A 102,797-nucleotide genomic window follows, 5' to 3' on the forward strand; every position below is an offset into this window, starting at 1 on the left:
CACTCTCCCCTGTGGGCTGCTGTTTCCTCCTTCTCGTTGCCCAGAAATGCAGCTTTAACCCCCTCACCATCACCCCCACCTTCCAACAGATGACTCTCTACCCCCAACCCCTTCCATAATGAAATTCCAGAGCCCATGCTGGGAAAGACCCCTGAAAAGTCAAGCATCTGCAAAATGGGTTTAAGACACCCGACTTTCTTGGTTGTGACTCATGTGAGTTAGTGTTAAAGGCGTGAGAATTGCCAGCTGTGGTCCTGGGTCACAGGAGCGGATCTGCATTTCTTCTGCCCTGAAGATTTCTGCCACTCCCTTTGTCCGTCCACAGGAGGACCTGGCTGGGGCCAGGTCAGTCCCTCCCAGATCCTCTGCCCAGCCACGCACCTCATGTGTTCAACCTAACTCCCCAAACTAGCCAGACGCCCCCAGCCTGCCTGCACGCTCCTCTGTTGAAATGCCCATCCCTTTCTTCCCACCTGCTCAGATGCCCCCTCCTCCAAGAATCAGCCCTGATTCCCTCCTGCCCAGCAGGTCTCAGGTTGCACCCCCTTTTATAGCCCTGATCACAAGCCACCCGGCATTTAGGTTGTTACTGGGGCTCTGGTCTCCCACTCCACTAAACTGTGCACTTGTGTATCTTTATCCCAGCATCCAGCCCCAATCTGGCACCCAGTCGAAGCTCAGCAGAGTTGAGTTCTTGAACTGAGCTGACCTGGGCTTGGGAAGAGGAGTGGGGATGGAGCCCCTCACCTCCACTCACTCTTCTCAGTGCCTGAAATTCCTCCATTAGAGCAGCATTACTGTCCCCTATAAACACCCACATCAAGCCATTATTCATCATTATGGCTTGAGTAGGAGTTAGTCCCTCAGATCCTTTCTTGCCGAGAGCAGGATCTGATGGAGGGAGGGAAGGAAATATGGATTATCTGGGGACGGCAGTGCCGGTCCAGGATGGGGGAGGAGATGTGTCTCTTGGACTCTGGGAAAGGAAGGTTTTTGGGGGGAATGTGGAGACACAGAGGCAAGCTCAGAGGGGTTGTGACCCTTCCCAAAGTCACACAGGGCACCTCCAAGCAAGGCCCTCTGGGACTCAGGTGCCCCAGCCCTGAGAGGGGGTGTAGGGGGACTAGCATGAGATCAGAGGGCCTTCCCCGGGCTCCTGTTCTGGATGGAATGACCTCTCTGTGCTTCTGTGGGAGGGCGGGAGTGGTAGGTGGAAGGCTGGGTGCTGGACTCTGCACCCAGGAGGCCTGGGTCCTGGGGGCTCTTGAAGATCCCTTCTAGAAGGGACTGCTGCTCCCTCTCTGGGGTGGGGGATTTCTAGGGGCTGAGCTGACCTGGGGAGATTGTCAGCCAGGGGCAAGGGACGCAGCTTATAAGGTCCCTGCTTCTGTGGGCTTGGGGGCTGGTGGAGGACCGCTCAGAAGGAGCTGGGTGAGGGGAGTGTGAGAAGGGGAGAGGTTGCTGAGAGAGGGTGGGAGAGAAGAGGTGTATGATGAGAGTTGAAAGGAAGAGTCTAGGGCAGGGGGCATGGGGGAGCTGGCAGGACTTTGACCCAAGAGGGCAGGGACTGCTGTGGGTCACTGTCGTGTGGTGTTTGTCCCACGCTGCACAGTGCCAGGCACACAATAGGTGTCTGATTAGTACCTAAAGGACAGAAGCTACACTCGACCTGCCCTGCCCCCACCTAGAGCCCCCTCTGATGTTTTCTTGTTTCTCTCGCAGGCTCCTGGTGGGGACGGCCCCCGGTCCTCGAGGGTTCCGCCAGGCCCCACCCAGCGCCCCTCTGCGCGGGGCCATGGCGCACACCAGCCTCGGGAGCTGCGGAGGCGCTGCCTGGTGACCCGGCGGCGGCGCGAGGGGCGCGCGGGCGGGGGCCCCGGGGGCGTCCATGCCCCGGGAGCGGCCGCGCCCCCTCCCCTCCGGCCGCGCGCCCCCTCGGCTGGGCGGCGCGCAGGGCCTCGGGCCTGTCCGGGTGCCCCGTCGGGGGCGGCGCCCCGGCGGCCGCGCGGAGGCCACCATGTGACGCGGCGCCGCTGCATCGTGCCACCGAGCGGCGCCGCCCTGGTGCCTCCCGTCCATGCTCCTGGGCCCCGGCCCCGCGCAGGCCAAGCATGAGGCCGCGGCCCGACGGCCGGGGGCTCCGGGCGGGAGCCGCGCTGTCGCCCGCGTTGCTGCTGCTGCTGCTGCTGCCGCCGCCGCCGCCGCTGCTGGGACGCCTGTGGGCGGCGGGCACCCCCGCGCCGTCGGGGGCTCGGCAGGACGCGCCCGGCGCGGGCCGCGTGAAGCGCGGCTGGGTGTGGAACCAGTTCTTCGTGGTGGAGGAGTACACGGGCACCGAGCCCCTGTACGTGGGCAAGGTAAAGTGGGACCCCCACCCGCTGTCCCGCCCCCCGGAGACACCCACTGGTAGATGCAAGGGACCCCAGTTCCCCCGCCGCCCTCAATCCCAGCCCCTGGTGCCCCCACCCAGCGGCCCCTGGCCAGGGGCAGACAGCAGGATCCTGCCCTCCGCTCCCCTACGCCACCCCCACGCCCTTCTCTAAACCAACCGCTTCTGCATCTGAGAGCAGACAGTGCTAACAGGTAAACCCAGTCCATCTGGTAGCTAGATGGATCTAGAGTGTAGAAACAAGTTTGCACATCTGATCGTGTCACACACATACTCTCCCCATTCTGCTTAAAATTCTTCAATATCTTCCCTTGCACTTGGGGTCAAACCCAAATTCCATCCCATTGCCCACTAAGATCTGACTCCTCCGGCCTCATCTCCTGCCATACTCTCTCTGAGTTTCTGCCCCGCTGCCCTTCTTCAGATGTCCTGTTAGTCTCTCCAATGCCCCACGCTCTCCTGCCGCGGCCCCTTTGCCTGGGTTGTTTCCTCCTCCTGAACTGCTCCGTCCTTGTACTCACACTCAGGTCTCCGCTCAAACGCCACTTCCTCAGAGAAGCCAGCCCTGACCACGCCCGGCTAGGACAGATCCCCCCATAGGTGCCTATCCCCCTCTCATGTGCCCTCCGGGTCCCAGTATCTTCCTTTCATAACACTTAATTATGCATGTGTTTGTTTGATTACGCAGTTAATGTATGTCTTTCCTAGTAGATGGTGTTTGTTTTGCTCCCCATTAAATCCCCGGTGCCTAGCACAGACGTTGCTCACAAACTGCTTGTTATGTGAATGAATGAATGAATGAAAGTTTCTTAAATTCTGAGTAAAGGCTGGTTAATGTGGCTCTAGGAGTACAAGGAGCCGAGAAGGAACTTTTCTTCATCCATTCAATCCCTGAGCCCCTCATGGGTGTGATGCTGGAGAGGCAGAGGCAAGTAAGACCCAGCCTCTGCCATGTGGGGGCTCCCCAGAGTGGCAGAGACACCCTGGTGCATAAAGCGCTTCAGAGGTCAGCACCTGGCACTGCGTAGGCATTCAATAAGTGGTATCTGTTGGCTGGCTTCATGGAGAACACACCTGAGCTGGGCTTTGATGTACAAATAGGAGTTCACCAGGCTGAAGGGAAAGAGGGCATAGCCTGTGCAAAGATTTGGAGGCCTGAAGGAGCCTGGCTTACTCAGAGACTTGTCAGCAGTTGAGGTGTTGAGGTGGAGGGTGCTTGTAGGGCATGACAAGCAGGGCGGAGCCCAGGGACAGTCCTCTGGCTTCTGCTAAGGCCGGGCAGCTTTCCAGGCAGTTTTGGTCAGCGGAGATGGTGGGAGACCGACTCTGGAGTTTCCTGTATGCCTAAATGAGTCTGAGAATCGGGAAGCTGAGCAAGTGGCTCAGCTTGGAGGCCCAGGGATCAGGACCCTCGACAAGGAGGGAAGGAAAGTGTTGATATAAACCTTTGGGTTTTCCTTGCGGAAAACCCAGATTTTCTCTGGTCCAGACACAGTCATCCCTGGTCCTTGGCTACTTTCCCTCCATACACGTGTCTGAAGTTGATCCCCACAATTGAGCAAAGGATTTAACAGATAGAGCTCAGAGAGGTTCATGTTCTTGCTCAAGGTCACCCAGCAAACTAGTGGCAGAGCCTAGAACTCCTGACTCCCAGCCAGGGCTCTGAGATGGTGGGGCTGGTGGAACGGGGTGAGGGGATGGGGATGGAGGATCCAGTGCCGACAAGGCAATAGCTAATGGCGAGGTGGCTAGGAATGCAGGCTTTGAAGCCAGACACGGGTGAGTTTGAGGCCTCGTTCTGCCAACCCATTAACCAAATTACCTTAAACAAGTTATTGCACCTCTCTGGACCTCAGTCTCTTCATCTGTAAAAGTGGGGCTAAGAGAGTCCACTTTCTAGGGTTGCTGAAAGGGTTAAAGAAAAAAACTGAGCACATAAAGTGTTCAGCCTGCAGCCTGGTTGTTTGTTTATTGTTTTCTCATTATTCCCATATAAAGCACGTAACCCTTAAACTGCAAGGTAAAAATCATTGTTCCCTTTTCAGGCAAGGAAACTGAGGTTCAGAGAGGGCAGAGTCATAGAGTGGGCTTGTGGCTGGCCAGGATTTGAACCTATGTGTGTTGGAGGCCAGTCCCAGCCTGATTCTCCAAACCTCTCTGAGACCTCCAGGCCAGGGAGAAGGACGTTGGTCCAGGAAAAGCCCAGAGAGATGGGGAAGGACTCTGACACATCTGCCTAAATGTCAGCTGTGGTGGTCCCAGGCACCGCGGCCCTGTGGTCTGCCCAGCAGTTGGGGCTCTGAGAAGGCCTCCCCAGCCACCCACTTCCTGAGAAGATGGGAGAAACCAGCCGCTGGCTCACCACTCTCATCTGCATCCACTTAGCCATTGTCATTTCAACAGCACGAGCCAAACCCCACCCCCTCTCCTTGAACCACAGTCTGTCGGCAGTGGGAGGGCCCCAGGAAGTCTCTTTATTATAAGATGGGGAAAACAAGGCCAGAGGCAGAGAACATCGTGCCAAGGCCACACAGCAAAACCGTGACAGTAGCAACCCAAGAGACCAGATCTCCTGAGGCCCGCTGTAGGCCCAGTGCAATTGAACTGTCCTGTATGAAGCATTGCGCCAAGCATTGTGCCCGGCCTGGGGGTCTTTCTTCTCACAGCAGCCTCTCACTACATCCCCACTGCTGTCATGACTATCTTATCCTCCCTCTCCATCATCTTCCCCCAGAGCCCCTCCTCTCTTACTCTCAAGGCCACTTCTAGCAAAGCACTGCATGAGGGAGGAAAGAGAAATTTCCATCATTTTGTAAACATTTGCCCAAAGCACACTGTCTTATGAAAGGTGGTATAGTGTGTGTTTCAGGGGCCCAACAGGAGACAGGCTGCCAGGGTTCGAATCCAGCTCTGCTGCTCCTTATCTCTCTGACCTGGAACATGTTATTTAACTTCTCTGTGCCTCAGTTTCCTTTTCTGTTGAGTGAGGCTATTACTGGCACCTCCTCGAAGGGTTGTGGTGAGGATTCGGTGGGTTAGTGCATGTCAAGAACCTAGAAGAGCATCTGGCTCCCGGATGTGCTTGGTAAGTATTAGTTTTTATTATTATAGGTCTCGCCTGGTAGTTCCACCGCCTTGAGCGTACCATCTACACGGACGCTGTGAACCCCTGCCCCAAATCCTTACAGCTTTCTTCGCCACATGATGTCCCAGTTTCTCACCACAAAGTGGGGGGAGATGGTCGCTAGCCCACCCCTCCCTCCAGGAATAGGAGCTTGGGCTTTTAAAATCCACCTGTCCCCTTTCTAGCAGAGTCCCACGTTTGTACAAGTGGTTGTGTGTGCACACGCATGCGTGCGTACTCACACACACACACTCAGACCACGCTCTCTCCCTCTTCAGGGAGAAAGGACTTCTCCACGTTTTCAGTTAATTCACTGCTTCCCGGTCCCCCGCCCCAGGGAGCCACTCGGAGCATCCGTCCTTGTCGAATTCCAAAGGTAGCTTAGCAACAGCACCATCCGCGGGAGTGAACCCCGGGCGCCCAACGGTAACCTGTTTTACAACTGCCTCCTCCATCACTCACCGCCAGGTTCCTGTCGGCACCCGGCACCCGCAGGAACCGCCCGGCCCGTGGTTGTCGCCAAGGCCCCACACCCACAGCTCCCTCACTGTCCTGCCCCCTCCATAGCCCCGGCCCACCTCTTCCCCTCACCTTCTCACAACGCCCACCCTCAGAGCAACCTCCCAGCATTTCCATACAATCTGGGTATTTTGACTAATCCTTTTTCCGGACTGTAATTTCCCCCGAGTCTTCTGTCAGCTGGATATGGATTTTGTAGGATTTTTAATTTTTTTAACAAAAGATAGAATTATGGGGTCAGCACTTATGACCAGCTCCTGTGGGCGGTGAGATCTATTTTAGATATACGGCAGGATTAAAGTGGGGAGGAGAGCAGATTTAATTAAGTTGCTAATATTTAAAGAAAATTGATGAACTCCGGTTTACGAGTAGCGCAGGCGTGAACGGACCCTTTATTCTGGGGGAGCCTCTTTATTTGATTTGCTTTCCGTTTAAATCCAGGACGCGTTTTATTTGCGTAGCCGCACTGTCCGTTTAATTGTCTTTAATAAGGAAAACGTACCTCTGCACGCATTTAATTTTGATTTAATTAGGAAGAAGTAATTAATGGCCTCGTAAATCCCATTTTTCAGCCCCCCGGGATGAGAAGCCATCACTCTTATGTTTCTCACGTTGTTTATGATCCAGGGCTGGGGTGTGGGGAGGGGGAATCTCCTCCCGGGCCGTCCACACTTGATGCGATGGAAAGAACCCAAGATGAGGAGTCAGAGAGGCCTCAGGGCTGCTGCTTATTAGTTGTGTGACTTTAGGTAGGATATGGGCCCTCTCTGAGCCTCAGTTTGCCAATCTGTACAACGGGGGAGAGAATAATCTCTGATTCTCAGGATCATTATGAGATATCCATGAGGGTCTAGAAGTATGCCCAGGGCCTCTCCTCCCTAGTCTAGCTCACGTGTACCTGAGATTTAACAGAGTGACTGGATCCTCCAGAAATTCCAGAAGACACTTGGGGAATTCCAATGACAGTTGTGTATTTCATTATTCATTTATTCAGTATATTTGGTGCTGTGCCCTGTGCAGGGTGCTGGGGAGATGGAAACGAAGCCACATGCTTGACCCTCAAGGAGCTCAAAACCTCACACTGTCACATGTACACGCGCGCACACACACACACACACGCACACACACACACTCGACTCTCTCCCACCCCCCGTGTATTTTCTCTGCGCACATTGTCAGAGCACCTAGTGTGTGCAAGGCATGGGGAGTTCATACAGAGATGAATCAAAATTAGTCCACTCCCCTGAGGCCCATGACAGCTGGAGGGACAGATGTGCAACACTGCAGTGTCACGGAGTGTGGAGCAGAGGGGAGTGTGCATGGGGCAGGGGTGCAGAGCAGGATGGGGGCTCTTCAACCAAATGGGAGGGCATCTGAGAGAGCTGCCTGAAGGAAGAAACAAGCTGAGTGTAAAAGACGAGAAGGGATTGGATCATGGCCCCTGGATCTCCAGTGAGCCAGGATTCGAGCCTGTGGTTCTTGTGTTAGGAGATGGGGGGATGCACCAGCTGGCCCTCAATCCCCCCCAAGACCAGGGCGGGAAAAGGAGAGGGAGGTAATCTGCACTGAAGACCTACTATGTGCCAGGAGCAGCCACATATTATCTTATGACTTCAGAACTGTGGGTAGTAATACCAGTCCAATTTACAGATGAGAAAACTAAGGCTCATAGAAGGGCAGCCTCTTGCCCAGGGCTGTGCAACAGGTCAATGACAGAGCTGAAGCTGGTGCCTGGCTGTTCCTGAATCTGTCATCTCTCCTGATTTGTGATTTGAAGTCTTTTTCTGAATGATGGAATAGAGGCTCAGATTGAGGAGGCCACCAATGACTGTGACCTGTAAGTACAGGGCAGAAGACTGGTGTCCAGGCCTCCCCCACAGTTGGGCAGCCCAGTGACTGCCCTGCAGCCCACTGCCTCCTCCTTTCTCCCTCTTCCTTAGCCAGAAACATTGTAAGTGGACTAACCAGATTCCAGAGGCTGCAGAGGGACCAACCTGTACATTGGAGTCAAGCAGACCTGGGCCCATCTCAGTCTCTTCACCTGGAAAGTGGGGATACATTTACATATGCCACAAAGTTAAATTAGATTTCTGCAGAGGCCTACAACGCATGTCTGACACATAGTAGGCACTCAGTAAAGGAGAGCACCATCCTCCAGCCCCCACTCATGGTGAGGGTCTTGAGAAACATCTTCCTGAGGTAGAGCCACAGACACCCCCTCTCCACTCCGGAGCCAGGACCCAGGCAGACAAGGCAGACAGACCAAATCCCAAGCTCTGAGCTCTCAGCTCCTGCCCAGGCCAAGCAGCCTTGTCTGACTCTGCAGTCCCCAGAGAGTAGCCACTGGGCCCCAGCGTGAGCTCTGTGTCCTTCACTGAAGAACATCGATGACATCAGCACTGGGTTCCACTCCCTCCTACGCACTCCTCACTCATAAGTGGTCCCTGTCCGGGGTCTCAGTTAAACTGTCGAGGGCTGCAGGGACAGGATGGAGACCCAGGAGACAGAAAGGGAAGGAAACAACCATTTACGGAGTGCTTAGGTCATTACAAACATGCTCTCATTTAATCCTCACCGCACCTGTGCCAGGTAGGGCTTAAGCTGATTTCGCAGGTGGAAAAACAGACTCCGAGAGGTAAAATTAACAAGCCGGTGGTCACAGCATTAGTGATGAGTGGTGGGATCAGGAGCTTGGCTTCCCGCACTTAGCTGTGTGACAAAGCGAATGATTTGCCCTCTCTGTGCCTCAATTTTCTTATCTGAGAAATAGGAAGAATAATAATGTTTCATATGGCAGTGATAAAACAATAAGATGATAGCTGTTAAGCATCCCCCAAATGGTATCTGTTCTGCCATGCTGCTCAGAAATGTTTGCTGATTAAATAAGCAGACAACAGGTCTGACTGGGAAGTGGGTGGAGGCTCCCTAAAAGGGAACGTATCCACCCTCTCCTGTCCCCATCTCCCCTGGGCCAAGGTGGAGGAAAAGCACAAAGAGCAAACAGGAGAGACAGGACTCCTCATCCCCAGCACTGCCAATGATTCAGGGCCGACGTCCTGAGATAATTTTATTGGGGGCATTAAACTGAGTTATGAGGTTTTTACAATCCAGCCACTTATGAGAAATCTATTAACAGTAACTGGACAGGAAGAAGGCTTCTCTGTGGAGCCCAGGACGGGCATTAATTGGGGCAATCTATAACAGGACGGGGACCCAGAAAGGTTCCACCAGCCGCTTCCATTTACTCCCCGCAATTTCTGCTGAGAATCAGCAGACTCGCCAAAAAGAGAGAGATGCCCATTAATCGGCTAATGAAATATGAAAATGTTTATGGGCCATTCAATCTTCCAAATGGCACTTCTATAATCCACCTTTCAGACACAAAGTTCCACCAGCAGAATTTATACCCGGGCTCCTCCCGCGTGGCTGGGGGTGGGCTTTCGTCCCACTTCGTGATGACTTCATTGGCACCTGTTATCCTGCTGAGTGAGCTGGGGGATGCAGCTTCCTGGCCTGAAAGAGGCCTTCGGGATTTTCTCATTCACACCCCATCTCTGCAGAAGCTTAGGGAGAAGCAGAGACCCTCCCGAGGTCACCCGCTTCATCGGATGCATTTTCCTCTGCTCAGTGCTGCCTCTGAGACTCGGGCATTGAAAGATAAGGACTTGGGTGTTTCTGTTTGGGAGAACAGTCTTCTCGCTGGTTCCTTGCCCGGAGATCTCAGTGCAGTGAAAACAGCCTGGGATGGATCTGAAGCCTAACAGTGCCTGGATTAAATCCCAGTTATATATAGCTAACATTTAGTAATAATAGAATAATAACGAAAGTACCATTTATTGGACACTTATCATGTCTCAGGCAGGCTGATTTTCAGCTAATACATACTGGTGTAGTTGTACCGGTTGTTAAAACAGTGGAAAAGATCTCTAGCTGCGGTAATAGTCCCTCTCCTCTCCTCTCCTCGACTCCCTCAGCCCCTCGGGCCTCTCCCTGATCCAGCAACCTAAGGGTCCCTGCCTAGCCCAGCAGGGGCCCTGCTGCAGTACCGTCCATGGGCAGTACCCCTGCCATGCTGGCTGCTAAATGTTGTAAGTGTCACATGGTGCCAGGCAGGTGCTGAGGGCCTTATGTGGCCCTTCAGCTCAGCCTCCCAACACCTCTAGGATCCACGTGTTACAGAGGAGGTGACTGAGGCCCGGAGAGGTCCAGTGGCTTGTGCAAGGACGCGCAGGAAGAAGATACTGCAGCTACGGCCAGGCTGTGCTGCCTCTTCCTCCCCATGAGCTCCTCCCTCCTCCCTGGAGGCTTGAGGATGGAGTGAGAAGGCCCAGGCTGTGGACCAGGCCAGTTCCTCCAGGGGTCTGACCTTGAGCAAATCATCCCACTTCTCTAATCCTCAGTAGGAAAATGAAAAAAAAATCTGCAAAATGAGGATAGCAAAACCTACTCTAGTAGACTTTTTTTAAGAGCCCTGAACTAAATGTGTAAATTGCTTAGCACGTTGCCAGGCGCGGAGTAGGTGCTCCTGCAGTCTGCATTCCCTTCCTCCTCTCTCCCTTCACTCCCCGTCCCCGCCATGTGCCAAGCTCTGAGGCTGGCTCTGCAGATGCTGAGATGAGTAAAATACCAGCCCCTGGGGGCTCAGAGCCTAGGGAGCCTGGACCTATAACTCAGAATGAGGTCATGGACAGCAGTTTGGAAGCCTGTTAGAAATGCAAACTCTGAGAACCCCACCCCAGACCTACTGAGTCAGAATCTGCATTTTAACAAGATCCTCAGGTGATTTGCATGCACATTGAGGTTTGGGAAGCGCTGGGTACAGCAGTCCTCCAAGCTGAACATGATAATCATGGCTTAATGTATGGCAGAGATCTTGGAGGGGAATGGGGGGGGGCGGGTTGTGTCCAGAAAAGCTTTCGGGAAGAGGTGGCATTTGAACTGACTGAGCCTTGTGGGATGAGTAGACTTTCAGTTGGCAGAGAAATAGGGCAGGGTGCTCGAAGCAGGCGCAGGGAGGTGTGGAGGTGGCTTTGGGCATCTTTGTAAAGACAGTGGGGAGCCGTGGAACAGTTGCAAGCAGGGGAGGCTGTGTTCAGATCTGCCTCTGAGCTGATAGCTCTGGCTGTAGCAGGGAAGGCAGGTGACAGGGGCAGGGCTGGAGCAGGGAGGGCCGTGGAGGGCTGGTGAAACACTCCAGGCCAGACAGTGAGGCCTGGGACTAGGGTGAGCATGGCTTCCTGGGCTGCAGTGTCTTCACTGAAGGATAGGTATGTCGAAGGAGAGATGTGCTTAGGAACAGGCCCCCAGTCGGACTCGAGGGGGAGGCCGAGAGGAGTTCTACCCAACCTCCCCCGTGCCTTCCTCCTGCCTCCCCAGATCCACTCGGACTCAGACGAGGGTGACGGGGCCATCAAGTACACCATCTCAGGCGAGGGCGCTGGGACCATCTTCCTGATTGACGAGCTGACGGGCGACATCCACGCCATGGAGCGCCTGGACCGCGAGCAGAAAACCTTCTACACGCTGCGGGCACAGGCTCGGGACCGCGCCACCAACCGCCTGCTGGAACCCGAGTCAGAATTCATCATCAAGGTGCAGGACATCAACGACAGCGAGCCTCGCTTCCTCCACGGCCCCTACATTGGCAGCGTGGCCGAGCTCTCACCCACAGGTGGGCTGCGGGGGGTGAGCCGGGGTTGGGGGGGAGCTGCCCAGTTCTGAGTGGGAGCCTGCTGTGGGGAGTGGCTGATGCTCTGGGGAGGGGCCGGAGAGACAGGAACTGTCGCAGGCATAGTCCTGAACACAGTGGGAGCCGCACACCTGGACAAAGGCACACGCGTGACCTCAGGCACATACATGGACACAGTCCCCACGTGGGCATGGCCTACATGTGGACACAGCGACACACTTGGACGTGGCCATACACCCACACGCAGTCACACACACAGGCCCAGCCCCCCTTACAAGCTCAGCTGTCCACCTGTACGCAGGCCCACTCAGGCCTGGCTCCATGCACAGGCGACATCGGGACAGTCACACACACAGACACAGCACAGCCCTTGGCTACAAACCCCACACAGGCGCAGACACAACTGACCACGGGCACACCTACAACCAGAAATAACCAGAGTGAGACGCAGCTGAAACAAGGCCCAACCACACAACCAGACACAGCCTCACAGCTGACAGCCACATACAACCCGACCCAGGAAACAGCCCCTCACACAGGTGGAGCTCAGGGGCAGACACAGCCACCTGCATAGACGCAGGCAGAAGCCACAACCAGACGTTACCATCCTGGAGCAGGGCTCCCCCCAAGTGTAGCCACAGCCAGGCCTGGACACAGCCAGACGCAACAACATCCAGACCATCATTCCCCACCCACAGGAAGCCTGGCATACCAAGACCCGGCCCCCTGGGGTCACAGGTTCACAGAGATGGCTGAGCCCCCAGACAGAGATTCAGCTGCACGTACCGGGCGTGGCTGCAAACACCCAGAGGCACTGGGCACACACAGTTGTACACGTAGAAAAGGGAACACACACACCGAAACACCCCTCTGCTAGAAGACCTCAGACCTCCCGTATTCAGAAACTCACATTTGCACAGCAGCGGGACACTGAAGCTCAAGATTGGATGGATCTTCCCTCTCCTACTGTGGGGCCCACAGACTGTTGTCTGACCATCAAGGCCCCACTCAGCCTGGGGCTCCTGGTAGAAGCTGGAGTCGTGGGGTGAGGGGCATAGCCAGTAGCTGCCATCTCCTTCCACCGTGTTAGCCTAGGTCACCTGCAAGCCAGGCTGGACAGGGAGCAGTGGCCCCAGGTCCTAGACACCACGTTCCATTGCTGACGCTCTGTGGCCAAGGCCTCGGCGCTGCCTCTCTGTGGGCCTTCCAGCACTCAGCTGCGTGTCAGAAGCCAGGGGTATTTAGGTTCTTGGCAGAGGGCGCAGTCAGCCCAGCTTCCCCAGATTGGGCTAAATCGGGCAGATTGGTGGGCAATGAGCAGGCAGCCAGTAACGGAAGAGGAGGAAGTGGACCAGAGAAAAGAGTGGGTACAAAGGGATGGTGGGAAACAGGGAACAGTGAGGGTGTGAATATGGGTTTGAGCTGATGTAGACACACACACACACGCGTCCACATGTATGCCTGGTGGGCATATGCATTCACACACGCGTGTGCACATGCATGGCCAGCTGAACAGCACTTAAGGCCTGTGCATGCACGTGACATGCAATGTGTCTATTTGCATAGTCTAACAACTACGTATGAGGACCTACCATGTTCTAGGCAGTGGGGACACAGCAGGGAAAAGGCACACAAGCCTCCTTGCTCTCATGGAGGGCATGTCCGGCTGAGGAAGACAGGCAGGAAGCAAGTAAATGAACAGATCATTGGTCTGGGAAGGCTTCTTTGAGGAGGTAACATTAAAGCAGAGACCCGAAGGGCATGGGCCCTGGGGGAAGAGCATTCCAGGCAGAGGGAACAGTATGTGCAAAGGCCCTGAGGATAAGTGGAGAGGCGAGCAGACTGTGCAGCCATGTAGACCATAGTCAGGGCTTTGCCTTTTATGCTGAGCAAGGTGGGAAGTCAGTGAAGGGGCTTGTTCAGAAGAGTGACATGATCTGACTTAGTTTTAACAGGATCAGTTGGCTGTTCTGTGAAGATTAGATGCGGGGGAGGGGCAAGGGCAGAAGCAGATTGTCCATTGAGGGCGATGTTGCAATTACTAGGCAGGAAATGACGGTGGCTTGGAACGAGGTGGTACCAGCAAGGGTATTGAAAAGAGGTCGACTTTTAGATCTATTTTGAAAGTAGAGCTGAAAGCATTTGCTAATGGTTTGGATGAGGGGTGTGAGAGAAAGAAAATTCAAGGATGACTACCAAGATTTTGACCTGGGCAATTAAATAAATGGAATTTCCATTGACTGAGATGGGAGAAGTAGTGGGAGGAGCAGATTTGGGGGATGGAGGGAAATCAGGTGTTTGGTTTCAGACGTGCTAAGTTGGAAGTACTTATTAGAAAGCCAAGTGGAGACCTTGAAAAAAGTAGTTCAATATACAGGTTCAATGGAAAGGTCTGGGCTGGAGAGATAAATTTGGAAGTTGTCAGTGGCAAAGACCCATGGATTCTAAGAGCTCGGCAAATACTTAGAAATCAATTTTGCAAGTGGGGAAACTGAGGCTCAGAGGAGCAGTGATGTGCCCACGGTCACACAGCAAGTCAGAGGGAGCTCAAGCTCCTGACTTCCCAGGTTCAGCAGCCCCCACTCTGGGACTCAAACTCTGGCCTAAGAAGACATGGCCCTGTGTCTCTTCACCCAAAACGGGCCTGCATGTTTCCACATGGAAAAGACCAGAAAGGTGGCAAGAGATGAGGCTGGAGGAAGAAGCAGGAGTCATATCCGAAGGACGTAGCCTGGGAAAGGCTTAAGTGAGGAAGTGACATGGGCAGACTTGCATTTTAGAAAGCTCCCTCTGCTGCAGTGTGGAGGATGGAGATGGGGCAGGGGGCTCCCGAGGGAGGTTCAGCCCCATATCCACCAGGTGGCTCGTCCATCTCTGCTTCACTCTCACTTCAACTCCGAGAGGTGGCAGGACTGCTGGTAGCATCCCCATTGAACAGATGGGAACACCGAGGCTCAGAGAGGGATGTACCCACAATTACATAGCAAGTCAGTGACCAGCAAGTCTCTGGGATTGGCTCCCAGACTGGTGGAGTGGCAAGGGTCCTTGTGTCACACACAGGGGAATTGAGACCAAGAGGAGGGCAAGACTCGTTCAAGGTCACCCAGAGAGTCGGAGGCAGAGCTGGCCCCCAGCTGCATGGGTATCCGCCTAAGGAGCCCCAGCCTCACCTCCCTCTCCCAGCCCGGATGCTGACATTCCACTCAGGAAAAGGTCAGGCAGGGAGACTCAACGTGTACAAGCTGGGGACCCCAGGAGGGGGAGGGAGAAAGCAGAAATCAAATTAGTTTACTTCATCTGAGCAACTTTTTGAAGGGGAAGCAAATCCGACACCCGGGTGCTTGCGGGGACTCCGGGCGGCTTTGAAAAATCAGTCACAATTACTGAGCCTCCTGATCTGGGCTGAGGGGGCGGGGCCGACACGCGGCAGCAGGGTCTGGGAGGCTGCGGAGATCTGAGGGAGCGGGGACGCAGCTTGGGACATGAAAGGCAGCAGCGTTCGCAAATTAAACCACTCACAGCTTAAAAGCGAAGGGAAGTGTGCCGGGGGGCCTCCAATGAGCCACACTCTTGAGGAGGGGCGCGCCAGCCACGCTGAGCCTAATGGAGCGGAGCAGGTCCTGCAGCTGACAGTCAGGAGGCCTGGCTCCCGCGACCTTGGGCGAGTCCCTTCCCCTCTCTGGGCCCCAAGTTCCCTTCTGAGCATTGAGAGGGTTCATTCAGGCCCCAATATTTGAGTTACCTACTCTGTGCCAGACACTGTTCCAGGCACTGGAGTGCTTAGGAAGGCTGCGTATAGAGCAGGGAGAGAGACAGGAAAGCAAGAAACAAGCCAATGTACTATATGCCCTGTGGTGTAAGTGCTGTGAAGAATAAGGGAGCTGGGAGTTATATTGGAGGAGTGCTATTTTAGATAGAGGGATCAAGGAAGGCCTCTCTTTTTATAAGAGGCCATTTGAACAAAGATCTGGAGGAACCAAGGGAGTGAACCAAGAAGCTATGCGAAACAATGCTTTTCTTATTTTCTTGTGCATCCACATTACCTGGAGGGCTTGTTGAAACACAGATTACTGCCCCTCCCCTCAGGGTTTCTGATTCAGCAGGTCTGGGCTATTAGAAATGCTTGTGTTTTTAACAAATTCCAAGGTGATGCTGATGCTGCTGGTTCAGGAACCACACTTGGAGAACCACTAAGCTGGAGGAAGAATGTTCCAGGCAGAGGGAACAGCAGGTGCAAAAGTCCTGAGGCATAGTGTGTTTGTCGTGTTTGATCAGTAGCAAGGAAGTCGGTGTGGGTGAAGAGAGGAGTAAGTGAGGGGGAGAGTGTGCAAGGAGGTCACAAGAGGTACCAGAAGCCAGATCACATGGGACTTTGTAGCTGTTGAAAGGTTTTCAATTGTACTCTGAGTGAGATACGGAGGAGAAGACTGACATCACCCAACTTATATTTTTAAAGGATGACTTGTTGGCCACCATGTTGAAAATAGACTGTAGGAGGCAAGATTGGAAGTAGACAGATCAGTGAGGAGGCAACTGAATCGTGCAGGCAAGAGGTGACGGCAACTTGGACCAGTGTAGGTGGTGAGAAGATATGGGATTCTGGATGTACATTGAAGGTACAGCCAACAGGGTTTACGAGGGATTGGATTGGATGTGAGCGAGACAAGACAAGGATGATGCTGAAGATTTTGGCCTGAGCAATGGGATGGATGGGGCTGCTATTGCTGAGATGGAAAATGCTCCAGGAAGAGCAAGTTTGCAGCACAAAATTAAGAATTCATTCTTGGACGTATTAAGATTGAAATGTCTACTAGAAAGCCAAATGGAATTGTCAAGGGGACAGTTGGATCTCTGAGGCTGGAGGTCAGGAGGGAGATCAGGACCAGAGATACAACTTTGGAAGTCGTCGGCAGAGAGGAGGAACTTAAAGCTTGAGGCTGGATGAAATCAACAAGAGAGTGAGTTTTGATAGAAAAGGATTGTACTAGATAATCTCTTGATGTTGGCGAGGGCCAGACCTCTTCCCTGGGGTGTCACAACCGGACCAGTGGACAAGAGGATTTCACATGGCTCCCAAGCCCAGTTCAACTCCACTTACTTATACATGCCAACTATGTATAAGACAATATACTTGGCGTTGTTGAGGATACAGAAGTGAGAAGTTCAATCCAGCACACATCTATTAGCTACTGCTTTATTCTGAGCACTGCAGGGGATGTAAAGATAAGTAACTGAATTAAATCCACAAATGTTTATTAGCACCCATTATATACAAGGCCTCCAGTGTACTTGGCTCTGTAGGGGTTGCAAAGATGAGTCACCCAACTTAGCAAACATTTATTTGCACCTACTTTATATATATAGCCCCAAGGGAATATAAAAATAAGCAGTTGCTTTCAATTCAATAAGCACATATTAGTGCCTACCATATACATGGCACTTTGCTAGGGATGTGGAGATGCCGAGATGAGCAAGACACTACCCCTGACCTCAAAGTGGTGGCAGATCGGTTTCATCTCTGGTGCCAACTCTGGTCAATTGGTAGTGATTATAGGGCTGTGTTGAGAAGGAGTCTGAGGTCTCCTTCAGGCTCAGCAGAAAAGAATACCACAATTGATTAGTGATGTCTGCTGCGAGCAAAGGAAGGAGAATGTGGTGGCTCATACGCCATAGGATGGGCATTGCTGGGCCGTAGGATTGGGGGGCAACAGACTGTGATGGGCAGGGACCCTGCCACAGCCGCTTTCCCATGTATTCCAATTCCTCTGTGAGCAGCATCTTTAATAGATGGAGAAAGACTGTTTTGTAGTACAGTCGGCACTTCTTAAGACATTCACTAAATAATAGCTATCAGCCAACACTGCTTTCACAGACCTATTTCCCTTTATTCTCACGATCCTGGGGAATAAGCAGGGCAGGTATTACTGTCCTCATTTTACCAATGAGGAAATAAAGACAGAGAGAAATAAAGTAACTTTCCTGAGGTTCCAGAGTAAGAGCTGGAGCCAGAACCAGACCCAGAACCTGGAACCAGAACCCAAGCTACTTGCCTCGGCATGCATGGGAAACCGTTACAACCGTTTCTTTAGCGTGCACAGGACTTTACAGCTTGCAGAGCACTTTCACATCGCTAATCTCATTTCCTCCTCCCAGGAACTCTCTTGGGTTAAGTGTTGACACCCCCATTTTACAGCTGAGGAAACTGAGGCTCAAGAGGGGAAGGGATATAGAATTGGGAGAGCACATGGTCTGATTGCTAAATCCACTGCTTAGGGGATGGTGGCAGAGAGGACAGGAGGAAGGCAGGAGGCAGGGTGTTCCCCAAGGGTCTCATTTGGGGAGGGCAGCGGCAGGCTGGGAGCCTCCGACTGTCCCGTCTGCAGCTGAAGAGAGTGTGGCTCAGCAGCCCTCAGGCCCAAGCCAGGAATCAATCGCTGGCCTCTGCAGAGACAACTTCTAAAGATGTTTTTAATTAAAGTCCAGGAAGATCTATATGTGCAATATCTCCTTGCCTAGCAACGGCACTGGCTCTCACCGCCCAGGATCAGGGAGAACGGGACAGGAGGTTTCTGGTGAGGAGAGGTAGCAGAGAGGATTAGTCAGCCCCATGGCCCAGATAATCTGGACAAGGAAGAGTGTATCCATGTCTGTCTTTGTCTTTTCCATCAACAAATCACTCAACAAACATGAGCACCCTCTTTATGTCAGGCCCTGTGACAGTGGGTACAAAAGTGACAAAGCCACCATCCTGCCCTCGAGGGTCTAGCACTTAGTGAGTGCTCTGTAGATGCTGGGTGACTGAATGAAACTGATAAGCAAAAAATGTTTGCTTTCTGCAACTGACAGAGGAATGCTATTGCCGGCACTTAGAATGATGCTGTCCCAAACAAACAAGGTGACCAGACTACATAACAGAAGGTGTCTTTTAAACGTGAAGAGGACAGAAGGGTGTTTGGGTCTCAGTTTGGGGTGTTAGGAGAGTCCTCTCTCTCAGGGGGACAGTTTAGATCCCACATACACAGTCAAGGGTTGTCTGCATGGGTGAGTCCATGGCTGGGATCCATAAGGAGAGAAAGAGTGAGGGGAGGGTATTCCAGTTCCCGGGAGACTCTGGAGAGGTGTGTTTGTGACATAGGAGGGCTCTGATCCCATCAGGCCGAAATCGCCTTTCTTCTCCTTGTGCCCCCTCCCGGTCTCTCCCGCTCTCCTCTTGCTTCCTATGTATCTCTGTCTGTCTTTGTTTCTATAGAACCCTACTTTCTGACTTTATCTCTGTATTTCTCCCTCCTTCTGTCACACTGTCTCTGTCCCACTTTCTCTCTGTCTTTATGTATCTCTGACTCTCTGACCCTCATCTCTCTGTCTCTGTCCTAATTTCTCCCTGTGTGTCTAGGTATCTCTGTCTATCTCTCTGAATCTCTGTCCCTCTGTCACTTGTCTCTCTGTCTCTGACACACTTTCTTGCCCCATCTCTCTGCCACCTTCTCTGTCACTTGTAGCTGGGCCTGCCTCCTCCCTCTCTAAGCTGCGACCCCTCCCTCCCATGCAGCCACTTTCCTTCATCTCCAGTGCATCATTCGTCTACATTAGGCTGCCCTGGCTGGGCGGCCGAAGCGGGGTTGAGGCTAGCCCAGCAAGCCGGCATTATAAGTGATGATCAAAGAGAGAGTTGGGAGGAGGCAGTGAGGGGCTTGTTTCCTGTGTAATCTGAGTGTTCCCAGGGACTCGACAAGTGGTTTTTAATTTTTAATAGAAAGCATTCTGTGCAGTTCCAGCAGCAGCAGGGGGTGAGACTCATTTTTTATAAATGTTTGAGAAGCTAAATGTGAGCCAAGGGTTTCCCCAGGCCCAGCGGGGCAGCAAAGGGAGGTAGGGAAGAGGCAGGATGATAATAATTACGAACATCTTCATAATAATGACACTTGGTCACCTCGGTTGAGGAGTCTGTTCTTTTCCAAAGTGCTTCATCTTTTTCGTCTCATTAAGGGGTCCCCTTCACCCAGTGAGGCAGGAAGGATAAAGCGTTGTCTCCATTTTACAGAAGAAGAACTGAGGCCCCATCAGGTCAGATAGTTTTCCCACAGCTACACAGACAGCTGAGAGCAGGGCTGGAATGAAAATTTATGTCTTCAATCCCTCAGCTTTACTCCATGCAGGACCCCCTGCTCCCTGAGCCAGCTGGGGCTCCTCCTGGAAGTTCTAGAGTCCAAGTTTCGGCCTCAATTGGACCTCACAAGATAGGAAAGCATTCTGGCCTGGGAGCCAGGACTTGGGTTCCAATTCTGGCTCCATGACGAACCATGTCAAAACCACCCAGGTAAACCAGAGATGAGGGGTGAGCAAGCCTCTTCCAGCCCGATTCTGGTACCCAAGGGTCTCCTACTCAGGGCCAAGGACACAGCCCCAGAGATCTTCTGACCATACAGAGAGAAGAGAAAGGAATAATCTCCAACTGAGTGCCCACTAAAATCCATCATCTCTAATCCCCATAGCATCTCTGAGAGGCATAGTGAGCCCCTCTAAATTACAGATGAGGAAACAGGGGAAGACTTCACCAAGGGCACAGGGTGAGGAAGTGATGGGATTTGAACCCAGGGCTCTCTGATGCCAAAGCCCCCCATCCCCCACCCCACCCGGCCCACCAGTTTCCATGGAGTTGAGATGGGCATCTCCTCTCAGGAATGTTCAACTTCTCATGCTGATTTTGTGTGGGAGGAACACTGCTGACTTGGTGGCATGCATCATCCTTGCTGCTTCCTTCTGAGCGTTGGTCTCAATACAGGCACAGTGAGTCCAGGAGGGTGATATGCTGGCTACACAGACCTGGGTTTGAATCTTTCCCTACCATTTACTAATGATGTAACCTCGGAAAAGTCATTGAGTCTCTCTGTGACTCAGTTTCTTCATCAGTTCAATCAGGAGTTGGGTCGAGGGCATCAGTTCTTAGCCTGGGACGCACTTTAGAATCAATCTGGGAGCTTTTAAAAATGCCTTTGCCTGTGCTTCACCCCAAAAGAGTCCTATTGAATTGGTCTGGGATGTGGTTCCACATCGGTTTTATTTTAAAGCTCCTAAGAGATTCTAATGTGCAGCCAGGCTGAGAACCACTGGTTTCTGTGCTCTCCAAGGACCAGCCTTCCATATCTAACATTCCACATGGAGCCCTGGGCTCTGATCCTGTTTACCCAAGGATCAGTTGGGCAGCCCTCCCTATGCCAGCCTGGATTGAGGCCCTTAACATAGCAGAAGAGCTGGCCGGCAGCACCACAGACAGTGAACAGCTCATCCCAGCCAATCCCGGCCCGGCTTCTGGAGGTCTCAGTTTGAACCAGCTGTTGGGGAGGGAGAATCCTGAACGCAACTCCTTGCCACTCCCCTCCTCTACCCTCCCTCTCTTTTCTCTGACTCTTCCCTCTCTTACTTGACTGTCTACCTCTACTCCTATGGACCCTCCTCCAGGATACATGTGGGTTTTGACATCAGATCGACCCGGGTTTGAATCCTGCCTCCCCTGTTTCCTTGAGAGGTGAAGCTGGGCGGGAACTGTCCTCGGTGCTGAACATGGAAATCTATTTGTGTTCTCACAACAATCCTGAGAGTTTGGTAGTCCTGTTACCCCCATTTCACAAATGAGGAAATTGAGCTACAAAGGGGCTCATCACTTAACTTCATTCAGCCTCTATTTCCTCATCCATAAAGTGGCAATCTTAATAGAGCTACCTTCAAGGCTTTATTGTGTAAATTCCACGAGATAATGTACATTAAGGGCTTACCACATTATCCAGCACAAAGTAGTTATTCAATAAACGTAATCTATCATTATCATTGAATAATGATATATAATAATAGATTTTATTATTATTCATTAGTAATTCACAGTTTCACTCTTCACTGTGCATAGCGGTTTCCTGTATCTGTAAGATGGGAATGATACAGGATTCTACTGGAGTCAGCTTGTATCAGTTCACAAGAGCCAAATATTGATTTTCAGGAGTTTCTTGAACCACTTTATATCACATTGGTAGCTTGAAATTGGCCATGGTGAGAGTATTTACACCGTGGAAATCAGAAAACACTACAAAGCAGGACATTGCTCCCTGCTCCTCCACTCCCTGGAGCCAATGGTTAAACATTTACCAGCCTGCCACTGCATCTACATCATACAGTTGGCATGAGGACTGAAGGAGAGAATGGACCTGGTGGTGCTTTGTAAACTACAAACTGCTGAACCCAGGGGGATGACCTGAGGTGGTCCCACAGCAGCCACAAGCCTGGAACTCTTTTGTCTGCCAATTCTGGGCAGCTGCTGACTTGTGAAGGAGGTGGGAGGGGCTGTGGGGCCTGGGGAGCCACTGGTGAATCACTGACCCTTCACCATTCCCACGTGTCGGCATTAACTGTAATGGCTGCAATAAAGAATCCCGGATTGGGGAAATGATTCCATCATCCCCACGGGAGTCCCTGGGATGCAGCCAGAGAGGGAGAGAGCTCAGCCATGTCCCTGGGGAGTCACTCAGCCCGGCATTGTGCCTTGCCCAGAGGGTGGAGGGAACATGCAGAGGGGAGTGACAGGAAGACCCTCTCTCATAACAGTTACAACAGCCACTGTTTATTGAGCACTCACCATGAGCCTGATGCTTTATGTATCCTCTCCCATTTCAGTATGTCTGGGAGGGAGGCAGGATTGTGCCATTGTATGCTGGCATGCATTGCCTCCTGAGACGACAACACAACAACCTGCATTTATCGAGTTCTTAGCATGGGCCAGACACTGTCCTTGGTGCTGAACATGAAAATCTATTTGAATTCTCAGAACAATCCCAGGAGTTTGATAGTACTGTCACCTTCGTTTCACAAATGAGAAAATTGAGGGACAAAGGGATTCATGACATGCCCAAGGTCAGACTGCTAATAAGTGACAGGGCTGTCACTGACTGTGACTGAGTATACTGGGCCATCCTCCCCAGTCGCTGTGCCTAAGCTGACTCTGGCACCCGGAAGGACTTTGGCATCAGAGAGCCCCGGGTTCAAATCCTACCACTTACTCACTCTGTGCTCTCAGTCATTTCCCCTATCTGTAATTTAGGGGGCCCACTCTGTCTCTCAGAGATGCTATGAGGATTAGAGATGATGGATTTAAGTGGCTGGTGAAGCCAGTCATGTAGCGGACGCTCAATAGATTATTCCTTTCTCTTCTCTCTGTGTAATAGGAGGCACCTGGGATCATGCCCTGGGCCCTGAGTAGGAGGCCCCTGGGCACCAAGCACCGAGAGGGAGGGGGCTTGCCCAACGTCTTCCCCAGCTTCTCCGGGCAACTCTGACATGGTGGACATGGAGCTGGAGACGCCAAAGAGAGAGACGCATTGCAGGGCCAGTTTCGGAGGCTCAGGCTGGGAGGGGGGACCTGGAGAGGAAAATGAGAAATGCAAAAGAGTGAAAAATAAATACATGTGTCTGTCTGGAATGATGGAGGGCCCCAGGCTGGAGGCGGGAGAGGCGGGTGGTGGGCTGGGCTTAGCAGAATTGCTGCAGTAGCACTTCCAGAGCCTCACTCATTAGCCTGGCAGTGACCTGGCCTCACCTCCCAAAATGCCACCCTGCTGGCCCGGAGAGCCCAACCCAGCCCCAGGAGGGCCCCACCCAGAACCTCAGGAGGCCTGGGCCCCATCCCCTTACCAGCAGGGCACCCAGAAGAGGGCGTCTCCCTGAACTGAGGTCTGAGACTCATTCCCTTTGGGTCATATCCTGAGCCCCCAAGACTCCCTCTTGGGTTTCCACCCCCCTCCTGTCTGGAAAGGTTCGGATGGACCAGACGGCTTTGCCTGCCCATCCATCCGACCCCTCCCCCACTCCCACCCTGTCTAGCCTCATGTCCCAAGCCCTGCTTTCGTCAAATTGAACATGATGTCAAATTAGAGCCATCTCTGGGACAGGCCGAGAGAAGCTCCCAGTTTAATGAGGCAGCGTCGAAAATCAATAACTTAATTGCCGCTGTTTGATGGACTTTTATCCAATTTATACTCTCCCCAGCAGCCTACGTGCAGAGCATGAGGAGAAGTATGTGTGTGTCTGGGGGCGGGGACTGTCTGGATACCCGAGGGGGAAGGGCGTGGAGAGCACCAGGGCCCACAGCCAGCTACTTCCCAAAGGGAAAACTGGGTGCTGCTATTCTCCTGCTCGAGACCAAGAGACACTGGCCTCTGAGCCCCAGTGAACTGAGTTGTCCTTCTGGGCTGCCCACTCCCCCGGGATGGGGATGGTGTGGTGAGGGGGACCTGGAGGAAGGAGGCAGAATTCCCTTGAGAAATCAGGAGGGGCTAGGATGGGTAGAAAGACCTCTGCTTTGGGAGTCAGGTGCCAAGTTTCCACTCCTGACTCTAACTCCAACGGTGATGACCTTAACTGGTGAAAATGATAACTGCCAACACCCATTGAGAGGCTGCTCTGAGCCTGTTCTGCAGAGAGTTTAAAATGCATTCCCTCAACTTCATGAACCAAGAACTAGGATTGTCCCCATTTTGCTCAAGAGGAAACATTCAGAGAGGCTGCCTTCCCTCGCCAGAGTCCTACAACTGGGAACCACTGAAGGGAGATTTGAGTCCAGATCTGACTCCATGGTCATGCTTGAGCCACTAGGAAGGCTCCAGAACATTCTGGAAGTGGGTTGGGAGTCTGTGTGGGGATGTGCACTGTGAGGGGACTGGCTTCAATGACCTCCAGCCTGAGTCTCCCCTCCCAGCTTCCCTGGGGGTGGGGAGAGGTGGGGAGGACGAGGGCAGCAGCCCCAGGTGACCCCTGTCTCGCTTGGTCCCCCGGGCCCAGGCACATCGGTGATGCAAGTGATGGCCTCGGATGCGGATGACCCCACGTACGGCAGTAGCGCTCGGCTGGTGTACAGCGTGCTGGACGGAGAGCACCACTTCACTGTGGACCCCAAGACCGGTGAGGGGCGGCCTCCGGCCAAAGGGCGGAGAGGCGGGGCCGGGAGCCGGGCCTGGGAGTGGGGCGCAGCGGCGGGGCCGGACGGGGCGGGCCGAGGACGGCAGCCGGATGTCTGCTGTCGTTCTTCTAACCAAACTGCGCTGAGGGCACAACAGAGGATGCGGAGGCATCTTGCCCGCCCCAGGGGACCCCAGGGTCGCGGGGAGGGAGAGGCAGCCAGGCACGAAGAGAGAAGCCCTGAGAAACAGAAAAAGAATGGGGTGGGGGGCGCCTGCAAGACTGGTAGAAAAGCAAAAAGGCAAGAGACAGCCACTATGGGCGCCCTGAAAGGACTTCTGAGGTCTGAGCTACGCTCCCTTGTCCTTGGAACTAAACTGAGGCAGGTGTGTCCACAGCTCTTACCAGGTCGGTCATAAGTGGAGTCTGGGGGGTCAGCTGGTCAAGGGGACCTTTTCAGCAGTTGTGAAAACTCTGTTCAAATGGCAGTTGTTAAAGATCTGATGGAAAAACAGACACCGTTACGTCGTCTTTGCTTATTTGCCCTCCCGCCTCGCCCCCACCCCCCAAACAATGGTGCAGCACCTCTGTTCACCCACTCTGCTGTTAGATCCTGATTACGGCTCTCAGAGGCCTTTCGAGTGGCAGGGAGGACGGAAGGAGGAGACTGAGGCTCAGAGAAGTGAAGAGGCTCACTGAGGTCGCACAGCTGGGAGTGGCTGCCAGTCCCAGGGGCAGTGCTCTCACTGTCTCTGGGATAGGAGGGGCAGGGCCGGAGTGAAGTCTGGAGATGAGACATCAGGCACCACAGAACATTTATCAGATGCCAACATGGGGCTCACAGTCCGGTGGGGGCAGGGAGACAGGCATATGCATGAGGAATTAGGATGCAAGGTTCTTGGAGGCGGTAGCAGGGGATCTCCAAAGGATGAGAAGGTGTTGGCCAGACCAAGATTCAGAGAAGGGCATTCCAGGCAGAGGGCATGGTGCAGGCAAAACTGGGAGGAAGAGAACAGCCTGAGGCATGAGGGGAATTGTAAGCAACCCAGGATTGAGGAAGCGGCCGTGTTGAGAAGTGATGTGGAGAGGCTGGCAGGAGCCTGACTGTGCCCAGCGTAAGCCAGGCTGAAGAGCTTGGATTTTATTCTAAAGGCAATGGGGCGGGGTGGATGCAGGGGGTGCTTGATGGATTTGGGTGTTGAGTTTTTGTTTGTGTGTTTGTTTTGTTTTGTTTGGAGGGAGAGGTTGAGTATAGCAGTCTATGAGCACAGTTATAATTGTATTCTCTTATACATAATATCTACATGATTTTTGTCTCCTTGCAAAAGGATACATTTTAGAAAACATTCAAACATAAAGAAATGTTACAAAAAAAAAAGAAAAAAAGTGCTTCCCACCCGCATTCCCAGTAACTGCAGCCCCAAAGGTAGCCACTTGGTGTATGTATCTTATGAGATCTTGGACTTGAAAAATATTGGGGTTTTTTTAAATAGATAATACATTGCAAGGTTCAAAATTCAAAAAGTCCAAACAGGTATTTAGTGGAAATTCTTCACCCCATCCAGTCCCTCAGCCACACAGTCAGTGTCCCCAAGGCAACCAATGTCATTTTCTTGTATATCTTTCCAGAGCTCTTCTATGCATGTACAAGAAAATAGGTACATATATTTGTTTCATTATTTTTTACACAGATGGTAGCTATAAACACACTGTATACACACTCCTTGCCTTTTTCTCTTAACAGTACGTCTTGAAGATTATTCCATATCAGTACATAAAGAGCTTCCTCATTCTTTTATTTAACAGCTGTTGTGGATACACTAAAATTTATTTCACCAGTCCCCTCTTGATGGACACTTATGCTGTTTCCAATCTTGTGTTACAACGAACAATGCTACAGTGAATAACCTCATACATATATCATTTTGTGCTGTGTGAGTATATCTGCAGGATAATTTTCGGGAAGTGAAAAGCTGGGTCAAAGAGCGTGTGCATTTGGAATCTCGATAGATAATGCTGAAATGTACCAGATTACACTCCCAAGACCCAGAGCCTGTTTCCCCTCCTCCTCACCAACACTGCGGGTTCATTGATGACTTTTAAGCAGGGAAGTGACATGCTCAGGTTTTCATTTTAACAAGATGCCTCGGGCTGCTGCTGTATAGCATGGCTCAGAGGCAGGAATTGAATTCAGGGAGACCCAGGAGCCTGGGGTGCCCAGCAGAGAGCCCCAAAGCACAAAAACCAAAGCCTGCACCCTTTCTCAGCACCCACCCAGACTCCTTAACCTCTTCATCTAGTTAGGGGGCCAGAGATGATGATATAGGATTGATGGGGGGGTTAGTTGAGATGCTGATATAGGATTGATAGGGAGGGTTAGTTGAGATGCTGAGGAAGGAGAATGAGGGATGACAGTGAGATCCTGCAAAGGGCAAACTTTGAGGGCCTGGATGAGTATATGGAACTAGATTGAGGAAGGAATCTAGGGGTTCCAAACTTTTGGCCCTGGGATGGGAAGGGGTACCACCTACAGAAACAGAAGGAGAAATGTGGATTAAGAAAACTGTCTAGGAGCAGAAGAATTAGTGAACGTGCCCCAGGATCTGGGGCAGAGCTAAATGATTCAGTTTTAACCATAATGGCTTTAAGATGAGAGAAGAGAAGGAGAAAGAAACATCTAGCAGGCCATCTGAAGTCTGGGCCTGGAGCTCTGAGAATGGTTGGGCTCTTTAAGTTTTGGTCTCCCCATGTGCACAAGAGGGATAATAATACCCAGCTTACATGATTGTTGTGAGGATTCAATAGGAGAGTTCATTCATTCATTCAACAAGTTGTCATTGTGCCCTACTATGTGCCCATCTCTGCTCTAGGCTCTAGGAATGCAGCAGCAGGCAAATCCAAGACCCTGCCTACCTTTTATTCAAGTAGGGAATTCAGGAACCGAAGCATATGAGCATACAACACAATGTCAAGTAGCAGTGAGTGCTGGGAAGACACATAAAGCAGGGTAAGGGGACAGACTTAGATGAAGAAATCTGGACAGGCCTTTCTGGGGAGGTGATCTTGGGACAGAGAACTGAGTGAAGGGAGGGTGTGAGCCATTCAGTATGTAGGAGAGAGCGTGCAGGCCAAGGGGACAGCGAGGGCGCAAAGTGCTCAGTGCCATACTCGCTACGTAAACGTAAACCAGGGGGATGATGAGGCTGATGAAGCCTTCATCCATTCAGCCTGAGGAGGTGGGGCCCTTAGAGCTCATCAGCTTTGAGGCAGGGAGTTAGAGGCAGAAAGTAGGCATCAAGGAAGGGCCCAGACCGAGGCTAGGAGGTGGCAGGGGTGGGCAGATGAAGGATCAGACTCCAAGACAGTGAGGAGGACGGCCAGGTTGTACGAAAGAGCATCCGCCACTGCAGACAGTCAGGAGGAGAGTGGCGAGTGGGAGATTGGGGGAGCAGGAACAGTTCCCAAGAAGCCAGAACGTGGGCACCAGGCAGGGCAGCTGAAGGAGCACAAATGGGGTTCTCGTTCTAGGGTCCCTCACCTTTCTCAGTCTGAAAGGGTCTTTGCTGACGTTTCCCAGGAAGGACCAGATTTTTCCTTCCCTGCCTTCAGCCCCGCTGCAGGAGCCGCCCTGGTGCCATTCCCAGCCCCAGCTCCATTTCCCCGCCAGGAATATTCCGCTGATGCCGGTCTATATTTAGCAGCTGCTGCGAGGTACAGTCTGTTCTCGCTGTGCAGATAGCAGGGAGCAGAGCCGGAACAGGGCCTGAGAGGAAGGTGTGAGGGAAGGGAGGAGGCGGGGCGCCAGGAGGCCGAGTGCCAGAGGAGGAATTAACTTGTGTGTTTTAAAGGCCAGGGCTGCCAGCAAGCCCCCCACCTTGGGCGACAGGGATGGCATTTGTGGGCTAATGAGGCGTCACTGGGGCTCCAGGGCCCCTTCGCAGCATTTGGAGGGGACGGTGGGGGTGGCAGGGACAACAGCGGGAACTGGGGGCGATGGGTGAGGACAAAGCCACATAGAGCCGCGGCCAGGTTCTAATTACCAGCCCCCGCCCACCACCACCCCAGCAAGAATAGAAAGACCTTCTCAGAGATTTCAAGATATCCGCTAAAAATTCTCAACTGGGCTAGAGATGTCCATTTTCCTGGGAAGGAATGAAACTAACCTCTGCTGAGCGCCTTCTAAGTGCCAGATGCTGGGGTCAGGGCGATGAACTAGATCTGGTGTCTGCCTTCATGGGGCTTCTGTTCCAACAGGGAAGCCGGAAACAAATAGACAACTACCCCCAGGTGGTGAGAGGGGAGATGGAGGGTCTGTGGGAGCAGAGCAGGTCAGGCAATATACATCCCCAGTCTATAGAGTAGGCAACTGAGGCTCAGAGAGACTCGAGAACTTTCCCAAGGTCAGATAGCGTGTAAATGGTGGAACGAAGACTTGAACCCATATCTGTCTGACTCCAAAGTCCCTCCTTTTTGCACGGCCTCTTATCCGACTTTGTGGGCCCTCAGTGAGGGTCTAATAAATGAGTGAGTGAATGAATGAATTTGCAGAGCCAGAACGTTTCAAGAACAACTTTGTGCGCTGATTTGGGAATTTTATCCCAGGCACCCCCAGGAGGGCACCGGCCTCCAGGATGCTTCTCCCAGCCTCAGGAGGTAGAGTGGGGAGTGGAACACAGTAAATAGCAAAAGATGCCGTCACTTCCTCCCACCCGTGCACTGGCCTCTTAGTAAGGGGACTTTGCTGTTCCTCCCACCAAGAGGCGGAGTCCATTTCCCCACCCCTTGAGTCCGGGCCGCTTTGTGATTTGCTTTGGTCAACAGAATGTGGCAGAAGTGATGTCTGCAAATTCCAAGACCAGGTCTTAAGAGACCTTGCAGATTTCACTCTTCCTCCTGGAACAGGGCCTGAGACGGCTGTATAAGAAACGCAGTCCAGCCTGCCAGAGGATGAGAGAAGGTTCGGCCCACAGCCAGGATCAACTGCCAGACATGTGCATGAGGCCTGTTGGGCCTTCCAGCCAGCTGACCATCCAGTTAAATGCAGCTGCAAGAGTGCGCCCAGCAGAGGCACGGGCCGGGAGCCTCGGTTCTCTATCAGCCGTCTACTGCTTTATAACAAGCTGCCCCTACACGTGGTGGCTTAAAACAGCAACGATTTGTTACAATCCTGTGGGCGGGCTGGGCAGTTCTTTTGCTGGGGTCACTCACATGGTGACAGTCAGCTGGCAGGTCAGCCAGGACAGCTGGCATGGCTGGGCCTCTCCCTCCGTGTGGCCTTTCATCCTGTTCTCAGGGTTCCAAGAGGACAGGCCCCAGCACACAAGGGCGTATCAAGCCTCCACTTTTGTCGCACTTGCTGATGTCCTACTGGCCAAAGCAAGTCACATGGCCAGGGCCAGAGTCAATGTGGGAGAGGATCACCCGAGTGTGGATCTCAGCAGGTGTGGTTCACTGGGAGCTGTCACCATAGCAACCTATCACTGAGTGGGATCCCGGGGCAGGGTCCAGAGGCAGCATGGCACCTGATCCCACACGCTGCAAGCCTTCATGACCAGTTTCCATTTGAGAAGAGTTTAGTGTCCCCAGTTCCTCTGGAGCTGGAAGTGGCAGGGACAGCAGGAGGCCGGCCACATGAGCGTGACTCCTCATCCACGGGTGGACCTCAGCCAGGCCCCTGCTCCAAGCCCCACTCAGAGCTGTAGTCACTCTTTTTGGTGCACAAGCTCACAAATACACAGTGGCCCCAAATCCTGTCACCAGCCTCAACATTCAGTGAGATCCTAGATGTACAGCGACATTCATGCAGTGAGGGCTCAGCCTGTCAGCTCCCTCCCTGCCTTTCCTCCTTGTTCGCTCAGGAGCCCCTGTCTCTGGCCTGGTGGCCACTCCACTGTCAATCTGTCTGTCTGTGGATCTCTCTTACCGTCTCCTCCTGGGTGTATGTTTCTCTCTGGCTTTACCCCTCCCCTCTCTCCTTCTGTCTGTAGGTCTCCCTCCCTCTCTCCCTCTCTGTTTCCCTCGCCTCCCCTTCCGCTTCCTCTCTGTCTCCACGTGCACGTCTCTCTCCCCGCTGACTCTCCCTATGTTTCTGTCTGTCTGTCTCTTTCCCCAGGCCCTCTTTTCTTCTCTCTCTTCTTCCTTCTCTGCCCCCTTCATCCTTCCTCCTCTCCTCTCTCTTCCCCTTTTGCTCTTTCTCGCCTTCCAGCCCCCTGGGTAGAGGACATGACAGGCTCCCCTGCTCTCCGGGGCTGCAGAGACTCAGCTAACAGAGCAGCTGAGGCTTGGGCGCTGCCTCACATCCAGAAGGGGCCCCTCTCACAGTCCCAGTGTGGAGCCGCAGCACCTGGGGAACAGGTCAAGGAGGGCCTGCTGCATGATCGAAACAATTGCCTGATTAGGACTGAGGAGAGCAAGGAGGATATTCTGGGAGCTGAGACAGGACCGCATAAGTGGCATCCCTCTGTCAGAGGCCTGAACCCTCTCCTGTACTTGGTGGGGGGTGGAGCAGGGGATTCGAAGAGGGCTGGGCAGGGACCTTCCATCCTTCAGGCAGTCCAGCAGAGCAGTTCAGAGCATGGACTCTGGCCTCAGAGCGCCTGCTTGAATCCTGGCTGTGTGCTTTTCACGTGTGCGACCTTGGGCAACTACTTAGCCTCTCTGCACCTCTATCTCCTTACCTGTAAAATGGGGATAATCACAGCACCTTCCTCATAGGGATGTTGAGAAGATTAAATGAGGCAGTTCCCTTCAGGTGCTTAGAACAGTACCAGGCACAGAGTAAACGCACATCATCGTTATTGTCATGTGCAGTTCTCATGAGATGAAACTGCACCAGTGGTTCACAGCCGATTTTGCCCCCAGGGGCCACTTGATGATGTCTGGAAACATTTTTGGAACTGGGGTTGAGGGGGAGGGTGCTGCTACCGGCACCCAGTGGGTAGAATTATCGTGCCCAAAATGTCAGTAGTGCCAAGGCTGAGAAATCCTGTTCTGTAAGGAGGTGTTGTCGTTCACCCATTTTACAGATAAGGAAACTGCGGTTCAGAGAGGAAGGGATTTGCTCAAAATCACAGGGCCAAAGAATGGCAGATCTGGGATTTATCCCAAGTTCATCTGCTTCCAAAGCTCCCCTGTCCTTGGGAAGGCCAGTACTGGCGGAGGAGGGGTCAGGAGGGGGCCTATTGAGGAGTCTGGAAGGCCAGTGACAGCGGATCTGTGTGACTCTTGATTAGACAGACTACACATTCCACATCCATGTGATCCCACAAAAGCAGGGCCCCCCTCAGGTGCCCCACCCCTGGCTCCCCCAGCTACACGTACAAATACACACACACACACACACACACACACACTCCAGCCGCTCCTCCCGTTCCATTGCCTTTATTGGAGTCTGGGGGCTGTTTGGGACATCAGGAGTCGGAGATTGGGTTTTATGGGGCGCATCGTGGGGCTGCTGGTGCATGACTCCACCTGGTGCTCAGGCCCTGGGCACCACCTGTCACCACCTGTGCTCGGCAGGTTGGGGGGAGCGTGTGCTGAATGCCTCATCGACTCCCCCTCCCCATGACACCTCCCTGGCAGGGAGGCAAGAAGCCCAGCCTTCCCCTCCGCAGTTCGTCTTGCAGTCACCCCCGTTCCTGCTGCCCCTCCCCCTCTTCCGTTAGCAGCCTGAAGGATTGTCTGATCAGCCATTAACTAGTGCCTGGACGGAGAATCTAGGGCCAGGCCGGGCCCGGGGGAGCAGGGCCCCCGAGGGTTGGAGGGTGGCTTCATCGTGGTGGGGTGTGTGTGAGAATAAGTGTGTGCTAGCAGCTATGAGTGTACGTGTACATCCGTGATCCTGTATGTGTTCTTGTGTATGTAGGACATGAGTGTGTGGGATGTATCTAGTGTGTGTACAGGTGAGCGTGACTTCAGAGAGAGTGTACATGAGTGTAGGTGTGAGTCCAGGTCACACTGTTAAACACTCACCACGCCACTGCTCCGGGCCTGCCTCTGAGCTGAGTGCCACCGACAGAGACGAGTCGGGCACAGGACAGGCCCCCGCATAGAATATCGGAGCTCACCCTCACATGGGGAAACTGAGGCCCCAAAAGTGTGATGGGCTGCCCAGGGGGGTCACAGAGTGGAAGGTTCTAGTCCCTAGGCCTCTTTTTAGTAAACCAAATAGTCCGTTCTGTTGCTTTTGTGTTGCGTGTGTGTGTGTATGCATGTGTATGTGAGGGTGTGTGTCTGAAAGTGTATGTGTGTGAGTGTGTATGAGAGTATATGTGTTTTAAAGTGGGTGTGTGTTAGTATGTCTGTGTATAATGTGTATGAGTGTGTGGGAGAGTGTGTATTTAAAAGTATATGTGTGTATGAATCTGGTAGTTGTGTGTACATGTATGTGTGAGAGAGTATTGCATGTGGTGTGTGTGTGAGTGTGAATTATCTGTGTGAACGTGTGAGCATATCTGTATAAGCGTGTGTGTGTTATCTGTGTGAGTGTGTGAGCATATCTGTATGAGCACGTGTGTGAGTGCGTGTGGTGGCTGCTGAGCCCACACCTGCACTGTCGCCATATCCATGTCTTCTGCGCGGCCCTCCTGAACTTGAATGAGCCTGGCCCTGCCCGTGGGGTGGCCTCCACATCAGCTGGCAGCTGGTGGGGGCGCCCCTGGCCTCACCGTCCCTCACCCACAGGCGTGATCCGGACGGCCGTGCCTGACCTCGACCGCGAGAGCCAGGAGCGCTACGAGGTGGTGATCCAGGCCACAGACATGGCGGGCCAGCTGGGCGGCCTCTCCGGCTCCACCACCGTCACCATCGTGGTCACCGACGTCAACGACAACCCGCCCCGTTTCCCACAGAGTGAGTGAGGCTTTCCCAGAGGGAGACAGCCGCGTCTGTCTGTATACCCATCCAAGCCACCCACCGACCCAGCACCCCTTCTATCGGGCTTCCATGCAGGGGAGCCACTGGGGGTGTCCATTCATCCTTCCAAGCCACCCACTGACCCAAAGCTTCCCTTTAGGCTTCCTACCAAAAGAGGGATTCCCATCTGTCTGTCTGTCTATCCACCCAAGTCGCTCGTTTACCCCTAGCCCCCCTCCTATCAAGCTTCTTGCAGAGGAAGGCCCCAAAGTTGTCTGATTTTTGGTACATCCGAGTAACGTGGTTATCTTCCCACTCCTCACCTTGCTTCCCGCCGGGGGTGCGCCCCCATCTGCCCACCCACCTCAACCCCTCACTGGCCCATGCACACACCCCTATGCTACTTATTGCACGTGATCTGCCACTGAGCCAAGCTTGCAAAGGGGTGGGGCACAGGGATATAGACAGAGGCTGTAGCCACACCCAGGCCGAGAATTGTGCAGTGGAGAAGCTGAGGTCTGGGGTCACAGCTCCTTCCCTCCCCCGGTGAGCCTGGAGGGCAGGATCCTGTGCTTCTGAATTAGGAGGGCTTTCCACTCTCTGCCTCTCCTGGCACCACAGGGGATGGGGGGTTCTCTGTCCCAGTCCCCCACCTTCCCATCAGCCCAGCCAGCCCCTCTGTCCCAGACTTAGGCCGAGAGCCGCGAGAGCCGCGCCAAGGAAGCCGCCGACGCTGGCAGAGACTAAATGCCGCGGGGAGCTGGGCTGATTCCTATCGGGCGAGTCATTACTCGAGGTCTGCTGCTCTCACATTAGGCCCCGCCACAGGGGACTGACCCCCGCGAGATAAGGGAATCCAATCCCTTAGCTGAGAGCACAGCATCACTGCGGCCCCGTGCCTCAGCCCAGACACAGAGTGGGGTGGGCAGAGCCCACCAGACAGCTCCACGTCGCCAGGGAGCCTGGCACAGAAGCCCCCTGCCCACTCCCCCAGCCCAACCCCAGCCACTGATGGGGAAGCTTTGAAGCACCATGTAGAGGGGTGGGGCCACCCAGTCTTCTGCCTAATTGTGCCAGGCTCTGTACCAGCTCTGAGCTGGAAGGGGTGGGGCCAGAGCCCCAGGAAGACTCTTGTTCATTCATTCATTTATTCATTCTTTATTTCTAACATTTCTTTATTGTGAAATATAGCACAGAAACAGAAAGGCGTAAAATATAAATATCCAGTTCAATGAATAATTATAAAGCAGACACTCCTGTAACCACCAACCCAGACCCCAGAAGCCCCCACAGGCCCTTTCCCGATCATAACTTGCCCCCTAGCCCTTCCTCCAGAGTCAACCACCATCTGCTTCTGTGATCATCACCACCTGCTTTCCTTGAGGGTTGATTCACCTATGCATGCATCGCCTAACATTATAGTTTAATTTCACCTGTTTTTTTAACCTCATATAAATGGAATCATATAACCCAAATTATTTGTGTCTGGCTTTTTTGTCTCTCAAAATTATGTTTATGAAATCATATGTTGTTGCTTGTAGCTATAATTTATTCATTTTCATTGCTGTATAGTAGTCCATCGTTTATCTATTCTACCGTTGATGGACATTTGTGCTGTTTCTGGTTTGAGACTATTGTGGAGGATTCTGCTTTGAACCTTGTTTTGTGTCTCCTGGTGCCGTTTTGCACGCATTTCTCTAGTGTATACACAGAGACGTAGGATAGCTGGCTCATGGGATATACTCATCTTCAATTTTACTAAATAAAGCCAAACTGTTTTCCCCGTGAAGAAATACACACGTCTGTTGTACCATATCCTCGCCCACACTTGGTATTGTCAGACTCTTTAATTTGTGTTAATCTGAGTGTATACCAGTAACTCATGCGGCTTTTCGTCCATTCACTCACTAGTCACACACACATTTCATTTCTGCAACAGTCTGGTGTTCTGCCAGGCCCTGAGAATGCCTGATGAATAAGAGATGTGGTCCTCGCCTTCCAGGAGCTCCTCACACCCGAGAAAGAGAAAATAAAGAGAAAATGATAGGGAAATGCAGTACTCCTTAAAATGGGATAAGCTTGGAGGCCCTGGGCACACAGGAGCAGAGCCTGGAGGTCTGGGAAGGCTTCCTGGAGGAGGTCACATTCAGTGAGACTAAAGGAAGAGTGGGAATTGGGGCAGTGAAGGCAGAGAGGAGAATAAAGAGAGGGAATGCCTGGAGGTGAGCCAGAGCAAGGCATATTTAAGGAATTACAAGAGCTTCAGCCAGGCTGAAGCTAGAGTTGGGACAGGAGCAGGGGCATGAGGCTGCAGAAGTCAGCAAGGGCCAGGCAGCAGTGTCTTGTGGGGCAGGCCAACAGGCTTGTCCAACTCCATCCCGAGAGCCGTTGGGGTGGAAGGGATTAAAGCAGGAAGTGGCATGGTCAGCTTGTGTTTTAGAAAGAGCCTCCTTGGCTGCCATGTGAGAATGAATCAGAGGCAGCCACTCCACGCAAGGGGTATCCAGACCTGTGGGGCCCCCAAGAGACACATCCCCATCTCCACAGCTCCTGCTTCACCTGCACTGGCCCATCCTTTAGCCAATCACCCTCACCTGGACCTCGACTCTGGGAGGAGAGCAGGGTACCGTTTGCGTCCCATCTCACCTCATTCCTTCTGCTTCTCCCCTCTAGCCAAATGCCATTCTTCAAACATGCCAGGCATTGCACCCACCCCAGGGCCTTTGCACCTGCTGTTCCCTCTGCCTGAATGCTCTTTCCCAAATATCTGCATGGCTCACTCCCTCACCTCCCCCAGACTTTTGCAAAACTGTCATCTTCTCAGCGAGGCCTTTATTGATCACCCTCTTTAAAGCTCCACACACACCCTCTTCGGCACTCCCCCCAGCCCTCTGCTCCTGCTTTGTTTTCGCCAAAATACCCAGCACCATTTAACATACTGCATGTTTTACTGAGTCTTTCCCTTCCCATTAAGAGGAAAGCACTGGGAGAGCTAGGATTTGGGTCTGTTTTGCTTGTTGCTGTGACTCCAGTGCCTACAGCTGCATCTGGGACATCATAGGTGCTCAATAAATATGTGGAAATGAGGGATCAATGTCATTAACAGCAACAGAAAAATTAGCATGAAGCCCCACCATTTAATACATTTGTTCCATTTATTGAGTAGCTGCCATGCCCTAGGCATCTGACATGCTTTATCATCCGAGTTTATTGTGATGATAACAGTGCTGTTAGGAAGGCACTATTGTTATTCCCATTCCACAGATGAAGACACCAAGGCTCAGGATTACACAGCCAGGACCGACTCCAGAGCCTTAGCCCTGATCACTGTGCTCCTCTGTCCCCCTTACTGGGCAGATGGGGAAACTGAGGCCCAAAGAATTGCAGGCACTTTCCCAATCAATCCGCGAATAAACCAGGGTCAGAATTAGGTCCCTCCTTTTTGCACTGCCTCCCACATTTCTGCAGAGAACACGCCCCTCCCAGTGCCCATCCTGGCCAAGCCGGGAGCCCCTTGGAGACACTGCCCTCCCTGGAGCCCCTCTGGGCCCCCCCTTCTCTCTCCTAGAGCTGGGGGAAGCTGGGGCAGGGGCTGCCCCCTTCCCTGCTCACAGCCGTATCCCCTGCAGAGATGTACCAGTTCAGCATTCAGGAGTCGGCCCCCATCGGCACGGCCGTGGGACGAGTGAAGGCCGAGGACTCGGACGTGGGCGAGAACACGGACATGACTTACCACCTCAAAGAGGAGAGCGGCAGCGGCGGCCACATGTTCAAGGTCACCACGGACGGCGACACTCAGGAGGCCATCATCGTAGTGCAGAAGGTGCGGCTGCCCCAGGAGGGGCGGGGGAGGCAGGGCCCACGGCGGCGGGGGTCAGGGAGGCCTCGGAGCCGCCAAATACCCTCACCCCACTCCACTCCAGGGATTAGGTCTCCCAGAGACCCAGGACCAACCTGGGAAAACGCTGATGTATCATTCCCATTTTACAAATAAGAAGATGAGGCACAGAGAGGTTAAGTGACTCGTCCAAGGGAAGGGGGACAGAGGTCAAATCAAGAAGCAAAAATTCACCTTCCACGACTTGGTCATGGCCTTGGCAACTCAGGGCTGCACAGGCCTTTGAGACTTCCCCTCCAACCCTGCTCTCCCACTGGAGGTCCAAATCCCCTGCACTGGCCCGCAAATGGTTGTAGGCTTTTGTATACCTCCAGGGATGGGACGCTCACTCCCCACCATTGTCCAGATCTTCCTCCCTCCATTCAGCCAGAATCCTTCTCCCTATATCTGCTCCTATCAGCCTGGGCTCTGCCTTCTGAGACCCACGGAAACAGCTGCCCCTGACAGCCCTTCATTTCCCCCAATAAGTACATTATGACCCACTCTCTGCCCGGCCTTAGGGTTTGAGGATGAGAAAACTCCCAGTTTCTTCAGCTCCTTCCCAGAGGATCATAACATAATAGCTAATACTTCTAACAAAATGTCTACGAGCACCAGGTGCCCTTCCACAATTTCCGTGTATTAACTCATGCAATCCCTACAACAACCTCTGAGGTACCATCATTGCCCATTTTATAGATGAGAAACCGAGGCCTCAAGAAGTTCAGTAATTTGCCCAAGGTCAGAGCAGAGTAAGGATATGGGCCCCCAGTCTGGCTCCAGAACCCACCCTTTCAAGAATTATGTGGTTTTCAGCCTTCTGATCTCCATTTGTCCTCCCTTTAAGGTGAGCCCATTTCACAGATGGGGAGTTGGAGGCCCAGAGAGGCCCAGCATCACAGACCAGCAGAATCAGGCCCCAAGCCCAGCCTTGGGACTCCAGCCCGGCATTTGTTCTCACCCCTAGAGCTGCCCCCTGCCCCCCCCCGCCGATTGATGACCTGGCTCCAGAGCCCATGGCTCACTCCCAGGCCAGGCCACTGCCTGCCTCCCTGCCTCCTGATTTCCCAGGCAACAGGACAGAGGAAGGAGGTGGCCGTCTTTGCTGCTGGGGAAGGTGGGGTGGGAGGTCCTGAGAGGAAGGGAGGGTCCCTACACAGGGGGCGGGTCTCTAGGAAGTCACCCTTGGGCTCAGATAGCTCCCCCAGGACGCAGGTGAGGTGCTTGCAGCCCCACCATGGCAATTTCTCTTGGCTACAAGGCACTGTCCTCAGAAGGCTGGAGTCAACACACAGCCAAGGCGCTCATTCATCAGAGGGTCACCCATTAGCACCCCCTGAGGAGAAGCCAGGCTCAGCATGGGCTTAGCCGGATCTCTGAGGAAAGCTCTAAGGCAGCCTGGTTTACCAGGCTCAACGTCTCCTTTAAACCGCCCGACAGAGGCCCAGAGAGGCTAATAGATGGCCCACAGACACACAGCTAGTCAGCAGCAGATCAGTGTCCTTTCCTCTCTCGGGTTAAGGGCCGGGACTTGGGAGCCACAGGCCTGGGTTTGAATCCTGCCTCGGCCAGTGACTGGCCGCTAAGCGACCTTAGGCAACTTACAGAGCCTCCTGGGCCTCAGTTTCCTCATGTGTAAAACGAGATAATAATAATACAAGCCTGTTAGGGGTGTTGTAAAACTAGATGAGTTGATATATTGGAAGCACGGCACATAGCAAGTGCTTCGTGCATTAATAAATTAATGAAATGCCCCAGCATACCGTGCCGGGAGGCCGCAAGTCGGCTCAGCCCTGACTGGCTGTGTGTCCCTGGGCAAGACTGTCCCTGCAGGGCCTCAGTCTCTCCACCTGTAAGCCGAGCGTCGGTCTGGGTCTCCGACGGCCACTCCCCCGGGGCAGCCCAGGTACCCGGGCGCCCCTGCTGAGTCGACGCGTGACCCCGGGCCAGCCCCGCCCCCTCTGGGCCCACCTCCCGGTCACTGAAGAGCAGACCCCAACCCGCTCTCGGCCTTCTGCTCCCCCCAGCGCCTGGACTTCGAGTCCCAGCCCGTGCACACCGTGGTCCTGGAGGCGCTCAACAAGTTCGTGGACCCCCGCTTCGCCGACCTGGGCACGTTCCGCGACCAGGCGATCGTGCGCGTGGCCGTGACCGACGTGGACGAGCCCCCCGAGTTCCGGCCGCCCTCCGGCCTCCTGGAGGTGCAGGAGGACGCGCAGGTGGGCTCCCTGGTCGGCGTGGTGACGGCGCGGGACCCCGACGCCGCCAACCGGCCCGTCCGGTGAGACCCCCGCCCGGGGCCGACGCCTCCTGCCTGCTACCCCGCCACCACCCGCGGACAGACTGCGGGCAGAGGGGGCGGGGCGGGGGAGGAGGCGGGGTGGGGGAGGGGAGAGAGATGGACACAGGCCGGGAGCCAGAGGCAAAGGAAACATGTGAGAACAGTCACAGAGAGGCAGGGGACTCAGGACGAGGAGGGAGAACCAGGTGTGACAGCCACGGCAGAGTGACCCGGGCTCAGTCTGCGCGCTCCTCTCTGTCCACACTCGCTGCCTCGTGCTCCCAGCCAGTCCATCCCTTCGCGATGGCTCCCCAGTTCCACTCTCTCGCGCCACCCCTCTGTCTCAACAGCTCCCCTTGGATCTCCACTAGACGCCTCACACTCATCCTGTTCAGAACTGAGTCAGAAAAAAGACAACTCCATCCTTCTAGTTGTTCAGGTCAAAAATGTTGGACCTGTCTTTCTCTGGACTCCTGCCGTTCCCTCACACCTCCCTCCAGTCATCCATCAGCAAATCCCGTCATCCCACTTGGAGACGGTCTCCAGAATCTGACCGCTTCTCACCACGGCCTGCTACTCCCGGTCCCGGCCACCACTTTCTCCTGCCTGGATTACTGCGGTTGCCTCTGTGCTGGTCTCCCTGCCTCTGTCCTCTCCCCTCTTTAATCTAGAACCAGCACAGGAGCCGGGCCGATCCTGCCCCAGTGTAAATCAGAGCATGTGAGGGAACGGCGTGAGGTGTGAGGGAACGGCACAAAGGTGTGAGGGAACGCTCCTCTGCTCCAAGCCCTCCCAAGGCCCCTCTCTGGCTCCCAGTAAAAGACCAAGTCCCCCCGAAGGACCCCCAGACGCTGTGTGTTCTGGCCTCGGTATAATCTCTCAGACTCACCTCCCACTAGGTCACTCTGCTCAGCCACCGCCTCCTCACAGCTCCACACACGCACCAAGCTCACCACCACCTCAGGGCCTTTGCAAGTGCTGATCCCTCTGCCTAGAACGTTCTCCCTAATATCCCCATGGTTTGTTGTCTCACTTCCTCCAGGTCTTTGCCCAAGAGTCGCCTTCTCCTGAGGCCTTCCCCATCACTCTTTCTAAAATTTCATCCCCACCCCCAGCCCCAGCCCTGACACTTCACACCCCTTTCCTCATTTTCCTCTGTCCTCACTAGCCTTCGTCACGAGCTAACATGCTGCCTATTTTTCTGATGACTTTGTTTGTCTCTCCCACTAAAAGCTAAGCTCCGTGAGGGCAGGGATTCATGTCTCTATGTTCACCTCTGTATCCTCAGGGCCCAGCCTGATGCCCAGCGCTCAGGGGACACTCACTGACTGCGTGGTGAATGAATGAAATGTGGAAATAGAGGGAGACTGAGAAAAGAGACAGAGAGAGACTCATGGGGATGTAGCGAGACCAAGAATGAGAGGAAGAGATCAGAGAGAGAAGAGAACTGGGCGAAACAGGACAGGAGTCACTAACAGAGACAGGCAATGTGGAAACAGAGGAAGGAGACTTGGAGAGAAAGCCAGAAAAGGAAAGAAATAGAGACACAGGGAGAGAGAGGCAGAGCGGGGATGGAGGCAGGTGGGTGGAAGGGCACTGTCAGTGTAATGGGAGGGTTTGGGGGCTGCAGGGGTTGGGGAGTCCCTGACTGTGGCCCAGGTTGAAAGGTCAGGTAGAAGAGAAGGGAGGAAAGATTGTAGCAGAAACTGATCCAGAGGAGGAGGTCAGAGTAGGAGGAATGACCTTGGTTGGACGCATGGGAAGGAGATTTGGGAGTGCCCTGCTTTCTCTCTAAAACCTCTGTACATAGTCGATGAGTGATCCCGGAGCCAACCACATACCTAGCTTTGTGCTGAGCATTGGAGAGAGGGGGAAGGGAAGTTAATTTGAGGATGTCTGTAATACACAATTCCAGATGGGTGACATTGCCATCATCATCTGTGTGAATGGCTCAGAGCTGTACAGTGCACAGCCTCTGCAACCTTATATGGCAGCCCTAAGTGAAGAGACAAAGATGCCATCCTGCTTAACTGCCCATGGGCTCCTAGACTGGGAGGTATCCTCAGGGGTCTGGAAAGACTTCCTAGAAGGGGCAGGAATTGAACTGAGCTGGGTACCTGGGCCTGGTCAGGTATAAATATGAGGTGAAGGGCATTCTGGGTGGAGGAACAGCTTATGCAAACGTATGGAGGCAAAGGAGTAGTAGGTGTGCCTGGAGGAGAGCAGACTGTGACAGCCACAGTGGACGGAGGGAGATGAGGCAGCAAACGTGACGTCTGATGGGCCTCGAGGGCAGGCCGAGGAGCTCAGACCCTCCAGAGGTCCAGAGGGCCTGGGCTTCCTCCTCCCTTCTCACTGCCAAACCCGTCCTGCCGCTGCCTCTGAACTCCTCCACCGCCCTTCCACCCAGGCTGTCGGGACAGTCTGTAAACATCCGCTCAGCCTCTGGCTCCGCCCCAGACCTCTCCCAGGAGGGCATTATCACCCAGGTTTGTTGGGAAACTGAGGCCCGGAGAGGGGCAGAGGCATCCCGGCCTCTCACAGGCAGTGAGACCGGGGAGTAGGAGCAGGGTCCTTGCCCCCTGCCCTGGGTCGGCGCTCCTGTCTGCCTGCCCCTTCCTCTCCAGTGTCGCTCCGCACACCCCCCAGTCTTCTCCCTCCTCCCTCCCTCGGCTTCCCTTCTCCACTGCTTTTATCTGCCTGAAAGGCCAACTTTGAAACCCGCTTCTCGCTGCTTTCATGTCTCTTTGCCGGCCCCTTCCCTGGGGCTCCTCAGACGTGGAGGCGGCGAGGAGCTTGAGACAGGTCCAATTTACCACCACAAACATTTACCCAACCCCTCCTCCGTGTCCGGCCCTGAGCCAGGCCTGGGGACGCCGAGATGACTCAGCAGGGACAGCTGGGGAGGAGCACCCAGTGTGCAGGGGACAGATGTGGAAATGGGAGGCCAGTGGGAGGCTGTCGAGGCAGAGAAGGGTCCTCACAGGCCACATGTGCTGCCCGGCTTCTGTCCTAGCTCCTGAGTTCTGAGGGTCGTGGACTCAGTCAGCAACTGTGCATTGAGTCATGCCTGGCACTGTTCCAGGCAATGGGGAGCAACAAGATTGACACAACTCAACAAATGGTTAAATGGGATCATTGTTGGTAAGAGCTTTGAAGAAAATAAACAGGGTAGTTAGATACATAGGGTTGGGGCCTCAGGGGGCTACTTTGGACTGAGTGGTCAAGGAGTTGACAAATGAGCTGAGACCAGAGTGATAAAGAGAGAGCCAGCATGCAAAGATGTAGAGAAGAGCATTTCAGGAAGAAGGAACAGCAAGTGCAAAGGTCCTGAGGCAGGAACAAGCTTAGTGTGTTCTGGAAATGAAGAAATGAAGTGGTACCCTGGGAGATTTTGCCCTGCACTGTAGGCACCTGGGAAATACAGAAATGCAGATACAGAGTGCTTTTTTTGAGTCCCTGAACTGGGGAGAGCGGAAAGTGCCTCATATTGTTGCATTTGCCCCTCAGGAGGTATTGTACTCATTTTACAGGCGAAGAAACTGAGGAGCAGAGAGAAGTGACTTGTCCAATGTCACTCAGCTTAGAAGGGGAAGGAATGATTTAACCCATGATTGTCTGCTCCTGAAGTCCAGGCTCCTGCCATTTCGCCCCTGCTTCATACTCCCTTTGTGGTTGGGTGCCCTCCCCTGCGCATAAGGCAAAGGGATGAGTCCAACGCAGGCGGAAGGGAAGGCTGAGCCCCCGTGTGAACACATCTAGTGACAGATCCGAGTCTGAGTGGGCTTGGGCCAAGGCAGGGGCTTGAAGACTAAAGAGCTCCAAGGAGAGGCAAGGACTCTGAGCACCAAGGAGGGGAGTGAGCACAGGCTTCCCTCAGTGGCCCCTGAGCAAGGGCGAAGAGGATGGGGTTGCAATGGGGAGAGGGCACTCCAGGATGGAGTCAGGGTGAGGGCCGGGGGACGGGACAGGATTATGGAGCCAGGAGCTTCAGTTCAGGAGCAGGGAAATCAACTGGATGTGCTCACGTGGGGAGTTGGGGCAGGGGGAGATGAGGACAGAGGGGCACTTGGGGACAAGCAGTGGAGGACCGTGAATGTCAGGTGAAGGACGGGACTTGATCCTTAGGCAGGGGGAAGCCTTGGAAGCTGTAGATGGAGAGAGGAGAGTGCTCAGACGGGCCCGTCTCTGCATTAAGCAGCCTTGCAGACAGACTGGCTGTGTGTGAGCCCAGCCATAGTCCCACCAGCCCCAGCCCCCGCCTGAGTCAACTTTGAACATCAAAAGCAGGAAAGCCCACACTGGACAGGGGGGCAAACACGTCTTTCCTCCTCGCCCTCCACAGTGGGGTGCAGCAGAAAGTACGTGGGCTTTGGAATCAGAGGAGACCTGGGTTTGAATCCCTGCTCAGTGGTAGAATTGTGGGAAAATCATGGCACCCACTCCAAGCCTGTTTTCCCATCTCTAAAATGGGCATCATGATAGCAGTACCTGCCTCATTCATTTATTCAAAAAATAGGTGTTAAGTGTCTGCTGCATTCCAGGTTGTGCTCGGTGCTCCCAGGGTGGCAGGAAGGATTATTTAGCACATAGTGGGCCCTCAGGAAATGGACATCACCATTTTTCTTGGTGGTCTGGACATCCGTTTCTCCCGTTCATTCTGCAACCAATACTAACCACATACAATTTTCCAGGCATCCTGTGTGGCTTTGAGTGTGTGCCTTAAAGGGGAAGGGGAGGGGGACCAAGTCACAGACGGGGTGGGGTGAGCGGAGAGGAATCCCTTGATTTGGAGGGGCAGCCCTTTTGTATCTGAAGAGATTCCCCTACTAGTAGCTCGGGTGGGGTCTGCATCATGCAGCCTGCTGCTTGTGTATATCTATGAGCCCACCCACAGGAGCACGGGAAGCCGGTACACACAAGAGCCTGCAGCCTCTCATGTTTATTATGTCTGTGTGAGCTCTGTATGCACGTATTTATGTGGAGGAAAACTACATGCGCACCCAAGCCAGGAGGAAGTACCCTCCCCACTTCCCCCACCGTGACCTTGACAACAGCAGCGTTTTGTGCTATTCATAGCGTGTGGGAGTGCTGGCAGGTGTACCTGGCTGGTCCTTAGGAGGGTGCTCTTAGACCTGGGGCTCTGGACAGGTGTGGCCTGGAACTTGGCTCTGCCACTAACCAGCCCTTCTGATCCTGGGCAAGGCACCTGACTTCTCTGAGCCTCAGTTTCCTCATCTGTAAAATGGGGCTATGACAGTACCTGGGAGGATTTGAGGAGCTCATGCATGTAAAGCCCTTAGACAGGCCTGGCACAAAGTCTTGCTCAGCAAATAAAAATAACAGCTAATCCAGACATCATGTGGCAGGTGCCCAGCACTGTTACAAGTGTTTTGTTGGTAGACGCTTGTCTAATCTCACAACCACCCTCTGAGGTAGGTACTATTATTATTATTATCATTGTTATCATCTCCATTTTTAAGAGGAGGAAACTGAAGAACAGAGAGATTAAGTGACTTGCCCAAGGTCACACAGCTAGGTTTCAAACCTAGGCAGATCCACCCTCCTGACTACCATTCCCAGGCCTCCCTTGCATGCATGCACGCACACATGCACGTACACACACTAGCTGACACAAACCCACATTCTCACACTGCATTCTTCCACCCACGCCTGCTCCTGTTCCCTTCCTGCCCTCCAGGTCCTGGCTGACCGAATGAGAAGCAGGACGAGGAGATCTGAGCAGAACCTTCTAGACCCACAGCTGCCTCCTGTCCTTCTCAGACCACTGGCAATGCTCTGGCATCCATCCGTGGTGCCTCCCACCCCCAGGCATGCAGACCACCCGCTGGGTTAGAGGGACTCCTGTGTACCTCTTACCAGACATTTCTGAGCAATAATTAGAATAACAGTAGTTCTCACTCATGGTGTAATTTTCCTGGAACTCAGCTGGCTGGTACCTTATCCCCCAGCTAGGCATTTAATCCTCCCAACAACTTGCAAGGTAGGATTAGCATCTCCTTTTTGCTGAAAATTAAGGCTCAAAGATGGAAGCGACTTGCCCGGGGTCATTGTGGACCTGGACGCAGAGCCAGGGCTGGGTGGCTGTCTCTTAGTTTTTCTCTTCCAGCTGCGATGCAGAATCTCACACACACGTACACAGACACACACACACACACACCGCCCACATATTCAAGTCACACGCACACACTTTCCACCCACAACACAGACCAGACACACAACTCATGCACCTACACATGAGGTGCACCAGCTCCCCCCACCCCCCATCCCCCACCTTAGCCAGGCCACGCTCTTTGCCACACGCGGAGCCCCTCCCTCCCACTTGCTCGCTGGCTCCTCGAGCTGGAACAAAACCACCTGGGCTCAGCCAGCCTCACCGACCCGCAGCCCCAAGTCTTTAGCTGGTTAATGGCGGGTCCCCGCAGTCCCCACCCCATGGCCTTGGGAACAGCTGCCTCCACTTAGATTCCAGCCTCCCCGCCTTCCACTCTAGGAGGGAACAAAAGAGGAAAACTGGGAGGAGGTGGACGAGGAGGAGGCAGAAGAGAGGAGAGAGGTCTGAGCAGAGAGGGGAGGAGAAGCCAGAAGAAGGCAGTCAGCATCCTCCCACGAGCCCTGCCTCGTGCCCAACCCCGGCCCAGCGATCAGGAGCCCCAGGCTGTGCCTGGCCCCCGGCCCTCTCCTGGACCCTGTTCTCCCACCTGTGAAGTCAGGAGGCAGTCTTCACGGTGCCTTCCACCTGAGCCGACACTCAGACAGTCTGGTTCACCTCCTTTGGACCCAAATATCTGACACGGCCAGGCTGGGGCAAAGGCAACCATTTGGATGGTTCAACAAGCTAGAAAGAACTCTGGGTATACAGTCCCAAATTCGGGTACAAATTCCAGTTCTGTGACAGTCCCTGGGCAACCTTGGGCAGGATCATCACTAGCCCATATGGCAGCTTTGTGTAAATAAGAAAAAGGCCCTTCTTTGAGAAGATACTCCCTGGGGCTAGGACACATGGCTTGGCAAGCAAAACAGTGGCTGGACTTCACTCCCACCTCCCCTCTTCAGTCTGGCACCCTTGTGCAGCACACAACCGGCACAACCATACTTGGCAGTCTTAAGCTTGGCAAGTTTCCTCTCTGAGCCTCAGTGTCTTCATCTGCAAAATGGGGGAGATCACATCAGCTTCACAGGATGCCAGCAGAGACCTCTTCTGTCTCGTTTGCCCCTTGATTCCCAGGGCCTAGCCCAGAGCAGCACAGAGAAGGCACCCAAGTAGTGTCTAGGCACGAAGGAATGAATGGAGGGATGGCTATAGGAAAGGCAGGCTGCAAACTATGATACTCATGGGAGGAATGATCCTCTTGGGTCTGAACCTCCCCGCACACGTTCACCCCGGTCAGAGGGCCCAAGCTGGTCAGAGGCAAGGAGGATGTGGGCTTAGCAGCTTAAGGACGGGAAGGAGCATTAAATGGGGACTCAGGAGACTGGCTGTGATGCCCACTACACCCACATGCTAGGCCCTTTGCAATTTGCCACAAGCCTTTACCTCCACTACAGCAGTCAATATGAAAAGAATAAGGGCCATCCCCTAGGCCCAGATCTACCTCCTCTAACCCACACCAGCGGGAGGTGAGCATGAATCACCCCCTTTTCCAGATACGCAAACAGAAGCCCAGGATGTCCAGTGACTTGTCCAAGGTCGCACAGGTAGAATAAGTAGCAGAGGATTCAAACCCAGCTCTGACTGCTCTCTGATGTGCAGTCCCACTAGATGTCATTGTCCCCATTCAACAGATGGGGAAACTGAGGCCCAGAGAAGTTGGGTAATGGAGCCAAGGCCACACTGAAGGGTCATCCCAGGGCTTTGGGCCCCCAGCAGGGGGTGTTTCTGGTGTCCTGGCCTCCTTTCCCACTGGGAGGTGGGGAAAGGGCGCCTTTCCTCCTGCCTGCGGGAGGGGCCGGGTGGCTGGGGCTGATCCCCGCCGGCCAAGCTCCTTTGTCCTCGCGGCACAATGAGGCCTTGCTTGGCGTTCGAGGCCTTTGTGGCCGCGCAGCCTGGCGGCGCCCCCGCCCGCGCTATCAGCGCGGGAAGCGGCGGCCGGAGCTGGCGGGGCCTCTCCGGGCCGCCGCCGCCCGAGACGTGTGTTGGACACGGGCCTTTCAGGCCCGGAGCCGCCGCACAAAGGCCCGGGAAGAAGGCGGAACAAAGGGCTTCTTCACGCGGCAACTGAAAAGCCGCGGATTAGCTCGCGCGTGCTGCGCAGGCGGGGAGGGGCGGCCGCCGCCCCCAGACCCCTCGGCCCGGCGCCTCCTGGTGCCTGCCCCCCCCTCCTTCCCAGCTCTGACCGTTTTGCACCGTTCACCATCCCCTGAATAATTCTCACCCGCCCCGCCTTTGCACCTTCTGTGCCCCCTGCCCGGAATGCCAGCCCCCTCCCCTTCTCAAGCCCAAGTCTAGGGTCACCTCTTATGGAAAGATAATCGAATATCCAGTGAGGGCGAGCTCTGTGCCAGGGACTTTGCCCGCTTCCAGCCCTCACAACAACGGTAGGGTGCAAATTATTAGCCCCATTTCCCAGCTGCGGAAACTAAGGCTCAGAGAGGTTGAAGGCTACCCGTGGTCACACAGCAGGTGCAAACCCAGACCCCTTCCCACTCCTCAGTCGGACAGGGTTTCTCTGCTCCTTGTGTCTCCCAGACTGGTGGTCTCTCTTGTGGGATGGGTGGGGCGACATGGGCGCCAGGGCACCTTCAATCAGCCCCGCCCTGCCTCCCATAGGTACGCCATTGACCGAAACTCAGATTTGGACCAGATCTTTGATATCGATGCGGACACGGGCGCCATCGTGACGGGCAAGGGGCTGGACCGCGAGACGGCGGGCTGGCACAACATCACGGTGCTGGCCATGGAGGCAGGTGAGCCGGGGGGGCGGGGCAGATGCGGGAAGGGGCGAGGGCTGAGGGGCGGGGCAAAGAGGAAGAAACTGGGCAAAGATGGCCCGCGGGGTGGTGAGGCAAAAGCTGATGAGCAGGAACAAGGATCTGGGAAGGATCTTAAGCCAAAAGCGCAGGGCCAGTCTTGAGGCTGGCTTTCTTCCCTCAGCATTTATTGAGCACCTACTGTATACTAAGCCCTGTTTTAGAGGCTGGGGATACGGTCCTGAACAAGGCAGAGAAGCTCCTGTCTTGGTGGGGGAGAGCCAGTCAGTCAACAAACTGAGAGAAGGGGTGTACATAATATGTCAGGTGATGTTAAATGCTAATAAGAAACAGAGAAGAAGAGAGCAGGGGACGGGGATTGGGAGGAAGAGGGTGTTCATTTCTCTGCAGGGAAGGCCTCTCTGAGGAGACATTTCAACAGAGACCTCCATAAAGTGAGAGGGAGTCATACCCACGTCTGAGGGAAGAGCATTCGAAGCAGAGAGAACAGCCAGTGCAAAGGCCCTGAGGTGGTAGTTTGCCTAGCATGTTGGAGGAACAGCAAGGAGGCCAGTGTGGTTGGCGAGGGCAGAGTGGTCAGCTGTTGTGGGGTCTTTGGACTGTGCTCCGAATGAGGTGGGAGTCCCTGGGGTGGTTTGAGCAGAGCAGGGACGTTGCCTGACAGGACACCTCTGGCTGCTGCGTTGAGAATAGACTGTTTGGGGGCTGAGGGGGAAAGCAGGGGCTCAGCTGGAGGCAAAATGCAATGGTGCCAGCAAGATAAGATGGTGGCCTGGCCCAGGGTAATAAGCCCGGAGTAGGCAAGAAGTGATCGGCTTTGGGAGACAGGCTGACATCAGAGCCGACATGACCAGCTGCTGGGATGACATGGAGGTGAGAGGTGGAGAGGGGTCAAGGATGGCTCCAAGGTGCTCAGCCTGAGTTTCTGGAAGAGTGTGTGTGTGTGTGTGTGTGTGTGTGTGTGTGTGTGTCACAGGCAGTTTGGTGCAGCTGGGGAGGAGTGTGAGCTGGGAGAGAAAGAGGGGGCCCTGAGACATGGGGTCCACATAAGTAAGGCCGTGGAGGGGAGGAGCTAAGAGCTTGGGGATTCACGGAGCACTAGGAGAGGGGACAGTGCGGTTGCAGGCCTCCTCCATAACCAGAGCAAGGCTGCCACCACCGCTGCCTGGACCTGCTCTCCAGCCGCCCACCCTGTCGGCTCTCAAGGTCTCGGGAACCAGCTGAGCTGCCGCTAAGCAATCATGACAACAGGAATACTGAGAGTCTCTGAGCCTCGGTGGGCGACATTCAAACTCGCCTCTGTACCCCTCGACCCCAAGCCCCTCCTGCCCCTGCGAGCCCTCCTGCCAGCCCTCCTCCACCTCCCCCTGCTGGCACCCTCCCACTTTGCAGACCCCACCAGCCAATTCTGGGCCAAGGAAGTCCCTAAGCTGAAGTTCCCTTCCTCTCTTTCAACTTCAGTTTAAAGGAAAATACAAAGCTGGCTCAAACCTCCGTGCCTGCTGCTCCACGCCTTTGAATCCACTCCTCCACCGCATGAAAGGGAGAGGACAAAGGTGGCGGGAGAGGAAGTGGCGGCTGGACTGGGGGGAAGAGAGCTCCCCCTCCCTGCCTCCCTGAACCTGCTCCCTGGGCAGCTGGGGGACAGCCTGGCTGCTGGGCAGAGAGGCGTCCTCTCCCTACCCACAAACACGTCTCCCCCAGCAGCCCGTCACACAGTCTGGCGTCCCACCACTAGCAAGTCCCCTCTCGGGTTAAGTGAGCATCGTGCTTCTACCCAGTGGGTCTCCTTCAGAAAGCAGCCAACATAGCATACAAAGTCTGTAACCCTGCCACTTCACAGTAGAAAGAATGTGGGGGGACTGTCCCCCCACAACATTTACAATGTTTACCTGATATATATTCTGGGCTAGATGCTTTCTAGCACATACTTCTATCGAATCACGATCAGTAACAGATCAGCACCCATTTTACTGACGGGAAAATCGAGGCTCAGAGTTAGGAGACGCCCAAGGATGTGCAGCGGCAGAGCTGTGATTGGGCCAAGTCTGCCTGCCTCCCTCCACAGCATTGCTGTGTGGGCTCCCTTTCCCTGGTATTCTGCTCTCTGAGCCCCAGCCCTACCCCACCCACCAGTCACCAGCAACTGACCACGGGGAAGGAGATGAGTCTCTGCAAGGACAAGACTGGTCACCAGACTAGAGACCCCCCTCCCGAGCTGCATTCCACAACCCCTGCCCGACGCTCACCCGGGGTATTCATCAATGGAAAGATGAATGGATCCCACCTCACAGTGCTGGTGGGAGGATTAGTTAGGATAATGCACCGAAAGAACTTAGCCTAGTAGGTGGTGAGTGCTCAGTTAGCGGTATCTGTTGATCTTGACTCTGTGCCCTTGATGTAAACGCCGACTCTGTGCCAGGCACCTTTCAGGGATGTGCTGATTGAATCTTCCTGCTGAGAGGGGTCGAGTCTGCTGTCACCCCCATGTGTGGATGAGAAACTGAGATTCGGAGAGGTGGAGTCATTCATCCAAATTCCAGCCCCAGCCCATCTGACTTGAGAGCCCAGCTCTCACCCAGATGCCCTCAAGTCCTATTTCCTTGGTGCCAAGCATGAAGCCAGGAGTGCCACAAATAAGCCACTCACTCCAGCTTCTTGCCGTCCCCGAGAGACAAGGACAAAATTATTACCCCCACTTTACAGATGAGGAAACAGAGGCTCAGGGAGAACCAGCAATGGCCTCAAGGTCACAGAGCAAGTCCATGCAGAGCCAGGGCTCCACCCCAGGCCTCCTGCCTCTCAGCGGCCAGCCCGAGCCCCAGTGCAATGCCGGTCGGTCTGCCCACCCGTGCCCTCCAGTCGAAGCATCCAGAAATGGGGTGCTCGCGGTTCACGGCAGCCCTGCCTGCCCTGGTGTAACAAACACGAGGTGACAAGAATCAGAGGGGAAATATTCCTACATGGCAGCGTTGCTGTGCGGGCCCCTCGGAGGATGCTGCAGCAGCCGCAGCCGCTGCCTGTCGTGCCGGATTAGCTCAAAGACTCCCACACCACTTAGTATGCCAGCTCCCTGCGCCCGAACTTCTGAGTCATCCATTCTGCCCATGCAGACGCTCCTGCCACTGACATTATCTGAACGTTTTGTAATCATGAAATATTAATGACCGATATTGAATTTAAAGTACAATTTGTGTCTGAATCTCTCAGTGGAAAGGGCAGTTGTAAAGGGACAGGGGAGGACTTGGAAAGCCAGCACTGGGGTGGGGGGTACCAGGGGTACCAGCATCTAGCCCCCTCCTCCAGGGTCGTCAGGCCCTAAGCTGGTCTGGAGGGGTGGGATCCAGCTGCCCGGGACAGCAAAGAGTTAACCAGATTAGCTAGAAGCTTCCCCATCTGGATCACCCCAGGCCAAGTGCACCCCGATTTTTCCATCACGCTGCAGAGCATGCTTTATGATTTATATATGCATTTGTGTGAGTACTTAGTTAATCTCTCTCTTCCCCAGGAAACTGTACCCTTCACAAAGGCAGGGGCTCGTATGTTTCTGCAGCATTCACACTGGGCCTGGCGCATAGTAGGCTGTATAAATATTTGCTGAATGGATGGATAAATGGGCTCACCCACCCAGTGGCATGATGGAGGAGAACTGGTCCCAGTCGCCCAGTTCCCAGCTGTGTGCTTTTTGACAGGTCACTCCCCCTCTTGTCTTAGTTTTCTCATCTATAAAATGGTACTGTGTTGGATGACTGTAAGGATAATAACTATTAATAATAGCAGTTGCTATTTATTTGAAGCTTACCAGATGCCAGACATCATGCTGAGTGCTTTACATCATGCTGAATGCTTTACATAAACCATCCCACGTCACGTGCATTAGAAATCACGTACACAAAGGGCCTCGCATGCTTCCTGACACACAGTAGGTGCTATTCATAGTCAGAGAAAGAATCTGAGGGGAGAGGGAACGTTGGAGATGATGGACACCAGACCCCCGCCCTGTTTCATAGCTGTGGGGACTGAGCCTAAGGAAGGGAAGAAATTTGCCCAAATCGACTCAGGAGGTTCTGACTCCCAGCCCAGTGCTCCTTAGGGGGACAACAGAGGGGTTTGAGGAGGCTGGAGGAAGGAGCAGGGACGGGAGTGAGGGGTTGCAGTGGGGTTTGAGTGGCAGAGTGCTCAGTTTCCTCCAGGGACAACCCCCTTCCCTCCGTGTCTACCCTCAGTGTTTTCTGAGGGCCCCTTGTCACCTACCTGGCCTGGGCTGGGCGGTGGGATCTGGTGGCAGACAAGATCCCTGACCTCAGGAGCTCACAGGTGGGCAGGGGAGAGACACGTCAACAGTGAGTGGGAGTAGGGGACAGTGGGCACCGGGAGGAGCAGGGAGGGACTTGCCCATCCAGAGGGGCAGAAGGCAGGAAGCCTTTCCCAGAGGAGGGGACATCTGAGTTGGGTCTCAAAGACTGAGGAAGCCTTTCTGGGCAGAAAGGGGGTGTGGGTGCTCCGGGCAGAAAGATCCCTGCATGCAAAGGCTTGGAGGCACAGCGGTCCACTGCCCATTCTGAGCACGGAGACTAGGTGTGTCCGGAGGCTGGGGCTGGAAGATGGCTGGAGCAGACGAGGTGAGGTGGGCGTGCAGAAGCTCACTGGGCCTCCTTGGATGTCCTGTGAGGCACGGCCATCTCCTGGAGACGACACGGAGACAATGTAGGTCTTTGAGCAGAAGGGTCACATGGTCAGATGTGCCGTCCCCAGCGTTCACAGGGGAGGGTGGACAGGAGGGGGCCGGCCTGGAGCAGGAGGGCAGAGGGGAGGCTGTCGGGAAGACTCAGGCTTAGATGTGTGCAGGGGGTGCCAGGGCTGGGCTAGGATGGGCGGGAGGAGGCACCTGGGGGGCTGAGTGTGGGGAAGAGGCCTGGCGCCGCCCTGCGTGGAAGGGACCGCTTTGGGAGGCAGTGCACTCCCCATCACCAGAGGTGTGTAAATCAGGCCTGGACTCCTCTTGGGCTGGGTAACTCGGGATCCTGTGGCACCTCAGGTGCCTACAGATGCAGCAGGAACAAAGGTTTTGTGATGTCCACAGAGTCTCCATAGGACAGCCCAGAACGTGAGGACCAGCTCAGCCCTAGGGAGGAAAACTTTCTCCCACTCCACTCCACTCAATTCCAGGGCACCAACTTCACCCAGAAGTCCTCCCCCACCCTTTGGAGAACTAAACTCCCTCCCGCCAAGGTCAAAGCCTCCAGTCTCCACGTGGAAGCCAGACAGATAAGTGAAGTCCCCAAGAGAGACAGAGAAGGGCCCCTGAACGTCCTGCTCCCACTGGAGGGGAGTGTGGACAGGGCCAGGAGTGCAAGGAGTCCACTCCTGACAGCCCTGACACCCCTCCTCGAGCACCCCCGCCTGCTCACCAGCCCCCTCACGGTCCTGCCTGCCTGTCTTGGCCGGTTCGTAATTGGGATGATAAATCTTCCTGCCCAGCTGGCCAGCTCTAATCAGAGCCTGGTGTTTGGATGCAATTTAATTCCCTTGGGAGGGGGGAGGCGCTGGGGGACAGTGGAGGAGAGGGTCTGGGCTCTGTGCCCCCCCACTGCAAGTGAGCAGGAAGCAGGGACCTGCGAGCGCCCCCTCTCTCCCTCCCTCCCCCTTCTCACTCTCCTCCCCACTCCCAGTCTTGCAACCCCACTTCTCTTTCTCTCTGGGCTTCTCTCTTTCTCCCTGACAGCCAAGGCGCTTCTCCCTGACAGCCAAGGCACACGTCAGAGTCCAACTCCATTTGTTTTACTGATGAGAAAACCTTGGTCCAGAGAGAGAGGCAGGAGCAGGGTCACACAGCTGGACGGCTTCCTAGACGGAGGGGGTGCAACCCCCACAGAATTGGTGCATCCAAGAAGGTCTCCGTCTCTCCCTGTCGCCTCCCCGGCATCCCAGCGTAGTCCCGATGCCACAGACAATGCAATCCATTCATTTTACAGTCTTTATTAAGCACCTACTCTGTGCCACGCACACAGGTGCTGCGGATACAGCAGTAAACAAAATAGACCAAAATTCTGCTTCCTTTCTAGTGGGGGAGATAAATGATGAGCAAGTTAAGTGAGTAAAACCAGGGGATGTTGGCTGCATGCTATGGAAAGAAATGCAGCAGGCAAGGGGTGTCTGGTGGGACAGCCAGGGGCAAATGTAAATAAGGTCATCAGGGGAGGTCTCTCTGAGAAGACACCTGGGCAGAGGTCTGAAGGAGAGAAGAGCAAACCTGGAGCAGAGCTGAAGGGAGGGGGAGGCACGAGGCCAGGGAGGTGATGAGCAGGAAGGTCACATGGGGCCTCGTGGACACGTCGGACTAGGCTTCTACTCTGATTGCCCAGGACTGAGGCAGTCAAGGGAAGCTTCCAGGAGGAGGCAGGGACATTTGCTGGGGACCTTGAAGGCAAGTAGGACTCTGACAGCTAAAGATGGTAAGAAAGGCAGTGTCATCTGGTGGTTAGAAACTCCCCCTTTGGAACCAGATCCAGGTTCGAGCCCCATCTCCACCTGTTATTCCCTGTGAGACGTTGGGCAGGTTCTTTACCCCTCTGGGCCAGTTTCCTCATCAATAAAATGTCAATAATCCTACTCTCTACTCCCACGATGGTTGACAGGGTAAAATGAGGCAGCACAAGCCCTGGCCCGTGGCAGGTGCCTGGTATGTGTTTGCTGGTGTCCTTCTGGGAAGGAGCACATTCCTAGGCGTGCCCTAACAAGGTCACCAGGCCAGGTCCCATCTCCTCTTCCCTTCCCAGTTTGGTTCAGATACCAGGTGAGCGACTGCCAGGGGCTGGGTTCTTCTTTCGAAGGGATCCAGAGTCCCATTATCTACAGCCTCCCCTCCCACCCCAGGACCTTTGCACACTCTGCTCCCACTCCCTGGGGCATTCTTTCCCTCCCGTCCCCTTCATCTGATTGGTTTAACAATGGGTTTAATAATACCTCCTTTACTTCCTCGTTGGATCTCAGCCTAAAAGTCACTTACTCCAGGGAAAACATCCCTGCACCCCGCCAGGGCGGGACCCCCGCTCCATGCTCTCACAGCTCCTGGACTTTTATCTTTCAACTCTTATCACAGTCTGGAGTACTGTCTGTTCCTGCCACTAGACTGAAAGGCCGTGTTGGTCTCGTTCGCTGTTGTGTCCTTGGTACAAAGGAGGCGCTCAATCCATAATTGTCAGCAAAAGCCAGAAGTCTCAGCTCCGGGTTGCCCAGTCCCATCCCCATCCATTATACATAAGGGGCTCCGCAGTCCAGAGAAGGTAAGAGACCTGCTCACACTGCACAGCAGCTCTCCTGCCCCAAGTCTGACCTCTTCCCGAAGCACCCACTGAACTGCCCAGCCTCCTCGGCCCCCCGGGGCTTCACCTGCCACCTCCCCAGATTAATGGTGAACCAGCTCCAGGAGGAAGCACAGGGCAGAAGCACGTTTAATTTTAATTTAGGAATCGGTTAAGGCTGCAGGCCTGCTCAGCTCTGGGCTGTCAATCAGCCTTCCTCAAGGCTGCATCAATTAGTTTAAAAATATTGAATGTAATTTTGCCTGACACAACATATTGCAGCTACTGCAAAATATAATTTATTTTAGAAGAAGAAATAATTAAACTAATTTGCATGTCAGTCAGCTGAACTGAGAAGCCAAGGGGGAGGGTGGGACCCATGGGGGACCCGGTCCCTGGAGAGGGCACCTGCCGCTGGGCATTGGGTGAGGTCGGCTTGGGCCTGGGTCCGAGCAGCAGCTGCTGTGGGATGGACAGATGTCCAGGCAGCAGGAGGGTCCACTGGCATTGTATTTGGACCAAACCCTGGACTTAGAGTCTGGGGACCTAGTACCCAGCCGAGCTCTGCTCCTGACTCCCCTGTGGCTTTGGGCAAAATCCTGCCCTCTCTGGGCCTCAGTTTTCTCATCTGCAAAATGTGTTTGACAAAACCTCCTTTATGGGTTGTTTTGAGGATCAAATGAGGTCATAGATGAGAAAGTTTGTTACAAATTGGAAAGTCCTGCACAGAAGTGAAGATTAATTAATGGATGGATTCCTTGTTTTACACCAGAAACATTTAAGGTGGTACAATTATGAATTATTATTATCCGGTATTACAAATGATGCTAACTGTGATCGGGAGGGGTTTGCAGGAAGTCAGTCAGAGGTAAGACGTCAGGTTGGACTCCCCGACCTTCCAGTCACCCCAGGGCGGTGGCTGGCAACCTTTGCTTCACACTTGATTCCTGGAGCTGTTAAAAAACATGAGTGACCAGGCCGTGGGCATCGGTGTGTTTTAAAGCCTTCCCAGGTGAGTCGAACATGCAGCCAGGCTGGGGACTGCTGTGATGTCAGGGGCACTGGATGCTAACTTAGGGCTGCCCACAAGCTCTGGGGGGGTCCAGGCCAGCCCCAAATTCTGGGGTCCCCAGGATAAGCTCTGCAGGTGGCACCTTCAGCGATGCAGAGGCTCACCTCTTCAGTGCTCACTCAGCTGCCCCACCTCTTACATCTGAGACCCCCACTCATGCCAGCGGGTTCAGGGCTTTCCCAAGAGGTGACCTATGACCTTTTAAAAGAGGAGGCAGGACAACAACAAAATGGTAATTACGTGAAGTGAAGGATGCGTTAACTAACCTTATTGTGGTAAACATTTCACAATATATACGTGTGTCAAATCATCACGTTGGACACCTTAAACTTACACAATGTTATATGTCAATTGTAGCTCAATGAAGCTGGAAATTTAAAAAAGAGGAAGAGGGCCAGCAGAACCCATAGGAAAGGTGCAATAATGGGGGTCTCACCCGCAGTGGGCCCAGCCCTCCAGCAGGGTGTCTGCCCATGAGGAACTCGTCCTGCTCTGAGGTTCCCTTCTGATGGCTCAGAGGACCTGTCTCTCCCTCCAGCCCCTGCACACCCTCCCTCTACCTCAGCGGGGAGAGGTGTCTGTTCCCAGCGGCGGCCCTCCCCTCGCCTCCCCGTCAGAAGCAGCGCCGTCTGTCTGTTTAAGTTCCCCAGCAACCCGCTCTTAAAAATAACAGCTCACCGGGCATTCCCAGTCACGACTCCCATCTCTCGCCCCCGGAGAAGCCCCCTCTAATCGCTGAAGCGGCAGATCTGGGTGAGCTGAGAAGATAAGGTGGCGCTGGCTAAGGGGAGCTCCAGAGAGGGGTCAGGGGCTGAGTTAATAAAGGACTCACCCCCCTCCTCCTTTCCCCGACCCCCCAGGAGGTGGCCGCACCTGCCTCCCGATCTCCATTTCCCTCTTTATCAACACACAAGCAGCTGCAGTCAGCGTCCAGCGAGCCACTGAGGTCAGAGAAAGAGGCAGCCGACCAGCCCCATGCCCCCCAAAACTCACTGGCTTCCTGGCTGCCTGGAAGTTTCCATGCTGCCCCCAGAATAGCTCTCTGCCAGCCAGGCCAGAGATCCAGCCATCCAGTCACTGCTTGGAAGGGGCTAGTTTCCCTCCAGTCCTTGAGGTCCCTGGCGAGTAGAGCACGTCAGCAATGAACTCATGACTGAGACAGCTGAGGACGGGCACCAGTGAGCACTCAGAAGTCTGGGGTGGGGGGTTCGGGGACTAGAGAGGGCCATCGTTCAGGGTGCTGCTCAGAGAGGACAGGCTGGGATGAGGCATCCCAACACCCTAGAGTCACTCACTGTCATTGCTGAAAGGACCCTTTGAGGACGTCTGTTTATTTAACAAGTCCTCATCTAGTACTTGCTGTGTGTGTTGTATACACAGTTTTAAGTGTTTTACAGGTATTAACTCAATCTGTCCTCTTGTTTGGCTAGTGAGAAAACTGAGGCACATAGAGGTCAAGTGACCTGGCATGGGTCACACAGCTGCTAAGTGGCAGATCTGAGATTGGAACCACATGCCTCCAGAGTCCTTGCTCTTAATCACTATGCTCTGTTCATTTTCCAGGTGTGGAAACTGATGTCAGAGAGGGAAAGGTCTGACCACAGATCAAACCTTGGTCAAGGACAGAGCAAAATGCCTGGAATTCAAGCCTCTTTCTGTCTAACTCCTTCCAGGCTTTATTCATTCATTCAAGGAATGTATTAGAACCTACTCTGTGCCATATCCCACAATGCCGGGGACCCAGGGGATTAATACAACAGAGATTTTGACCTCAAAGACATCACAGTTGGAGGAGTGGGGACGTCATGGTTTTGCTGAGGGGCTGGCCGAGAGCCACCTCCAGTGAATTGGTCTTGCCCCTCAGGATCGGGTCTTAAAAGAGCAGAGGTTTGGGAGTTCAGTTGCCAGCTGGCCAATTCTTTAAACTTTCCCATGTTTTAGTTTCTCTTCTGTAATACAGGGCTATAAATTGTACCAAACCACAGGATTTCTGCAAGGATACCTGAAATAATGGATGTAGGTGCTCCAGGTGCATTCTGCGTGCTCTCTGGCGATGGGATGGAATGGCAATGGTGATGATAGTGTTGTCGCGGGTGGGGGTGGGAGTGGAGTGGGGGTGGTGATGTGATGGTGATAGGGGTCGTTATGGTGGGGGTAATGGTAGTGATGGTGGGGCTGGTAATGGCGGTTGTGGTGGAGATGGTGATCACATTGCTGGTGATGGTGGTGATATTGGTGATGGTGGTGATAGAGGGGTGGTGGTGGTGGTAAGCGTGGTGATAGTGGTGGCCTTAGTGTTTGTGATGATGGTGGAGATGATGGAGGTGGACTGTGGATGGGGTGGTGGTGGTGGCAATGGTGGTATCTAATGGTGATGGTAGTGATGGTGATGATCTAATGGTGATGGAAACAGAGGTGTGGTGATGGCGTTGGTGATGGTGCTAGTGGTGAGGATGGTGATGGTGGTACTGATAGTTATGTTGGTAGAGGTGGCAATGATAATGCTAATGGTGGTAGTGTAATGGTTTAATGGTGGTAGTGATAATAATAATAGTTACAATGACGATGAAGTTAGTAATGATGGAGGTGGTGATGGTGTGGTGAGGGCGATGGGGTGGTACTGGTGATTATGGTGGTGGAAGTTGTAGTGATGATGCCATTGGTGCCAATGCTAATGGCAATGGTGGTGATGGTGATAGTGACAGTGATGACGAGGGTTACAGGGATGATCTAATGGTAGTGATGGTGATAGCAATGGTGGCAATGACGGTTACAGTGGATTACCCTCTTATGCCAGATGTCCTCGGTCCTGGTCCTAGTACCAGCTTGATCAACCCACAGATCTCTCAGTGTGACCCCACTGCCAAATCCTGTCCTAGTGGCAGATGGGGGTTGTCCAGATCTGGCACTTGATGCCTCTTACCCTACGCCTGTGCTCTTGTTATAGACAATCATGCCCAGCTATCCCGGGCATCCCTAAGGATCCGAATCCTGGATGTGAATGACAATCCCCCAGAGCTGGCCACACCCTACGAGGCAGCCGTATGTGAGGATGCCAAGCCAGGCCAGGTACCACTGAGGGGCTGGGGACTGGGGGTTGCTGCCAGGACTGGCCAGGGCACCCACTACCCAGGCCCAGAGTGGGCTCAGCCTCACATCAGCTCCCTGCCCCCTCCTCACCCTTCAGCTCATCCAGACCATCAGCGTGGTGGACAGAGACGAGCCCCAGGGTGGGCACCGCTTCTATTTCCGCCTGGTACCTGAAGCTCCCAGCAACCCTCATTTCTCTCTGCTCGACATCCAAGGTGAGTCACCTCCGAACCAGCAAATCCTAGGATGCGTGGAAGGAGGGGTCTAGCCTTCCCACTCTCTTCCCATATTATAGATGGAGAAACTGAGGCACCCAGAGGGCCAGTGTTGAGTCCAAGATCACACAGCAAGTCCGGGCCAGGCTGGATCTGTTCCCCAGCCCACTGGTCAAACCCTGAAGAACAAGCAGCAGTGGGTTGTGGAGTGGAGAGGGGGCATCCCAAGAGTAGAGAATGTAGACGGAAAGATACAGACAGGGAATATACAAGGAGTGGATGGGCCAGAGTCCAACGTGGAAAGAGCCCCCGGTCTAAGGGAAGACCTAAATAAGCTCTGTGCACACACTCCCACCCTTCAGTCTAAGAAGTGCTTTATCCCACTCCCATTTCTCTTTGCATCCTCAAGGCCACCTTGGGAGGTGTTTTTCTCCCCCTTCCACCCCCCTGCAGGTGATAAAACTGAGACTCTAAGAGGATAAGGGACCCAACCCAGGGTCATATAGTGTCAGTGGCGGGCTGGGATTCAAACCCGCACCTGTCTCAGATCCCGCAGTGCTTCCTGCCTTATCTCACTGCCTTGAAAGCAAACTGCCCCGCCCAGCCTGAGCTGATCCCACTGTGAGACCTGCCCCAGCAATGTGCCCAGGAAGTTGAAGTTTGAACCTTTGAGGAATAGACAGGAAGAGGGGTGTGGTCGATGGACTGGGAGTGAGGGACCTGGGTCCCAGCCAGGCTCAGTCGATGGCTCTCTATGCAACCCTGGCAAGGTCTGCACCCCTCTAAGCCTCAGTTTCATCATCTGTATAATGGGGCTGATAAGGCCTACCACCTCGGACGGCCGGGAGATGAGGGCCCCCGAGCTATATTGTTAGTACCTAGAACATGTGATCTCCTTCATTCAGCAATTATTTATTGAGCATTTATTGAAACAGGCACTGTTATGTGACAGGCACTGTTCTGGGCCCTGAAAATACAGTGGCAAACAAGACAAAATTTCTGCCCTTGTGGAGTTTACATTCTAGTGAGGGGAGATAGAAATTAAACAATAAATAATATGTTGGGGATGATAAGTGGCTGGGGGTGCGGATAATGCAATCTCCACAAGAGTCTGGACCTTGTTTTGTTCAGTGCTGGACCCTGGGTTCCTAGAGCAGTGCCTGGCACACAGTTGGTGTTTAATAAAATCTGTTCAACAAAACAGGGGAAAATAAGGCAGGATAAGTGTAGAGCTATTTTAAATAAGTTGGTCTGGGAAGGCCTCTCTGAAGGAATCACGAGTGAGTAGGGATCTAAAGGGAATTAGTGAGTGAGCCATGCAGATAACTGGACAAAGTATGATCCAGGTGGATGAAACAGCAAGTGCAAAGGCCCTGAGGTGGGAGCAGGCTGAGCTGTTCAAGGAACAGGAGACCTGCATGGCTGGAGTGAATGAGTGACAGGACTAGGAGGAGATGTAGTCAGAGAGGCACTGGGGGCCAGATCACGTTGGTTCCTTCCAACCGTGGAACAGATCTGAGATCACCCCTGATATCTTTCCATCCCTTCCCTCCAAAGGAAAAGACCTCAGCGGCCTCTGAAGCCAAACCCATCTGTATTTCCAAGAGTTATATTAAAAATAGTTAACAACCAGTGCAGTTCAGATAACCAATCAGAAAGGACACTGACCTTAAGTAACCTGGAGCAGGACCCTCGAACCCCTGCTGTGCGAGGCTTTAACCCCTTAATGGCCTGATTTTGTCAAAGTTGGGGGTGTGCCTGGGGGAAAGGCACAGGGAACGACTTGGGGGGCTCAGAGTCATGGCTATATCAACCTTTTGGGAAGAATTTCAATATTTTAATAACCGGTATGCCCTGCCTGCTTGTTATTTCAATGGCACCCTGAGCGGGCCCCAGGAGACACAGACAGCCCGGGCTTGACCTCACCAAGCACACAAGTCTTTGCAAACCCACGGAGCCTGAGGTTCTGTCCCAGCTGCCTCTGTCTGACAGCGAGCTGCCAGAGCTCTGTCTAGTGCGAGCTCCTGCTATGAGACCTGGGAGCAAGAGTGGCAGCAGCGTGCTGGGGTCAGCACAGCCATGGAACGTCCCCTCCTCCAGTCCCCTTCCCGCCGTGTGCCAAGCCCCCTCCTCCTCACTGTATAAATATCTTGGTGACAAATGGCTACCCCAACCCATCTGTTTCTTTGTACAAATTTGTAGCCGGTTTGGAAACATGATTTATAAATATTGCTTTTGCAGCCAGGGATTGACACTGATGGATGTCAGGCCAGATGGATGGACGCAGTGCTGGCCGCAGATCCCGCCTAGAGGGTGGCGTAGGGGTCTGGGCTGGTCAGCAGCTTCCCCAACTGAAGCCAGTGGCCGCCCAGGAGAGCAGCTCAGGGCCTTCAGAGATGATGCCCAGGGATTCCCTGCTATGGAGTGGAGGAGTGACAGGGACCAGAGCTCTCAGAACATATGGCTCCGTGGCCAAAGACAGCAACCCTGAAAAACAAACATCTCCTCTCTACTCCTCTGTTCTTGTTGGGGAATTTGAAGATGAGCCAGAGCCAGCCACTAATTTTTCAAATCTGTCTACTTCTCTGTGCCTCCACTACCAACATTCTCTCACACCTAAAACACACAGTAGCTTCCTAACTGGTCCTCCACATCCTTTCCTGTATTTTAGATTAGAAGCTCCCTTGCCTACAATGTAGGTTCAGTGAGGGCAGGGACCATGTCTGTCTCGGTCATTGCTGTATCCTCAGGGGCTAGAATAGTCCTGACATGTAGAGGGTACTCAATTAGTATTTGCTATTGAATGAATGGATGATATGTCACTAGGTCACTTCTTTGCTTAAAACCCATCAATCAATGGCGTCCCAGTGCTTTTAGGAAAATAACCCATCACCTCCAAGACTTTCCATGATGAGCACCTGCCTCCCCCTCCAGTCTCATCTTGACTCATTCTAGCCATCACCCTCCTCACCCCAGCCACGAAGGACCACTTGCAGTTCCTTGAGTGTATCATGCTTCTTCCAACCTCAGGGCCTTTGCATGGGCTGTTCCCTCTCCTTGAACTCATCGTTCAGGGCTCAGCAATAATATCACTTCTTCCAAGAAGGTCTCCCTGACTCTTGGCAGGGTCAGGTCCTCTACTAGGTGTTCTTCCTATACTTTTCCTTCTTAGCACTCACCATGGTTTGTAATTGTAGACTAAATTGTGGGTTTATTTGATTAACATTTGTTTCTCACATTAGAATTTAAGTGCAGATCCGGGACTATGGTTGGTTTAGCTCTCCATTGTTTCCCCCTAGTGATTAGCATGGTGCCTAGTACATAGTAGTAACTGTGTAGTTATTATAGTAGTTACATAGTAGTTACTGGATGAGTGAGTGGATAAGTGGAGGATGGATGGATAGATGGATGGATGGATGGATGGATGGATGGATGGATGGGTGGGTGGAGGATGGATGGATGGATGGATGGATGATTTGATAGGTGGATGGATAGAGGATGGATGGATAAATGATTTGATGGATGGATGGATGGGTGAGTGGATGGATAGAGGATGGATGGGTGGATAGATGATGTGATGGGTGGATGGAAAAGGTAGCTCTGCCACCAATTCACTGGGTAAATTCAGACAAGTCACTTCTCTCTGAGCCCCAACTTCCACATACATAAAATAGGGATAATGTCACAACTCTTGGTGTTGTGAGGATTAAACATTACTATGTATTTAAAGTATCCACACAGCCCTTGATGCATAAAAAGCTTGCCGTCAATGCAAAGGAGTCCCACACCAGTCCCTCTTTTCCTCATCTTGCTCTTGAGCTTTTCTTCCCCAGGGGAAGGCAAATGTTTTCACAGCCAGGGTTGACTCTCCCTTTGACAGGAGGGCTAGAGTTCAAACCAGAGCTTGAGGAGCTCACCCGGGACCACCAGTTACCCCAAAAGCTGTGGTTCATTCAAGCGTCATTCCTCAAGACTGGCTGAGTGCCAGGGAAGAGACAGGCACACGCTAATTCAACGCAACGTGACAAGTGCTGTAACAGAAGTGTGCATGGCACCTGCGTAGTCAGAGCAGGGAGGGGGAGCCATAAATCCTTCCTTCCCAGGGAAGTGGAGAAAGGAGGCCACAGAAAGGAGGTGACATTTAGCTGGAGCATGACGGATGAGGGATTTGCCCAGGCAGGAGGTGGGGAGGGTGTTCCAGCCAGCGGGCACCTGGTGAGTAAAGAAAGGCAGAGCAGCCTAGACAGAGAGCGGGCACACGGTGCAGCACAGGGGATGTGGGGGTGGGGGCTTGGAAAAAGTAACAACCGGCATTCATTGAGAATTTCTGTGTGCTGAGAATTTCTGTGTGCTGTGTTCTAAGGGCTATGCATGAATTTTACCATTTAATCCTTGCACCTACATGACGCTATTTTCCTCAGTTACAGATGAGAAACTGAAGTCCAGATAAGCTGAGTTTCCCAAGCTAGTAAATGATCGACTCGGCATTATTTTTTAATATTTTTATGCAAATTTTCAAATGTGTATAAAAGTAGACAGAGTAATATCATGAACCCTCATGTGCCCATCACACGAGCTTCAACCTATGACCAATCTTATTCAGCGGGGCCTCCAGTGCACTTCACAGATGTGCCCAAGTCACAAGTCAGTCCTTCCAAGGGCTCTTTTTCCTGCATTGTGTCCGTGATGGGGAAGGCCAGGACTAGAGCACTGAATTGGGGGCTGCGGGGAGGAGCTGGGTTAAGTGGGGCCACAAAGCTGGCGAAGGGACCCAGGCTGCCCAAGTCTGAGGTCCGAGAGACCAGCCTGAAGACTGCGAGGACAGGGAGAAGGACTCAGGAGAGAGGCCTGGGCCCCCGTGGAAAGGCGGGGCACCCTTTTGTGGAGTTGGCTATGAAGGGTGGGGGCAGCAGCCAGCTGGGCTCTGAGTACTTCTGTACCACCACATTGTTAGCCCGGCTGAAAGGACAAGGACTCTCGAAATGATCAGAGTCGGGGATGCCTGGCCATACAGGAGAGGTGTGGAGGAGGCAGGAGGGCAGAGGAAGCGGGTGCCACCTACCGTGTAAGCCTGTGCTCCAAGACCAGACACCCACCCCCTTGAGGCCTGCCTGGCCTTCTCAGCAACAGGCTGAAGCAGCCATGAGTACGACTTGTTAGTTTGCTGTGCTCTCTGGCCACATGTGTAAAAAGGAAAGAGGTGGGTGAGGGGACCTCGGTGCACTAGGGTCCCCCCATGAGGCCCCGGGGCCGTGCCCCAGCCCTCCAGGCTCAGCTCCTAGAGAGGCTCCTGATAGAAAGCTCCCTCAGCCAAAGGCGGGTGCCAGCCAGCGTCCCCAGTCTTCTCTGATGACCCAGGACTTACCAGGGCCCTCAAGCCACAACCCAAGGACCATAGGCCCAGGGTCAGGGTGCACTGGGCAGCTGGGGTGGAATCCGGAACAAAAACAGCCTGTTGAGGGGCCGGCCCGGTCGCGCAAGCGGTTGGGTGCGCGCGCTTCGCTGCGGCGGCCCAGGGTTCGCTGGTTCGGATCCCGGGAGCGCACCGACGCACTGCTTTGGCGAGCCATGCTGTGGCGGCGTCCCATATAGAGTGGAGGAGGATGGGCACGGATGTTAGCCCAGGGCCGTCTTCCTCGGCAAAAAAAGAGGCGGATTGGCGGATGTTAGCACAGGGCTGATCTCCTCACAAAAAAAAAAAAAAAAAAAAAAAAACAGCCTGTTGAGACAAAGAGCAAAAAAAAATCTGACATAGCCAGGGACAGGACCTTGGCACAGCTGGGGACAAAATCCTGGAATAGCTGAAAACAGAATCTTGAGACAGCTGGGAATAGAATCTTGGGACAGCTAAGGACAGAACTGTGGGCTGTATGGCTGGGGAAAGGACCTTCAGGCAGCTGGGAGCAGAATTTGGGGACAGCTGGTAACAGAATTTTGGGAGATTGGGGGATAGACCCTAGGGTCTGCTGGATGGCAGAAGCTTGGGGCCTAGGGAGGCAGATCCCGAGGGAGAATCAGGAGGTGGCGGGGACAGGGGAGGCTGACCCCAGACCCCAGGTCACACGCCACTGCCTTTTTCCGGAACAGACAACACGGCCGCCGTGCACACGCAGCACATGGGCTTCAACCGGCAGGAGCAGGACGTGTTCTTCCTGCCCATCCTGGTGGTGGACCGCGGGCCGCCCACGCTGAGCAGCACGGGCACGCTCACCATCCGCGTCTGTGGCTGCGACAGCTCCGGCGCCATCCAGTCCTGCAACACCACGGCCTTCGTCATGGCTGCCTCCCTCAGCCCCGGCGCCCTCATCGCCCTCTTGGTCTGCGTCCTCATCCTGATTGGTGAGTCCACCGAGAGCCTGGGGCCCTGGGTTTCCTTCTCTGGTAGCCCCCCGGGGCCTCTGTTTCCTTCTCCACACAAGGAAGGGCTGGCCTGAATGATCTCCAAGCTGCACAGGTCCTGTAAGTCTTCTAAGTATGGAGCAGCCCCACCACCAGCTTCAGATGGTGTCACCCCCACCGGAGACTCGCTCATGCTGACCCGCCCTCTACACAGCCCAAACTCTCCCTACTTTTTAAAAACTAAGCATATTATAAGTCCGCTCGTGTCTATTGTCCCTTTTTATTCTCTATGTAGGAGTTTTAGTAAAAAGGGCTCTTGTGAACCTCACAACCACTCAGCCAGGTGTATCATCCCCATTTTTCAGACAAGGAAACTGAGGCTCTGAGAGGCTAAGGGTAGAGTTAGTCTTCTGACTTGAAATCAGGTCTTCTCATCCTGTGTTCCCTGCTCCTTTAACTACCTCACCTGCTACGAATCTAAACTGGGGGCAAAACTTTAGGGCAGCTGGGGCAAAATCTTAAAAATTTGGGAGGCAAAATCTACTATCAGTTCCACCAGCAGCCAATTGAACCCCCAAAGTGTCCCCAGTGAAGAGATCAAGTTCCAGGAGCTAAATGGTGACTTCACGGAACAGGCAGAGCTAGAGGAGCTCACGGGAGGTCCGGACTGCAGATACCAGCTTTGCTCAGTTCCCTGGGAGATGTTGGCTGCCTCCCGCCCCTTGCTGCCTACCACTGGCGTGGCCGCTGCCCGCCCCCCGAGGACCTGCCTGTGGCCAAGCTGCCCCTCCTTAGGTCCCTGCAGAGGCTCTGGGCAGGCTCCTAGCTGGGAGGCCCAGGCCCCCCTTCTCTCTCCACCCCAGCCCATGGCTCAGAAACCCTTTTTCCAGAGGGTGCACTTTACAGTGGTTTCATTTTCCGAGGCAGTGCAAACAAATTTCTGCCTAATTGCCCACAAACGAAGAAAGTGCACATCAGTGCTCTAAAGGTGACGGGCGGAATCGCTGATCAGGCCTGGCACATCTGTCGCCCGCCGCCCGTGCTCCGCACCATCTGCTCTCACGGGCATCCCCCTCCACGGCTCCCGGCCTCCAGCTCCAAAAGCCGTCCATCCATCTTCCCCACTTCTCTCCTGACACCTCCCCTCCCTCAGACCTGTTCCTGGCTCCCACTACCTTCCCTGTCATGAGCCACCTTGTTAGGTCGCGAGCCGGCACTCTGCCCCATGGCCTTAGCAGCTGGCTCTGGCCACTGGCCCAGAACTGTTTGGAGCAGCGAGAAGAATCCAATGCCTGGCATAGTACCCAGCACGTCTGTCCATCCGTCCACCCACCTATCCATTTAATTCTCTCAACACTTCATCAGTTCCTTATTTATCCATCTGGTGAGTCCCCCTGTGTGCTAAACTCTTCTAGGTACTGGGATTCATCGGTGAACAAAAGAGAGTAAAAGCCTTGAGTAACTGGAAAGTTGGGGCTGCCATCACTGGATGGGGGAGACTGAGGGTGGGGAAGGAGGAAAGGTTATTATTTCAAATTTGGACATATTAAGTTTGAGCTTCTCTTGGTCAACCCAGAGGACCTGTTCAGTAGGAAATTGGACATACAATCTAGGTTTCAGGGGAGAAGGCCAGGCTAGAGGTTGAGATATGGGAGGTGTCAGCCTCTAAATGGAACTTAAAGCCATGAGACGGAAGGAGGGCGCCAAAAGAGGGGTGTGGAGAAAGGACCAAGGACTGAATCCTGGGACATCTGACATTAAGAAGTCGGAGAGGATAGGAGGGTCCTACTTAGAAGATTGAGAATGAGTGATCAGTGAGGTGGGAGGAGGAAGAGAATGTGGAGTCCTGAAAGTCAAGTGAAGAAAGCCAAGAAGAGAAGATTCATTCCTTCACTCATCCTTCCACTCATCCAGGTCTCCATCCAGCTCTTCATTCGTCATTCATTCAACAAGCATGCTTCACGCGCTCACTGCATGCCAGGCACCAAGCTAGGGGAACACTCCCCAGGTCCTCGGGTGGTTGAGAGTGTGTATTTTGGGGTGGGGGGAGACAGACATGCTAACACAGCAGGGTCTGTGCTGTGACGGAGCAGTGGCTCCCAAACCTGAGCTGCCTGGGCATCACCTGGAGGCCTTACTGAGACTGGGTCCCACCTGAGCATTCACAGTTCTGACAAGTTCCCAGGAGACGCTGATGCTGCTGGTCCAGGGACCGCACTTTGAGAACCAGTGTGATGGAGGGAAGAACTCCTCAGCAGGGCAGTTGGAGGTGAAGGCACTGAGCCTGGCCCGCGGCTCTCAGGGAAGGGCTCCTGCAGGAGGCATGTGACCTGAGACTCGAAGGGCTGGGAGGGTGCTCAGGACTTCTGGAGTGGACAGAGGAGGGCGAGGGTGAAAGAGAGGTCAGGGGCAAGGACATCTTTCACTCCCCCAGCCCGCAGCCGCCTCCTTCACACACCCCAGTGCCTAGAGACCTCAGGCACTCTATCTCTTCACAGAGTTGAGGATGGAGACTTCAGAGGTCGGGTCCAGCCCTCCTCACCCCTGAAATCTGTTAACACTGCTGTGTGTGCCGGCAGCACCCTGTGGTGGTCTAGCCTCGATTTGCACACCTCCCAAGATGGGTAGCTCACTCCCTATCCAGACAGCCAGCTCAGTTCTGACTGTAAGAAAGGTCTTTCTGAACAGAAATCTAGGACATTTGCACCAGTCGGCTCCGCTGGGTAGGGAGGGGGGTCCCCGGGGCGCCCTGGGCAGGCCCGGCCCTCACTAGGCCCGTTCCTTCTCCCGCGCAGTGCTCGTGCTGCTGATCCTCACCCTCAGGCGCCACCACAAGGGCCACCTGAGCTCGGACGACGACGAGGACATGCGGGACAACGTCATCAAATACAACGACGAGGGCGGCGGCGAGCAGGACACCGAGGCCTACGACATGTCGGCGCTGCGGAGCCTCTACGACTTCGGCGAGCTCAAGGGCGGCGACGCGGGCGGCGTTGGGGGCCCGGGCGGGGGCGCGGGCAGCCCCCCGCAGGCCCGCCTGCCCTCGGAGCGCCACTCGCTGCCGCAGGGGCCGCCGGGCCCCGAGCCGGACTTCTCGGTGTTCAGGGACTTCATCAGCCGCAAGGTGGCGCTGGCGGACGGGGACCTGTCGGTGCCGCCCTACGACGCCTTCCAGACCTACGCCTTCGAGGGCGCGGACTCGCCGGCCGCCTCGCTCAGCTCGCTGCACAGCGGCTCGTCGGGCTCCGAGCAGGACTTCGCCTATCTCAGCAGCTGGGGCCCGCGCTTCCGGCCCCTGGCCGCGCTCTACGCCGGCCACCGCGCGGACGACGAGGCCCAGGCCTCCTAGCCCCCCGCCCTGCCGTCGGGGGCGGCCGCTTAGCCACCCAGGCCCCCCGGGCCCGAGGACAAAGCATTATCCCTGCTCACCCCCTTCCCCAACACTCCCACCCTCCCAGGGCGGCCGGACAGGAGGTGGGGCTTGTTGGGGGCGGACCCCCGATGCTCCCTCCCCCGGGGGAGGGGTGCAGCTTTCGCCCAGAGGTGCGGGAATCATGACCGACGTCATTAAAACTGCAGTGAGACCGGGCGCTGCGTGGCTCTGGGGTTAGAGAGGGAGATATGGTGGCGTTGCTTCGTGGAGAAGGGCCGGGTTACTCACCGCTGGCCTGGGGGAGGACCCTGGAGGACCGCTGCCGGGGTGGCCCCCAGGTTTCCCCCATCAGAGTTAAGAGGAAAGAAAGGCTGTTCATTTACTGAGCGCCTACTGTGTGCTGGGACACTGCGGAGAGACCATCTTAGTCGTCACAGAAACTGTGAGGTGGGGCCCTGCAGGTAACAGATGGAGAAAGCCATACAAGTGGCTGTGACCTGTCCAAGGACACCTAGCCAGTGAACCGTGGCGCCTGTGGCACCTACTAGTTGCCTGGCCTCGGACAAGTTACCTCGTTTCTCCTGGCCTCGGTTTCCTCGTGTCAGATGAGGCTGATAACGGACCCTACCTCCAGGAGGTGTGAGGTTAGAAAGGGTTCAGAGGTGTCAAGTGATTAGGACAGTGCCTGGCACACAGTAAGTGTTCAATAAATGTTAGCTTTTGATGCTGTTATTATCTTTATCGTTATTAGAAGCCCAGATGTCTGCCTCCCAGGTCCGAGCTCTCTCCCTGGACCAGTTGCCCTCCCCCTTTTCCCAGCCTCTCCAAGGGATCAGGAAATGGTCCCAACTGTGGGTCCTGCTCCCGCCCTGAGTGGGGGATAGGGATGTTCCCAGGGACTGTGGAGCCTTCTGGAGTCTCAGGTGACACTGAACAGGAAATCTGGCAGAGGTGCCAAGAGACGACAAGCTGTGTGGCTCCAGGACTAGGATGAGGTGGGAGGGTTGGCAGGAGATGGAGGGGTTGGAAGCCACTGGGTGCGGTGGGGACTTTATCTATCTGTTCCCAGAACCCATCAGTCTCCCCCCCATCCATGGACCCCAAGTTAAGGACGCCCAGGGCTAAGGCATCTCTAAGAGCCTAAAAGACTCTTAAGAGCTCTAAAACCATTTGGTTATGAGATAGGGGTTATTTGTCCTCCTCCCCACTGCAAGTGATTCATTCATTCCATATTGATGGGCTCTGAATTCCAGCTCCTGCTAGCTGGGCATCCTTCATCAAGGTCCTCAACTGCTGAGGCCTCAGTTTCCTCATCCGTAAAATGGGGCTAATGATAGTCCCTCCCTTAAAGGGTTGTTAAGAGGCTTAAAGGAGATAATGAATGTTAAGCTCTGATCTTAGTGCCTTCCTGACACATTGAAAAGTGCTCAATAAATGCTCATTAGCCTTATTTTTTTACCCTCCCAGGGAGCATTCATCCATTCCCACCACATTTGCCATGGTCCACTGTGACAGATCCAGAGATGGTCATTATGTCCTGAGTGCCTTACCTGTATTATTTCATCTAAGTTAGATACTGTCAGCCACAGTTCACAGGTGAGGAAACTGAGGCTCAGAGAGTAGTAAACTGCCCAAGGGTACACGGATCATAAGTAGTCCCTGCCTTCCAGTAACTCCAGGCCCAGTTTGGGGGGAGGGGTGTGCAGAAGCAGCTAGTAATAATGCGTGTGGTAAGAGTTGTAGCGGAATTAACAGAACAAGGTCCTGGAAACACTGAAGTAAGAGTGAATAATTCCTGGAGGGCTCCCCAGAGGAGGTGACTCCAACTGGATCTTGAAGAATGAGTATGAGATGGTCAAGCAAACAAAAGCATTCTAAACAGAGAGAAGAGCGTCTGCAAAGGCTGGGGGTGAGGAGAGGCAAGAAGCATGTGGCAGCCTCAGGAATGGTGTGTGGTCCCAGGGGCTGGACCACCGGGTGGAGGAATGGTAAGTTGTGAGGCAGGGAGGCTGGTTGGAGGCAGGTTGGGAAAAGAACTTGAAGGCCAGGCAAAGAAACTTGATGCTTGGCTCAACTTGAACATGTCTCCTGAAGTCCACTGAGGGTGGCTAATGGTGGGGAAATGAGGTTGGTATGGCAGGCCCAAGTGGGGGAATAGCGGGACCCTCAGCTCATCCCATGTAGGACCCTTAACCCGTGGTTCCTATGGCTGGGGCTACAAATGGATGTGGTAACTTGGGGACCAATGGGGAGAAGTGCAATCTCCTCTCTCACCTATGTGATCCTGACTCTCATGTACAGAATCCTGACAATCTCAACAGTTCTGAGGTTGGTTATTGCCATCTCCATTGTAGAGGGGGAAACTGAGACCCAGAGGACTAGAGTGACTGGTTCAAGGTCACCCAGCTGGTACAGGACAGAGCTGGGACAACACGGGTTGATTCTATTCCTTCTACAGATTCCGACCCTGCCAAGAAGGAGGTGACAGACAGGTTTTGCGTCCAGAGGGACATACAAACGTGGAGTCACAAGGAGCTTTGAATATCTTGCCCAAACCCCACACATGGGGAACGACTTTCCCAAGGTCACGCAGAGTTAAAGATCTTGCCGGAAATAGAGAACACTATTCATCTGAATTCATCTTCCGAGCCTTTGGCACCACTGTTTACCAGCTGTGTGACTTTAGACAAGTTATTTACCCTCTCTGGGCCTCTGTTTCCTTATCCATCAAATGCACACACTCTGAACACCTACTCCATGGGGCTGTAGTGAGGATAAATGCAATAATAACAGCCGAGGCTTCCCAAGCATTTCCCACGCTCCAGGCGCTGATGGAAGCGCTTCAGGTGAATTAACTCATTTAACCCCACAATAACCCCATGGGTAGCCCTCGTTTTATAGGTGAGGAACTGAGGCGCAAAGAGCTTAAGTACCTTGCCCAAGATCACACGGCTAATAAATGGAGATGCCAAGATTTAACCGAGGTGTTCTGGCCCCCAGAACCTACACCATCAGCAGCACACACAGTGCCCAGCACACAGTAGGCCCTGAACACGTGGTCTGGCGTATCTTATGTCTGATTTCTGCTAGCTCCGGGCTGGGGCGTGGAGGGAAAGGTCACGCTCCCTCTGGCCCCTTTGCTTCCATCTCCTGCACCCACACTTGCTGTCTCCGTTTGGGCCCTGAGCCAACCCAGGACTGAAATCCGGTGAGTCCAGCACCTTCGCTGGGTTCCACAAGATGTCCACTAATGCCAAGCATTTTGTGAGCTTTTATACTTTTATGATAATTTGGGGTCACAGAGAAGGGTCTTGTGGGGCACACAGCCTTTCGCCATCTGTCTCGTTGATTCCCATCAAATGCCCCAGAGAGCTCCAAATTGGCTCCCTGTGTCACACAGAGAGCACGGCCACCCCAGCTCCAGGCTCTAAGTGGACACACCCCACTCTATCAAGGAGCTCAGAGGACCAAGAGCCTTCATTTACCACACCTGCCCTCCCTACAAGACATCTGGGAAAATGAAAAGAAAAAGAAATCCCCCTTTTATTGTCGTCATCTCCGTCACCGTCACCATCACAGCATAAAAGAGTATTCAGGGTCATTAGCAGGAATTGATGTATAATTGGCCAAGAATGTTAGAACGGGGGTATTAATAACAATGACAGTGGTGGTGATAATGGTGATGATGATGACAGCTCACTTACATAGTGCCTGCTGCATCTGGGTGCTGTTCTAAGCACTGTGTGTAATTATTACTAACGTTGGTAAAACCCATGGAGGGTAGACTCTGTTTACTGTGTTTAGCGCTTTACATACATTGCCTTGTTCATTTTAAGCAAGTTCGTCATCAGCCCTATTTTATAGATGAGGACCCAGTGCTCAGACGAGGAGGACTTGCTCAAGGGCACAAAGCTTGTAAGGGCCTGGACCATTTCACACACACCCCACCCCGCGTCTGCACAGGACCAAGACGACTCAGATTCTGAGTAGAGTTTCTGGGGGAGTGTGGGGAGAGACAAGCAGTGGTGAGAAGGGGAGGCACTCTAGACAGATGGCAGAGCTGGGGAGCAAGGTGGAGGTGGGGCCGAGGCTGCAGTCCCAGCCTGGCTCTGCATCTCTGGTGTGTAGCAATGTGAGTGTGTCTGCACGTGGCTGTGGACATGCACCAGGGAAGTGGGAAGCCAGCGCCAAGCACACAGGTCAAGAACTAACCTCCCACCTCCTGCTTCAGGCAGCTCAGAGAGCGGGCTGCTGTCATAGGGGGGCGGCTGAGTGCCCGCATCCGTCAGCCAGCCGTCATCGCTGCCCACCCCCGGGTCATGAATCAGCGGCTCCACCTACCTCCTGCCGGCAAGCGCTCTCAGGCCAGCTCTGTCACTGGCCGCTGAGCCTCTGGAAAATGTAACCCTGTCAGCCCTCACTCTGAGGCAAGAGCGTTCACGCTTCAGTGCGTGCACACAGGCACACCCACCTACTCATGCCAGCACATGACACATGCACGTGTGTACCCTCAGACATGGTCCCACCTGGGTGCACAGTGCAGAGCTGTGCGTGCTCACAGCCACGCACCCATAGTGTATCCCTGCAGGTCTGCAAAAGATGCCCACACACCAGGCATGTACCAGAGGCAAGCTCTCACATTTGTACACAAAGCACATACATGCCTTCCAGAGATGTGTTCTCTTACATGCATGTACATGTGCGTCCACAATGAGTCAACACATTTTCCCCTTCAGGCATGCACTCGGACACATTCATGAACATGTGCATGTCCCCAGACCCTCCCAGGCAGGTACGCAGTACACGTATGTGTACCCCCTCAGATGTGCTTGTGCACACGATCTCATAGCTCCCTGACCGCATTCATAATGCATATGCACATTTGCATGCATGCACAGAAAAGCATGTGTAGCCTCAGGAACCATCAGTTGCAAACTCTAAATTCAAGTGCATGATGCCCATAGATGTGTTTGCACATGTGTGCACATAGGTCTGTGTGCACATAATATACATGATCACTTATAACATCTAAATAAGCACGCATCCTCCAACCAGCACTTGGATCTACACCAAGCTCGCACACACATGCAATGATATATACCCCCACAGCCCTGCCTGCCTACGTGTGTGTATCTTCGCTTCACGCCACGTGTCCTCAGGCACCTAACCACCTCTGTCCACATGTACCTTGGGGCAGGCCCCCCAGGGTTCACCCACAGACGTGCCACGTGTGCCTAACTCCACACACAAGCATACACACAAACAGACACATGCTTCCGAAGCCCGTCTCCCACACATGTGTGGAATCAGACCCCTGGCACGGGGGCACACACGCCTGCTCTGGGGTGCAGCCTGTCCCAGCCCCAGATTGTCAGGTGTGCTGGGGACAGCAGGAATGGTGCCCACACACCGAAATCGCCACTCACGCAGAATCGCATCTGCGGCAAACTTCTCATCTGCTGTGCAAATGATGATTAAATGTTATTGTGGAAGAGAAAAAGGCAAGGAGGGATTCATTAGCTTTATTGTCAGGAAGGACTCCATGGGCTCCAGCTCCCAACTCCAAGCCTGGCTTAACCCTCTGTGTGCTGGGGGAGCCATGCTCAGATGTGGGCTTGCGGAGAATGAAGGGCCGGGAGGTAGAGGTCACAGCGCTGGGCCCACGCGAGCCAGCCCCGGTGCAGAGAGCACTGGGGAGGGAGTCATGAGGCTAGGTGGTTGTTCCAACCTTGCCCCTCATTTGCTGCACAGTCTTGGATTTGTCACTTCATTCATCAAATAACCTCTCACTCCTACCATGTCCCAGGAATGTAGAGATACAGAGGCTATGTCCCTTCTGGACGCATGGGGCTTCTCAGATGGAGATGGGCATTTTCTAGGCCAAAGAAACGACTTAAGCAGAGACTCGAAGGCTTGGGGAGACAGTAGCAGTTCAGGCCTTGTCCAGGAAACACGGCCTGGACAGGTCAGTTGGAGGACAGATTGTAAAGGGCTCAGAAAACCCTTCCAAAGAGCTTGATTGTTTTCTCGAGAACAACAGGGACCCATGAAAGCTGTGTGGATAGGGTTGACAGGTGAAATATAGGGCACCTGGCTAAATCTGAATTTCAGATAAATAACAAATAATTGTATTAGCATTAGTATATCCTAAATATTGCACAGGACATACTCATACTAAAACATTTAGTCATTGCTTATCTGAAATTCATATTTAACTGGGAATCCTGTATTTTTATTTGTCAAATCTGGCAACTCTGTGTATGGATTTGCATTTTAGAAAGATCACCCTGGCTGCTGTGTTCAGGGTAGATTAGAGGTTAAGAGAAGAGAGAGGAAGACCAGTGAAGAGTGAGGAGCTCACATTCTCATCTTCTTTAATCAGAGAACCCCCAATTTTTAGCTGGGCACATGGCCATCTGTTACAAGGATCCCATTTCCCAGCCTCCATCACACCTATGTATTGCATGGACAGAGTCGCAGCCAATATAATCTAAGCAGAATTGTCATGTGGCAGCTTCTGGGACACCTCTTTAAAAGACTGCTGACTCATGCCTTTTGCCTCTTTTTCCTGCTCCTTTCTCCTTTCTGCTGGCTGAACACAGCTGAGATGGCTGGCACTCAAGCAGCTACCTCAGACCATAAGGGCAAGGCTGTACCCTATCGATGGCCAAACAGTGAACTAGAAGGAGACTTGGTTCCTTTAACCCTCATGGAGCCACCATACCAGCCCTGAGCTGCCCATATCCACGCTTAGTTTACATCAGAGAGAAATAAACTTCCAACTTGTTGAAGTCAATGTTATTTTGGTTTTCTGTCCCAAGCAGCCAAGTCTAATTCTAAGCTGATATGAGAAGCTAACACAGGAGTCTCAGAGAGAAATGTTGAGGCTTAAACTAGGTCAGCAACAGTGGATTTGAAAAATATTTAACGGGAAGACCCAACGGGAGCTGGCGAGTGACTGGATGTGGGGATGGCGGGTAGAGAATGTCAAAGGCTTCAGGCTTGAGTGACAAGGAGAGTGAAACTGGTAATGAGCCAGGGAACCCGGAAGTCTCAGATCTGGGATCACGGAAGTCACTTTGGATTGGGATCTGTAGAGTCCGAGAGGCCGGCTGGCAGTGTGCACGAGACATGGAGAATCAGGGCTGGAGCTCAGGGAAGAGGAGGGGCTGATGAGAGCTTTGCTGGTCACCCTAGTCTACAGGATGGCTGAAGTCAGAAGAACAGGGGAGGCCGAGGAGAGTGTAGAGCGATGGGATCAGTGGGTCGAGGGTGAGCTCTGAGGAAGCCTCAGCAGCGGATGGAGGGAGAGGAGCCACTTGGACCTCAGTTTCTCCAGCTGGAAAATAACAGCAGGCGAGACGGGTGACCTAACCGATCCCTGAAGTTCCTTCCCCATCTAATACTTAAGGATTTTAAGCTGTGATCTTAGGCGGTTTATTTCTCCTCCCTGTGATTCATTTTCCCTTTTGGAACATGGGGCTAAAAATAGTCCCTAGCTCATGGAGTTGTTTGGAGGATGAAGTGACCCAGACCAGCACCCAGCTCAGCCCCAGCATGGAGTGAGAACAAAATACTCCCACTGTCAGGCGAATGTCGGCGTGGACGCGGGGGCTTGGCATGACTGAAGGAGGGGTGGGGTGAGTCCTCTTTCCCACTCCAACCCAGAAAGAGGCTGAAAGCCTGGGTCCCTCACTGAGACCTTTAGTGGGCACCTGCCCCGTGCAGAACACAGAGCCAGGAGGGAGAGGGGAAAATGGGGAGAAGATATGCTCACCCTTGGGAAGGTGATAGAGCCCAGCCTTAGAGGAGAGTTTGCAGGAAGCTAAGATCCAGTCCAGGGGAGGGGCTGGGAGAGGGGCAGGGGTGAGGTTATTGAGCCCAGGGGAGGGGGTGATGAACTGAGGCCTGGAGGGAAGAGTACTTGGAGCTGGAGGGAGCCTAGTGGATCCCACTGGGCGGGGTGAAGATGTGGTGGCCTGCTGGTCACAGCACAGGCACCTGTGAAATGGGTCTTCAGGAAGCAGAAGAGAGCTGGAGGGGAAGCGCTTTTAACACTTCACATCCCCTGGATCCGTTTGCTAGGGCTGCGGTAACAAAGCACCAGAGGCGGGGTGGTTTAAACAACCGAGATTTATTATCTCATAGTCTTAGAGTCTAGAAGTCTGAAATCCAGGTGTCAGCAGATTTGGTTCCTTCCGAGGGCTGGGAGGGAAGGGTCTGTGAGAGCCGGGCCTCTCTCCTAGCTTGTAGATGGCCGTCTCCTCCCTGTGTCTCTTCACATCGTCTCCCCTCTACGCGTGTCTGTGTCTCTGTCCAAATTTCCCCTTCTTAGAAGGACATCAGTCATATTGGATTAGGGGCCCACCCAACTCCAGTATGTCCTCCTCTTAACTAATTATATCTGCAATGACCCTATTTCCAAATAAGGTCATGTTCTGAAGTTGTACGGGTTAGACTTCAACATATGAATTTTAGGGGGATGCAAGTCAGTGCATAACATCCGCCAGCGCAGGCTCAGCACCAGCTGTCACCACAGACCCCTCGCCAGGCTGCCTTACTGCGGCAGCATGTGTCCTCTGCCCTTTGGTGGAAGCTTGTGCAGTCTGAGGGAGGCGGCTTCGGGACCCTGGTCACCAGCTGGGATGGGGTGGAGGTGGGGCATAGTTTTCTCCCTTCCTCTTCCTTCATACCCATTCATTCACTCAGACCCTCACAGTTAACCACAGACACACACAGACCTACACACATACACACACAGACTCCCTACTCAGAGAAAACCCCAGATGCGCACCCATATACGTGAAATCACACATGAAGACATACACAAAGACACATGCAGAGTCGTACATGTACATACACATGCTCACAGCCATGGAGGCACGCCCTGATACAGACCACAACTCACACACATCCCCCGGACACACAGATGCATGCTAGTACACCCACACAGGCACGAACCACATCGATGATTTCACAATCACACGCACTACAGATCTGCTCACGTGCATTCTCGTAGGCCCATATACCCACACACAAAAACACCAAGCACACGCACACGGGCACTCACATGCACACACACTCACACAGGGCCCTCTGCATACACAGGACTTGTTAATCCCATCATGGTTGGCAGATCCTGGCGTGCACACACCATGCCTCTGGCCTCACAGCTCGCCATTTGCTCCCTGGTAATTGGAAGCAATTTAATCCCCTCCCGCCCAGCCAATCACAGGCTCCGCGGAGCAGGCAGCCAGAGACCCCCCACTCCAGTTCCCCCTTCCACCTTTGTAGTTGAGATGGGATTTACAAACCTAGACACGCACACACATACACACACTGAAGTCCTGAGACTGCGAATACACACACACAATCACATATGCACAGAAACACACAAAATTGTGCGCACACACACAGCTACACATAGAGGCACAGGAAGATTGTGTACACAACAGATGTAAAAGGCACCATGAGACAGATGGTGTCTACAGCTGCACAGATACACACAGTCTCACAGTCCGTTAGCGCGAATGTGTGTACATCATTCCAGAAGTTCTAATGTGTGTGACTGCAGAGACACGCAGTGACACCTTGAGATGGAGGACACGTATACACAGCCATGACCGGATCTCAACCTGTGCTCAGTGAACCCCTCCCAGGGTGTCTGAGCATGCGCACACCGACACACAGCGACAATGCAGAGGTGGACACACACAGAAACGTGGGAGCAGGTGTACATATGCGTGCACACACACAAAATGCACAGGACCCCTCACTGGCCCACTCCGTGTCCCCACAGAAGCCCATGGTCCCCAGGTGCTGAACCCAGAAAAGACCCAGTTTCCTCCCCAACCAGGGTGATTTCCCAGGAGAGGGGGGCCGAGGCCCCACCTGTCAACCTGCTGTTTGTCACTCCATCGCGGCTGGTGTGCTGACATTCAGAGCCGGCGCTGAGCTGGTCGCATTTAGCTGTAATGGACCACAGATTGCATTGACATTTGGAAAATATTTCACCTCGGGACCCATTCGACTTCAAACTTTTTTCCTGGAAGAGGAGAGAAATGGCAGAGAGGGGGCAGCGAGGGCCTACAGTGTTCTGAGAGGAGCTGCTTCCCAGCCCAGACCCCGCCTCTCCTCCCAGAAACCGGGGGGCACTGGCTGCCCCCTCTGCATCAACCTGGGGGCAGGGGGGTGGGAAGGAGGCATGGAGGCAGAAACGAAGTTACAGACCATACAGCAAGTCTTCACAGAGGCTCTGCCGGGAGTCCCTCCATCAAGTCTGGGGCCTGGTGATAGCCACCTGCTATGGGTAAAGCACCTACTAAGCCCCCGGCCCTGTTTTAAGCATGTTACATACATGGTCTCATTTGCGATCATAACAACCTTGTAAGGTACGAACCGTTATCGCCCTATCTGATTGATGCGGGACCTGAAGCTCAGAGATGTGAGGTGACTTGCCTGAGGTCACACAGCCAGGAAAGGCTGGAGCTGATCTGAACTCCAGTCTGTCTGGCTCCAGAACCTGCCCTTTTTCCACCTGCATGTGGTGAACTTGTAAGGTGTGTCCCGCGGTCAGGCAGGTGCTGAATCCTCCCCAGGCCCTTCACTGCCTTTTCCTTCCTCTTCTTCCCTTCTCCTCCCCTTCCTCTCTCTGGCTTCCTTTCTCTGCTCTCGCCTCCCCTCCTCTCTGCCTCTCTCAGCAGAACCGATGTTCCCAGAGTCACGGCACAGTCTGGGACGGCTTCCTGGGAGGGAGGAGGAGGGCCTGAGCTGCACCTGGAACATCAGAGGAGTGGATGGGTAGGATAGACATCTGCAGAATCGATGTGCAAGCCTCGCAGAAAAGCCTCTGGAAGCCACTGCCTTTTAGTGAATGGAATGGTTGGACTCTTGTATGTGACAGCTGCAGAGAGCCAGGACGTGGATGAGGGAGACATGCCTGGTGTGGCCCGGCCCTCTCTGAGGTTGTGCTCAGACTGGGATCAGGCAACAAGGTCATCGGGTAAACTAATGACAGCCAGAGATGTGCCTACCCATTCCCCAAAGAGGAGCCTGCAGAGGACCCTGCTTAACTGAACTGGGCAGTGATAGTGGAAATACAGGCAGGGTGGGGGGAAAAAGATATTTTGAAGCCAGGGTGAAAATGATGTGGTCCCAGCTAGTCCAAAAAGAGATAGAAGAGGTAGGAAGACTGTCTGGTTCTCTGACGAGCTGATTAATCTCCTTAAGTAACTTGTAGTCCAACTCCCCAAAAGGCAAAAGAAAGTTAGGTTAATCTACTCTAAATGATTCTTGAGCTTCTCCAGGGTGGTAATCAATGCGCGCACTCTCTCTCTCCATAAGTAATTCTCAGTAATTGCAAGAAAGAGAGTTTTTTGGTGGAAAATGACATTCAATAGCCTCAGAGAGAATCCCAGGCAAAGGGATCAATCGGCCTCCAGTTGGGAGCCAGCCTTGACAGAGGGGGGAGGTGGGGGGACGGCCGCCATCACATCACATTGCAGGCTGCAGGGTCATCCCCAGGTCTGTCTGTCTGCAGGAGCTTTAACTGATTGGGAGAAGGAAGACCAAATGGGTAGGGTGAACCGAGAACTCCAGCAGAGGCAAAGGCTGGTCCCTCCCAGTGCCCATCACTAATGTCATCGAGAGCACCACCAGTGCCTACCCTTGATGCCACAGGAGCACAGTCAACGGCCATTACTAATGTTTTGGGAGCACATCAATGCTTAGCACCAATACCCTGGGAACACCATCAGTGCTCATCACTGATGACACTGGGGCACCATCAGTGTCCATCACCAGTGCCCTTGCAGGTCCATCACCCATATTCTCAGGAGTAGCCATCAGTGTCCACCCCTAAATCCCTGGGTCAGCATCTTCACTGATGCCCTCAAGTTTATGGACTGTGTCCTTTTTGGCCATCACTGTATCTCCACTAGCCACGGTGCTTGGCACATAATAGGAGCTCAATAAACATCTTTTGAATAGACGAAAAAGCGAACCAAAGTTCTTAGGAAGGACAGGAATTTCTTCTTTGTCCTGTTTACTACCCTACCACCCTATCCTCAGGACCTTAGCTGGTGCCTAGCCAAGGAGAGTACTCCACAAATACCTGTTGGATGGATGAGTCGGTGGGTGAGTGGATGGATGGATGGATGGATGGTAGATGAATGGTGGATGGATATTGGGTGGATGGATAGTGGATTGATGGTGGATGGATGGTGGATGGATGGATGGTGGATGGATGGCGGATGGGTGGATGGTAGATGAATGGTCGATGGATGAGTGGCAGATGAATGGTGGATGGGTGGTAGATGGATGGTGGACGGATGGTAGATGGATGTTGGATGGATGGTAGATGGATGGTGGATGGATGAGTGGCAGATGAATGGTGGATGGATGGTAGATGGATGGTGGATGGATGGTAGATGGATGGTGGATGGATGGTGGGTGGATGGACGGATGGTGGATGTATACAAGCATGTACATGATGCATGCGTGGGAGGAAGAAAGGATGACCTGGGGAGCACAATTAATGCCACCTGTAATTCCAGGCAGTCAGTCTCCAAGGCCAGAGTTCAGCACAAAGTAATCCCGAGAGAGAAGAGAAGCCTGCCTGCTGCCCCACCCCTAGAGGTTCTGGGCCCGCATGTGTTCCTGATGGCTTCACCTGATTCTCTCCTTTGCAGTGGGGAGGGGGCTGGGGATGGAGGTGGGCAGAGGCAGGGAGAGCCCTACTCTCCCCCCTCCCACTTTACAACTCAAATACAATTTTCTAGAATGTCCCCAGGCCCTAGAGGGAAAACTCATTACCTGTGACCTGCCCATAAAAATGTCAGTTGCTGCCTGCCAGCTGGGGAGCCAGTTGCCGTCAACTCAGCCTGGCAGCGGGGTGGGCACGTAGGCCGAGGCAGGAGTGCACAGGCTGTGGACACCAGCCTTGTGTAGACCCAGCCACGACCTCTGGCAAAGCTGACCGCCCAGTGCCTTCCAGAGGGCCACCCCAGGATGTGGAAGGCTCAGTCTACTTGCCATTTATTCTATACCCACTACATGCCACTCGCTCCCCTGCAAGCTCAGGACAACCCTGGGAGTCAGGTCCAATCACTAAGGAGCCCATTGCACAGTTGAGGAAACTGAGGCTCAGAGAGGTGAGGGAAGTTGCCTGGAGTCACACTGTGAGGATGTGGCAGAGTCAGCACCCAAACCCAGGTCAATCCGACTCCAGGGCCTGGCTCCTGTGGGAGGCAGACGGCAGCCTCCAAACCCAGGTCACCTAATGCCACCCAGGTCAGCTTGGGATGGGAGCAGCCCCACTGCAGGCTGAGATGACCGCATGGCTACAAGGAGCAACCTCCATCTCGGCAGCGTCTAACCTCTAACCTCTCGGCTCCAGGCACCAAAAACAGGACAAAGCAAAAGTTCCTTGGCTGTTTCCAAGGTGTCCTAGCCCGATGGGATCTTTATCTCAAGTCCGAAGACAGAGGTGATGGGACCTGGCTAGGGAGCCTGCTGGCCCATAGCACACTTTCGTGTGAATTAGAAAAAGCGATCCCTTCGTCCAGGTGAGGGCCTGGCGGCCTTGTGCAGTGACCAGCCTGCACCACCAGGCACAGCAGCCCTGCCTTCACTTTGAGATGATACTCTGCTCTTACGTTCTAGAACCTCGGAACTTCAGCGATAGAAATATCACTGAATCGATCAGAGCTTTCCCCGTTTCAGCCGCTCGAACGCCACAGTCATGATGTCTGTCATATTCAAGTACCACCTGGACTATTATTTACTGAATGTTCTTCTTCCAACAACCCCTTTTTTACACTTAGTTTTATTTTGAAAGCAAAACTTACACGCGTACATTAAGCGGAAAAACAGTAACACAGGACACAGGGGGTGACGTAAAAATGAGCACAGTCAAGTAAACAATAGTGTTGACGTCTGCTCTGATAACATTGCCTCTGCCCAAGGAAGCAGCGTGCATCTTGCACCCTCGTTATTACAGAGGAGAATGACTAAGTGTCAGAGAGACACTCTAGCACGAAGTCCATCCTTCCTCCGCCATAGAAGAGTGAAAGAAACGCGAGGAGGAGCCCCCTTTCTCACCAGGTGACAGTTCAGTGGTATTTAACGCTATTTACGGATCCGCAGGGCCGTGCAAGCCACACGTTTGGAAGCACCAGCCTCGGTGCTAACTCGCAGGGTTTCCTAGAGCTGACCCACCTGGCCACTGCATCCGACCAACGCAAAGGCCGAGGGTTCTCGTCTCAACTTTTTCACTATTTGCTGAGGGTCTTTGGGTAAGTCCCATCCCTTCTCTGTGCCTCAGTTGGACAGAATATCCTCTATGGATTATTTCAGATCTGATATTCTAGAGTTCTGAGATCGAAAAGGGGATGATTATATTGTCTAGGATGAGCGTCTGGAAACTTTTTCCGTAAAAGATAGTAAATATTTTCAGCTTTGAGAACCATACAGTATCTGATAACTACTGATCTGTGCCATTGTAATGTGAAAACCACAGACAGTACATAAACAACTGGGCATGGCTGTGTTCCAATAAAACTTTATCGACAAAAACAGCCGCCGGCCGGCCCACGGGTGGTAGTTTGCCAACTCCGGTCTATATCCAAGAGGACGAAAGAGGCCCCAGAGACGGGGGAATGCCCACTAGTTCCAGGTCTGAGCTGGGTCAGGCATGGTCCCTGTGTGGCCCCAGCCTCCCTCCAGAAAGCCATCCGCCCACCCCATGCTTCCCAGGCAGCAGTTATCCGTCCGCTCTCTCCCCTCCCATTTCAAAACTTACACACAGGAGAAGATCTGAGTCATTCTTTGAGGTGAAAATCGTGGACTTCCTCAGAGCTGGCGGGCGTTTGAGCCCCATCCTCCCATTTCAGCCTAGTGTAGCTGAGTCACACACAAGTTCCTGCAGACAGGCAGATTTGGACTTGAAATCTCACTCCCCCTCCTAGAGGAGTGTCTTCACCCTCTGGACCTATTTCTCAATTGTAAAACAAGGACTGATCTATATCCATCCCTATAAGGTTAATTGCAAGGATTAAAGAGTTCATCTCGGGCCGGCCCCGTGGCTTAGCGGTTAAGTGCGTGCGCTCCGCTGCCGGCGGCCCGGGTTCGGATCCCGGGTGCGCACCGAGGCACCACTCCTCCAGCCATGCTGAGGCCGCGTCCCACATACAGCAACTAGAAGGATGTGCAGCTATGACAGACAACTATGTACTGGGGCTTTGGGGGAAAAATAAATAAATAAAATCTTTAAAAAAAAAAAAAAAAAAAAAAAGAGTTCATCTCTACAAAGCACCCAGCAAGTATCTCGTCGTAATGAGCTCTCAACACGTCACCTGTTATTATTATGAATAACAACATCCACAACCCAGAGTGACGCACCCTTGGTCCCGGCACCTCCTGGCCCACCTCCCACCACACAGCCCCGGCCGCTGCCAGGCAGGGCTTCCCCGCAGCACATCAAATGCACAAATCACTGCCATTGATTTCTCAGAAGGCGGCTTTAGGGGTTTTGTGATTTTTTTTTAGTTTGATTTTAAATCCCGGTTTATTGTTAGTGCCTTAAAAGAGGAAGCGGAAATTCAGAGGCAGGCTGGATCCTTCCTGATGCTTGGTTTCCCTGTCCTTCCATCCTACCTCCCCGACCCCAGCCCACCTCTACTACTTGGCATACTTGTCTCTTCCCCCAAAAAGGGTGGCACCGGGACCTCCGTCCTGCCCTGGGATGGGAGGAGGGGATGAGCTCAAAGATGGTGACTTGGGGCCCAGGCACTGTCCCTGCCCTCCCGGTGACTCCCCCCACCCAAGCCCTAGTCAGGATCTTTCTGGGCCTCCCCTTGCCACCCACCTCTAGCCTTGGACTCAGGGCACTGGCTCAAGAGCTCCCCCACAGCTCTGCCGCTTCCTAGCTCTGTGGCCTTGGGCACACCATTAAAACACCCAAGGCCTCTGTTTCTTCCTCGGAAATAAGGGTATAGAGGTGCCATCTCCCAAGACTGTGAGAGGACCCATGGAGATAGCCAAGGTGGTGGGGGGCACTCTGTGAGTGTTCTGATGCACGAGGGGGTCTCAGTGATCATCCCCTGGCTGGGACAGGGTCTGGCTGCCTCCCAGGGGCTGCCGGGTCCAGGTGGAGTCAGGCAGAGGGGCCCTCTCAGCTGAGTGCTTCAAGCTCAGGCTCTGGAAATGTTGCAGCTGCCACTCCGCTACGACCCAGCTGGGACCCACTGACAGCATCTTAATTTCAGCCCGAGCTCTTTTCCAGACGGGCTGCTAATTAGGGCTAATGGGTAGCTCTCCCTGCTGGCTCTGCTGCCTCCTCCTCCCGGATTAGAGCAAGCCACTGAGTAGGGTCGCTGGGCGATGCCCCGGGCCCCACGGGCGAGTCAGTCCTCCGGGTTAAGCATTGCTCTCCGAAGTCTTTTGGCAGGGGTGAGCTTTTTGTTGCTTTTTCACCTGATCAGTGGGAGGTGGGGGAAGGGGCCATATCCATCCAGGCAGGCAGGCAGTCGTTCAGTGACCACGTAGGACCTACTTCCTACTTTATGCCAGGCCCGTGGGAGACACTGAGGACATACAGATAAGCTGAACCAGAAGCCAAACATTCCTGGATTCAAATCCTAGTTTTATCTTGTTCTGGCTGTGTGACCTTGGGCAAGTTACTTAACCTCTCTGAACCCAAGTCTCTGCATTTGTAAAATAGTCCCTACCACACAGGGATGTTGTAAGGATGAGGTGAGATGTAGTGGGCTGAACACAGTGGCCAGCACTGTAGCCATGAAGCTGGCAGGATCATAAAGGGCCTCGAGTGCCATCTCAAGAAGCTGGAACTTGATGCCGAGAGAGCAATAAACAGTAACTATTATTCTCACCATGTTTACTTCTGTTCAACACTTATTAAGCACCTCCTAAGTGCTGAAACTATAATAGCCACACTTATACAGCACTTACTGTATACCCGGCACTGTTCTAAGTCCTGACTCATCTAAGTACCCCCAACAACCCCACAAGGTAGGCGTGATCATTATCCCCATTTTACAGATACAGAAACTGAGACAGAAAGGTCAAGTGACTTGCCCATAATCACCCAGTCAGTATGTAGTTGTCTACTGCTGTGTAACAAATTAGCCCCAAACTTAGCAACTTAAAACCGTAAGCATTTCTGATCTCAGTTTCTTTAGGTCGGGAATCCAGATGCAGTTTAGCTGGTGTCTCAGGTTCTCACTGCTGTTGGCTGGAGCCATCAGTTCCTTGCCATGTATGTGTGCCTCTCCAGAGGGCAGTTCACAACCTGGCAGCCGGCTTCCCTCACAGAGAGCAGGCAAGAAAGGGTGGCAAGACAGAAGCGTCCGCCTTTTTATAACCTACTCTCGGAAGTGACATCCCATCACTTTTGCTGTATCGTGTTTATTAAAGCAAATCCCTAGGTCCGGGCCACACTCGAGAGCAAGGTATAGACAAAGGCGTGAATACCAAATGCCACCACCCCGTTGCGGTCTGTCTAAGTGGGTATCTAGCACAGCCAGGAAATAGTGGAGCTGAGCTATGAATCCAGGCAGGCTGGCTCTAAAATCCATATTCTTCATCCAGAATCTGGTTAATACCCCAGCTCCATGATTGATGAGAAACTAGATGCCATCTCTGCCCTCCTGAAGCTCTCCATCAAGAGAGGGAAGCAGAAAAGTAAGAGAATGCGATCAAAGGTACATCCATAGAGGAAGGTGAGGCAGATTAAGCAGGAAGCCTTCCTGGAGGAGGTGATGCATGATCTGAGAAGCAAAAGACAAGGGGGAGTTGGCCAAGCAAAGAGGGGTTTGGAGGAGAATTTGGCAGCGGGAACAATCTGCGCCAAGGCTCACATGGAAGACTGTGCTTTGTGTGGAGGCCAGAGTGTGTATGAGAGGAAGAGAGCTGGGGCAGATACAGACAGGTCTGGAGGGGTAAACAGAGGCTAGGTTGTAAAGGGGCAGGTAAAGGAGCTTGGATATTATTCCAGAGACCTAGGGAGCCATGGAAGGTTGTCCAGAGTAAGATTTGTGTTTTAAAAAGACGATCCTGAATGGTGTGGAGAATGGAAGAGGGCGGTGGGGGACAAAGAGAGGAGCGAGGAGACTCTGCCTTCCTTTATTCATTCATTCAGGTAACGTAGATTTAGCAAGGGCCAGCTACGCGTACTGTTCTAGGCACTGGGATACAGCAATAAATAACACAAGGCTCTTCTGTCTCAGAAGTCACATTCTAGTGGGAGAAAAAAATTAACTTACAAAACTAATAAATAAAAAAGAAAATTATCAAAGTGATAAATGCTATGAAAAAAATAATAAAGCAGAGTAGCATAACAGCAAAAGTGACCACCTTAGCCACATTGACTTTAAACCTGAATGACAAGAAAGAGCGGGCCACGGAAACACAACATTCCAGGTGGAGAAACAGCTAGTGCAAAGGTCCTGGGGTGGAGCAGGGTTGGTTGGAGGCCAGTACAGCCGAGGCAGACTAGCCAAGGGGGAGAAGGACAGGAAATGCGGCTGAAGAAGTAGACAGAAGCCAGAACAAGAGAGGATGGCGCCTGATGCTGAGCCTTGGCAGCGAGGAAGAGAGGTGGGAACGCTGAGGAGTGAAATGAAGAAGGCACAAGCTACTGGCCTTGAGTAAGCAAATCGGAGCAATAATGCTGGGCCCAGTGGACCAAGGGAGTCATAGCAGGTGAGGGAGGGAAAGAGGAGCGGCTGGCCCAGCCCTGGCCCACTTTGCAAACAGACCTCCTCCCCACGGACCCAGCCATAAATTAACAGTCATCCCCATGGCAGACCTAGGCGAAGGCAGCCAGTTAGGCTGCATTTGCATATTTGTTTAATAAAAAGTTATGGATGTACGAAGACGGATAATTAATTACCCGGCATATTTCCCTCCGCTCTCCCTCTCCTCCCCATGTTACCACCGTGGCCCCAGTGGCTTTCTTCTCCTTCTGGCTGAGTCAGCAGAATCCTTGCCTCTTCCGAGGGGGGCACAAGCCCAATAAATACATACTTATTAAGTGTGTCTTGCGGCCAGTCAGCCTGCATGAGCAGCAGCACCGGACCGTTCTGCCTGCAGTATTTATGCCAGTACCTAGGGCCACTTTAGCTATTTATTTTCACAAGGAAATTAAACTAGATAGTTTGATAGCTTTCAGTGTAATTATGAAAGAAATTTACATGAGATGTTTATGAGGAGAAGGGAGATCATTACACACCCAAACCCCAAGGATATTTATTGGTTGGGAACCCCCCCTCTTTCCTCCCCAGCTACTACAAGGGGGTGGAGAGGTGTCCCTCCCAGGGACAGCCAGAGGAGTGGGAAGTCAAATTGCTGGGATGTGAGCCCCAGAGGGTGGGCGCTGTCTGTGTGAGCGGTGGGCTCGGGGCGTGGGGAGTGCACAGTACATGCGCAGAGTGAACGGCTATCAGGGACGAATGGACACCAGCTCTACCAAGCAAGGGGTTTCTCTCTGAGCTTCAGTGTCCTCACCTGCAGGAATGCCTCCCTCACCAAGTCCTTCTGAGAATTAAATGAGATTATGTAAGCAAAATGCTCCCTACCAGAGTGGCCCATTACTGAGCACTTCCAATATGCCAGGAAGTGTTTCAAGTACCATACTGAATCCTGGGAGCCATCATTTTAAGCAGATGACAGTACTTTCACATTATCCCCATTTAATGGATGGGAAAAGTGAGAGTGGAACACGCTAAGTTACCCCAGCAGCTCAGGGCAGAGCCAGGTTTTAAACCAGGCAGCTGGGCTGAGCCCACACCTCTGTCAAGAGCTAAGCCATCACTGAGCTCTCTTCGAGGAAGGCGGCCAGGCTCTTTCCCTTGCATTTCGGAGTTAAAAGACCTACTTACTGCCTTCACCCACGCCTGTGTGTAGCCAGGGAAACCCAGGCCCAGAAAGGAAGACTGGTGCCAGCATCCCACTGAGCAAGCTGGGCTGGACCCCTCCTAGCGCAGTGGTGCTCACTTCCCCACAGGCTGAGTAATTAGCCAGGCTGATTAGTGCTGATTGCGGAGCCCCGCGGGGCAGAGCGGGGAGCCCCTGCCTGGGGCTGAGCCTGCAGGGTGGGGGAATGCGGGGCGCTGGGGACACTGGGGGTCCCTCTCATCCACCCAGTCTCTCGCCCGCCTGCAGTGGAGGACGCTGGCTGCCAGGGGGCTACGGTCTGAGCCCCGGAGGGATGCACCGCAAAGCGACGCGCCGGGAACCCAGGGCTGGAAGAAAACACACTTTAATCCAAACCTGGGAAACAGGCTGGGTTGAGCGGGGCTTCAGGGGTGGGGTTGCAGTCCACCTGAATTCTAATTTTGGCTCTGCCACTTCAACTAGCTGTGTGGCAAGTTACTTAACCTCTCTGAGCCTCAATTTCTTCATCCATAAAATGGGAGGATAATAGTTCCTTCCTCCCTGGGTTGTCATGAGGACAAAACAAGATTCTGCAAGTAACACATCTGACAGGAAGTAAGCACTCAAGAAATATCATCACAATTATCACCCAAATCACTGAACATGGGGAAAGCAGGGAACTGCTTTTAAGCAGAGTCTGGATGGCCGATGGATGCAGGATGGATGTTCCGCCCCGCCGGCATACAGGCAGGGTGGAGTGGCCCTTCTTCCCCCACCGTGAAAGCCCCCCATATCTTGGAGGCAGGCTGAGGAAGGAAACACCACGGATTGATCATCTGTGTGTGCCAGGTGAAGTAATTTGGATGAATCCCGTTCTCAGATGGGGACATGGGCGCAGCCCACGGGGCGCCTGCACAGCTCGCCCATCCAGGGGGGAGAGCCGAAATTCCAATCTGGGCCACTCTGATTGGGCAGCTGGGGCACATGAAGGCCCCTTCTCTGCATGGGACATCACCGGCCCCCCGGGTGGCCCTGCCTGTCCCGGGCCCTGTGGAGGGCAGGAACCTGACTAAATGGAGCACGAAGGATTTAATGGAGGAAACTAATGAGGGAATCCTAGAGAGGACGGCACACAAGATCCAATTAAAATGCCAGCCTCTGTGAGTTCCCCATTTTAATTTTCCACAAATTAGCTTAAAATGGGGGATGGAAATGAAGATATTCGATTTTTTTTTTTTTAGAGCCAAGAGGGAAAATCCTTTGAGGATTACCTTACTTGTCTCTTTTTAAAAAATAAAATAAAATCACTCTCAGCCGAGGGATTTGGGTTCCAGCTCTACCCCTCTTGGAGGCAATTTTCAGGGCCGGCTCATTAAAGTGCAGGCACGGTAACCCCATCATCGTATAATATCAAACACCATTTCCTGAGTGAGCACTTACTGTGTACCTTCCAACCTTCACAACCCCCCAGATCAGCATCACTGCACCTGTTTATATGTAACTGAGGCTCAGAGAGGTGAAGTGATTTGCCCCAGGTCACACAGCTGGGAAGTGGTAGAGACAGGTTCCGACAACCACGTGCTGCCCACTGGGGCCAGACCCCGGTCCAGGCTTTATTCCCACTGCCTCGTCCCGCAGGAACCTGTGGAGTTGAGGATGGGGACACGGGTGGCTCCAGCCTGCCTGCTGTATCCTGCAGGGCCTGCTGGGGGTCGTTAGTATTCCAGAGGCCCATGGACTTCCTGGCCTTCGCTCAAGGTGGGGTAGTCCTCCCTCCTGGCTTCTCCAGGGTGGCAGTGATTTCTGACCCCCTCGCCACACACACACACACACACACACAGGAACTAGGTCTCGGTTTGCCCTTTGGCACCCCACAGCTGGGACCCAGCCCATTCATCACTGTCTCCTGGCAAAGGCCAGCTCCTGCCACCATCCCCTTAACAGGGACTGGCCCTGGCAACCGCTGCCCTTGATCTCACCGCAGTGTCCTCCACTCCTGTGCTCCCCCCACCCCATCCTCCTGTCTACTGGAAATAATTCATTTTGCCGGTGTGGAAACAATACAAGCTTCAGCTCAGTGACAACAGCTGCCCACCCCAGGCTCCACATAGGCGACAGCACCTCCCCCCAAGCCCCAAAGCCTGAGGGCACTCCCAAGCTCTGCTCCACATCCTGGGGGATCCTGGCAGAGACAAAGCTCCCATCCTTCTGGGCTGTGTGCCTTTGGGCATGTGACTTAACCTCTCTGTGCCTCTGTTTCCTCATCTGCAGAAGGGGCATAGTAAAAATCTAACTGGAAAGGTTGTGGTGGGGTTCACTGAGACCACAGCGATGGCCAGCTACCCTCTTCCTTCCAAAACTGGGAGGTGAATGGCCCAGCTGGGGTGAAGATCCCACAGAGAAAAAGACGCAGGAGAGGGCTGAAAAGATGAGAGACTTCTTTTAATGGAGTCCCGAGTCCACTGAAAGAGACATAAAATGAGGCATCAGGGGGCTGGGTGACAGATGAAAAAGTCTCGGCGGCCTCCCTGGCCCGGTAGAAAGGGCCAGGGCTGACGGTGAAGCAGCGCCCCTGCAGCCGGGTGGGTACCGGGAGAGCCAGAGCCTGCGATGACCCCCAAGACTCAGGGTGAGCTTATTTAGGGGTGATGCCTGCATCTGAGGTGACCTCTCAGATTCCACTGGTAGCGCAAGGCTGGGGGTGCCCAAACTGGGGTTGGAGTCTGGTTTGGGGAGATGTCTGATTCTGGGGTAAATCCGTGTGTCAGCCCAGGTTTGGGGGATGTCAGTACTAGAGAGTGAACTCTGGACTTGGGGCTCACTCCGGTCATGAAGCTCCAGGTTTGGGAGTCTGCAGATCTGCATCTGTTGTTATCAAAACTGAGCTGAGGGGGCCGGCCCCGTGGCTTAGCGGTTAAGGTCGCGCATTCTGCTTTGGCGGCCAGGGGTATGCCGGTTTGGTTCCTGGGCGCGGACCTACTCACCGCTCATCAAGCCATGCTGCAGCCGCATCCCACATAGAAGAGCTACAACCCTACATCTATGATCCACAACTATGTACTGGGGCTTTGGGGAGAAAAAAGAGAGGAAGATTGGCAACAGATGTTAGCACAGGGCCAATCTTCCTCAAAAAAAAAAAAAAAAAAACCTGTGCTGAACCCCAAGTCTGTCTGTGAGCCCAAGCCTGGGAGATATCACAATTTGAGCTGAGCTCTGAATTTGGGGTATGCTGACAGTGAACCTCGAAATGTTGAGGTGTCTGTGAACCTAAGCCCAAGTCTGTGAACGCCACATCTGAGGGATGAGGTCTCTTTAGGAGCCTTATATGTGAGGGTCGGCACCAGCCTTGGAGGTGTGCTTGGGAAGGAGCCAGCATCTCAGGACAGTAAGGACTGAGTCTCAGGTGGCTCCCTGGGCAGCAGTGAAGACCCGCCCAGTTCCCCATCTTTTTGTTCATCCTTCACCCCTCTTTCAGGGCACACAGCCCCCATATCTTTGGTCTCACCCTCCACCACCCATTCAGCCCCTTCCCTCACCCCCACCTCCGCCCTGAATGGCTGACTCTCTAGGAACGACTGTTCTGAACCCCAAGTCTCAGGCGCCTCTGCATTCCTTCCCTGGAGTGAAGAGGATCAAGGGATGAGAGGGGGAGAACCCATCATCTCTTCCTCCCCCAAATCTCCCTCCGGGGCCTGGGAAAGGCAGATCCAATTCTTGGGGAGCTCTAAGGCCCACCGCCTTATCTAAGTCTCTGGAACAAGTATTTTGCATTTACTCCCCGAAATGTGTTGCCGAATTGCGTTTCAGCCCATGGCTCGCAGCCATCTGCAGAGAGAAATCCAGTTAGACCTTGTATAATAAGTTCCTGACAATCTTGCCGAGGACGCTGGGTCATAAAAGTCTCCTGGTTTTATCGCTGGTAACAGACATGGAGTGAAATTAAGTTGTCTTATCAAATTTAGATAATATATATCCCTCTGGGGAAGAAGGCTCTGCATGGGGCTTTCATGGTATGAGCCCAGGAGGGGGACAGGGAGCGGGGGAGCACTCCTTGGGATGTGGCACCAGGTAGGGGCCATCCTGGAGAGCCTGATGGGACTGGCCAGTGGGAGGGCAGGGTTACTGGCATCCCAGGTTTCAGTGTCAGGCAGGCTGGGATTTGAGACCCGGCTCCGTCATTTCTATGTTGGGTAAACTTGGACAACTTCTTTACATCTGAGGGCCTCAGTTTCCTCATCTGTAAAGTGGGCATGACAATAATAGTGCCTGCCTCCTAGGTTGTTGTGAGATGCTGCAGGCAACAGGCTTAGCCCAGTGCATGGCATGTGGTGAGCATTCAAAGCATGTTGTCTGTAATTTGGGAATGGGAGAAGGGAAACAAGGGCTGGACACTGAGATTATCTGGTCTGTTCTCTTCCCGTTTCACAGATGGGGAGACTGAGACGGGGAGGAAGTGAACAGTAAGTGAACACAAGCAGAGGGGGTTCCCAAGTCACCCCTACAGGACTGAGCCATCTCAACTCTCTCCCACCCCAACTTGGGCCTCCTAAAGGGGCCGGAGGTTGCCACTTTCCTGTCGCTGCCTGTAGTCCTACCGTTCAATGCCTTGCCCCAGGGAAGGGACATACATGTAGGAAGCTTGGCTGTCCCTTTGCTAGTGGAATGGACTCCCAGGACATTGCCCAGGGCCAGGCTTCCAGGCCCGCCCAGCTGGTCCTGCGGAACTTGTCCCACTGTCCCAGGAGGGAGCTGTCACACCCCAAACTGGTGTCTACCTGATGGAATTGACCTGCCTTTCTCCCACAGCTGGTATCTTCTCTGTGGCAACCTCACACTTCAGCATACCTCCAGTAATGGAGAGCTCACTACTTTACCGGGCAATCATTTCATTTCCCCAGCCTGGGCTTAAGACAACCTCAACTCATCTGACTTCTAAGGTAAGATTCATTCCTTCTAGAACCACACCCTGCCACCACAACTTTCTTTCAGAACAGCCTGAGTGGATGTGAGCCTACGTATGTTAATGGATTTCTCTGTGTACATTCCACACCGTGGGTTCTAAAGGGAAAGGAGACTGGACTGGTACAGCTCTGGTTCCCAAGGGATGCACGATAGAACTCAAAAAACAAAAAACTAACCTTTATTGAGCACTCACTAAGAGGCAGGCATGAGTTATCTGCAATAACTCATTTAATTGTTACAATAACCCTGAGATGCTGTTACTGTTATTATCTCCAATTTACGGAGAGGAAACCTGAGGCACAGAGAGGTAAGGTAACTTGCCTAAAGTCACACAGCCAGGATGTGATAGAGCCAGGATTTGTGCAGGCGGCATGAGTCCAGAGCTCACTCTCACCTCCCAGGTATTCCTGGAGATTATTTGGAATGAAGAAAGGAAAGGAAAAAAGGAAAGACAGACCCAGGTATGTATATCCATCTCTTCTGAGTAGACTGGGCTCCTGGAGGGCAGGAAATGTACGTTACTCATCTCCCTCTCCCTCGGCACATAACGTAGTGCCTGGCAGACATCAGGTACTCAGCGAATGTTTGTTAAATGGATGTTTCCTCATTATAGGCATAATTTTCTCCCCCACTGTCCCAAGAACCCTTGGATCAGGAACTGAACTATATTCATCTCTATCGAGCTGTCACCAGTCCATTCTGTGAAGATTAGAAAAAAGCAGGCACAATCCTATGAATATAGCTTGACAAGCTAATGGCCCATTGTGCGAAGAAAAGAAAAATCCTCTTCCTCTGGCACCAGGGGTCCCAGGTTGACAAGTGAGCTCCACTCTCCTGGGGATGAGCCTTTGTGCAGCACACAACCTGAAGAACTGTCTGTGGAAATCTTGCTCTGGTTCCCTGGGGCCCAGCACTGAGCCTGAACATGCCATAGGCATTGTGAGTGTTTGTTGAATGACTATTTGCCAGATTTGCCTCTCTCCTGCCCTGTTTACCCCATGGCCAGTCTGAGCCCCAGGAGAGCGATTGGTGGAAGAGCCGCCAGCTGGGTGTCACGTGGCCATGGTGCTGATGGGGGAGTTTGCAGACATAAGAGGGACAGACAGGGTCAGGCATAATTGGTAAATATTTGTCTATCTAATCAAAGGGCCTTTTAATTAGCAATTTCATCCTTGCAACTGGTTTATTTTTTTTCTTTCTGCGGGAAGTCAATTAAATGTAACAGATGGAGGAGAACATGGGGGTTCCTTGTCTCCCACCATCTGTCCCATGCCACCACCGCCACCCCCAGCTGTGCCCACACCTCATTGGTGGAGCTGCCATCCAGTCACCAGAAGAGGGTGCAGCTGGGAGACATGCGCAGGGGCTAGGGCTCTGACCCGCAGAAATCCATCTTTGGTGCTTCAGGTCTCCCTGTCCACCTACCCCTCACATCCAGGCTGATCCTGTTGGCACAGCCTGTGACTCCAGATCCTGAGATTGTTCGCCAGCTGGGCATCTCCCCTTCCTGCCTGCCTGGGAGCCAGCATCATGGAAAGTGTGCTTGCCTGCCAGAGGCCCCATCCAGAGGAAACTCTTGTTTAGTTCAACAAACCTTTATCGAGTGTCTGTTCTCTGCCAGGCAATGTGTTGGCACTGGCGACATAAATCGGGCAGCCCCTGCCCTTCAGGAATTTGTAGCCCATTGAAGGAGACATTCATTCATTCATTCACTTATTCTTTAAATATTTATTAAGCAGCATGTGTATGCTAAGCTCTGTGCTAGACCCCGAGGACACACTGATGCATCCGGCCGTTCCCTGACTTCAAATAACCTAGTTAAGCAGAGAAGACAGGCACACAAATTCATGCATTCGATAAGTATTTATGGAGCGTCTACATGAGCTGGGCAGTATTCTGGCTGTTGAGGACCCAGCAGTGAACAGCACAAGTCTGTGTCCTCTCTAGTAGGGGGAGAGACAATAAACAGATGGAAATATAATGGCAGGGGTGAGTAGTGATTTGAAGAAAAAATAACCATAATATTGTGTAGTATGGAGTCTAACTGAGCTCTGGAAAAATCCAGAGTCGTTGGCACGGCCTACAAGGGCCCTGATCATCCCCCTGACTTTCTCTCTAAGATCGTTTCCCACCACTCCCCACCCCCCAGGCTGCGTCCCAGCCACATCCACCTTCTGATGATTCCTCCAGGCTGCCAGGCTCTGTCTTGAGGCCTTCACCCAGACTGTTCCCTCTGCCTGCCACATTCGTCCCACTGTTCTTTGCCTGGCTAACTCCTCAGCTGAAATGTCCCCCTTCTGTCGCCTCTGGGTCTCAGGCTGTGTTAGGTTCTTCTGCTGCATCCCCGTGGCCCCAGCACTCCCTGCATCCCAGAATCTTCTTCCAGCTTGGCTCTTGCCGGATACTCATCAGTCTCCCTCATCCTGTCTGGAAGCCAGCCCAGGGCCCGGACTGTGTCTGTCCTGCTCCTCTGCACTGCATCACCAGCACCAGCACAGCGGCTGGCATGTGCCTCATCGTGTATCAATCCCGCCAACATTGAATGGACTGAATTAAACCAGGTCGAGAAAGGAGAAAGGGCACCCCAGTCAGGGGCCAAGCTTTGCAATGACAAGGCAGCTTCAAAGACTCCTGAGTGTTTCAGAAATAGGGAGCCACCCAGTGTGGTCAGAGCACAAAGCTGGAGTTAAGCCTTGAGTGTTAAACTGGGGTGTCTAGACTTTATCCTCACAAGCCAACTCCAGTCAATCACGTTCCTCTTCCATGATTTTGCCAGAGATCCATGTATTTCTGTACTGTTGTTGGCTTTTTTCTTTAAATTATCACTTTTTCACTTAATTTTTTTAATAATGGCTTTATTGAGATATAGTTCACATAGCATAAAATCCACCCTTTTAAAGTGTACAGTGCAGTGGTTTTTAGCATATTCACAGAGTTGTGCAACCATCACCACTATCTAATTTCAGAACATTTTTATCACTCCCAAAGAAATCCTGTGCCCATTATCAGTCACTTCCCATTCTCCCTCCCACCAGCCCCTGGCAACTGCTAATCTATTTTCTGTTTCTATGGATTTGCCTATTCTGTACATTTCATAGGAATGGACTCATACAATATGTGGCCTTTTGTGACTGGCTTTTTTCAATTAGCAAACTGGTTTCAAGATTCATTCAGTACTTCGTTCCTTTTTATTGCTGAATAATATTCCATTGTTTAGATATACCACATTTTGTTCATCCATTCTTCAGTTGATGGACATTTTAGGTGTTTCCACTTTTTGGCTATTTTGAAGAATGCTACTTTCAACATTCATGCACAAGTTTTTTTGTGGACATACACTTTCAATTCTCTTGGGTATATACCTAAGTATGGAATTGTTCGGTCATATGATAACCCTATGTTTTAACGTTTTGAGGAACTTCCAAACTATTTCCAAAGTGGCCACACCATTTTACAATCCCACCAGCAATGTATGAGCATTCCAATTTCTACACATCCTCGTCAACACTTCTTATTATCCATCTTGTTCATTTTAGCCACCCTACTGGCTAAATTCTAATTGGTTTAAAATGGTATCTCATTGTGGTTTTGATTTGCATTTCCCTAACAACTAATGATGTTGAGCATCTTTTCATGTGCTTATTGGCCATTTGTATATCACCTTTGGAGAAATGTCTATTCAATTCCTTTGCCCATTTTTTAATTGTTTTATTTATCTTTTTGTTGTTGAGTTGTAAGAGTTCTTTATGTATTCTGGATACAAGTCTCTTAGATCTTTTCTGCTTTATTCTTAAAAGGAAACTTTATATCTTTATTTAAAATGAAAAAAAAACAGTGTCACCAGTTATAAATCAAAGGTGATTGTAAAAATAAGTAGAATTCATTAATTCAATCAACAAATACTTAATAATCATCTCCAGTGACCCAGGCACCATTCTTGGCACTGGGGATACAGCAATGAACCAGACAGGTAAATTTCCTACTAAACTTTCCACTAACTAAAGTTCCTGGTTTATAGGGATATGGAAAAAAGCAAAACACAAACAAAAGAAACAAAAATGTCATGCTCTGCAGAGAGCTAGAAGAGGCAGATGGGTCATGTCTGGGGGTGACTTTGCTATTGGATGGTCAGGGAAGGCCTCTCTGGGGAGGTGACCCTCAAGCGGACAGCTAAAGGAAGAGAAGGGAGCATGCAGAGATCAAGGGGCAGAAAATTCTGGACAGAGAGAATAAGGTGGAACTGAGCTCGATGTGACTGGAATAGATGGGCGAGGGAGATAGTCATATGGGATGAAGCGGGAGAAACAGGCAGAAAAAGACCCACATCACACGGGCCTTTGTAAACCAGAGCGAAGGGCTTGGATTTGTTATAAGCATAAGGAAATGCCCTTTGAGAGTTTTAAGCAGTGGAGTGACATAATCTGATTAATGTTTTTTAAAAGCCCCTCGGGCTGCTGTGCGGTGGATTGTGGGGATGCAAGATGGAAGCTTGGGAGCAGCGAGCCCAGTGCAGAGGGACCGGCGCACCTGCAGTGCATCATGCAGGGGAGGGATGGTGGTGGCCCGGGGGCTCGGGCCAGGGCAAGAAGCAATGGAGAGAGTGGCTATTTCAGAATGTTTTGCAGGTAAAGTTGACAGGCATGGCTGATGGATTGGGTGGGGCAGGCAAAGAAGAGAGAAGAACCAAGGATAACTCCTAGATGTTTAACCACCTGCTGGAACGGCAGGCAAGAGGGGAGGCAGAGGTGGGGGGTAACTCCAGGCTCCATTTTCGATTTTTAAGTTAGAGATACCTGTTGCACATTCAAGTGGAGATGTCAAGAGAGCAGCTGGAAATTTCTCCGAGTCTGGAGTGACACCTTCGGGAATCACTGGTGGTGGTTAGGGCCATAGGACTGCATAGCGTCTCAGAAAAAAAAGAGCCCCAAGGAGAACCTGATGGCACATCAGAATTTAGAAAGCCAGCGACAGAGGAAAAAACAAAACGGGAGACTGGGCAGGAGCAGTCGGTGAACAGGGTGCAAACAAGAAAGCATGGAGTTGAGGAGCCAAGAGGAGAAGGTGTTTTGAGAAGAAGGAAATGGTTGGAGAAATCCAGTTTTAAAACATGTCAGTGTGATTGAGTTCTAACCAGGGGCAGTTGTTTGCTGATGGCTCTGAGTGTGGCAAGAGCTGTGAAAGACAAACCCCTGCCAAACTGAGATGTCCCCCTTGGCATGGAAAGAGAACCAGAAAGTCCCCAAGGGACACCAGTCATGTACCACCTAAGGTTATCCCCCAGCCTCCTGGGGTCTCCTGGGACACCTGGAGAACCACCTCTCTGGGCAAGGGGAGTCATCAAGAGCTGTGGATGAGGGGGGTGACATGGTCAAAATAATGAGGGTGGAGAATGGGCTGGAGGAGGAGAGACCGGGCAGGAAAGCAGGGAGGAGGGAGGAGCACGCCCCAGTGAGAGGTGTGAGGTCTGGGCTGAAGCAGAGGAGGCTGGGCCTAGTGATCTCCAGGGGGCCACCTGAACCCCCACCCAACACCGCAAGCCTCAGAGCCAACGCCTGCATTTCCACCTGGCTTTCTGCTCATCCCAAGTCCTACCTCTGCCCCAGCTCTCTCTGACCCTCCACACCCCCCACCCATTCCCGCTCTGCCCCACCTAACATACAACGTTAGCATTTACTGAGTGCTTACTATGTGCCAGGCACTGTTCTACACACTTTGAATGTATTACCCATTCAATCCTCACACCCTTCCATTTTACAGATGAGAAAACTGAAGAACAGAGAGGGCTAGTAAGTTGCCCAAGGTCACACAGTGAGTGAATAATGGAGCTGGGACTCAAACCCAGGGGCTCTGACTCAAGTCCTTATTACAGTGATAGAGAAAATGGAACCCAACCTCCTATCCTGCAAGGAAGCCCTTCGTCTGTGAGCCACCCCTTGCATACCTCCAGTGATGGGTATCTCACCACCTCCTGGGTCAGTCTGCTTTGCTGGTCAGGTTGGTTTGTAAATCCCTCTTTTTCTGTCCTTGCACCCTGTCTTCCTGGAGCTTCTCCCCACTGGCGATGCAGCAGAGGGCTGGGGCATGGCACTGTGGCATAAAGGTCGAAAGAAGGGCTCTGAAGTCAAACCATCCTGGGTTAGTAGCTGTGCAGCCCTGAGCAAGTCCCCTCACCACTCTGGGCATCTGTTTCCTCATTTGGCAGCCTGGCTGATGGCAGAACCTGCCTCCATGTTGTGACAACTGTGTGGTACACGCTTAGCCCATCGCAAGGCCCACCACAAGCTCTGGGTAGGCGGGAGCTGCTAGGGTAATGGTGATATCTACTCTGGACAGGCTGTCCCCTCCTCCCCCGGGACCCCCAGCTCCTCCCCTCAGGGTCCTCAGTCCGGGGCCTCAGCCTCAGGCCCTGCTGCATTTTTGTCCCCAGCCCACCCCTGGGCTTACCCCTCTACCCCCGGCTGCCTGCCCTCCTGCAGCTCAGGTGAGCCCAGCTGCACCTGCTCCCTAATCAGGATGCCAGGACCCCCCCACAGCCCCCCACCCCCTGCAGGGTCCCGGGAGGCTCCTTAATTCCTCTTCCTCAATCAGCCAGTGCTCTCGTGGCCTCTCAGCTGATTGCCCCTTTGTTCCCTGCCAGGCTGGTGCCACCTCCAGGGCCCAGCTCGCCCCAGACCGCCCCCTGGGCACCCTGCCCACCTGGCTCTGACCCTAGGCTGTGTCTGGGCCTGCAGGCTTCCGAGGGGGCTGGGGCGTGACTGGGGCACGTGCAAACAAAACCACCAGGTGTGTGTTGTTGTGCACGCACACACACAAACGCACTAGAGAGAAATGTCAACACACATGAGCACTTACACGCACATTCTTTTAAAGGACATCCACACTAACCAGGAAAATACACACACACACTTTTGGAGACAAAAATGCACAAATACAAACCACGCACATACACACTCCAGCAGGTGCTGATCCATTCCAGCCTGTTTCAGTTCCCTCCAGCCCTCCCCTTGCAGTGCCTCCCTCCTCTTAACTCCGAGGACAGGTTAGTGAATGACCAGGGCCCTCGGCCTGAGCCAGCACAGATAACAAGGCAAATCTCATTTCCAGAGCGAGTCTGTGTCTGGCTCCCACCCCCACCCCACTACCGTGTGCCTCGGGCTGCACTCACACACCGGGCCCCCCATGCAGCCTGCAACATCAATAGGTGCTGATGATCTGGCTGTCTGGCCCTTATCATCCCCCAAAGTCACTGTGCCCCTCCTGGGAAGGGGAGGCAGAGGGGCTCCAGGACAAGACCAGGGCCGGCTGGGGAGGGCCTGTCCTGCCCAGTGACCCCAGCAGGCCTCAACTCTCAGTGTTTCCCTGTGGCTAGTGCTGGCCTTGCTCAGGAGGCCGAATGGTCACATCCACTGGCTGGCTGCATCCACTTCCAGCTCAGTGCTCGGGATGGACAAGTGTCCCCTGCGAGCTGGCTGAGGTGGGAGGGGGAGGCAGGAAGGCTCTGGCGCTCTGGGCTTGGCAAGTCCTATGGGCACTTCAGCACTGGGCCCGTCCCCTGATTCACCAGCCTAATGGCCAGCGGTCATGTAGGGTCTTTGGGGAGGGAACCCAGACACTGCTAGCCAAAAGAGAGGGAGAGGGGCACCAGGGATCTTGAGACCTGCTGCCCCAAATCCCTGCCCTGCTCCAAGACTGGCATTCAGCTGGAACATACCAGTCCTGCTATAGAGGATGTTAACATACTTTCAAACATGTTGGTAAACAGGTGCGGCCCAAGCTCTCCAAGTAGCCTCAACACACTGGTCCCTTCCCTGGCTCTCTTCTCATTCCCAGAAATTAAAGAGTTAACACCCGGCACAGCAGGGGCCCTCCAAGGATGCTGCCTCTCAAGGGCCCTTCCGATCCATCAATCCATCGGTTCCTGGCTGT

The 102,797-nt window shown here is 53.3% G+C and overlaps 1 protein-coding gene across 1 annotated transcript; it reads left to right on the forward strand.

The window, feature by feature from the left end:
• Positions 1-2,111: 2,111 nt before the first annotated feature.
• Positions 2,112-70,310, forward strand: CDH22 (cadherin 22). Its single transcript, XM_004430546.3, has 11 exons — positions 2,112-2,357; positions 11,409-11,703; positions 24,544-24,663; positions 33,343-33,510; positions 37,143-37,336; positions 39,418-39,671; positions 48,463-48,599; positions 59,947-60,068; positions 60,187-60,304; positions 66,392-66,643; positions 69,439-70,310. Exons 1-11 carry the CDS (start codon positions 2,112-2,114, stop codon positions 69,990-69,992), a joined length of 2,460 nt encoding a protein of 819 aa, XP_004430603.2. The 3' UTR covers positions 69,993-70,310.
• Positions 70,311-102,797: the final 32,487 nt, after the last annotated feature.

This window comes from Ceratotherium simum, chromosome 21, assembly GCF_057802395.1.
Source record: "Ceratotherium simum simum isolate JZ-2026a chromosome 21, ASM5780239v1, whole genome shotgun sequence".
Taxonomy (NCBI): domain Eukaryota; kingdom Metazoa; phylum Chordata; class Mammalia; order Perissodactyla; family Rhinocerotidae; genus Ceratotherium; species Ceratotherium simum.

What these genes read in the sequence shown, in the direction of transcription:
- CDH22 (XM_004430546.3), top strand. Translation starts at nt 2,112, where the DNA reads ATGAGGCCGCGGCCCGACGGCCGGGGGCTCCGGGCGGGAGCCGCGCTG. An exon ending in AGCCCCTGTACGTGGGCAAG is followed by an intron (nt 2,358 to 11,408) that starts GTAAAGTGGGAC and finishes CTGCCTCCCCAG; the next exon opens with ATCCACTCGGACTCAGACGA. An exon ending in CACTGTGGACCCCAAGACCG is followed by an intron (nt 24,664 to 33,342) that starts GTGAGGGGCGGC and finishes CCTCACCCACAG; the next exon opens with GCGTGATCCGGACGGCCGTG.